The 144,179-nt window shown below is 42.7% G+C and overlaps 2 protein-coding genes across 3 annotated transcripts in view; both read left to right on the forward strand.

The window, feature by feature from the left end:
- Nucleotides 1–12,609: 12,609 nt before the first annotated feature.
- LOC139381444 (harmonin-like) lies at nucleotides 12,610–65,497 on the forward strand. Its single transcript, XM_071124984.1, has 20 exons — nucleotides 12,610–12,724; nucleotides 15,826–15,893; nucleotides 17,397–17,540; nucleotides 17,785–17,923; nucleotides 18,504–18,612; nucleotides 18,720–18,744; nucleotides 19,016–19,073; nucleotides 19,369–19,557; nucleotides 27,421–27,480; nucleotides 27,607–27,663; nucleotides 30,750–30,892; nucleotides 32,193–32,258; nucleotides 32,588–32,721; nucleotides 33,482–33,561; nucleotides 54,494–54,535; nucleotides 56,338–56,391; nucleotides 57,011–57,110; nucleotides 57,634–57,743; nucleotides 58,152–58,207; nucleotides 63,423–65,497. Exons 1-20 carry the CDS (start codon nucleotides 12,689–12,691, stop codon nucleotides 63,433–63,435), a joined length of 1,683 nt encoding a protein of 560 aa, XP_070981085.1. The 5' UTR covers nucleotides 12,610–12,688; the 3' UTR covers nucleotides 63,436–65,497.
- An 11,785-nt stretch (nucleotides 65,498–77,282) lies between these two features.
- The window catches only part of LOC139369398 (ATP-binding cassette sub-family C member 8-like), a 142,514-nt gene continuing 75,617 nt past the window's right edge, over nucleotides 77,283–144,179 (forward strand). For both annotated transcript variants that reach the window (XM_071108684.1, XM_071108678.1), the window contains exons 1-11: nucleotides 77,283–77,551; nucleotides 95,035–95,197; nucleotides 102,473–102,614; nucleotides 103,470–103,591; nucleotides 110,006–110,172; nucleotides 116,393–116,635; nucleotides 126,808–126,996; nucleotides 130,714–130,878; nucleotides 131,905–132,060; nucleotides 139,509–139,643; nucleotides 141,350–141,512. In XM_071108684.1, coding sequence (XP_070964785.1) covers nucleotides 77,531–77,551; nucleotides 95,035–95,197; nucleotides 102,473–102,614; nucleotides 103,470–103,591; nucleotides 110,006–110,172; nucleotides 116,393–116,635; nucleotides 126,808–126,996; nucleotides 130,714–130,878; nucleotides 131,905–132,060; nucleotides 139,509–139,643; nucleotides 141,350–141,512 — 1,666 coding nt within the window. In that variant the 5' untranslated portion in view covers nucleotides 77,283–77,530. The remainder of the gene's footprint in view (nucleotides 77,552–95,034; nucleotides 95,198–102,472; nucleotides 102,615–103,469; nucleotides 103,592–110,005; nucleotides 110,173–116,392; nucleotides 116,636–126,807; nucleotides 126,997–130,713; nucleotides 130,879–131,904; nucleotides 132,061–139,508; nucleotides 139,644–141,349; nucleotides 141,513–144,179) is intronic.

The following is a 144,179-nucleotide window of genomic DNA, read 5'->3' on the forward strand; positions in this document are numbered from 1 at the left end:
CCGGACCATAGACTTGGGTAGACATAAAATCTCTATCTGTGTAATAATGAACGATCGCTTAAGCTAAGAGCATTGCATTTGGTACAAATCATTCCCTAAATTCTAGACCTCAGCTGAATCTGGTAATGAATGGTGTGGCTGTTGAACAAGTTGAGGAGACTAAATTACTTGGTGTTGCCTTAGATTGTAAACTCATGGTTAAAACATATAGATTCAATGGTTGTAAATATTGTGTGTATCCGTGCTAAAGAGATGCTCTGCTTTTTTGATACCACACTCTACAAAGCAAGTCCTGCCGGCTCTAGTTTTATTTTATCTTGATTATTGTCCAGTCATATGGTCAAGTGCTGCAAAAAAATACCTAGTTAAGCTGCAACTGGCCCGGAACAGAGTGGCACGTCTTGCTCGTCACTGTAATCAGAGGGCTAATATTAATATTATGCATGCCAGTCTCTCTTGGCTGACTGCGTCACTTCTTATTTTTATAAGAAACATTTGTGTTGGAAATTCCAAATTGTTTGCATAGTCAACTTACGCACAGTACCGACACACACTTACTCCACCAGACATGCCACCAGGGGTCTTTAAAAAACAAAAAATAAAGCAGCACTTCACAGCACAATGTCTCTCCCACATGTGACCTACTTCTGTGTATGTACTGACATGTATGCACACGTTTTTAAATGGATGTAAATGGTAAAATCTTTTTCGTTGTGTGTCGGACCCCAGTAAGGCGAGCTGTCACTATTGGCGTCGGCTAATGGGGATCCTAATCAAATCAAAGATGGTGTCTGTGAGCATGGGCTGCACCATTGAGGACGTCGCCATCTTCAAATAGTCCATTTTACTTCTTCACAAGTAAAATTCATTGGCTGATCCCTCCTGATGACCTGGCTGTCAAGACACCAAACTGGTAATCAGGTCAACCGGGTCATCAGGAGAGATCAGCCAATGAAGTTGGAAGCTTCACCCAAGTCCTCAATGGCATCGCCCAAGCTAACAGTCTTTTGGCCACTAGAGGACTCTATTCAACACCATAGCCAGGACATAGGTTTGGTTTCAATTATAACTCAATCTTAATGTCACTTGGATTTAAAGGATAGGCACCTAGACTGGTAGAAAAATATGGAAGGAAACTCTTGCCTGTGTTTAAACAAAGCCAATTTATTTATTTATTTTTTTACTTTAGACTAGTCAATTACTTTTACCTGACAGAAAGAGAGAGGAAAACAAAGTAATGCAGGCATTTTACCTGTTTATTTACATCAGACATTTAGCAGACACTTATCCAGAGCGACCTACACCAGTGCATACATTTTTGTACTGTTCATGTAATATTCAAATCAAGTCACTGACTAACCCTTTCAAATAAGGTTAATAAAAACAGCTGCAACAGCAAAAACCTAAGCAATACAACACTTCACAAACCAGATTTTCTGGTTCATCTTCAAGAAGACTGCGTTCCAGAGGTGGTTTTTCAGTTTCTCAAGCCTGATGACCAGACAGAAAATTCCCTCCATGACCACTTGGGATGCAGAAACCAGATCCACAGGGCACAGCTCTGGATAAAACAATCATCCTTGTCTGCCATAACTGGAGGGGAGACTCTAAACACCCTCCCCACCCTTCACCTCTTCCAGGTATTGCCACAGCTCACGCGTGGCACTTAATTCCCCAGCCAGGTTGACCCTCCGGGTGGACAGTGACCTTAGACACAATCTTCAATGCGAGGAAGTTGTATTTCTTAAGCACTGTGGTCGAGACACTTGCCGGATTCATCACGCTGGCATCTTCCTGGGGTCCAGCTGCTCTATGGCGGAAGTACAAAAGACAGCATACCTACTTTATGGGCGGGATGATGTCTATGTCGATTTGAGTCAATGGGCTCTTTTTCTTAAACAATATTTTACATTTACAGAGATTTTGATTGTTTCCTCTGAACAGAAATGGATCCCAAACATTTATGTAACTAGCCCACGCAATTGTGCATTTTTATATCTAGTTATTACAACGACCAGTTAATTAATGATACATCTTTATTGATAAAAATAAAACCACTCGTTTTTTCACAGCAACACACAATAGACAAATCAGTAGTAGAAAACAAGTGCGTCTAGGATGCATGTGCATGACCTATGCACAATGTTCAAGTTGTTGTGTTTGTATTTGATTAGAGTATCAATGTAAAATGAGATTAATGTCGTACACAACTTGTCTGCCAATGACCATACACACCCAGGTCTTCTTGGCCTAAAACCTGACAAACTGATTCATGAGACATTGTAGATATGCAAATGCGTCTCATATCAGGTGTCAGAAATTCAAACAGAGCATGTCAAAGGGGAATACAGGGTTGCAATCAGTAGACATTAAAAAGGTTGCAATTCCAATAACAATGATCCATTTTTATATTTCAAAGTCTGGCACCTACTGAATGGTACCCAGGTCTCCAGTGGGCCAGTCTGGCACCTACTGAATGGTACCCAGGTCTCCAGTCTGGCACCTACTGAATGGTACCCAGGTCTCCAGTCTGGCACCTACTGAATGGTACCCAGGTCTCCAGTGGGCCAGTCTGGGCTGTATCTCATCTGTAGTGGAGGTCTTTCTCCAGCCCGTAGATCTTGGCCTTCAGCTCCCCCTGGACCTTCCTGGTCCGAACGTTGGTCTGACGCACCTCGTGTAGGATGGTCAGGACCCACGTTCAGGGTCACCTTTAACACACACACACACACACACACACACACACACACACACACACACAACAGGTAACACAGGCGTACAACATTTGTCCCATGCTCACCTTGAAGAGCTGTTTCTCCACGTCTTTGAGTTTCTGTTGGAGATGTTTGATGTCGCTCTTGAAGCCCTCCACCTCCATGGCCGCCCTTTTCTTCAGGGCCTCGTACCGCTGGGTCATCATCTGAAGACGCTTTGCCATCTTGTCAGACCGGTCCTACACACAAAGGTAGGCAAAACACAGTGGCGTAAACTTGCACACAAATACAACATAAACACAAGGTATACCAACACACCTATCTTATATGTAAGTGCCTTAATGTGTTTGGACCCCAGGAAGAATAGCTGCTGCCTTGGCTAATGGTGATCCCCAATCACCGCTAATTGTGATTCTCAACAGTTTTTACCCCCAAGTCATAAGACTCCTGAACAGGTAATCAAATGGCTACCCGGACTATTTGCATTGTGTGCCCTTTTTTGCACTATTGGTTAGAGCCTGTAACTAAGCATTTAACTGTAAGGTTACACCTGTTGTATTCAGCACACGTGACAAATAAACGTTGATTTGATGAGTATGATCCCGATGTTGTAAGACCCCTGATCTGAAGCGTGTGCACCACTACCCACCCGGAGCTCTTCCCTTTGGACGTGCTCCCTCCCGTGGCTGTCTCTGGCCTCCCTCAGTCGGTCCTGGTTCGTGTCCAGCTCCCGCAGCAGCCGGTCCTTCTCCACCATCTCGCGGGCCTGCGTCTCAAACTTTAGCTTTAGGAAGTCCCTGGAGCTCTCATCCGTCAAGTTCTGGGTCCCATCCAGCCTGAGGGAGAAGGGACAGAGTACGAAAATGATAAAGGCTGGATAGTAGCATGTAGGGTTGCAAAATTCCTGGAACTTTCAATAACTTACCCATTTCCCCCCCAAAATCCTGGTTGAAGCACAGTGGCTGGGGACTTTAATGCAGTGAAACTTAAATCCGCTTTACCTAATAAATAAATCAACTCTAGACCACCTTTACGCGTACCAAACTCTCCCTCCATTTGGCAAATTTGCACTTAATTGTATTCTCCAGATTCCTGCTTATAAGCTAAAATTAAAGCAGGAAGCACCAGTGACTTGGTCAATAAAAATAAGTGATCAGATGAAGCAGATGCTAAGCTACAGGACTCTTTTGCTAGCACAGACTGGAAGATGTTCCGGGATTCTTCCGATGGCATTGAGGAGTACACCACATCAGTCACTGGCTTCATCAATAAGTGCATCGAGGACGTTGTCCCCACATTGACTGTACGTACATATCTCAACCAGAAGCCATGGATTACAGGCAACATCTGCACTGAGGTAAAAGGTAGAGCTGCCGCTTTCAAGGAGAAGGACTCCAAACCAGAAGCTTATAAGAAATCCCGCTATGCCCGCTGATGAATTATCAAACAGGCAAAGCGTCACAGGACTAAGATCTAATCGTAGTACACCGGCTCTGACACTCGGATGTGGCAGGGCTTGCGAACTATAGACTACAAAGGGAAGCACAGCCGAGAGCTGCCCAGTAACACGAGCCTTCCAGGCAAGCTAAATTACTTCTATGCTTGCGTCGAGGCAAATAACACTGAAACATGCATGAGCGCATCAGCTGTTCCGGACGACTGTGTGACCATGCTCTCCGCAGCCGATGTGAGTAAGACCTTTAAAACAGGTCAACATTCATAAGGCCGCAGGGCCAGACGTATTACCAGGACGTGTACTCCGAACATGTACTGACCAACTGGCAAGTGTCTTCACTGACCTTTTCAACTTCTCCCTGACCGAGTCTGTAATACCAACATGTTTCAAGCAGACCACCGTAGTCCCTGTGCCCAATAACACTAAGGTAGCCTGCCTAAATGACTACCGACCCGTAGCACTCACATCTGTAGCCATGAAGTGCTTTGAAAGGCTGGTCATGGCCATCAACACCCTTATTCCAGAAACCCGAGTATAGTAGATAGTGAACATACATACATACTTGTCAGTGATGGGGTCCTGGTCTCTCTGGTGCTAGACCTGTCCCTCCTCCACGTGGATCCTCCTGTCCTCCAGCAGAGACTCCACCTTCTCTTTGGACAGACCTGTCTGCTCCTCCATCTGAGCCGGCAGCACCTCCACAAGTAGGCACATTACACCAATTCAATTTACAGCAAGTGTTCAAAGCTAAATTAGTTGTTTTGTGTTTGTGTCTACCTGTAGTACTAAGGTCTGGTTGGCGCTTCTGTACTGCTCTGAGCTTCCTCCATTCACCACTCCCTCTGATCTAGATTTCTGGTTACCCTCTGCTCACAGACAGAAGTCGGCACAGAGAAATATTGCACTCCAAACACAGATTCCACATTTCTGTAAACTGATTTGTGCTAAGAGCCCACTGTAATCCTACTTAATGAGACTTTAGTAGCTCCCCTCCTTGGGCTTCGGTTTATCTTAAGTAAGCAAAATCGTGTAACTCAGCTAGGTAGATTGAGAACATTTTAACCAAATGCCATCTAGAATGATTTTTCTGAAACATGGTCTCTTGTTGTTGAAAATTCAAACGCAAGCCCATTTCTCTCGCGCCTGTGTGGAGTAACGCTGGTAAAATAAGCAGATCAATTGCGTGGGTCGTTTGTAGAAAAGTAATGAGAGGAATTGTTATCATCTTCCTTATGCTAAGTAGACTAAAGATGTATTTAAACGCCTGGCGCACCTGTGTGCCTCCTGAGAGGGCTGTAAGCTAAGGTTAATCAGTTCTCTCTCTCTCTCTCTCTCTCTCTCTCTCTCTCTCTCTCTCTCTCTCTCTCTCTCTCTCTCTCTCTCTCTCTCTCTCTCTCTCTCTCTCTCTCTCTCTCTCTCTCTCTCTCTCTATATATATATATATATATATATATATATATTTTTTTCTAGCAAGGTATACTTTTCCTGACATGCCGAAAATGCAGCCTTGTTGATGAAATTTGACACTTCGCGCCCACCAGAGACTACAGCTTTCATTGAATTGTGAGTCATATCAACCCCGCAAGTGACCATGGCTGCATTCCAAACACTTAAAATCATTCCTTCCTCCCTCAGCCCTCAAATTACGTGGACACTTCTGATGATGTGTCGTGACGTTTGACGAGTATGGAACAAAGTGCAGAGAGAGAGCTATTGTTCATAATTTGTTGTCTCTGCAGCTCTAATGGGGGACCCGTGTGGCGCAACGTTCTAAGGCACTGCATCTCAGTGCTAGAGGCGTGGTTCGATTCCAGGCTGTATCACAACCGGCCGCAATTGGGAGCCCCATAGGACTTAACTGACTTGCCAAGTTAAAAACGTTAAAAAAAGATATATATAAAAAAAAGGGGGGGAAATGATTTTTAAATGGACCGCCATTTCCTGGAAATTCGTCACTCAGTCATCCCGTGATGATTGTGTTTTGAGCCACCGGTAGCTTGTGGGAGCTTTATATGCACTACAGTAAATTATGATTGCATGTCTACTTATTAAATATATAATTATTAATATATGCCTACTGTATGATAGCTAGCAAATTAATATCTAACTAACATTAGCCTGCCTAGTTGAAACTTCTGAAGGAAAATGTTTTATTTCTACAAAAACATCATTACTTTAATGAGACGTGTTTGTGCCTTCATGTGTATTAGTAGCACAATTTCTAACCTTTTTACATTAGTTTTTACTTACGCTTGTATGTTGACTTATCCATATTGATGTTGAGGTTTTACGTTTCGGTGGACTTTTCTTAGTGATGTACAATCATTGCAAATTGAATTATGGGGCATTTCAGGCCCCGAGGTGAACATAATTGTACACTCGCAAACTCGATCAAAAACGAGGGCTGAGGGGCTTAGGTTGCGAACTTCCCTTGTTTGGCTAATTGTTTGGACCTACGTCCAAGATGGCGACTGGGATTCCCCCAAGGGTGTAAGTGGACGAGGGTGTGTCTTTTATGAGTTTGAAACGCAGCCCATGGTTGTTCACTCGCTCTCTCAAACTAAATCGAGGGCAACGTTAGTAAATTGGACCTCCATTTAAGATGGCAATGAAACTCCATCTGATTTTGATGGGGATTCTCCCAAGGGAAAGTGACTAGTGTAAGGGCTGAGGGGGTAAAAAAGGTTTAAAAAAACAATGTGTTTGGACTGCAGCCTTTGTACCCAAGGGTTCCGGTGAAATGCATTGGAACATGCGGCTCTCTCGTGGCTTTCTTAAGCAAAATAACTATGAATTAACATACTTATTTTCAAATAACTGGCATCATATAACATCACCTTAAGGTGTGGGACGTTCACTATAATACAAGGAACAATAGCAGGTCTATTTCGTGCCAACAGCTGGCATATTCTGTCCATTCACAATTCACCTGTGGGAACATGGCGGCTCTCAACACCCGATAACAGAAAGCTGCAATTGAAAACGATAAATCTCTTGCACTGCTCACTTCTAAAGTGGATACCCACTCAACTAAAGTTGGAAGTTTGAAAACAGTGGCCAATGTGACAGAGGGGCGACTCCATGACCTGGAAAGAGTCAACTAAATTAGAAGGGGAAATCAATCTCCTCAAAAAGAAAACAGAATCCCTCATCATTCCCGTAAATTCATTGTATTCAATGTGCGAGTCCTAGGACTTGAAACGGGTGTGGTAGCATTTAAACCAGGTGAGAATTGTCTGTTAATTGAATGATTAGAATATTCCGCCCTGAAACATATAATTGTATGGGATTGATTAGAATGTATGAAATCATAATCAATAAATGTGTAGTCCTAGTCAGAATTAGGGCAAAACAATATGCCTTTATGGTATTTCAAACACAGACTGTCTGAGCTCGGTGCCGACCTGACTATAGATTTGGGAGAGAATGGGGAGTACGTCTTAAGGACAAAGTCACTATCTCTGTCGGCTGGGAAGTGAGACAGACAGTGTGTGCGTAGCAGGACATGTGTGTGCGTATGTTTGTGTGTATGGGTGTGCGTATGTTTGTGTGTATGTGTGGGCGTATGTTTGTGTGTACGTGTGTGCGTATGTTTGTGTGTATGTGTGTGCGTATGTTTGTGTGTATGTGTGTGCGTATGTTTGTGTGTATGTGTGTGCGTATGTTTGTGTGTATGTGTGTGCGTATGTGTGTGCGTATGCTTGTGCGTATGTTTGTGTGTATGTGTGTGCGTATGTTTGTGTGTACGTGTGTGCGTATGTGTGTGCGTATGCTTGTGCGTATGTGTGTGCGTATGTTTGTGTGTATGTGTGGGCGTGAGAAGTCAGTATAAAGTGAATTGTTTTGTATTCTTGACTCCAGAACGTTCCGTGAATAAAACCTTTTGACTATTTAGCTGGGCCTCCGTCTGTTTCATTCGACCAGGATCCTACAAATTCTGGTTTACAGACTGAGAGTAATATAATTAAATTGGGTGATGGAGAACATAATTCTCCTAACAAAAGGTGTTGTGACTGCTGCCGGGACTCTGCTGTTGGGACAGCTTTATGTAGGCCCTAACATTGCACTGTGATTTGATTAGCGATGCTCCACTGCTACCTACTGTTCTGGTGAATTGAAACACTGTGTGACTGTCTGGACTTCGGCACAAACGTTGGGGAAAATATTATTTAACTTAACTACATCATTTGATGTAGCACAATAACTTTTTTTTAAGGTGACCAACACAATGAAATTAAAGCATAAATAATGAAATAGTTAAATATATGCCTAACTACCTGTCTGTTTTTACATTTTATTTTCATAGACAATATGCCTAAGTCATCAGTACCACAAGCACACATTTTCCATTTGTTACAATGGTAGTATAGATGGTGACGATAACGATAGAAATAGTAGCTACGCTTTATTTGCCGCTTGCCTAGACACTGATCCAAGGACAGTTTTGCATTCATAAACTTAACGTTATGATTTGGGTAGTGTGCGCTGATCCTAGACCTGCACCTAGGATCTATATTCCTACTGGCCGGTGTCTTTAGGTCCTCATAACTTTAGAAAAAAAAGTAGCCTATATCTTTATTTATGTTTTGTATTCTGTCAGAAAAAGGACATGTTTGACATTCAGAAAAACACATTGTTCATGCTCAGGCATTTTCCAACCTGTTCAGTGCATAACCCTAACAGGGTGGAACCTAACAGGTGGACATTTGGAGCCTAAATTAGCCATAGCTCTGTGAGTGAGCAAGATTGAACTAGCATTAGGGTGAACAGGATTTTTAAGTTCTCTATCAAACATATTTTAACATTTTGAAATGTTGTTCATTTAATTTAATAATTTAGCCTAACAGGGTGGACATTTTAGGACGTTTTAGGACCACTATTGTTTTCTCTATATATTTTACCTCTTTGGGATGTAATTCGAAAACATAATGTTAACTTTCACTGCTATGCGGATGACACACAGCTGTACATTTCAATGAAACATGGTGAAACCCCAAAATTGCCCTCGCTAGAAGCCTGTGTTTCAGACATAAGGAAGTGGATGGCTGCAAACTTTCTACTTTTAGACTCGGACAAAACAGAGATGCTTGTTCTAGGTCCCAAGAAACAAAGAGATCTTCTGTTGAATCTGACAATTAATCTTAATGGTTGTACAGTCGTCTCAAATAAAACTGTGAAGGACCTCTGCGTTACTCTGGACCCTGATCTCTCTTTTGACAAACATATCAAGACTGTTTCAAGGACCGCTTTTTTCCATCTACGTAACATTGCAAAAATCAGAAACTTTCTGTCCAAAAATGTTGCAGATGAATTAATCCATGCTTTTGTTACTTCTAGGTTAGACTACTGCAATGCTCTACTTTCCGGCTACCCGGATAAATCACTAAATAAACTTCAGTTAGTGCTAAATACGGCTGCTAGAATCCTGACTATAACCCAAAAAATTGATCATATTACTTATCCAGTGCTAGCCTCCCCTGTCAAGGCAAGGGCTGATTTCAAGGTTTTACTGCTAACCTACAAAGCATTACATGGGCTTGCTCCTACCTATCTCTCTGATTTGGTCCTGCCGTACATACCTACACGTACGCTACGGTCACAAGACGCAGGCCTCCTAATTGTCCCTAGAATTTCTAAGCAAACAGCTGGAGGCAGGGCTTTCTCCTATAGAGCTCCATTTTTATGGAATGGTCTGCCTACCCATGTGAGAGACGCAGACTCGGTCTCAACCTTTAAGTCTTTACTGAAGACTCATCTCTTCAGTGGTTCATATGATTGAGTGTAGTCTGGCCCAGGAGTGTGAAGGTGAACGGAAAGGCTCTGGAGCAACGAACCACCCTTGCTGTCTCTGCCTGGCCGGTTCCCCTCTTTCCACTGGGATTCTCTGCCTCTAACCCTATTACAGGGGCTGAGTCACTGGCTTACTGGTGCTCTTCCATGCCGTCCCTAGGAGGGGTGCGTCACGTGAGTGGGTTAAGTCACTGATGTGGTCTTCCTGTCTGGGTTGGCGCCCCCCCCTTGGGTTGTGCCGTGACAAAGATCTTTGTGGGCTATACTCGGCCTTGTCTCAGGATGGTAAGTTGATGGTTGAAGATATCCCTCTAGTGGTGTGGGGGCTGTGCTTTGGCAAAGTGGGTGGGGTTATATCCTTCCTGTTTGGCCCTGTCCGGGGGTATCATCGGATGGTGCCACAGTGTCTCCTGACCCCTCCTGTCTCAGCCTCCAGTATTTATGCTGCAGTAGTTTATGTGTCGGGGGGATAGGGTCAGTTTGTTATATCTGGACTACTTCTCCTGTTTTATCCGGTGTCCTGTGTGAATTTAAGTATGCTCTCTCTAATTCTCTCTTTCTCTCTTTCTTTCTTTCTCTCTCTCTCAGGATCTGAGCCCTAGGACCATGCCTCAGGACTACCTGGCATGATGACTCCTTGAAGTCCCCAGTCCACCTGGCCGTGCTGCTGCTCCAGTTTCAACAGTTCTGCCTGCGGCTATGGAATCCTGACCTGTTCACCGGACGTGCTACCTGTCCCAGACCTATTATTTGAACATTTGAACATCTTGGCCATGTTCTGTTATAATCTCCACCCGGCACAGCCAGAAGAGGACTGGTCACCCCTCATAGCCTGGTTCCTCTCTAGGTTTCTTCCTAAGTTTTGGCCTTTCTAGGGAGTTTTTCCTGGCCAACGTGCTTCAACACCTGCATTGCTTGCTGTTTGGGGTTTTAGGCTGGGTTTCTGTTCAGCACTTTGAGATATCAGCTGATGTACGTAGGGCTATATAAATACATTTGGTTTGGATTTGGACATGAGTGGGACATACAGACTAACAAGAAACATGGAAAATAGATACACCTGAGTGTTTATATTTATATGTAACAAAAATATAAACGTAAAGTGTAAAGTGTTGGTCCCATGTTTCATGAGCTGAAATAAAAGATCCCAGAAATGTTCAGCACAAAAAACGTATTTCTCTTAAATGTGCACACATTTGTTTAGATCCCTGTTAGTGAGCATTCATCTTTTGCCAAGATAATCCATCCACCTGATAGGTGTGGCATATCAAGAAGCTGATTAAACAGCATGATCATTACACAGGTGCACCTTGTGTTGGGGACAATAAAAGGCCACTCTAAAATGTTACGATTTTTCACGCAACACAATGCCACAGATGTCTCAAGTTTTGAGGGAGAGTGCAATTGGCATGCTGACTGCAGGAATGTCCACCAGAGCTGTTGCCAGTAAATGTAATGTTAATTTCTCTACCATAAGCCGATTCCAATGTCGTTTTATAGAATTTGGTAGTACGTCCAACCGGACTCACAACCGCAGACCAAGTGTAACCACGCCAGCCCAGGACCTCCACATCCGGCTTCTTCACATGCAGGATCGTCTGAGACCTGCCACCCGAGCAGCTGTTAAATCTGAGTATTTATGTCTGTAATAAAACCCTTTTTGGGGGATAAACTCATTCTGAATGGCTGGGCCTGGCTCCTCTGTGGGTGGGCCTCTGCCCTCTCAGACCAACCCATGGTTGCGCCCATGCCCATCCTTATATGAACTGTAAATCAGTAAACTTTTTGAAATTGTTGCATGTTGAGTTTATATTTTTGCTCAGTATATTTAACTTTGCACCGTTGTTTTACCACCAACTAAATTATGATGCTTCCTGAATTGTAAATAGTGTATCCTGAAAACCGGAAACATCCGCCTTTCCCCAGCCCAGCGGTGCCTCAGCAACTGAATACCAGGAGCTATTCTCTGAATGGGGCCACTGCTGGGATCTACCACCATAGAGATAGATAGAGGACTCATCTGTGACATAGTGTCTGTGACAACATGGGCAGTGCCATTGAGGCTACAACCCATAGAGCCCTGCAGTGTTGGTGTCGTTATACCCATAAAATCTAGAGGTCAAACAGGGAAATGGTTCCAATCTTTTTTTTCCCACCATTCATTTTTTTTGCTAACAGGTATTGTCTCAATTCAGAACGTTAAAGAAATATTTAGCTTATTTACTACATTTAACTAACATTAGATAGTTAATCCAGATATTCTTACCTTTGCCTTGATTCGGCAGTCTCATCCAAATCATCATGGATGATCAAGTTCTTTATGATTGCCACATTAGCAGCTAATTAGCATTTCATTATTATTATTTTTTAATTGGGGGGGGGGGGGGGGGGGGATGCAGACAAAAATATATTGATAAAAGTCACCTTGTCCTAGAGAGATTTACACGGTTATCAAAACGTCATGCCAGGGTATTATGACTCTTACTGTGGTACTCTACAGGAATCCCCACCCAGTCGAGTACTTTGACTACTTTTAAATGGCGGAAGCATGGTGGAAGCACTCATTGGCGCTGCCCATGTTATAATGGCTTTGGGCCACTAGAGGCCTCTATCATTCTTTATGTCTACCACCCAGCGTTCACTGTCGGTAGCGCCACTGTTGAGAGGGTACTGTCGCTAACAGGAAGATAGAACATCGGTCGGTGTCAGCGTTATTCTTTTGTCGAAAATGGAACGAAAAGTAGCTCGAGAATTTAGGCACAAGGTAAGAACTTAATTTGTGTTTCATTTTGTTTTGGCTGTTATCAACGTCCTATGATGTACTCTGAACCCTGTTGGGGTAATGCTTTTGCACAGGTGCCTTTAGATGCGTTTATAATGTCTTCATAGGTGTATAAAATGTTCATATAGGACTAACATGTTTTGGCTGGGATTTTAATTGAATGGTTTCATCCTTTATTTCACAATTGTGAAATTAGACGGTTGTGTTATACAACTGTTATACAACAGGTGAATCCTCTGTAGTGTAGGATTAAAAAGTTGCCCCCTCTTGTGAGGATATTTAATTTAATATATTCCTTTTTAATACCACATGTGTGTATAGTCTATACAATAACAATGTCGATTATAGGGAGAGTGTGTACAGGTAAACTAGGCTATTATCATGAGTACCTATGGCCTGTGTGTCAGCTTTCCTGATTGGTTATCCTAGTCATTTGTCAGGTGAACTGTGTGTATTGCAAAACGTTCACCTGGTGTTTCCAACATATTTTCGTCTGTTGGTCATTCTAGACCCAACACAAAGATACCGATGATGCATTTTGTATTTAGCCATACAATTGTTCACGGATACTCACGGTGACAGTATTCGGATAATTATGTAAAAAAAAAAAAGAGAAGCTGTGTAAAGGCAACGTGATACGTTTGGGTGTTTTCCGTCCTCTGTAATGTGGACCCAGAGCCATCTGTCCTCTATGCTGTAGGCTCTCACTAGGTCGCTCCCCATTAGATAATTTAGGCCGTGTCAGGGATGTCCAGCCGAGCGGAAAAGGATGGGACGATTTACAGCAGCAATTAGAGACAGAGAGGGAGGGGACTGGCAGGCAGGAAGGCATGAGCAACAACAACAACACTTTTAGATAAGGCTCTAAAAAGGGCTTTATAAATACATTTGATTGATTGACCACAGAACAGCATGCGTTTTTGGTCATGTTTGTGACAATGAATATGTGGTGACAATATGTCTTTGACAGGTGAATATAGGCTACTGTTAGATTGAAGTGGGCCCTTAACTTCTCTTACAGTTTATTTGTTGTATGTGTTGTATTCACCCCGGTGCCTTTGTTGCACGTTTTGAGAATAAGGGAGTTTAAGGGTTTAGAGAACACAAGAGGTCTTCATATACTGTATAACATAAGCTGAGGGATCTGGCTGGCTCGTTGTGACATTAGCTTCAACCGTTCCGGATGCTAAAGTCTGCACTTAGTCACCGTTGCTTACCCTGTCTCTTTATGTTGAGTCCGAGAGCTTTACCAAACCATAAATACACTGTCATACACCCAGGAACCTGCATGGTTGAGCTTGTGTGTAGTAATGTGTGCCTAGGTGTCTGCGTGTGCGTGTTGTGTGTATCTCTAAGCCTTTTCTTTGTACACTCTTGGAAGTAAAGCAGCCTCAAATAAACTTTTGGGGTGAAAAAGATTGCCAGCTGTGAGGGTTAAATGTCATTCCTGTGCATAAGTTTGTACAGAATATATATATTTTTAAATGCATATTACATATTGTAATATTAGCATTGCTGATTACATAGTAGTAAAGTGGTAGCTCTTCCAATGTTAGGATTTGCATAGGCACTTGAGGAACTCAGTTTTCAACCTTAACAATACGGGGGCCAGAAATAACTATCTGAAAGACACAACCCCATTCGTCCTATCTGACCCGCTGGGCCAAAAATAACTATATTGCAAGCCAGGACCCTACTAAGCCACGCCCCCGGTCATCTTATCTGACCGCCTGGGTCATTTCTTAATAACCCAGCATCGATAACCCAGCATCAACAACCAAACGTGTTTCTTTTCTTTTTTTTAAAGAAAACCACCTGACTAAGTGACTCAATGCCTGCAACCCAGCAGTTGGGCCATCCAAACAACCAAGCATTTTTAAGAGTGTAGGCTAGGTTGAAGATACTGTAGGTAATTAGCGAACTTAGCCAACACTTAATAATTATCATCATAAACAAACGTCATTACCATCAAAAATAAACATTATTATTAAAACAAACAGGACCACTTTGGAAACAAGGGTTTTAATGAATCATTTTAAGTGATATCCTCTGGGTCCACATTGTACATTTTGTTGTTTATGTCTGTTACCCCAAAATACATTCAATTCAATTCAATACAGTCATATAATATAATGGGCTTGACAGCCAATGTGGTATTATTCAACATTGATATTAAAATAGTACTCATATAGGAATGGGTAATGTTTTACAAGTTGCTGGCCATCCCATAAAGCCATTGCCAAAAACCACATATTTTCATCTTCTTCCGAGTTTGGCAGCGCAACAAATCCAACCTCAAAATAAATTCAGAGTGCTCCACACACTCTAGCGAGAGGGTTCCTCCAGGAAACATTAAAGGTTCCCCCATAACCCATCAACTAACCAAAGGTGCAAATATGAACCTATTGACTGCAATGGTTCCTTGAGTCACCCCTAATTCTAAGAAATGATGGTGGAGGACTGCTTGTCACAGGGATGTACTGTAAGGTGACACTGCTCACCTCACTATTCCAAACCACCCTCCAACCTCCACCCCTCCTTATCGCTCCCTTACTCCCCCTCCCTAGTCCGGTGGCATAAGTGTGTGTACCAGCCCACAGTCCTAGTAAGGGGAAGGGATCTAGAAAACAGGAAAGCTACCTGGCCTTCTACCTCCAGCAACACACAATAGAGATTCTATTGATGCTAACGCTTTACAGGCACAGGCACACAAACGCAGCACTGACAAACATATACACAGGTTGGTGCCCACACGCGCACACACACTGAGGCACTCACACACAGCCGGATAGACAACCTTCCTTAATGAAGGAGATGGGGTATATTAATGACTGGCCTAAGCGCTTCCTCAAAACTTTTCTGCAGCAGTTCAGTCGCTACAAGGTAAGATTTACACACTGCTGTGCGCACACACACACACACACACACAAACCTAGGGCTAAAGGGAATGCCCCCTGTTATGCTGAAAGGACCACAGTAGAGAGGGATGTGTCAGTGTAGAGCCCGCAGCCTTCCCTGGCAGCTGCTATCTTGTCTGTGATGATGAAGATGAGAGTGAGACTAAAGATGCCTTTGCTGTTTAGGTGGAGCTGCTCATTGACAATGAGGCTGAAAAGGATTACCTGTACGATGTCCTGCGGATGTATCACCAGTGAGTACCAGTGGTGTAAATTACTTAAGTAAAAATGCTTTAAAGTACTACTTAAGTAGTTTTTTGGGGTGTCTGTACTTTGCTTTGCTATTTATATTTGTCACAACTTTTACTTTACTACATTCCTAAAAAAAATAATGTACTTTTTACTCCATACATTTTCCCTGTCACCCAAAAGTACTCGTTACATTTTGAATGCTTAGCAGGACAGGAAAATTGTCCAATTCACACACTTATCAAAAGAACATCCATGGTCATCCCTAATGCCTCTGATCTGGCGGACTCACTCAACACAAATGCTTAGTTTGTAAATGATGTTGGAGTGTGCCCATGGCTATTCATACTTTTAAAAAACTAAAAAAATTGTGCAGTCTGGTTTTCTTAATATAAAATAATTTGAAATTATTCATACTTTTACTTGTGATACTTAAGTATATTTGAGCAATTCTATGTACTTTTGATACTTATGTATATTTTAAAACCAAAACACTTTTAGACTTTTACTCAAGTAGTATTTCACTGGTTGACTTTCACTTTTACTCGAGTCATTTTCTATTAAGGTATCTTTATTTTTACTCAAGTATGACAATTGGGTACTTTTTCCACCGCTGGTGAGTACCACCATCTCTGTTTGACTTTCACTTCAGTTTAGTAATAAATTATTGACCTATTCTTTTTTTTTTCAGGATGACCAATTTTCTGACAATTTAACCTCCCTCAACTGATTTGCTGATCCTTTATTTGGGGAAGTGGATTGTTAGTGAGTCTGCCAGTACTTGAACAAAATTAAAATGGCCTTTTTTTGTGTCACTTCTACTTCAACAAAAAAATGGAAAATAGTCAAGCAAACGCCTTGATTTCTCTCCAATTGCAGATTTACGTATAGGAGGATTAAGTCTCCTGTGTGTGTGTGTGTGTGTGTGTGTGCGTGTGTGCGTGCGTGCGTGCATGCTTGTGTGTGCGTATACAGGTGTATGGTGGGAGATAGGATTTCATTCAGGACTATGACGATAATGTGGACTGAATGGGGGTGAAGGGGAATTAGCGGTGCTGGTTTCCATGCGCTCTTTGTATGGAGACAGAGACCTGAGACCCCATTGGTTAGACCCATGATCAGTTTTCCGTCGTGCTCCGCCAAGCCTGGCCAGCTATTCACTAAAGCCCTTTACTCGTTCATACACGAGTAAGGAGTGAAATGGCAAACGTTAATAATTCATAGTCATAGGTCATATGTTCCCATTGGAATTGGTAGGTTGATTGCACATTCTTGGAATCTTTGATGGCCCATAAGGCCATGGCGTTTATCATACCGTTCTGAACTAGTCATTCTGTGCGCTGCTTTGAGTCCCTTTGTCCTCATAATCATGTATGTCAACGATAGGAATGATAAAGAAAGGCATTCAAAACATCTCGCTCTCCCCTGAATGACTATGCAGTGTGCGCGTGTGTGCGTGCGTGCGTGTGTGTTGAAGCTGTCCTTTGACCCTCGGCCCTCTCCCTCAGGTCCATGGAACTGCCCGTGTTGGTGGGGGACCTGAAGCTGGTCATCAACGAGCCCAGCCGCCTGCCGCTGTTTGATGCCATCCGGCCCCTCATTCCCCTCAAACACCAGGTGGAGTACGACCTGCTCACCCCCAAGAGGTCACGGTGAGTGGAGGGGTCGCTGCCACCCACCAGGCTGGAGCCCATAGACTTTCAATAAGATGCACTTGTCTTATACCATGTAATTACTCTCTTAGTACTTATAGGCAACGAGAATGTACACCAATTTGATAACACAGAAGTGATAACCCCTTCCTCCACCCTTTCCTGTCATCCCTCATCTAACCCCTTCTCCCTCTCCCCTCCTGTCTTCCCTTTCCTCCTCCCTCTCTCCATCCGGGTGGTGCAGTAAGCTGAAGGAGGTGCGTCTGGATCGTACTCATCCTGAGGGTCTGGGTCTGAGCGTGAGAGGGGGCCTGGAGTTCGGCTGTGGACTCTTCATCTCACAGATCGTCAAGGATGGACAGGCTGGAAACAGTGGCCTGCAGGTGTGTGGGTGTGTGTGTGTTTGTTTGCGTGTGTGTTTGTGTGTGCAGCACTTGTGCATGCATCGAATAAAGTCAACCCGAGGAACAAACCGTTTTGGTAAAAACACACCCAGGAACTTTTTAAGCATCTTCCTGTCCTTCATCTCTTCCTGAAGCAATTTGCTCCTGAGTCACGACTCAGACTGATTGGATCTGCTTTTCCGTCAGTCTGTTGTAGTTATTCCCCTCAACCGGCGTGACAAGATGTCACACACTTCCATTAGCTCAATAACCGGTGACACAAATTGACACACAGCTACAGCCGACTTGACACAGCCATCCTGTCTGGCATCTAGGAGAAAAAAAACACTTCTGAGACTCATCCTTACCCAGTGAGCACAAGACGTTGACTTATTTTCAACCCAAAATACGTATTTTCAACGTCATGTAGTACCAGTATGGAGGGTGGATGGGATGTGGTCAAATATCTAAAGAGAGGCAAACATACACTGTGAAACATAACACTCAGAAAAGTAGCCACACACTGTCACACTACATAAAAAGTGCTGGTCATATCGTCTGACCTCTGTGTGACCTCCAGATGGGAGATGAGATTGTCCGCATCAATGGATACGCCATCTCTTCCTGTATCCACGAGGAAGTCATCAACCTCATCAAGACCAAGAAAATCGTGTCGCTCAAAGTCCGGCGTAAGTTAAACGAAATCCACCCAACCAATATACGCACTCACCCTCATGTCAAATGCAAAAGTGAATATTCATAACTTACTTCAATTTTGATCCTTTTATTTGTGCAGAGGTTGGGATGATACCAGTGAAGAGGTAGGGCTGTTTCTCTCTTTGTTGGTATTGTATTTGACACCTTTCTGCTTTAGAAAAGACTGTGATCAAAATAAAACAAGAAATCCTGTCCTGGGCGAGGGGTATCCGGTGAGCACTGAGATGGTAGCTAGATTATTGATTGATGTATTTCCTGTGCCAGGTGTTGCTCACAAAATCTTACTCAAGGGATCTTCCTGATCAAATAAAGCTGAAATAAATACATGAATGAATATAGAATCGGATTTATCCCACGCTTTCTGTTCTTCTCTAGTTCCACAGAGGAGCCTCTGAAGTGGCAGTTCGTGGACCAATTTGTGTCTGATTCTGGGGTGAGAATGAGATTCATTTTTCTTTGAGATTAAATATTCTCTCATATTCTTTGAAGTGTAGCACCCTTTGGCCCTTCTTCATTCTCATTTTAGTAATTTAATAAACACTTATCCAGAGTGACCTACCAATAAGGAGGCAGAAAAAACAACACACTGTAATGCAACCACGGAATTGTACAATCTCTATTTTCTCTCTCTGCCCCCCCCCCCCCCTCTCTCTCTCTCTCTCTCTCTCTCTCTCTCTCTCTCTCTCTCTCTCTCTCTTTCTCTCTCTTTCTCTCTCCCTCTCTCTCAGGAGAAGAAGAGCAGTGTGGCAGGCCTGGCATCCATGGGAGGGAAGGAGATCAAGGAGAAGAAGGTGTTCCTGAGCCTGGTGGGCACCAAGGGCATGGGCGTCAGCATCTCCAGTGGCCCCACACAGAAGCCTGGCATCTACATCAGTAACGTCAAATCTGGATCCCTCGCTGCTGAAGTAGGACTGCAGGTAAGAGTTTGGCCCTGTCTAGCGTACTGTAAACCACTTTGTAATGAACATGTAGAAATGTATCACGATGACAACCAGTCAACACGTTGGGACCATACTTGCGAACAAATTTTTGTTCCCATTAGACAACATGGCACATTTAGCCCTATGCTAGCCTGACCAGCTGGCAGTGATTATTTCCTGTAACAAATTTGGCATCAGTCTGTCAAATATCTTAGACTTTATATCCACCAAACAATGGCATTTCTTCAAATATATTTTAAACCTCAAAATTCAAGGTTTACTTTTGCTCCACTTGGAACCACTGTAGTGCGCCAGTATTTCATCCTTGACTAGGCTGCTACCCACTGGGCACACCAGGTCATTTCAACGTGGATAATTGGGTAATAATATTTGGTTGAGACATTGATCAATCAACCTGCCGTATATTCACCCACTCAAAAAATACAGCCAAAAGTTAGTTACATTTCTATTGTGTTATCGCTATGCTTTCCACCATCCAAAAGCACAACCAAATTCCAATGGAAAACAATGTCAGATATTTGGTTTAGTTGTCACCGAAATGTCTATCGCGATGCTTTCAACCATTTAAAAGCACAGCAAAGTTGAAAGGGAATACACTGTCAGTCTTATGCATGCCATCTTGAACATTCACACTTTATATGATTACATAAGGAGAAATTACAGTAACCTCAAAATGTGGCCATGGATGTGCTACTTATTTTAAGGTTGAATGTTACGTTAGTTTGTAAGATAGCCTGAAGTTAAGGCTATTGACTGTCTTATAAAAGTAATATTGAAATGTGTTTGGTTGACAACGCAACCAAATATCAACATTTAAAGGAGATGTACAGTGCATTCGGAAAGTATTCAGACCCGTTCACTTTTTCCTCATTGTTATGTTAAAGCTTTATTCTAAAATTGATTAAATTAATGTTTTTCCTCATCAATCTACACGGGGGGTGCAGAGCTGTTGGCCGGGGTAGGGGTAGCCAGGTGGAAAGCATGGCAGGCCATAGAAAAGTGCTTATTGAAATTCTCGATTAATATCCTTCCAGGATACCCGGGCCAGGTTGATTATAAAGGTATTTTAGGGAGCGTTTGACAGTGATGAGGGGTGGTCGTTTGACCGCGGACCCATTATGGACGCAGGCAATGAGGCAGTGACCGCTGAGATCCTGGTTGAAGACAGCAGAGGTGTATTTGTGGGGCAAGTTGGTTAGGATGATATATATGAGGGTTCCCATATTTACGGATTTAGCGTTGTACCTGGTATGTTCCTCAGATTTCGGCGCCGACAGAGATGGCCGCCTCGCTTCGCGTTCCTAGGAAACTATGCAGTTTTTTGTTTTTTTACGTGTTATTTCTTACATTAGTACCCCAGGTCATCTTAGGTTTCATTACATACAGTCGAGAAGAACTACTGAATAAAAGATCAGCGTCAACTCACCATCAGTACGACCAAGAATATGTTTTTCGCGACGCGGATCCTGTGTTCTGCCTTACAAACAGGACAACGGAGCGGATCCCATGCAGCGACCCAAAAAAACTACTCCGAAAAAGAGGGAAACGAGGCGGTCTTCTGGTCAGACTCCGGAGACGGGCACACCGTGCACCACTCCCTAGCATTCTTCTTGCCAATGTCCAGTCTCTTGACAACAAGGTTGATGAAATCCGAGCAAGGGTAGCATTCCAGAGGGACATCAGAGACTGTAACGTTCTTTGCTTCACCGAAACGTGGCTCACTGGAGAGACGCTATCCGAGGCGGTGCAGCCAACGGGTTTCTCCACGCATCGCGCAGACAGAAACAAACATCTTTCTGGTAAGAAGAGGGGCGGGGGCGTATGCCTTATGGCTAACGTGACATGGTGTGATGAAAGAAACATACAGGAACTCAAATCCTTCTGTTCACCTGATTTAGAATTCCTCACAATCAAATGTAGACCGCATTATCTACCAAGAGAATTCTCTTCGATTATAATCACAGCCGTATATATCCCCCCCCCAAGCAGACACATCGATGGCTCTGAATGAACTTTATTTGACTCTTTGCAAACTGGAAACCATTTATCCGGAGGCTGCATTCATTGTAGCTGGGGATTTTAACAAGGCTAATCTGAAAACAAGACTCCCTAAACTTTATCAGCATATCGATTGCGCAACCAGGGGTGGAAAGACCTTGGATCATTGTTACTCTAACTTCCGCGATGCATATAAGGCCCTGCCCCGCCCCCCTTTCGGAAAAGCTGACCACGACTCCATTTTGTTGATCCCTGCCTACAGACAGAAACTAAAACAAGAGGCTCCCATGCTGAGGTCTGTCCAACGCTGGTCCAACCAAGCTGACTCCACACTCCAAGACTGCTTCCATCACGTGGACTGGGACATGTTTCGTATTGCGTCAGACAACAACATTGACGAATACGCTGATTCGGTGTGCGAGTTCATTAGAACGTGCGTTGAAGATGTCGTTCCCATAGCAATGATTAAAACATTCCCTAACCAGAAACCGTGGATTGATGGCAGCATTCGCGTGAAACTGAAAGCGCGAACCACTGCTTTTAATCAGGGCAAGGTGTCTGGTAACATGACCGAATACAAACAGTGCAGCTATTCCCTCCTCAAGGCTATCAAACAAGCTAAGCGTCAGTACAGAGACAAAGTAGAATCTCAATTCAACGGCTCAGACACAAGAGGCATGTGGCAGGGTCTACAGTCAATCACGGACTACAGGAAGAAATCCAGCCCAGTCACGGACCAGGATGTCCTGCTCCCAGGCAGACTAAATAACTTTTTTGCCCGCTTTGAGGACAATACAGTGCCACTGACACGGCCTGCAACGAAAACATGCGGTCTCTCCTTCACTGCAGCCGAGGTGAGTAAGACATTTAAACGTGTTAACCCTCGCAAGGCTGCAGGCCCAGACGGCATCCCCAGCCGCGCCCTCAGAGCATGCGCAGACCAGCTGGCCGGTGTGTTTACGGACATATTCAATCAATCCCTATACCAGTCTGCTGTTCCCACATGCTTCAAGAGGGCCACCATTGTTCCTGTTCCCAAGAAATCTAAGGTAACTGAGCTAAACGACTACCGCCCCGTAGCACTCACTTCCGTCACCATGAAGTGCTTTGAGAGACTAGTCAAGGACCATATCACCTCCACCCTACCTGACACCCTAGACCCACTCCAATTTGCTTACCGCCCAAATAGGTCCACAGACGATGCAATCTCAACCACACTGCACACTGCCCTAACCCATCTGGACAAGAGGAATACCTATGTGAGAATGCTGTTCATTGACTACAGCTCGGCATTCAACACCATAGTACCCTCCAAGCTCGTCATCAAGCTCGAGACCCTGGGTCTCGACCCCGCCCTGTGCAACTGGGTACTGGACTTCCTGACGGGCCGCCCCCAGGTGGTGAGGGTAGGCAACAACATCTCCTCCCCGCTGATCCTCAACACTGGGGCCCCACAAGGGTGCGTTCTGAGCCCTCTCCTGTACTCCCTGTTCACCCACGACTGCGTGGCCACGCACGCCTCCAACTCAATCATCAAGTTTGCGGACGACACAACAGTGGTAGGCTTGATGAGGTGAGGGCCCTCGGAGTGTGGTGTCAGGAAAATAACCTCACACTCAACGTCAACAAAACTAAGGAGATGATTGTGGACTTCAGGAAACAGCAGAGGGAACACCCCCCTATCCACATTGATGGAACAGTAGTGGAGAGGGTAGCAAGTTTTAAGTTCCTCGGCATACACAGACATCACAGACAAACTGAATTGGTCCACTCACACAGACAGCATTGTGAAGAAGGCGCAGCAGCGCCTCTTCAACCTCAGGAGGCTGAAGAAATTCGGCTTGTCACCAAAAGCACTCACAAACTTCTACAGATGCACAATCGAGAGCATCCTGGCGGGCTGTATCACCGCCTGGTACGGCAACTGCTCCGCCCTCAACCGTAAGGCTCTCCAGAGGGTAGTGAGGTCTGCACAACGCATCACCGGGGGCAAACTACCTGCCCTCCAGGACACCTACACCACCCGATGTCACAGGAAGGCCATAAAGATCATCAAAGACATCAACCACCCGAGCCACTGCCTGTTCACCCCGCTATCATCCAGAAGGCGAGGTCAGTACAGGTGCATCAAAGCTGGGACCGAGAGACTGAAAAACAGCTTCTATCTCAAGGCCATCAGACTGTTAAACAGCCACCACTAACACTGAGTGGCTGCTGCCAACACACTGACACTGACTCAACTCCAGCCACTTTAATAATGGGAATTGATGGGAAATGATGTAAATATATCACTAGCCACTTTAAACAATGCTACCTTATATAATGTTACTTACCCTACATTATTCATCTCATATGCATACGTATATATATATATATACTGTACTCTATCATCGACTGTATCCTTATGTAATACATGTATCACTAGCCACTTTAACTATGCCACTTTGTTTACATACTCATCTCATATGTATATACTGTACTCGATACCATCTACTGTATCTTGCCTATGCTGCTCTGTACCATCACTCATTCATATATCCTTATGTACATATTCTTTATCCCCTTACACTGTGTACAAGACAGTAGTTTTGGAATTGTTAGTTAGATTACTTGTTATTACTGCATTGTCGGAACTAGAAGCACAAGCATTTCGCTACACTCGCATTAACATCTGCTAACCATGTGTATGTGACAAATAAAATTTGATTTGATTTGATTTGATTTGATAATTTGTTTGCGATTGAGGGCATCTAGCTTAGATTGTAGGATGGCCGGGGTGTTAAGCATATCTCAGTTTAGGTCACCTAACAGTACGAACTCTGAAGATAGATGGGGGTAATCAATTCACATATGGTGTCCAGGGCACAGTTGGGGGCTGAGGGGGGTCTACAACAAGTGGCAACATTGAGAGACTTATTTCTGGAAAGGTGGATTTTTAAAGGTAGAAGCTCGAACTGTTTGGGCACAGACCTGGATAGTACGACAGAGCTCTGCAGGCTATCTCTGCAGTAGATTGTAACTCTGCCCCCTTTGGCAGTACTATCTTGACAGCAAATGTTGTAGTTGGGGATGGCGATTCCAGAATTTTTGGTGGCCTTCTTAAGCCAGGATTCAGACAAGGCTAAGACATCAGGGTTGGTGTAGTGTGCTAAAGCAGTGAATAAAACAAACTTAGGGAGGAGGCTTCTGATGTTAACATGCATGAAAACCAAGCTTTTACGGTTACAGAGGTATCTACACACAGTACCCCATAATGTTAAAGTGAAAATATGTTTAAACATTTTTGCTAATTTATTGAAAATTAAATACAGAAATCTCTCATTTACATAAGTACTCACACCCCTCAGTCAATACTTTGTAGAAACACCTTTGGCGGCGATTACAGATTTAAGTCATCTTGGGTATCATCTTGGGTATGTCTGTATCAGCTTTGCACATCTGGAATTGGGGATTTTTGTCCATTCCTCCATTCCTCCATCCTCCTCAAGCACTGTTAAATTAGATGGGCAGTGGCGGTGAACAACAATCTTCAAGTCTTTTCACAGATTCTCAATGGGATTCAAGTCTGGGCTTTGGCTGGGCCACTCAAGGACTTTCACATACTTGTTCTGAAGCCATTCCAGCATTGCTTTGGCTGTATGCTTGGGGTCATTGTCTTGTTGAAATATAAATCTTTCGCCCCAGTCTCATCAAAGATCTGCCTGTATTTTAGCTCAAATCATTGTTCCTTTTATCCTTTCCAGCCTCCCAGTCCCTGCTGCTGAAAAGCATCCCCATAGTATGATGCTGCCACCACCATGCTTCATGGTAGGGATGGTGTTAGACGGGTGATGAGCTGTGCCTAGTTTTCTCCAGGCATAATGCTTTGCATTCAGGCCAAAGAGTACAATTTTTTCTGTATGCTCTCAAAGTCTTTTTGCAAACTCCAGGCATGCTGTCATGTGCCTTTTTCTCAGGAGTGGCTTCCGTTTCACCACTCTCCCATAAAGCCCAGATTGGTGAAGTGCTGTAGAGACTGTTGTAGTTCTGTCAGGTTCTCCCATCTCAGCCAAGGAACTCTGTAGTTCTGTCAGAGTGGTCATTGGGTTCTTGGTCACTACCTTGACCAATGCCCTTTTTCCCAGTTGCTCAGTTTGGTTGGACGGCCAGCTCTAGGCAGAGTCTGGGTAGTTCTATATTTTTTTCAATTTCCCACTGTGTTCCTGGAAACCTTCAACACTCTAGAAATAGTTTTATAGCCTTCCTCAGATATATGCCTCATCACAGTTCTATCTCAGAGATCTACGTACAGTTCCTTGGACTTCATGGTATAGTTTCTGCTCTGACATGCACATGTCAACTGTGGGACTTTATATACTATACACAGGCGTGTTTCTTTCTAAATCATGTCCAAACAATTGAATTGGCCCCAGGTGGACTCCAATCAAGTTGTAGTGACATCTCAAGGATGACCAATGGAAATTGGTTGCACCTTATCTCAATTTGGAGTATATATTATATATATTATATAATATTTCTTTAGTTCGTTTTCAATACATTTGCAAAAATGTCTAAAAACATGTTTTCACTTTGTCATTATGGGGTATTGTGTGTAGATGGGTGAGAAAAAATATTTAATGAACTTTTTAGGGATAGACGTGCCGTCAACGGGGCAGTTGTAAATCATGCAGCACCCCGTGTCACGATCGCAGATTTTAGAGAAACAACAAATTTCTGTTCATAAAAGTGTCTTATATCGGTTGAAAGCTTCAATTCTTGTTAATATAACCAGACTGTCCAATTTACAGTAGCTATTACTGAGAAAAAATGCCATGCTATTGTTTGAGGAGAGCTCCTAACAGCAAAACACTTTTTTTTCACCGCGGTAGGTTTGATAAATTCACCTCTGAAGGTGAAATGTGTACTTACATTCTGAAATCTTGTTCTGATTTATCATCCAAAGGGTCCCAGAGATAACATGAAGTGTCGTTTTGTTAGATAAAATCCTTTTTCATATCCCAAAAATGTCCATATAGCATGCACGATCGATTTTGTATTTCCACTCGTTCAATTAGCAAAGAAAGGAATCTGTGAAAATCTAACCCTAAATGTTGTTTCAACCAGTCAAATTACATTCAAATGTATTCCTCAGAGATCCTAGAACGTAACCAGACTTCACTATATCATTAGGAGTGTAGTATATCCTATAAGACACCAAATTTGGTCACTAATACTGGAAAAGCTAAATCAAAGTCCAAGTATACAGATTTGATGATATTTTTTGCAGAACATTTTTATGTAAATGCATGTAAATGTAAATGTATCCTTCATGATTTGCCCAAATGTACCTGGGTGACTTCACACTAAACGTCATGTAGCTTGCTCCTACTTCAAGTTATCAGTCTGAAACGTTGCACATACACTGCTGGCCTCTTGTGGACACCATCGGAATTACAACCAGAGTGATGGCTAGATTTGGGACCTTTCTGTTTGCATTTCAAAGAAGGTGGTAGAAAATAAGTTGTTTTTTTTCTTTGTATTTTCTTCTACCAGATCTATTGTGTTATATTCTCCTACATTCAATGCACATTTTCACAAACTGCAAAGTGTTTCCTTTCAAATGATACCAAGAATATGCATATCCCCGCTTCAGGACCTGAGCTACAGGCAGTTAGATTTGGGTATGTAATTTAAGGCGAAAATTGAAAAAAGGAGGCTATCCCTAAGACGTTTTAATGAAGGCACTGTATTTGGGTCCTAGTATGCCACAATGTCCCAATGTGGAACCAAATAAAGTACTGAAATGTGTGTGTGTTTTTACATGGTTGGTATTGTGGATTGTATTGTGTTTTGTGTTGGTAGATTGGTGACCAGATCGTGGAGGTGAACGGGGTGGAATTCACCAATCTGGACCACAAAGAGGTAGGACACATGAAATGCAGACAAAGGTTTGATACATCCAGAAAACTGTTTTGGTAAATAATGAATTTGCTTTGGAAAGTTTTGTTTTTATTGCTCAGTTAAGTTTAGTCTTTATTGCGTCTGCAGGCTGTAAGAGTTCTGAAGAGTAGCAGGAGTCTAACCATCACAGTTCTCACCGGCGCAGTAAGTACACCGCCAGGGCCTCCCCCACCCCCAAAACATTTTAGTGGCCCCCTGCTTGACATCGGAGAGAAAAAATGTAAGTACACTTCCTGCAATTCTGCACGTTTTGCCATGGGGCTTAGAGAAAATGTTGCAGTTTTGAAGCAAGTTTGCTGCAATTATACACATTTTGCCATGGAGCGGAGAGAAGATTTAGCAATTTTAGAACTAATTGCATGCAACTCGACTCATTTTGCCATAGGGCAGAGATACAGTTTTGCACGTGTCCTGCGTGCTCAGTCTGTAATCCGACCGTGATTACTACAAGTTTTTATAGCTGGCTAGACTGATTTACCAATCTAAAAATGTTTTACTGACATAGGCTAAATGAGTGACTTTCAGGGACTGACATAACAAAAAAAAACCTGCTGATGCACAAACACATTTCGAAACTGCACCTTGTGTGTTCTACTACTCTAACTCTCAACACTAAATTGAGACTCCAACTAAATTTTGGGGGGTTCCAGGGGACCCCTAGCGGCCGCGGGACCCTAAGAGGTTGCTTATGTCACTTATGCCTAGGGCCTTAACATTTCCCCAATTTATCTGCAGCCGAGTCTTACCTGATTTATTACTTTTACATGCTGACTAGACTCTGCCATCGCGAGCATGTTGATTTTGTCCATTCATCCCAGACGCGATCAGGACACGCAGGTTGAAATATCAAAACGAACTATGAACCAACTATATTCATTTGGGGAGAGGTCGAAACACATGAAACATTCATGACCATTACCTAGCTTGCTGTTGCTAGCTAATTTGTCCTGGGAAATAAACATTGGGTTGTTATTTTACCTGAAATGCACAAGGTCCTTTTTTTTCTGGATCTTTGGAGAATTTTGACTCATTTTGAGTCACAAAATCATGTGTTCTCTAGTCCGACAATTATTCCATAGATAAAAGGGAAAACCTAGTTCATTTCCAGTGATCTCTCCTCCTTCGGTCTTGTTCTTCTTCTTCTGTGGACTTTATATGGAGGTTGGCAACCAACTTTAAGATGCATTTCCTCCACCAACTGGACTGGAGTGTGGCCCTCATTTTATCTTTTAATCACCCACGTGGGTATATGCTCCTAAAAGCCAATGTGGAGATGGGAGGGGCGGGACTTGCAGCGCGTCAAGCATAAAAAATAGAACCAAGTTCTACTTTAGCACCTGGCTACGCAGATGCTCATTGGCACCCTCGAGCAGTTTGGATTAAATTATTGAATAACATGTATGTGTACATTTATTTTGCAACGCGAGCGGTGTGTTCAGCATGTTAGTTCCTACTGGAGTCTCGCATACCCCTAGCAGTTTTGACAATTTTGGAAAATGTGAATAACTTCGATTTTTATCAATCTTTTATCCAAGTTTACACTAGAGCCAAGTAAGCTTTATACCTGCACCGCAGTTTACACAGGTAATGCAGAAGACAACAACATCTGCGTCAGTGGAGGCTGCTGCGGGGAGGACGGCTCATAATAATGGCTGGAACGGAGCAAATGGAATGGCATCAGACACGTGGAAACCGCGGGTTTGACGTATTTGATACCATTCCACTCATTCCGCTCCAGCCATTACCACGAGCCCCTCCTCCCCAATTAAGGTGCCACCAACCTCCTGTGATCTGCATTATATCCACCTACAGAGTAGGATAATGTGTATGTCTATCTTTAGAACATTTACCCAGACAAAGTCTGCTTCTGGAGGAGAACATGACTCGGAAAGTCATTCATGACTTTCGGAAAGTAATTTACCAAGGTGGTTGTCATCAGGCCTCAGTTACAGGGCTGTGTTCTTGCCACACGACGTCCCCTCTCATTTACTGCTAGCAGGGGAGGCTCCGTTCAATTGAGAATTGTTCCTGTGTATATGTTCTGTTGCTTTGTGTGCAAACAAGTGCGGAGTGCCTCTTATTGATTCGTCCATATACTTGAGCGAGTTAAAACCGGTGACATACAGTTAACTGCCAAAATAAAGGAAATGCTTGAGTTAAAGAGGGATACAAAGTCTTGAAAGCAGGTGCTTCCACACAGGTCTGGTGGCTGAGTTGATTACACTCGTGGGAATGGGCCTATATGGTTAGGGCTAAATTGAAATGTTTCTTACAGAGGAAATATGAAAAGTATACGCATAACCATGCTAGTAATTGAAAGGGAACAGTTTGGAGATTATGGGAACATAAGGATTTGTTCTTAAATAAGAATTTGTTCTTAACTGACTTGCCTAGTTAAATAAAGGTTAAAAAATAAATACAAATACAAATAAAAAATGGTTACCCCAAAGGTCTAATCACACAACAGTTTATTTATTTATTTTACTAGGCATGTCAGTTAAAAACAAATGCTTATTTACAATGATAGCCTAGGAACAGTGGGTTAACTGCCTTGTTCAGGGGCAGAACGACAGATTTTGACCTTGTCAGGTCCGGGATTTGATCTAGCAACCTTTCAGTTACTGGCCCAACGCTCTAACCACTAGGCTACCTGACGCCTCAAATAAGACTGAATCTTGGTTTGTATAGAACACAGTCACGAGTGCATTCAGGTGCATGTGCTGCAGCACAATTTTCTTTCTCTCAATCGACAAACATCGTCTCATTCTGTTCAGAACAACCCAGGGTGTGATGTCATGTCATCTTGTAACTAACTGTACATCTAACATAGTGATCATAAACGTTGACACTGTTTATGACATGAGTTTTAAGATATGGAAATGTGAGGTGCACATTTGGACTCACGGGCGTTTGACTTGTATGACATCAACGCTGTATTTGTTATAATCCTCAAACGTCTCATCTTTCAAAATACATCGAGTCCTCTTAATTCACAGACAAAAGGTGCCCAATCAGCGGGAGGGATGGGGGGAGGGGCAACTTGTTGTCGCACGAGTTGCTCCAGTTCAGAACAGGCTGTCAGCCGTATCAAATGTTTGGGTGTCCAACCCCAGAGGCATACATTATATATACAACGTTTGGTAATCGATAGGAGGTTTTTAATTCTAAGGCACAGCAAATGTTTAAAAATTGAGATATTTGAACCCTCTGATGCCCCCCCCCCCCCACAGGGCAGTGAGTTGTTTATGACAGACGAGGAGCGTCTGGCGGTGGAGGCTCGCAGGGAGCTGGACAGACGAGAGTTGATGCACCAGAAAAGGGTTGCCCTGGAGACTAACAAGATGGTCAAGGAGCAGCAGGAGAAAGAGAGGCAGTGAGTGGATATCAGTGGACTGATTGATTGGTTGATTGGTTTTGAGATTTAAAACCCAATTTAAACCACATCATTGGATGTATGGCATTTAAAATCATCAAGGGCAACTCAAAGAAGTGGTCAAACATATTTCCAATGTGGCTGGGGCTTTATCAGAATAGATAAGGCCCTTTGGAGGGAAAACTATTGTACTGAACTATTGTACGGAATAGGCAGCCCAAATAATGATGGGAAGGTTGGAGAGAAAAAGCATCAAAACCAGCAATTGATGACTATAAATGATTATTTTATTCAGAGAGCTGAAGCTTTGGCAATTGGGAATTCATAAACTGATCATTATGTATTTTTGCTAAAAGTTATTGTTGTCTGTGCATATGCTTTATGAACAGATTCCTCTCTTGACACACCCAGAGAGAGAGAGGGAGAGCACAGACAATACGTGAGGACTGAAACATACTGTATGTTGGTTTTCACTTGATAACCCACGTTCAGTTTGCCAAAATAGTCAGGTGCTGACAGCCATAGAGCACAGAGACTTTTATCTCTTGGCTCCGTACACTAGAAAATAACAGGCGTTTCACTAGCAGTGATAGCAATCAGAGACAAGCAAAACAAAATATTTGGGTTTTTTCCTGATTGACAAATGAGATATACCACTGAGTATGCCAGTGTATATCCTAATATTCAGAACAGCCTCAATTCGTCTGGGCATGGACACTACAAGGTGTCTGAAAGCTTTCCACGGGGATGCTGGCCGATGTGTCAAGTTGGCTGGATGTCGTTTGGGTGGCGGACAGTTCTTGATACACACGGGAAACTGTTGAGCATGAAAAACCCAGCAGCGTTGCAAACCCCGTTCAAAGGCACTTCAATATTTTGTCTTGCCCTGTTGCCATCTGAACGGCGCGCACACACACAATCCATGTCTCAATTGTCTCAAGGCTTAAACATCATTCTTTAACCTGTCTCCGCCCCCTTCATCTACACTGATTGAAGTGGATTTAACAAGTTAAATCAATAAGGCATCGTTGCTCTAACCTGGATTCACCTGGTCAGTTTGTCATAGAAAGAGCAGGTGTTCTTAACGTTTTGTACTCTCAGTGTACAAACCTGTCATCAACATAGCTAACATAGTGAATCTATTATACTGACGCTATCTCCAGAAGAAGAGGCTGTAGTATATACAGTGTCTCAGTCCTATACAATTTCAGAATATGTTGTTATTTCCCATAAAATTTGATTTTAGTCATCCATACCGCACATATAAATACATATAAATGTTTCTTTGTGTTGCGAACAGGAGAAAGATGGAGATTTCTCAGAAGACTGCCGAGGAAGAGGAACGCTATCGGAAAGAGATGGAGAAGTGGGTTTTCACCCCGCTTTGCAAATTCATTGCTCTTTCTGTTATATATGTATCGTGTATGTTACGTACGTAATGTTACGCATATGGCTAATTATTTCCGCGGTCAAACAGGCAGATCACTGGGAGTATTGCATGAAGGGAACCCAGGATCTATCAAAACGTCACAGATCGTGTAGTTGAGCTCAGAGAGCTTCAGTTCTCTTGTGTGTTCACAACTATATCAGAGAATGTTTAGTTGGGATGACCCAGTGACCTCCTGACCTGTGTGTGTCTATGTGCGCCCGCTTGTGTGGATGCATGCGTTTGTGTGCGTGCCTGTGTGTGCGTAGGATCGAGGCTGCGGAGAGGAAGCACCACAGGGAGTGGGAGGAGGACTGGGCGCCTAGAGAGCAACCCAAAACCAAGAGTCCCTCCCCGGCCCCGCCTGAAATCAACACCGCACCCCCCAAGTCCAAGAACTCTGGTAAGAACAGTAGGTCAGGTGGTACCTCTGATAGTGTCTAATGAATCTGTAGAGCAGGGGTACTCAACTCTGACCCCAGAAGGTCCGGAGCCTGCTGGTTTTCTTTTCTACCTGATAATTAATTGCACACACCTGGTGTCACAGGTCTAAATAAAATCATATTTTATTAGTCACGTGCGCTGAATACAACAGGTGTAGTAGACCTTACAGTGAAATGCTTACTTAAAAAAAAAAATACAAAGAAGAATAAGAAATAAAAGTAACAAGTAATTAAAGAGCAGCAGCAAAATAACAATAGCGAGACCATATACAGTGGGGTACCAGTAAAGACCACTGTGCGGGGGGCACCGGTTAGTTGAGGTAATATGTACATGTAGGTAGAGTTATTAAAGGGACTATGCATAGATGATAATAACAGAGAGTAGGGGGTTAATGCAAATAGTCTCGTTAGCCATTTGATTATATGTTCAGGAGTCTTATGGCTTGGGGGTAGAAGCTGTTTAGAAGCCTCTTGGACTTCCTGACTACAGCAGCGCCCCTGACTCAAGGGGAACAATGACAAAATGCAGTGGAACTGTCTTCGAGGTCCAGAGTTGCGTTTGAGGGCTACAGATGAATGAATAGATCCAAGGAAGGCCGTGTAGATCAGCAGAAACTGTAAGGGCCTAGACTTACAGCTGTGTTTCACCTCTTTGCGTGCTGTCTGTCTCCTCTCTTCCTCCACTGTGTGCCGTGCCTCTCTGACTTCCTCCACTGCCAGACATTGGAGCAAGCTCTTTTCAGGCTGACGACGACGATGAAGAGCAGCAGGAGGAGGAGGAGAAGGAAGAGGGGAGTGAAGTGAGTGACGGGTCTCACAGTGTACCCACAGATCGCAGCGTCAGAGACGCACTACAATACCACGCGCTACATGCTCGATTTCCTTTGACAATCAAAACCCACTGACAGGCTCCCACACCTTAGTAGGGATAGCCTGGATGCTAGGCTGTTTCTGCTTTAGCTAGCTGTTCATGTATTTCAGAAACTGCCTAGCGTTCTTCTTAACACGGTGCCATCTTTCTCAATACAACCCCTTGAGCTGTCTTTCTCCTTTCATTTCTGTCGCGTGCAGGTGGATTCAGTTGCCGAACTGTCGCATGCTTTTTCTCCATAGTTGCTGAAAGTTCTGCTCTGAGTCCTCCTTAGCCTGAGTGTCAGTATGTTCCTGCTCTCTACGTGGAATTGTCATGCAATGCAGGTTTGGCTTGACAATGACAGTGGAGTAGGCGAAAGCACAAACAAATCTGGGACCAGGCTAATTCCTGCCTCGGCATCCGAGTGACTCTGTTTGGCGTTGTTTTTTCTCTCTCTATAGCTTTCGGATGGTTTTATCGCTACGAAGGGAAGCTGCCCACGCTCCGCAAGGTATTCTGTACGGTCGCGGTTTGGTGTGCTGTGAAATGTGTTCTGTCAAAGCTAACGGACATATTTAACTTTGAGCAAAAATAACATCACTCGTTTACTGGTTCTGTCACCACAGTGCCGTGGCGGTTCTATAATATATTATTGTTGAACATTACTGTGCAGGTTCTAGTCTTGGTCCTTGTACGGTTTGGACGGTTTGGGGTGGAATGGGTTCTGGTTTCTCCCTGGTTTCTGTAATGATGAATATGAATGATATCTCAGAAAGGAGAGAAGAAGAGGAAGAAGAAGAAGGTGTCCAACACAGACACCCTGCAGGAACAGAGGAAAAACAAGAAGGAGATGGAGTTTGAGCTCAAGCTGGCTGCAGAGAAGGAGGAGATGTATGAACGAGAGAAGCAGCTGAAGATCAGTAGACTGGTGCAGGAGGTAGGAATTGTGATCGGTAGACTGGCGCAGGAGGTAGGAGTAATGATCGGTAGACTGGCGCAGGATGTAGGAGTAATGATCAGTAGACTGGCGCAGGAGGTAGGAGTAATGATCAGTAGACTGGCGCGGGAGGTAGGAGTAATGATCAGTAGACTGACGCGGGAGGTAGGAGTAATGATCAGTAGACTGGCGCAGGAGGTAGGAGTAATGATCGGTAGACTGGCGCAGGATGTAGGAGTAATGATCAGTAGACTGGCACGGGAGGTAGGAGTAATGATAAGTAGACTGGCGCGGGAGGTAGGAGTAACGATCAGTAGACTGACGCAGGAGGTAGGATTAATGATCAGTAGACTGACGCGGGAGGTAGGAGTAATGATCAGTAGACTGGCGTAGGAGGTAGGATTAATGATCAGTAGACTGGCGCAGGAGGTAGGAGTAATGATCAGTAGACTGGTGCAGGATGTAGGAGTAAGAATCAGTAGACTGACGCAGGAGGTAGGAGTAAGAATCAGTAGACTGGCGCAGGAGGTCGGAGTAAGGATCAGTAGACAGGCGCAGGAGGTTGGAGTAAGGATCCGTAGACTGGCACAGGAGGTAGGAGTTCTGTGGAACGTGATTCTGTATGAGTGAGGAAATAACATAAAATGAGAATAGAGTGACTTTCATCTTCTGAGTTGACTTCCCATCAGCACCTTGCCAATAGGGTGGGTCTTCTTTATTCATGTATACTTTGGTGTATGACTAAGCCCTAACCCAGCCTTGAGTTATACAGTATGTTTTTCTATACAAGAGTCAGGGACCCAGCCTTGAGTTATACAGTATGTTGTTCTATACAAGAGTCAGGGACCCAGCCTTGAGTTATACAGTATGTTGTTCTATACAAGAGTCAGGGACCCAGCCTTGAGTTATACAGTATGTTGTTCTATACAAGAGTCAGGGACCCAGCCTTGAGTTATACAGTATGTTGTTCTATACAAGAGTCAGGGACCCAGCCTTGAGTTATACATTATGTTGTTCTATACAAGAGTCAGGGACCCAGCCTTGAGTTATACAGTATGTTGTTCTATACAAGAGTCAGGGACCCAGCCTTGAGTTATACAGTATGTTGTTCTATACAAGAGTCAGGGACCCAGCCTTGAGTTATACAGTATGTTGTTCTATACAAGAGTCAGGGACCCAGCCTTGAGTTATACAGTATGTTTTTCTATACGGGAGTCAGGGACCCAGCCTTGAGTTATACAGTATGTTGTTCTATACAAGAGTCAGGGACCCAGCCTTGAGTTATACAGTATGTTTTTCTATACGGGAGTCAGGGACCCAGCCTTGAGTTATACAGTATGTTGTTCTATACAAGAGTCAGGGACCCAGCCTTGAGTTATACAGTATGTTGTTCTATACAAGAGTCAGGGACCCAGCCTTGAGTTATACATTATGTTGTTCTATACAAGAGTCAGGGACCCAGCCTTGAGTTATACAGTATGTTGTTCTATACAAGAGTCAGGGACCCAGCCTTGAGTTATACAGTATGTTGTTCTATACAAGAGTCAGGGACCCAGCCTTGAGTTATACAGTATGTTGTTCTATACAAGAGTCAGGGACCCAGCCTTGAGTTATACAGTATGTTGTTCTATACAAGAGTCAGGGACCCAGCCTTGAGTTATACAGTATGTTTTTCTATACGGGAGTCAGGGACCCAGGCTTGAGTTATACAGTATGTTTTTCTATACGGGAGTCAGGGACCCAGCCTTGAGTTATACAGTATGTTGTTCTATACAAGAGTCAGGGACCCAGCCTTGAGTTATACAGTATGTTTTTCTATACAAGAGTCAGGGACCCAGCCTTGAGTTATACAGTATGTTGTTCTATACAAGAGTCAGGGACCCAGCCTTGAGTTATACAGTATGTTGTTCTATACAAGAGTCAGGGACCCAGCCTTGAGTTATACAGTATGTTTTTCTATACGGGAGTCAGGGACCCAGCCTTGAGTTATACAGTATGTTGTTCTATACAAGAGTCAGGGACCCAGCCTTGAGTTATACAGTATGTTGTTCTATACGGGAGTCAGGGACCCAGCCTTGAGTTATACATTATGTTGTTCTATACAATAGTCAGGGACCCAGCCTTGAGTTATACAGTATGTTTTTCTATACGGGAGTCAGGGACCCAGGCTTGAGTTATACAGTATGTTTTTCTATACAAGAGTCAGGGACCCAGCCTTGAGTTATACAGTATGTTGTTCTATACAAGAGTCAGGGACCCAGCCTTGAGTTATACAGTATGTTTTTCTATACGGGAGTCAGGGACCCAGGCTTGAGTTATACAGTATGTTTTTCTATACGGGAGTCAGGGACCCAGCCTTGAGTTATACAGTATGTTGTTCTATACAAGAGTCAGGGACCCAGCCTTGAGTTATACAGTATGTTTTTCTATACGGGAGTCAGGGACCCAGGCTTGAGTTATACAGTATGTTTTTCTATACGGGAGTCAGGGACCCAGCCTTGAGTTATACAGTATGTTGTTCTATACAAGAGTCAGGGACCCAGCCTTGAATTATACAGTATGTTGTTCTATACAAGAGTCAGGGACCCAGCCTTGAGTTATACATTATGTTGTTCTATACAAGAGTCAGGGACCCAGCCTTGAGTTATACAGTATGTTTTTCTATACGGGAGTCAGGGACCCAGGCTTGAGTTATACAGTATGTTGTTCTATACAAGAGTCAGGGACCCAGCCTTGAATTATACAGTATGTTGTTCTATACAAGAGTCAGGGACCCAGCCTTGAGTTATACATTATGTTGTTCTATACAAGAGTCAGGGACCCAGCCTTGAGTTATACAGTATGTTTTTCTATACGGGAGTCAGGGACCCAGGCTTGAGTTATACAGTATGTTTTTCTATACGGGAGTCAGGGACCCAGCCTTGGGTTATACAGTATGTTGTTCTATACAAGAGTCAGGGACCCAGCCTTGAGTTATACAGTATGTTGTTCTATACAAGAGTCAGGGACCCAGCCTTGAGTTATACATTATGTTGTTCTATACAAGAGTCAGGGACCCAGCCTTGAGTTATACAGTATGTTGTTCTATACAAGAGTCAGGGACCCAGCCTTGAGTTATACAGTATGTTGTTCTATACAAGAGTCAGGGACCCAGCCTTGAGTTATACAGTATGTTGTTCTATACAAGAGTCAGGGACCCAGCCTTGAGTTATACAGTATGTTGTTCTATACAAGAGTCAGGGACCCAGCCTTGAGTTATACAGTATGTTGTTCTATACAAGAGTCAGGGACCCAGCCTTGAGTTATACAGTATGTTTTTCTATACGGGAGTCAGGGACCCAGGCTTGAGTTATACAGTATGTTTTTCTATACGGGAGTCAGGGACCCAGCCTTGAGTTATACAGTATGTTGTTCTATACAAGAGTCAGGGACCCAGCCTTGAGTTATACAGTATGTTTTTCTATACGGGAGTCAGGGACCCAGGCTTGAGTTATACAGTATGTTTTTCTATACGGGAGTCAGGGACCCAGCCTTGAGTTATACATTATGTTGTTCTATACGGGAGTCAGGGACCCAGCCTTAAGTTATACAGTATGTTTTTCTATACAAGAGTCAGGGACCCAGCCTTGAGTTATACAGTATGTTGTTCTATACAAGAGTCAGGGACCCAGCCTTGAGTTATACAGTATGTTTTTCTATACAAGAGTCAGGGACCCAGCCTTGAGTTATACAGTATGTTTTTCTATACGGGAGTCAGGGACCCAGCCTTGAGTTATACAGTATGTTGTTCTATACAAGAGTCAGGGACCCAGCCTTGAGTTATACAGTATGTTGTTCTATACGGGAGTCAGGGACCCAGCCTTAAGTTATACAGTATGTTTTTCTATACGGGAGTCAGGGACCCAGCCTTGAGTTATACAGTATGTTGTTCTATACAAGAGTCAGGGACCCAGGCTTGAGTTATACAGTATGTTGTTCTATACGGGAGTCAGGGACCCAGCCTTAAGTTATACAGTATGTTTTTCTATACGGGAGTCAGGGACCCAGCCTTAAGTTATACAGTATGTTTTTCTATACGGGAGTCAGGGACCCAGGCTTGAGTATTGCGTTGCGCTGTGCCGTGCCCCAGGTGTCAGAGACAGAGCGGGAGGATCTGGAGGAGTCAGAGAAGGTGCAGCACTGGGTGGAGCGTCTCTGTCAGACACGCCTGGAACAGATTTCCTGTGTGGAGAACGAGTCCCCAGAGGTACATCTAGAACCCCTTCTCTTATCTGTATATCAGCTAGGAACACCGATGGTCCTATCACATCTGATACCTTTATGTGTAGTAACTTTTCGTTTTTTCCCTTCTGTTGCTAATTAATATATTTTTCATAGGCCACAATGCTCTGTGACTGTGTGTACCATGATAGCTCTGTGGTTGTGAGTGTCTGAGAGGCTGGGCTTGTCCTTCAGATGTCCCCTCCTCGGTCTCCTGCCTCTGGGCCCATGGTGAGGCGTTTCCCCGGGGGTCTGCAGCTGGCCACCACTGACCTTGATGATTTGAACTTGGATGAGGTGGACCAGAGCCTGAGGGGGCCCCTGAAGAGACTGGCCCCCACCCAGCCTTCTTCCTCCCAGCCCCCGCCCCCCCTACCTCTCCCTCCACCCTCTCCCAGACTCAACCCCACCATCCCCAACTTCTCTCCTGCCTCACCACGACCATCGCCCCAACGCCTCCCCCCTTCTCCCCCCTCCACCCGCAAGCCCCCTCCCTCTGCTTCCACTACGGCCTCCAGAGGACGCCAGCCCCCTCCTCCTCCTCCTCCTCCGCCACCCCCACCTCCACCTCCACCCCCACCTCCCCCTCCACCTCCTTTTTCTAAGTACCCTCCTACCTCCATCTCCTCTCACTACCCTCCTACCACAATCTCCCACTTTCCTCCCTCCTCCTCACACTATCCCCCTACCTTCCAGTCCTACAGGCCCCCGTCCTCTCCCCGTCCCTCCCCTCAGCCTCCCCCTCCTCCTGCCCCACCCTCTCCGCCCCCACCCTCCCAGCACCCTGAGGAGCAGCTGGGGGGAGGGTCCCATGGAGGGTACCACCACCACCCCACCAGTCCCCCAGAGACAAGGAGCGAGTGGGAAGGGGGCGGGTACATGCCGAGGGGCGGTTACTACTCGTCCAACGCCAGTGAAATGTCCTACCCCTCCAGCCCTAAGGTAGCCTCCCTGGTGTGACTATGGCTTGGTTTGAAAACAACCCCTAGCCTGTTTCCCTTGCCCTTCCCCCAAAAACGTTTTAAGCAGAGCTGATAGGAGCGGACAGGTGTGAGCAACTACTGTGATGGCACCCACTAAACCACCCAATTGGTTGAGGGAAGAGATGCTGTCACATTCCTGCTAACATCTTGTTCCTTCAGATCTCAGAACATCAAGGGGGCAGGGGAATGTTTAAGGACGGTACTCTGCATGATCTGTGCCGGGAAGATGCATGGTTATTTCATTCATGAAAGGGAGAGGAAACACATCACTGAGTCGCACTGACTGATTGTTGTGAAGAACAATGTCAACTTCCTCTCCGATGAAGTGCAACCATGGAGGCAGTTGTTGGTTTTTATTCGGTCTGTTTGCGGTGGCTCTGATTTTGTATTGTGTTATCGTATTTGACAGCAGTGGGTGTAGAATTGCATGGCGTGACGTGGTGGGTAAGATCGTGTGTAGACGAGAGAAGTTGTGAGTCACGACTGAATAGCTCCTCTTCAAGTGCATGATATCTCCTTTCCTACATGTGTGTTCCATTTGAAACCACCACTGTGTGTGTGTGTGTGTGTGTGTGTGTGTGTGTGTGTGTGTGTGTGTGTGTGTGTGTGTGTGTGTGTGTGTGTGTGTGTGTGTGTGTGTGTGACATTACAATTCCAGTAGTGTTCTATAATGGTCATTCAGGGATAAGTACATGATACTACTGTGTTTTCCTGGTTCAGGTGATGAGAAACACTTCCCATATTAGTGGCATCTCCAATGTAAGCAATTCCCTGGTAAGTCTGCTCCCTCCCGTCATTCGATCTTTGAGAGAGTGGTCAGTGGAGCCTGCCTAGATCGCTCCTGTAGTGGAGGAAGTTCTTCTGTGATGTCAGCAAATGTTTAGACAAGCTGGAGAGCTGTTGACTTTAGAGTTCTTCATAGTTCTGGAACATTCCCAGGGCTCTGATCTTACGGGGTTAAACATATATAATATATACCACATATACAAAAGTTTGGAGTCACTTAGAAAAAAAAGTCCATTCAAATAACATCAAATTGATCAGAAATACAGTGTAGTCATTGTTAATGTTGAAGAGGCGACTCCGGGATCCTGGCCTTCTAGGCAGAGTTGCAAAGAAAAAGACATATCTCAGACTGGCCAATAAAAAGAAAAGATTAAGATGGGCAAAAGAACACAGACACTGGACAGAGGAACTCTGCCTAGAAGGCCAGCATCCCAGAGTCGCCTCTTCACTGTTGACGTTGAGACTGGTGTTTTGCGGGTACTATTTAATGAAGCTGCCAGTTGAGGAATTGTGAGGCGTCTGTTTCTCAAACTAGACACTCTAATGTACTTGTCCTCTTGCTCAGTTGTTCCCACCGGGGCCTCCCACTCCTCTTTCTATTCTGGTTAGAGCCAGTTTACACTGTTCTGTGAAGGGAGCCTTCATTTCTCAGAACAAGAATAGGCTGATGAGTTTCAGAAGAATGTGCTTGGCCATTTTGAGCCTGTAATCGAACCCACAAATGCTGATGTACCAGATACTCAACTAGTCTAAAGAAGGCCAGTTTTATTGCTTCTTTAATCAGCACAACAGTTTTCAGCTGTACTAACATAATTGCAAAAGGGTTTTCTAAAGATCAATTAGCCCTTAAAATGATAAACTTGGATTAGCTAACACAACGTGCCATTGGAACACAGGAGTGATGGTTGCTGGTAATGGGCCTCTGTACACCAATGTAGATATGCCCCAAAAAATGCAGTTTCCAGCTACAATAGTCATTTACAGCATTAACAATGTCTTCACTGTATAACCTATCAATTTTATTTTATTTTAATGGACAAAAAAAATTGTTTTTCTTTCAAAAACAAGGACATTTCTAAGTGACCCCAAACTTTTGAACGGTAGTGTATATAGGGTTAAATCACAGGGTTAAAGCTCTGATGTCACTGGTTTTACAATGAGCGGTTTGCTCTGGGTTTTAGCAGTAGAATCCCTATGTTTTCTTATCAATAATGTCCATGGCGCTCTGCTCACTGAAGCCCGCTGTAACCCCATTGTTTGCTGTCCTTTCTGCCACTGCTCGGATGTTCCTAATAGCAAATCGCTCCTAGCCCGCCCAACCAGAGGCGTCAGATGGCCCCTGTCATGTCTAAACCAGTCATGCTGTCCCAGAATCAGTCCCACCGACCTACCCTACACGCTGAGGGCCTGGTAAGAAACACAGACTCAGCACTGTCCGCCTACTCCTCCTCTCTCCCTCTCCCTCTCCCTAAACACCCTCAACCCCTCTCCGCATGCTTGCTGTGTTCTCCTGTCACTCTCCCTAGCCGGGGTGCTACGTTTGTTCACGCTGTTTCTCTGCTGCACCAGACTAGGCTGGTTAAGGTACCGATGCTAACTTCCTTATCAGGAGGAGACCCTGTCATTACTCTGCTCCCAACTGGTAATTTACCATGTGTCATCACCATCCAGAAAAACCAAGGGAGGATCAGGCCTGGCTTTTATATATCGTCCAATTCTGTTGTCAAAGATGAATTCACAAACTGAGAGAGCGTGATAGTCTTTTGCAGTTTAGCTGCAGAACTTCTTAGGAACGGAGTGAAATGATACAGCATCAGAACATGACTCGCCTTCCAATAGTGAGAGGAGTGGGAGTGTATTGTTTCTTTGCCTGTCTGAAATTCGGAATACATTGATGTTCCCGATAGGTTGTCTATAGGTTGTCTGAGTCTTTGCGATGCTATTCATCTGAAAGGGGACAGGTCCACAGGGGTGAATGGTAGGAGAGCGATTGCTGAAAGACCAGTGGGACGGAATCGAAGCAGCAGCGGCTTAGATCACCAGACCAACCCAAGCCGTTATCCAGAATGCCTTATGAGTCAGAGTCACAGAAACGGAGGAGAAGCTCTGCTGCAGTTTGATAGATGCTGAGACCCTCTCAAGCCCCACTGTCCGTCTGTAAGACTGACGCTCTATCTGCTGCTATTTAGACCACACAGGATGCCCATCTCAGCCCGTCTCTCCCTCCTGTCATAAGTGCCTGTTGATTAAATGGATGGCCACCACCCGTGGATATAGCCTACAGTACAGTTTAGGTGCAGTCCGTTTCAGGCTCTGACGTTTGGTGACTGCTGTGTTAGCACTCAAAAGATGTCGCATAAAGTTGACTTTTCCATTTTTTCAATTGTTTTATTCTTTTCACTGCGTCAAACGTTTTGGCTTTGCAGCCTTCTTCAAGTCTGTAGGTAATATTTTTCGTTCAAAACAGAATTTATAGGCCACAGGTGAGCAATTTAAACCCTGTCCTTATCAAGAACACTGTCCATATCATATTTTGCATATAATTTATGAGTTAGGCTCACATATTTATGAACGCCCTAGCCTGATGTCCTTTGTGGTAAGCTATCTCGTACATGTATATAGTGTATCCAAATGAGCGGATGGTTCACGTCTCATAACCCCAATTGCTCTTTGTGCCCGCTCCCGTACCCTATAATTCTGTATTTCTTTGCATTTGTATGCGTGTAGACCAGAGAATCTGATTGGCAGATGAGTGGCAACCCCGATTAGAAGCACCTGTTGCTCATCAGTTGCTCACCTGTGTTCCCTGTAAATGCTGATCATTAAAAGCTGAAACGTCTGTGTACGCTACTGCTGATGCAAATAAAATAATAAACCAAATCGAAAAATGATATCAGCCTTACACAACATCTTTTTGAGTGCAGACCCATCACATCTTTTTGCTTATATGAGTTTACAGGTTTTACGCACCAACCAAAGTTCTGGGAGAGCACGATGGTCCCCTTTTGATTGGCGGCTGTGTTAGCTCTAGAAGATCCAAAGCATTTAGCTACAGTCTAGTTAGGATTCAGATTAGATAGTGTGGTACCAACATGGACAATTATTTCTCTACCACTTGTAAAGTGAAGTTGATCCCAGGTGAAGGTTTTGCTGATGTTGACAGAGAGACAGACTTTAAAAAAAAAGTTTTTAAGTTCACCTTTATTTAACTAGGCAAGTCAGTTAAGAACAAATTCTTATTTACAATGACGGCCTACTCTGGCCAAACCCGGACAATGCTGGGCCGATTGTGATAGTTGACCATCTAGTATTTATAATCAACCTGTCGTGACTTTATTTTCATTAAGCTGATGACTGTTATTTATTTAATCCACTAACTATGTTTAATTGTTACCCGACTAAATTGATCATGTAACAACTAACTCATTAGGAATTTGGGGCACCACGGAAGAGGCTGTTTAAAGAGTTACCATCTCCCGAATTAAACTCTATAAGATATATCTATTACATCGATAAACAGTCATCTTATTAATCATTACCTCTTATCATTATGAACAGTCGTAACCTCATGCATCTACAAAAACACCAGCCTTACTCATGATTCAGTACTACACAAATTGGTTGAATAATTTATTTACAAGTTAACTAAATAATAACAGGATAACATACACACTTAATACATGAGACAAAGGTCCCTGGCGGACTTCTACAATATGGTGGCTTTTTACAAAACGACATGGAGAGGGAGAGAAAGAGAAAAAGACACTTATCGTCGATACATTTCAGAACTATTCTCACATTAATCATATAGTTTGCACACAAACCACTGCCCGTTTGGAATAAGAGATCATGAATGTATTTACATGTGAGTGCCTTTGTTCGGTCGGAACCAACCCTCCTTTGGAAGGTTGTTGGCCTTTCAGTGGCAAGCTGTATGGCTCTGATTGTCTGAAAGGGGTCTCCACTTTCCCGTCTTCTACTATTGTTCACTCTGGAAGATAGCTAGCCAGCCGTGTCGACGGTTCCCATTGGTGATGAGCATAGTAGGATAGTGTCACTTAGATTCGCTTTTCTAGATATTTGACTCAAGACAGCTAATCAACTGTCTCAGTGATTGTCTGGGAGGTGAGCTTCTCGCCTACACCTCGTGTTGATTATTCAGCATTTGGACCACGATGGACATAAGCTGCAGCTCGCCGTCTCACTTGTCTAAAGGAAGGTGAGTTTATTTCTTCACCTCGTGTTGAGGTTCAAAGTTACAACCTTTTCATACATGTAGCTACCGCCTCACGTTTCCTGGTCTGATGTTAATCTCTGTTGGCAAGCCTTTTATGTCCTCTGGCCGAAGGGGACGGTTCCGTCCGTCTGATACTCTCTCTGACCTTATCGGGGCGTGGCTACATACTTATGCACAGTTTATAGGAGATAGATTCTCTTATACCTCCTAAAAATCACTTTCATATCTTAACAACAATACTTTCTTAATATGTCATATTATATGCACAATGTATTGGATGGAAACTTGACAGATAAAGGGGATATACTTTCCAAGTTACAGTATTACGTCCGTACAGTTTTTAATTACATTTTATTTGTCACATGGTTAGCAGATGATAATGTGAGTGTAGTGAAATGCTTGTGCTTCTAGTACAGACAGTGCAGTAATATCTAACATTTCCCCAACAACTACCTAATACACACAAATCTAAAGGGGTGAATGAGAATATGTACATGTAAGTATATGGATGAGCGATTGCTGAGCAGCATAAGCAAGGTGCAGTAGATGGTATAAAATACAGTATATACATGTGATAGGAGTAATGTAAGATATGTAAACATTATTAAAGTGGCATTATTTAGAGTGAATTGTATAAAGTGACTAATGATTAATTTATTAAAGTGGCCAGTGATTGGGTCTCAATGTAGGCAGCAGCCTCTCTGAGTTAGTGATTGCTCTTTAGCAGTCTGATGGCCTTGAGATAGAAGCTGTTTTTCAGTCTCTCAGTCCCAGCTTTGATGCATCTGTACTGACCTCGCCTTTTGGATGATAGTGGTGTGAACAGGCTGTGGCTCGGGTGGTTGATGATCTTTTTGGTCATCCTGTGACATCGGGTGCTGTTGGTGTCATGGAGGGCAGGTAGGTTGCCCCCAGTGATGCATTGTGCAGACTGCACCACCCTCTGGAGAGCCTTGCGGTTGAGGGTGATGAAGTTGCCGTACCAGGCTGTAGTTTTCTTTAGCTCCCCACTGACCATTCCCCATATTCTTATGTTAGAATTATTGTTCCAGTATTCACTTTTGATGTGCTAGAGTTTTGGCCGGAAAACTTCTGTGAAACAAAGAACATTCCTTGGGTTAAATACTGGAGTGGGAGAGAAAGTCTTCTTCTCCTGTAATTTATGACAGGGTGTGAACTGTCAACCCCCCAGGAGCCCCCCCCCCCGCCCGTGGGAGAGAGAGGGCCTTGTTATTGTCATCCATTGCCAAGCTGATCTGACCCGTTCAGATTCTCACAGGACAATCATGACACACCCTAAGGCACAGAGGGAGGGAAGGAGCTTGGGGGGAGGGGGGTGTCGTAGTGTCAATCTCTAATGACTACTGTCTGGTTCCTGTGTTACAGCCCCCGGAGATGCTGAAACGGATGGTGACGTATAACAACTCCTTTAGGTCCAACAACAAAAGACAAGTAATCCATACCCATCACCACCTTCTCCCCTGACTGTGCTCTCCTCTGCTCTGAGTGGTTCTCAGTAGTTTAGTGGCTGTTTTCCCTTGTTCTTTCTAATCTAAATCAATCCACCTTTCTTCCTCAGAGTGACGTGTGGAGTGACTGCCTCCTTTATTTCCCTGGTTCCCAACCTGTCCTTTCTGTTGGATGCAGTAGTCCCTTGTACACATTCGATAGCTCAACTAAATTGACTGTGGAAGTTAAGTATTATGTACATGGTTTGGGCCTTCTTTTGTCTCAAGGTAGATATGCAGATGGTGTGGATGCTGAGTAGTGTAGATATGTGGTTGTACGTCTTCTTTTTAGTGTTCAGGTTGCCCTGAACTGAACTGAAATGACAGTCCATTGTCCCGCTGTAAATGGCATATTAGTGTTCGATACAAACTGAGACCACAAGCAACTTCCTGTGCAATGGGAAGAAGGGCCTCCATGTTTTTACTCGACCCTACAGATCATGCTTATTGTCATTAAAAACCTTGAGTTGACATTCCTTGCCTTAAAATAAACTCTGTGGCACCCTGCTATTGCACATATTCTGCACTATAGCTGGTGGAAAGTAGTGCACTATATAGGGAATATGATGCAAACTTGTACCACAGAGAGCCTTTTGTACCGCAGAGAGCATCAATGTCATTGCAATAAATTGGCTTCTCATTCAGCCAGATTTAATTAACGTTCATTCTAACTCCCTCAGACTGATGTCTCCAGTCATGAAGGACGCTTTACAATTAAATTGGCATTTGTTTCAAACTGGGAGACGTCTGCTTTTTGAAATGGAAAGTTGCAATGATTGAGACATGATACATGTGTCCTCTTTCTCCTGAATTGAGATTGAGGAGCTGTGGCCCTCAGATTTTGAAGGCCACAAATGACGGTGTTTTTGTGCGTGTATATCAATGAGGCCTGTCCTAGAGGAGAAGGAAGAGCCTTTAGATGTCACACAGAGATGCATTGAATATTTTTATTTAACCTTTATTTAACGAGGCAAGTCATTTAAGGACAAATTCTTTTTTACAACGACAGCCTAGCAACAGTGGGTTAACTGCCTTGTTCAGTGGTGGAACAACATATTTTTACCTTGTCAGCTCAGGGATTCGATCTTGAAACCTTTCAGTTATTGGCCCAATGCTCTAACCACTAGGCTACCTGCCACCCCAATGCCTGTTCTGTTTTTCCTTCAGAATTGGCATCTCCTTTTACAATGTTTTGAAGTGACAATAAGAAATGCTGTCGCTATCTCGCCTTACAAGACAAGGTTCTTGAACAGTAGAGCAAACAGAAAAACAGATTTTTGGAAAGTCTTGGTAGGACAATGGAAGTTTACTTCAAAAACATATATATTTTATAGTAGCAACCAATGTGTTGAAACACTGAAATGTGTTGGTTTAACAATAACATCTATATTTTATAGTAGCAACCAATGTGTTGAAACACTGAAATGTGTTGGTTTAACAATAACATCTAGATTTTATAGTAGCAACCAATGTGTTGAAACACTGAAATGTGTTGGTTTTAACAATAACATCTAGATTTTATAGTAGCAACCAATGTGTTGAAACACTGAAATGTGTTGGTTTAACAATAACATCTAGATTTTATAGTAGCAACCAATGTGTTGAAACACTGAAATGTGTTGGTTTAACAATAACATCTAGATTTTTTGAAGCAACATTTTTATTTCATGAGTTGCTAAATACACTGAGTGTACAAACATTAGGAACACCTGCTCTTTCCACGACACACTGACCAGGTGAATCCAGGTGAATAGCTATGATCACTTACTGATGTCACTTGTTAAACCCACTTCAATAAGTGTAGATGAAGGGGAGTAGACAGGTTAAATAATTATTTTTAGCCATGAGACAATTGGGACATGGATTGTGTGTGTGCCATTCAGAGGGTGAATGGGCAAGGCACAATATTTCAGTGCCTTTGAATGGAGTATGGTAGTATGCAGTGTTGGGTACGTTACTTTCAAAATGTAATCCGTTACAGTTACTAGTTACCCAAACACAGTAACGTAATCTAATCACATCGTTACTTTTAGATTACTTTCTCCTTAAGAGGCATTAGAAGAAGAGAATGTATGTTACCAATTATTGAACAACATCTATTGCAGGATAAATCAATGTTAAAGTTTACATAGCTGGCCATGTATAGATGTTAAATTGTACTTTATGGGTTGGTTATATGTAGGCTTCTTTTAACCCATCGCTTTCTACTGCATATAATAATAATACAATTAAATTATATCTTTACATTAAAAAACAGTCATTCCAATAAATGTTATAACCTTTGATCTTCAGGAATAGGATTTGGAAATATGGAAGTATAGATTAGTCAAATTGTTTTACCTGAGCACTAAGGATTTATTAGCCAGCCCCACTCGGTTGTTTATGATTTTGTTGTCATGGAGGACTGATTAAGCTCATTGATTTGAGTTAAAAAATAAATGCTGCTTTGATCACTACTGAAAAGTGCTATTTACATGTGAAAAATGAATGGCATTTGCTGCCTTTGCTATACTGTAGGACTATTGTTTACCTTTTTGTTGGTGACACTTTGATATCTTGATAATATGCAGCTGTTTAAAGGGCAAATCCACAGATGAAACTAAAAAACCGTCGCCCCACCTCTGTTTTTGCAAAAAGCTGAGGGATGGGCCTGGATGCAAGGACTATCCATGATATCAAAAGGATTGTTTTAACCATGTTATGAGGCCATACAGTGTTTGTTTACATTTACAATGTTTACAAATATTTAGATAAAACCTGCTTATATTTTGGGTTCTCATGGAGTGTAACACTTGAACTAAGCTTATGAGGCATTTATAAGTTATATTATTCAAGAATCAAAGGATATACAGTTGAAGTCGGAAGTTTACATACACCTTAGCCAAATACATTTTAACTCAGTTTTTCATAATTCCTGACATTAAATCCTGGTAAAAATTCCCTGTCTTAGGTCAGTTAGGATCACCACTTTATTTTAAGAATGTGAAATGTTAGAATAATAGTAGAGAGAATAATTTATTCCAGCTTTTATTTATTTCATCACATTCCCAGTGGGTCAGAAGTTTACATACACTCAATTAGTATTTGGTAGCATTGCCTTTAAATTGTTTAACCTGGGTCAAATGTTTTGGGTAGCCTTCCACAAGCTTCCCACAATAAGTTGTGTGAATTCTGGCCCATTCCTCCTGGCAGAGCTGGTGTAACTGAGACAGGTTTGTAGGCCTTCTTGCTCTATTTTGTGAAGTGTACCAGTCCCTCCTGCAGCAAAAGCACCCCCATAACATGATGCTGCCACCCCGTGCTTCACGGTTGGGATGGTGTTCTTCGGTTTACAAGCATCCTCCTTTTTCCTCCAAACATAACGATGGCCGTTATTGCCAAACAGTTCTATTTTTGTTTCATCAGACCAGAGGACATTTCTTCAAAAAGTACGATCTTTGTCCCCATGTGCAGTTGCAAACCGGAGTCTGGCTTTTTTATGGCAGTTTTGGAGCAGTGGCTTCTTCCTTGCTGAGTGGCCTTTCAGATTATGTCAATAATGTGGATATAGATACTTTTGTACCTGTTTCCTCTAGAGGTCGACCGATTATGATTTTTCAACCAATACCGATTATTGGAAGACCAAAAAAAAGCCGATGCCGATTAATCGGTCGATTTAAAAAAAGATATATATATTTATTTGTAATAATGACAATTACAACAATACTTAATGAACACTTATTTTAACTTAATATAATACATCAATAAAATCAATTTAGCCTCAAATAAATAATGAAACATGTTCAATTTGGTTTAAATAATGCAAAAACAAAGTGTTGGAGAAGAAAGTAAAAGTGCAATATGTGTCATGTAAGAAAGCTAACGTTTAAGTTCCTTGCTCAGAACATGAGAACATATGAAAGCTGATGGTTCCTTTTAACATGAGTCTTCAATATTCCCAGGTAAGAAGTTTTAGGTTGTAGTTATTATAGGATTTATAGGACTATTTCTCTCTATACCATTTGTATTTCATATACATTTGACTATTGGATGTTCTTATAGGCACTTTAGTATTACCAGTGTAACAGTATAGCTTCCGTACCTCTCCTCGCTCCTACCTGAGCTCGAACCAGGAACGCATCGACAACAGCCACCCTCAAAGCAGCATTACCCATGCAGAGCAAGGGGAATAACTACTCCAAGTCTCAGAGCGAGTGACGATTGAAACGCTATTAGAGCGCACCCCGCTAACTAGCTAGCCATTTCACATTGGTTACACCAGCCTAATCTCGGGAGTTGATGGGCTTGAAGTCATAACAGTGCAATGCTTGAAGCACAGCAAAGGGCTGCTGGCAAAATGCACAAAAGTGCTGTTTGAATGAATGCTGCTTGCTGGTGCCCACCATCGCTCAGTCAGACTGCTCTATCAAATCATAGACATAATTATAACATAATAACATACAGAAATACGAGCCTTAGGTCATTAATATGGTCGAATCCGGAAACTATCATCTCGAAAACAAGACGTTTATTCTTTCAGTGAAATACGGAACCGTTCCGTATTTTATCTAACGGGTGGCATCCAAGTCTAAATATTCCTGTTACATTGCACAACCTTCAATGTTATGTCATAATTACGTAAAATTCTGGCAAATTAGGCGGCCCAAACTTTTGCATATATACTGACTCTACGTGCAATGAACTCAAGAGAAGTGACACAATTTCACCTGGTTAATATTGCCTGCTAACCTGGATTTCTTTTAGCTAAATATGCAGGTTTAAAAATATATACTTCTGTCTATTCATTTTAAGAAAGGCATTGATGTTTATGGTTAGGTACACATTGGAGCAAGGACAGTCCTTTTTCGCGAATACGCACCGCATCGCTTATATGCAACGCAGGACATGCTAGATAAACTAGTAATATCATCAACCATGTGTAGTTAACTAGTGATTATGATTGATTGACTGTTTTTTATAAGATAAGTTTAATGCTAGCTAGCAACTTACCTTGCCTTTCTGCATTCGTGTAACAAGCAGACTCCTCGTGGAGTGCAATGAGAGGCAGGTGGTTAGAGTGTTGGACTAGTTAACTGTAAGGTTGAAAGATTGAATCCCCGAGCTGACAAGGTAAAAATCTGTCGTTCTGCCAATGAACAAGGTACTTTACCCACCATTCCTAGGCCGTCATTGAAAATAAGAATGTGTTCTTAACTGACTTGCCTAGTTAACTTCTTATGGCTGCAATCCCGGTAACGGGAGCGATATGACAACAGCCAGTGAACGTGCAGGGCGCTATTTTCAAAACATCAAAAATCTCATAATTAAAATTCTTCAAACATACATGTATCTCATACCATTTTAAAGCTATTCTTGTTGTTAATCCCACCACAGTGTCTGATTTCAAATATGCTTTACAGCAAAAGCACCACAAACGATTATGTTAGGTCACCACATATAGCCACAGAAAAACACAGCCATTTCTTTCCAGCCAAAGAGAGGAGTTTCAAAAAGCACAAATAGAGATTAAATTAATCACTAACCTTTGATGATCTTCATCAGATGACACTAATAGGACTTCATGTTACACAATACATGTATGTTTTGTTTGATAAGGTTCATATTTATCAAAATATGAGTTTACATTGGCGCGTTACATTCACTAGTTCCAAAAACATCCAATGATTTTGCATAGCCACATCATTCAACAGAAATACTCATCATAAATGTAGATGATAATGCAAGTTATACACATGGAATTATAGATATAGCTCTCCTTAATGCAACCCTTGTGTCTGATTTTTTTTTTTTAAATGTACGGAATAAGCCAGCCATGCAATAATCTGAGACAGCGCTCAGAAAAATTTGTCACAATTAGCCGGCATGTTGACGTCAACATAAACAAGAAATTACATGATAAATATTCCCTTACCTTTGATGATCTACATCAGAAAGCACTCCAAGAATCCCAGGTCCACAATAAATGTTTGTTTTGTTCGATAATGTCCGTTATTTATGTCCAAATACCTTATTTTGTTAGCGCGTTTGGTATACATATCCAAATACTCATTCTGGTCAGCGTTACATCGGACAAAAACTTTAAAAAGTTATATTACAGTTCGAAGAAAAATTTCAAACTAAGTGCAGAATCAATCATTAGGATGTTTTTAACATATAGCTTCAATAAAGTTCCAACCGGAGTATTCCTTCTTGTATTCATGAGCAATGGAACGCAAGTGGGTACCATGAGGAATACGCGTGATCAGAAAATGGCTGACTGCCAGACACCTGAAAGATTCTGCTATTATTCACTCCCACAACACCATAGAAGTCTCATTAAAATTTATATTGATGGTTGACATCTAGTGGAACCCCAAGGCAGTGCAACATAATTAATATCTCAAGTGGATTTCATTGGGGACACTGGTGAATACATACAAAGCTGAGATTTTTCACTTCCTGTTTTGATTTCTCCTCAGGATTTTGCTTGCCAAATGAGTTCTGTTATACTCACAGACATCATTCAAACAGTTTTAGAAACTTTATAGTGTTTTATATCCAATACTAATAATAATAATATGCATATATTAGCAACTGAGACTGAGGAGCAGGCCGTTTACTTTGGGCAATTTATTCATCCAAGCTACTCAATACTGCCCCCAGCCATAAGAAGTTAAATAAAGATTAAATAAAGGTGTAAAAAACAAAAAATTGGCCGAATCGGTGTCCATAAATAGCGATTTCCAATTGTTATGAAAACTTGAAATCGGCCCTAATTAATCGGCCATTCCGATTAATCGGTCGACCTCTAGTTTCCTCCAGCGTCTTCACAAGGTCCTTTGCTGTTGTTCTGGGATTGGTTTGTACTTTTCGCATCAAAGTACGTTCATCTCTAGGAGACAGAATGCATCTCGTTCCTGAGCGGTATGACGGCTGCGTGGTCCCATGGTGTTTATACTTGCGTACTATTGTTTGTACAGATGAACGTGGTACCTTCAGGCGTTTGGAAATTGCTCCCAAGGATGAACCATACTTGTCAATGTCTACAATTTTTTTTTCTGAGGTCTTGGCTGATTTCTTTTGATTTTCCCATGATGTCAAGCAAAGAGGCACTGATTTTGAAGGCCTATTCCTGCTCTTTTCCAGCATTCCATCAAACCCATTTGGTGTGTCATCATAGTGGTCTCTGACTTGTGGTCAGACTTGCTCAGGTGGAACAAATTTAAATTTCCGCCTTTTTTCAACGTTGATTTGAATGTCATTGAGAAAACAGAGGAGTGTCAAAGATTTTTCAAAAGTATCTGTAATCTGATTACAATATTTTTGCTGGTAATTTAACGGATTACAGTTACCGTTTTTTTGGTAACCCCTTACATGTAACGGATTACGTTACTCCCCAACCCTGTAGGCGCACCAGGCTTGAGTGTGTCAAGAACTGTAACGCTGCTGGGTTTTTCACGCTCAACAGTTTCCTGTGTATATCAAGAATGGTCCACCACCCAAACGACATCCAGCCAACTTGACACAACTGTGGAAAGCATCGGAGTCAACATGGGCCAGCATCCCTGTGGAACACTTTCGACACCTTATAGAGTCCATGCCACAACGAACTGAGGCTGTTCTGGGGGAAAGGGGGGGGGGGGGGGGGGGGGGAGATGTTCCTAATGTTTTGTACACTCCGTGTGTATAGTTAGCCTTCTCTCTACAGTCGCATAGACCTTGTCATCACTTTATTTTTCAGAGCTGGAGAGACATGGAAAATGAGTCCACAGCCTTGGTTTTTGTTGTATTATAACATTCATCAATTTGAAATACCATTTAAAGACAGAAGTGGTTGTCAAAGGAAATCTAGCCCTTGTACACTCACCACACTCGTTCTCTGTTAGAACCTAATTACATCATTACATGCCAACGTCATTTAGAAAAGTAATACGCCACATTGCCCTGGTTCGGGTTGAACCTATGAAGTTTTACCGTGCCGTAGACTAACAAAGGAAAGGATAGTCATTTCTGCTCCTACCACAGATTGTGTAAGATGTCATATTACTGAGCAAGAAATCAGTTAAGAGACCAGGGTGATATAGGGCCTGTATTATAGGCCTATTGTTCAACCATGCTTCCTAGTGGCGCTGAACCTCAAATGCAGCATTGCCATGTTGAACTGTCTAATATGTTGTTTTGTCTTTCAGGGCTTTCAGAAATACGTGGAAGACTTTGATCCCCACTCCATGGTACTGTATGTCTGTCTATAGCTGCAAGACCTTTAGACGTACAGGATCATGTCATGTGTACAGGCGTGTGACATGTGCCAACGAAGATCTGTTAACCGTGACTATAAAGCCGTTTGTAAATGTCAGTCTCCATTGTGAGCCATCCCATAGTTGACCTTCTCGGTTCCGTGTGGCCATTGAGTCACTGTAACAGCCATTCTGTGTTATAGCCTTCCTGGAAACCTCAGTGGGACACCTCTAATGTTCTCATCTTTCTTGGAAATAGTCAATGCGCCTCAGGGAAATGGTTTTCTATAGCTAAAGCCATACATTGCCTTCGGAAAGTATTCAGACCCCCTTGACTTTTTCTACATTTTGTTACTTTACAGCCATATTAAATTGATGAAATAGTTATTTTTCTCTCTCCCTCAATCCACACACAATATCCTATAATGATGAAGTAAAAACAGGTTTAGACATTTTTGCAAATGTCTTACAAAAAGGACTGAAATAACACATTTACATAAGTATTCAGGCCATTTACTCAGTACTTTGTTGAAGCCCCTTTGGCAGCGATTACAGCATTGAGTGTTCTTGGGTATGAAGCCACAAGCTTGGCACACCTGTATTTGGGGAGTTTTTCCCATTCTTCTCTGCAGATCAAGCTCTATCAGGTTGGATGGGGAGCATTGCTGCACAGCTATTTTCAGGTCTCTCCAGAGATGTTCAACCGGGTTCAAGTCCGCGCTCTGGCTGGGCCACTAAAGGACATTCAGAGACTTGTCCTGAGGCCACTCTTGTGTTGTCTTTGCTGTGTGCTTAGGGTAGTTGTCCTGTTGGAAGGTGAACCTTCGCCCCAGTCTGAGGTCCTGAGCGCTCTGGAGCAGGTTTTCATCAAGGATCTCGCTATACTTTGCTCTGTTCATTTTTGCCTCGATCCTGACTAGTCTCCCAGTCCCTCCCCCTGAAAAATTTCCCCACAGCATGATGCTGCCACCATCATGCTTCACCGTAGAGATGGTGCCAGGTTTCCTCCAGACGTGATGCCTGGCATTCAGGCAAAACAGTTCAATTTTGGTTTCATCAGACCAGAGAACGGCAAACTCTAATTGGGCTGTCATGTGCCTTTTACTGAGGAGTGTTCCAAACTTCTTCCATTTAAGAATGATGGAGGCCACTGTGTTCTTGGGGACCTTGAATGCTGCAGAAATGTTTGGATACCCTTCCCCAGATCTGTGCCTCGACACAAGCCTGTCTCGGAGCTCTACGGACAATTCCTTTGACCTCATGGCTTGACTTTTGCTCTGACATGCACTGTCAACTGTGGGACCTGATATAGACAGGTGTATGCCTTTCCAAATCATGTCCAATCAATTGAATTTACCACAGGTGGACTCCAAGTTGTAGAAACATCTCAAGGATGATCAATGGAAACAGGATCCACCTGAGCTCAATTTCAAGTCTCATAGCAAAGGGTCTGAATACTTATGTAAAAAAATTCTGTAAAAAATGTCTATTTCTGTTTTTATTTTCAATATATTTGCTAAAATTTCAAAACTGTTTTTTTTTTTGGCTTTGTCATTATGGGGTATTGTGTGTAGATTGCCGAGGATTTTTATTTATGTAATCCATTTTAGAATAAGGCTCTAAAGTAACAAAATGTGGAAAAAGTCAAGTGGTCTGTATACTTTCCAAAGGCACTGTATATAAAAGAGATAATGTATAGATTGTACAATCCATACATATCTATTCACTGTGATCCAGTGTTGTAATGTTATGTGTTTTGTTTTGACTCCATCCATCTCTGCTGGTTGTGTTAACAGTTCTCCTCGGAACAGATAGCTGGGCGAGACGTGAGACTACTGAGAATCAAAAAGGTAACCAGAATTACCATCAGGATGAACTGTCCAGTTTTGACTATACTTTTCAGGTTGTTATATTTTTATTTAAGGAAAGAAGGATCGAAACAAACTTACCTTTGGGGACAATGAAGTTAATTGGCAAAACGAAAAGTTAATTCCTGCACTGCAGAATCATCTCTATTTCCTCAGACAGACAGACATACAGTAGGATGATGGTGATGATGATGATGATGATACATCTAAGGCTTTAAAGCTGCAATATGTAACTCTTTGGGTGAGCAGACCAAATTCACATGGCAATCTGAGTTATAGATCTGTCATACTCATTGAAAGCAAGTCTAAGAAGCGGTACATCTGTTCTATGTGTGCTATTTCTATGCTTCCCGTTCATACACCAGCTTCAAACAACTGAAAATACTATATTTTTGGGTATGGAAAATATATTTCACAGTAGTTTAGATGGTACAATGATTCTCTACACTATACTTGCTTGTTTTGTCACATAAACTGAAATTAGGTGAACTATTGGAATTTTAGCAACCAGGAAATGGCGGAGCGATTTCTTTACAGTGCATTTTTAAATCATATGTAATGAATGCATAACATGTATTTCCTTGTATCTCTCTTACCTCAGGTTGGACCACTTGATCTGGCTGTGGAGGGGGGAGTAGACTCCCCTCTGGGAAAGCTAGTGGTATCTGCCATTTATGATGGAGGCTCGGCAGATAAACATGGTGAGTTCATACGTGTCAACACTTGGATTGATTTAATTTAAAGGTTACAAAGCTGCAATCTTCTCTCAACCCTCTGTTGTTACCAATAGAAATTGAATGGCATGTTTTTGTTTCATATTTGACATACAAACAGAATGTCAAAAGGTTTACTCCATCTCAGAATGATATTCAATGGTCTGATTCCGCTCTTATTAGTCTATGGCTGTGTTTACACAGGCAGCCAAGTTCTGTTATTTTGTCCAATTATGAGCAAAACAGTTGATTTGGTTGGTCAAAAGACCAATTAGTGGAAAAATAATCTGAATTGGGTGGCCTGTGTAAATGCAGCCTTTATGTCCCTGTGGAACAATATTAGTAGAAAGGAATCTCAGGCTATTGAGTGGGATCTGTTTTCTAAACGTAAGTTGAATCTATATAGGCAGCACTATTCACCCAGAGGTTGTTGTATGTAAAAACAAAAGTAATTTTTGTGATTGTGTGTGTGCGTGTATGTGTGACTGTGTGTGTGCGTGTGCCTCCCCAGGTGGGATAGTGCCAGGAGATGAGGTGATGGCTGTAAATGGGAAGATCCTGACGGACTCCTCACTGACAGAAGGACAAAACTCTCTGACCCGTGCCTGGAACAGTGGAGGGGTATGATTTTGACTGTCTCTTTTACACTCTTAACAACAACAATGTCTAAAGATCAGAAATACTGGGTTAGGCAGCTAACTTTCATTTACTATTCTCAATAAACAGGCGAGGGAGCATATCCGAGGCTATCAGTTTGATCCTGTATTGTGGAATACTACCCTGGTTGTTTTGTGCTGACGGTAATTTGTCTTACATGAGTCTTATTGATAAGACCAGCCCAGATCAAAACGTCGACAATCGGGACAGTTGGTTTTATAGTGAGGGGAGGAGTAGATTTATTTGGATCAATAGTTCCTCTGTGATATTTTTTTAACCTTGTAAATCCTATATGGAAGAGGGATAGACAGTTCATCGTTATATGAGACAAGCCTCACTGATTTTTTTATTTATCTGAATGTGTGCCTTTAGGATTGGATTGACCTGGTGATAGCAGTGTCACCTCCAAAAGAGTATGAAGATGAGGTGTAAGTACATTCTCTCCATCAACTCCACATGTGGTACAATCTCTGCAGTATGTGAATACACACAATGCGTAGCTTATAAATGCTCACAATGATTCAGTTGAAGGTAGATGCAGGGCGTAATGTTTCAATTGACTTGTTATTTACAGTGCATTCGGGAAGTATTTAAGACGCCTTGACTTTTTCATGTTAGTCTTATTTTTAAAATAATCACATTGTTTTTGTTCCCTCATCAATCTACCCTCAATACCTCAAAATGACAAAGCAATGTTTTTAGAAATGTTAGCAAATATATAAAAAAACTAAAACAGAAACATCACATAAGCATTCAGACCCTTTACTCAGTACTTTGTTGAAGCACCTTTGTCAGCGATTACAGCCTTGAGTCCTCTTGGGTATGACGCTACAAACTTGGCACACCTGTATTTAGGGAGTTCCTCCCATTCTTCTATGCAGATCCTCTCAAGCTCTGTCAGGTTAGGTGGGGAGTGTCTCTCCAGAGATGTTCAATCAGGTTCAAGTCCGGGCTCTGGCTGGGCCACTCAAGGACATTCAGAGACTTGTCCCGAAGCCACTCCTGCGTTGTCTTGGCTGTGTGCTTAAGGTCATTGTCCTGTTGGAAGGTGAACCTTCGCCCCAGTCTGAGGTCCTTAGCGCTCTGGAGCAAGGATCTATCTGTACTTTACTCTGTTCATCTTTCCCTCGATCCTGACTAATCTCCTAGTCCCTACTACTGAAAAACATCCACACCGCATGATGCTGCCACCACCATGATTCACTGTAGGGATGGTGCCAGTTTTCCTCCAGATGTGACGCTTGGCATTCAGGCCAAAGAGTTCAATCTTGGAGTCATTTAGGTGCCATTTGGCAAACTCCAAGCGGGCTGTCATGTGCCTTTTACTGAGGAGTGGCTTCCGTCTGCCCACTCTACCATAAAGGCCTGATTGGTGGAGTGCTGCTGAGATGGTTGTCCTTCTGGAAGATTCTCCAATCTCCACAGAGGAACTCCAGAGCTCTTTCAGAGTGACCATCGGGTTCTTAGTCACCTCTCTGACCAAGGCCTTTCTCTCTCGATTTCTCTGTTTGGCCGGGCAGCCAGCTCTAGGAAGAGTCTTGGTGGTTCCAAACTTCTTCCATTTAAGATTGATGGAGGCCACTGTGTTCTTGGGGACCTTCAATACTGCATAATTGTTTTGGTACCCTTCCCCAGATCCGTGCCACGACAGGTGTGTGCCTTTCCAAATCATGTCCAATCAACTGAATTTACCACAGGTGGACTCCAATCAAGTTGTAGAAGCATCTCAAGAATGATCAACTGAAACAGGATGCACCTGAGCTCAATTTCGAGTCTCATAGCAAAGGGTCTGAATTTTGGGTCTGTTTTGTATTTTTCATAAATTTGCTAAAAATAAAAATAAACTGTTTTTTGCTTTGTTATTATGGGGTATTGTATATAGATTGATGAGGACAGTTTTTTATTTGATCAATTTTAGAATAAGGCTGTAACGTAACAATGTGGAAAAGGGGACAGGTGGTCTGAAAACTTTCCGAATCCACTGTATGTGTTGACTGTGATGTGACTATAGCTAAATGGCCTCTCATGTAGTCAAAGTGGAGTGTGATGTGTATGTCTGTTAGACTGTCTATCTGTCGATGTTCATGTCTGTGTGTCTGTCGGTGTGTGTGTGTGTATGTTCAGCCCGAAGTCAACATCAGTCAGTCCTACTGTGAACAGAAAGGTGTTTGAAGGCAGTGCATCAGTGTACAGACAAGGCTACCGGCTCCAGTTTTAGCCCTAACCTCCCCACCCTGCACACCCCCACCTGTGGGTAAAACCCTACCCCCACGCACCCCTACCCTGTGCCCCTGCCAGAGGGGATGTTTGGCATGACTGTTTGGCCCCAGGGGGAGGTGGACTGTGTGTGCTTGTGCAGTATGCATCTAATTCATGTGACAGTCTCTCTGTCAATCAGAAACGACGACACACCACCATCAGTAGTAAACAGTATGTACGTTTTATGCCTCTCATTTTAGACACTTGCTGTCACAATGAATGGCAGTATCTGTCTTCTAGAACAATAGACACACTGCACATACAGTGCATTTCTAAGGCTCTGGCCTGTCCTAAGAGGTCACATCCATAATCAGCGTGACCGAGGTAGTGACATAGCCTTCTGCCAGCCTTCAGCAGTTGTTCTGATTGATGTTAGTCAAAGGGACTGTAACATGTTTGGACCTATACTGGGAGATTACTATAGCAGCGATCCCCAAACTGTTTTGGTGCTGTGGCCCACCACAAGCTTTGGTAGTTTACCTATGTACCCACCACGTTATGACCTACCTAGTTGAAACAAATGTTTCACAATTCATGGCCCAAATACACTGAACAAGCATATAAACGCAACCTTCAACAATCTCAAAGATTTGACTGAGTTCAAGTTCATATAAGGAAATATGTCAACTATAAATCAACTAAAATAAATATATTAGGCCCTAATCTATGGATTTCACATGACTGGGAATACAGATATGCATCTGTTGGTCACAGATAGTTTTAAAAAAGGTAGGGGCGTGGAAAAAAAACAAAAATCAAAAAAACAGTCCGTATGTGGTGTGACCACCATTTGTCTCATGCAGCGCAACACATCTCATTTGCATAGAGTTGGTCAGGCTGTTGATAGTGGCCTGTGGAATGTTGTCCCACTCCTCTTAAATGGCTGTGCGAAGTTGCTGGATATTGGCAGGAACTGGAACACGCTGTCATACACATTGATCCAGAGCATCCCAAACATGCTCAATGGGTGACATGTCTGGTTGGTCTGCAGGCCATTGAAGAGCTGGGACATTTTTAGTTTCCAGGAAATGTGTACAGATCCTTGCATCATGGGGCCGTGCATTATCATGCTGAAACAATATGAGGTGATGGCGGTGGGTGAATGGCACGACAATGTGCCTCAGGATCTTGTCACGGTATCTATGTGCATTAAAATTGTCATCGATATAATCCAATTGTGTATGTAGCTTATACCTGCCCATACCATAACCCAACCGCCACCATGGGGCACTCTGTTCACAACGTTGACATCAGCAAACCGTCCGCCCACACTGCCCGATACAGTTGAAACCGGGATTCATCCGTGAAGAGGACACTTCTCCAACATTTCAGTGGCCATCGAAGGTGAGCATTTGCACACTGAAAGGCCAAACTGCAATCAGGTCAAGACCCTGGTGAGGACGACAAGCACTCAGATTAAATTCCCTGAGACGGTTTCTGACAGTTTGTGCATAAATTATTTGGTTGTGCAAACCCACAGTTTCATCAGCAGTCCGGGTGGCAGGTCTCAGACGATCCCGCAGGTGAAGAAGCCGGATGTGGAGGTCCTGGGCTGGCGTGGTTACACGTGGTCTGTGGTTGTGAGGCCAGTTGGACGTACTGCCAAATTCTCTTAAACGACGTTGGAGGCAGTTTATAGTAGAGAAATTAACATAAAATGATCTGGCAACAGCTCTGGTGGACATTCCTGCAGTCTGCATGCCAATTGCAAGCCCCATTAGAACTTGAGACATCTGTGGCATTGTGTTGTGTGACAAAACTGCACATTTTAGAGTGGCCTTTTTATTGTCCCCAGCACAAGGTGCACCTTTGAAATGATCATGCTGTTTAATCATCATCTTGATATGGCACACCTGTCCTGTGGATGGATTAGCTTGGCAAAGGATAAATGCTCACTAACAGGGATGCAAACTAATTTGTGCACAAAATCTTAGAGAAATAAGATTTTTGTGCATATGGAACATTTCTGGGATCATTTATTTCAGCTCATGAAACATGGGACCAAAACTTTACATGTTGCGTTTATATTGTTGTTCAGTATAGAATCCAATGGGACCATCCAGTGGGTTCAATCAGTCCATTTGGGGTTACACAGCCATAGGGTCTCTCCACACATCTGCATGTGTGTTATTTCTAACTTACTTACAGCTACTCTTCCTGGGATCCACATAAAACACATGACAGAGTACAGAACAGTTACAGACAAGAACAACAATAGATATTATTACGTTCATATTAAAATGAAAAGTAATATATTGTCAAGGCACCAAGCAACAAAAACATGTATATTTACTCACTACCCAGCTAGCAATGAGGAATCGGCCCAGGAGCGTCCCTCTTCCGGGTGGCCGGAACTGTTTGAATCGACACCCGAGGACTCGGCCCAGAATCAAAATGACTGACTGCCCAGATTCGGCCCAAGTACATCGGGCTGTTTCTGTCTACCGGAATTCAGCCGACTTTGCCGGCATCTTTACCAGAATCCCCCCAGAAGCGGCCCGATGCAATTTAAATAAATGTATACAAAATTACCCGATTTAGAAATGTTTAATATTACTATTATACATTTTATACGTACAAATTATACCCATCCACAAAAAAAAAATTGGACAAGGACAGCCTTGTCCCATCCTTCCCCGGGCGGTGCTGGGCCAATTGTACGTCGCCTCATGGGTCTCTCGGTCATGGCTGGCACGGGTCTCGAACCAGCATCTGTAGCAACGCAGTTTGTACTTTGATGCCGTGTCTTAGACCGCTGCGCCACTCGGGAGGCTCCATCCACATAGTTTTTAATGCTTATCAATTGCCTCGCACAAAGTATCAAAATACAGAAATACTACACAGGACTCTTAAAGAATTTAATTGAAATGTTAATTGTATTTTTTGATCACAGAAACAATTAGAAAATATGGAAAAATAAATAATGAAATGTTAATTACATAAAGCAGCCTGTGTAATCATCTGCCAGAGAGTAGTCCCAATCGGCCCGAGCCCCAAGTAATACATTTGGGCCAGATAACTCACACCGGAATCGGCCCGAGCACAATCCCCGCATCCTAGCCATAAGTCATGCTGCCGAAGGCGGCCCAGACTCGTGGCCGAGTCTGACTCTCAGCTGAGTGCCCCGACTCTCAGCCAGAATTGGCCCAGATCCACTGTGCTAGCTGGGTACTCATATATTCATATTCTTAAATGCTGTATAGTTAAATTAGATCTTTAGAAAGAGGAGAGGTGCTGTTAAAACGCATTAAATCAGTTTTGGGTTGAGTTACTGTGAAGAAACCCATAGTGGCGTCTCTAGCGTGACTTATGACCTAAGATACATTCTAAGGCTCCTCAACTGATGATATCCAGGTCATTCGACCTGTTTCTTTCTTTCTGTAGGACGTTCTTCTGAGAGTCACCTGACCACCTGCCTGCCAAACAAGCCATACCCACCATCCAGGAACCATCGTTCTCATTTCCTCTGACATTTGACCTATTTTATCATCACAATCAAATCCCTGCATCAAACTGTTGCAATGCAATGCTGATCACTATTGACAGCAAGTCTGTTTGAACCAGAACCACGCCGTGATGTGCTACATGTGAACTGTCTAGAATGTGAAAGAGACTGATTCATCCTCTGTTGAGTTCCATTTACATCCCAGTACAGAAACTTTCTGAAGAAGCTAGAGGGTTATGACATCACTACGTAATACTCTGAGCCGATATTCACGGCATAAGAAGGAATTCACCTCGGGCCACACACACAAATTGGGGAAAAACAAAACATTCTTTCCAATTGAACCTCATTATAAAAGAGACAACTTCATCGTCGATTTTTGTTGTTGTTATACACACATTTAAAAAATGCCGAAAAGCTGCTGTGTTGCTCAATGTACCAGGTCAAAAATCCAGACCTATGGTTTGTAATACTTCCACGTAGGGAAATAGTGCCTGCGAGAAGAGCCCTCTGGATTTCGGTGTAGGAGAGTGGGAAATGTGGGGACCCGGTGTCCAAGTAGGCTACACGTAGCTATGTGTGTAGAGAACATTTCCTCACAGGTAAGACATTTCATTTGTTTAGTATCGTCCGTTTGTAACTCCACAACTTGTCGCTGTATAGTCCGTTTGTTTGTGTTGTTGGTCTTGGCCACAAGTTGTTTTACCCCATGGTGTGCGGGGCCGCAACGTTCTATCTCATACCATCCAGGACTATCCCCCTCAGAGCCATATATTTTTTAGCCTGAGTACCCTTCTTTTTAGCCAATGTTCCCCTCCTTGTAGCCTACTCCGTACTATTTGTGAAGTAAATTGAGGATATAGTATGCCAATTGCTCATAGTATGGATATAGTTAGTATGCCAAAATTATACTCAAGTGAAAGGGTACCGTTCGTTTACAGTATACTAAAATGAACTAATCATATATAGTATGTAGTATACAGTATGTTAGTATGGGTATCCAAACACAGCTGGTACTGTAGTGAAATGTTAGCTATAGCTGAAAAGACTGGTACCCGGACTATATATTTAGAGAGTTGAGACAACTTTTACAATTTCAAATATGGTTTTAATTCTAGACATTCAGTTCCATAGCATTATTTAAATATTCCTTGTGTAATGTTAAAGTAACGGTCCAGTGTTTCCAGATTTCTATGAAATATGACCTAGAATTACTTACAATATGAGTGAAATAGTTTTCCTTCCAAAAAGTGGTAATGTTAAAAAACAGCTTTTCTGTGTTGGAATAGTGTGGGCGTACCCCAACAGGTACCCCAACCTGTCATTAAAAATATTAACGTGAGTAGAGGGCTGATTGGCCAGCTCATTCTCCTCAGGAGGATGACCTCATACTTTATGAGGAAATAGCAAGCATTTTAGAAACTGTCTGTTTGAGATACAAGTTTGTGTTTTTTCTCCAATTTATGCTTTGGCCACGTACAAGTACAGGATGAGTCAACAACATTATTTGGGTATAAGTAAACAGAATATGAACTTTAAAAAGTGAGATGTTCACTGGACAGCTACTTTAATGGGTCGCTAACATGGTTGCCATATCATTTTGATTTGTCATGTAAATGCAGATATCTCAATGTCCCAACTAATTACATAGCGATGTTCCCCATTCGTCTCCTTCTAGTACACTACAGCATAGGAACACAGTTGTGAAAAACTGAACTCTGATGCTGAGGGGCATCGGTGTCAACAAGTTTGGATCCTCTGAGTTTAGTTAAATGCTAAGTGCATCTTAATGAGCTTCTAGTATGCCATAAGCCCCCTCGTTATAGGTGAAATTACACTCCTAAATCTCCAATGAAAGGTGTTAGAGCTTATCTGTATTCAGTTTAGAGTATGTAATCAGCAGCAGGAGCAGCCCTGCAGGCAGGCAGGCAGGCAGGCACACTGTGATGTAATCAATGTCCCTATTTGAAATCAATGCTCTCTCAGAATCAATAAAGGTATGTGCTTACTTTGACTGATCAGATTGTCTGGATTCACGATTTGGCCAGTTTATAAAGCTGGAATTCTAATGCGTTAGTTCTCTCTCTCTCTCTCTCTCTCTCTCTCTAATAGTAGCATTATTTACATTGAATGAAAGAAACACTAGGCAGGTTTCCATTGACCCAGGTTGATTCGTCAAAAGCATTAACCATGTTTCCATCCACAGTTTTTATGCGAGTAAAGTCATACCGTATAAAAAAGAATCACGACATCTGTAATGGAAACAGGAGGTTTCGGTACAATTGTATAAATGCAGACAGATCATTTGTTTGTTCGATAATTTCGATAATTTGTTTGTGTCGGTAAAATTAATTGCCGAGAACTTACAATTACAACTTTTACAATTTCAAATATGGTTTTAATTCTAGACATTCAGTTCCATAGCATTATTTAAACATTCCTCGTGTAATGTTAAAGTAACGGTCCAGTGTTTCCAAATTTCTATGAAATATGACCTAGAATTACTTACAATATGAGTGAAATAGTTTTCCTTCCAAAAAGTGGTAATGTTAAAAAACAGCTTTTCTGTGTTGGAATAGTGTGGGCGTACCCCAACAGGTACCCCAACCTGTCATTAAAAATATTAACGTGAGTAGAGGGCTGATTGGCCAGCTCATTCTCCTCAGGAGGATGACCTTATGCGAGTAAAGTCATACCGTATAAAAAAGAATCACGACATCTGTAATGGAAACAGGAGGTTTCGGTACAATTGTATAAATGCAGACAGATAATTTGTTTGTGTTGGTCAAAATAATTGGCGAGAACTTACGGTGAAAACTACTAAATATTGATATAATAACCATCATCTAGAAGTGAACTCGGAGTCACACGATGACATGGTGTGTGGTCCTCCCACTACGAAACCATGCAGTTTATTAGGCTACAAATGAAATAAGTTATGATGAACTTCACAGGGTGGTGAAAGTGCACGGAATGAGCTTTGATGCTCCTTCCCTATACATGTTTAGACTCTTATTCTGGTGACATGACGAGCTGTTGGCTAGAATGCACATGCCAATAACAGAGTAGGCATTTTTGCTATTCAACTCAACAGCTTTTCGGACAAAACTATCGGTAGAATTGAAAAAATGTGATGGGAACACATTGAACATTATATTTGTATTCGGTACATGACAACTTTAATAGAAAAATTACATGTTTTGCGTTCCAAATCATCACACACTGATTTCAACCGCAACAAAGTTTGGTGGGGAAATTAACATATTTTCTTTATGCAGATTTTAGATTTTGCATGAAAATCTGTCGCCAAACCTAGCTTACTGTCGCAAACAAAACCTGCACGACGTGTAATGGAAAGGACAGATATAGGAGACATTTTCTAAAGATCGAGAAAATTGTAACCCTTTGACAAGGGAGGATATTTCTTCTGTTTAACTTTCTTTATTGGAACAAATTATGATGGAAACTGTGTTTTTCCAATAAATGATGATTACCGAATAATTTTGAAGGTACCCGACCCGGCTCATCACAGCATAGATCTACCAGACGGGCCCAACACAGCTGTACAGTACGCACGTGATGTCATTGCGTAACTATGAAGCTCCACTCCACATTTTATTCTAAATGTCTACTGCTTAACTATAAAAAAAAATACAAATAAACTTTCTTTGCAGGGCAAGGACTGTCCTGACTTTCACGAATACCTCAATTGCTTGGCCTTGCTTTTCTGGTTGGCTGGAAAGTTTCACCATCCAATAATTTCAGATCTACAGGAGAACAAGTTTCACCATGGGACGGACCGTGGTGATATGTCGGCACATGAGAATTATTCAAATATTGGTCAATTATTGCATTCTAACCCTGCTGGCTTTCGTGGACTACCTGAGACATGAAACAAATTGGCATACAGGCTGCCACAAATTTATTCATGTGCAATTTGCCTAATGGGTAATGGTAACACTTAATTTTTATTTGACACTGTAGGTTGTGTAATTATTATATATATATATGTTTTAATTGGTGTGACGATTACTTTCAGGCAATTGTCACATCTATTTTCTATGCAAACTTTCACAATGTCGACAAATATATCACTGGACAAGTTAATGGAAACATAGCTACTGTTGTGGATATTAAGATTAAAAGTCATACTCAGTATGCAATGTGAAATGATTAACGTCGTGTTCATCATCTCTGGTCTAAAGCAAGTACCTCTCGCTGCGCCACATGAAACGGGGAGGGGTCCCACCACACGGTTGGTTAAGTCCCATTTTGCGTTCTACAACGCTCGACACGACATAGCATGCGTGGTGATACATATGCACCTACATGTAACTGATCGGCTAGCTTGCCACTCTAGCTAGCTGGCTAACATCGGATTTTTACAGAGTCATGTCTAACTATAAAGATAATTATTATCTCATCTATTTTGTGTGTTAATAATTTCTGTTGACTGTAAATACTTTTTATGCATGTTTATGGTGTGTTAGCTCTACAAAGAGTCCCACAAAAACCCAGGACCAAGCCAACAGCTGATTCAGCACCCACCCACCAACCAACCAACCCAACCAACCAATGCACCACCAACACAGCTGAACCCCTCCATCCCGATCTCACGGCCTGTAATTGCTCCCATCACTCCTGCCATCCTCCACAAACCTGACGAGAAACCAAACACTATATTAATGATTGACTCCAATGGAAAGTTTATATTAGAGCAGTGAGAGACACCGTATTATAAAATAAACTTTTCCCACTTAAAGTGGTGGCAAAGTTATGGTGCCCCACAGCAGAGTGAGGTATGGAGCTCTTGACTGTGGCCCAGCTTGGCTCCCCCAGCCATATCCTCATTCACACAGGGACCAATGACCTGCGTGCCCAACAGGAGAGAGTGACCACATCACTAAGGGGAGTGATGGAGAGGTCCTCCACCATCTTCCCCCTTGCAAAGATTGTAATGTATACCCTGCTCCAGAGGAGAGATGTTCACCCTGCCACCATCCATCGGGTAAATACCAGCTTCTCAGGACTGTGTGCTATGGCTCATCGTACACCTGGCCCGCCATCCCACCCTCAGCCTGGACAGTCTGTACGACAATGTACACCTGTACAAAGATACAGTCCCCACCTTCGCCAGGACGTTAAAGAATGTTGGCCAGTCCACCTCACCCCACAGGAGCAGCAGACCAGCCACCAACTCTGTGAGACAAATCAGATGCTCCTATAGACCTGCATCCAGTGGTGCCTCAGAGAGACTGGAGAACAAGCAGAAACGCTACCCCTCATACCACCCTTCACCACTTCTCTCCCAGCAACTGCATGCAGATACACTGAGCAATGCCCAAGCCATACGCAGTCAAAGAGGCCCAGCGCAGAGTTTGGAGCATCGCCAGCCACACCACCCTCTTCAATTCCCCCTACAACCTCCCTCCCATGCTGCCAGACTAGGGCCGGCCCTTCACAGCACAGCTCTACTAGACCCGGCCCGCATCAACACAGCTCTACCAGACCCGGCCCATCACAGCACAACTCAACCAGACCTGGCCCATCACAGCACAGCTCTACTAGAACCGGCCCACATCAGCACAGCTCTACCAGATCCGGCCCATCACAGCACAGCTCTACTAGAACCATCCCGCATCAGCACAGCTCTACCAGATCCGGCCCATCACAGCACAGCTCTACTAGAACCAGCCCGCATCAGCACAGCTCTACCAGACCCGGCCCATCACAGCATAGATCTACCAGACGGGCCCAACACAGCTGTACAAGACCAGGCCCACATCAACTCAGCCCAGCTCTACACAGCACCGACCACTACCCTAGCCTCTGGCAAAACCCTCTTCAGGGTATTGCACCACAGGATGCAGTCCACACCATGTATCATTCACATCATCAGCCCTCATATGCTGAGAGTTTGGAGCTTTGGCAGCTTCCTCAATTTCCCCCACAACCTCCCTCCCAGGCTAGTTTTGGTTAACCTCCCTACTCCTACCAGTTCCCGCCTCAGCCCCTGCATCCAGCGACTTGAGGGAGGTCTGTCAAATGCTCTCACGTGGTTGGCCAGGGATCTTTGGAAAGTCTCAGCTCACTCAACAAATTGCTGCAGATGACCCTATGCCTGTTAGCTTTTATAGGAGTGAGCTGAATCCCCCCCTCCGACTTTAAAGAAGAATTGGCGATATATGTTCAATCTCATTTCTTGGAGTCCCAATAATTTAACATTTTTGTTCCTAAGACGTTTGAGCTCCTAGTTGTAGATGTGTCCATAAACCAGAATACACATGTATTTGTTGCTGGGATTTACAGCCCCCATGCTGCTATGGCGGTTGCTATTAGTGCTATATCTGAGTGTTTAACTTTTTTTTTCTTCTTGGAGTTGGTCATTTTAGGGGATTTGAATCTGGATTGTCTATCCCCGGCCTCAGATCAATTTAAGAGCATATGCATTGATTTTAATCTGACTCAATTGGTCTAAAAATGGATATGGCTAAATGTGAAAAACCTGGTTAACTCCTCATTGATTGATATAATTCTTACTAATAACCCCCATAAATATTTATCTAGTGGATTACTTTCATGTGATCTCAGTGATCATTTTCCCATGGTATGTATTAGAGATACGAGGTCATAGCACTATCGCTGCGGCATCCTTAGTTCCAAATGATGTGGTTAACTGTATGTATAAAAGGCAACATTGTGCTTCCCTCTTCATTGACCTGTTAAAGGCTTTCGATACTGTTGATCACTCACTGCTAATTCAGAGGCTTTCCTCAATTGGCCTAGACCAGGCTCCTTGTAACTGGTGTAAAAATGACTTGACAGATAGAACTCAGTGTGTATCTACAGTGGTTCCTCCTTTAAAAGTTGCCTCATACTGCGGCACAGCCTGCGTGCTGCTGCAGCATTCTGCGGTACGTCATTTTGTGGTACGTCATTCTTCTACTACTGCAAGTTATTGCTAGTTTGACCACCAGAGGGCATCTTTGAGAAGCATTTGATAGTATTCCATATTGGCATTACCAGAAAATGTCAAACCTTTTTATGTAATTGCATAGTATATCGGATTGATTTGAAGAAATTTGGCTTAATTAATTTGATTAATATTATGGGGTTCCCATTCAGAGAAAAATTGTCAGTTTGTAAATTCAGACCGTTTTGCTCTCGGAGCGCACACTGGACGTTCGGGCCGAGGAGTAGGGTTGATTTCTGAGTTCTGGCCTTACAACGGCAGTCAAGCACCCACGCTAATGTTGGCTAGCTTGCTAGCTACTTCCAGACACAAATGAGACCACTCTGACCATTTTACTCGCCCTAGCAGAGCTAGTAAGGCAGTTTTCGTGTTAACCAGAGCTTTGGTGACTATAAATGTGCTGCTGGATACAATTTAATTATGCTTTTTTCCCGACGTTTACTGACAACGGCCATATTCAACGGGTGTTGAGCGCTGGTAAAGTAATTATTCTGCGCTCTGGTACACTCAGATGAGAGTGCTCTGAAATCCGTGTAGATAGTAGGCTGGACACATGACATTTTTAACAACGTTGTTTTCTGATAAAAAACGAGTTCATTGCATCCGCCGTGGAGCCCAGTTTCATAATATGACCATATTTCCCAGCTGCTTGCCGACGTTTTGAAGTAATCGCAAAAAAACAGGACTTATTTTAGTGCATTTTTCACCCTGCCAGCTCCTTTTAGTTTTATTGAGCACCAACTCGCCTTCCGAACATTCAATTCCCAGCTTATTGTTCAACGTCACAATGCCTGCTTCGCTATTGTTGGCAATGAGACCTGCTCACGTTGTTTTATAGTTAAAATGTAAACAACAAAAATAATATTGGAACTCTGCGGTCTTCCCATTGTTTCCTATGGGGGAAATATAGGCATGTCTGTCTATTTCGCCAAATATCTCGCAATGTTTATATTTAGATGTTTTTCAAGTCGGGTGTAACCGGTGTGAAATGGCTAGCTAGTTAGTGGGGTGCGCGCTAATAGCGTTTCAATCGTTGACGTCACTCGCTCTGAGACCTTTTTTAAATTTTCAATCAAAAATAATTGTTCTGAAAGCAACTTTTTTCTGACACAAAGAAAGTCAAAGTGGACACCTAAGAAGATGGCATCTCAGGTAAGCAGTACTGGGCTGTATTGACATATCCTAAAAATGACATCTGCTGCTTTAGATTGAACGGTCATATAACAGTTATTGTTTTCATATCTATAAAAAATAAGCTGTTTTCTTTACGTTCAGAGAGCGAGCTGATCAAGGGGTCAAAAATGTAGATATTGCCAGATGTTCACTGTGTGAGGAACAGGCTGTGGAAGCTTTACTGCTGGCTTTATTGTGTCCATAACCAGAGGTAATTAAACTGTTCTGTGTTCTTTTTCTCCATCTCTGCCTGTCTTGTTTTTTATTTTTTATTTCACCTTTATTTAACCATGTAGGCTAGTTGAGAACAAGTTCTCATTGACAACTACGACCTGGCCAAGATAAAGCAAAGCAGTTCGACACATACAACAACACAGAGTTACACATGGAATAAACAAACATACAGTAGGAAAAATGTCTATATACATCATGTGCAAATGAGGTAAGATAAGGGAGGTGAGGCAATAAATAGGCCATAGTGGCAAAATAATTACAATTTAGCAATTAAACACTGGAGTGACATATGTGCAGAAGATGAATGTGCAAGTACAGATACTGGGGTGCAAAGGAGCAAAAAATAATAATAACAGTATGGGGATGAGGTAGTTAGATGGGCTATTTAAAGATGGGCTTTGTACAGGTGCAGTGATCTGTGAGCTGCTCTGACAGCTGGTGCTTAAATTTAGTGAGGGAGATATGAGTCTCCAGCTTCAGGGATTTTTGCAATTCGTTCCAGTCATTGACAGCAGAGAACTGGAAGGAAAGGCGGCCAAAGGAGGAATTGGCTTTGGGGGTGACCAGTAAAATATACCTGTTGGAGCGCGTGCTATGGGTGGGTGCTGCTATGGTGACCAGTGAGCTGAGATAAGGCGGGACTTTACCTAGCAAAGACTTATAGATGACCTGGAGCCAATGGGTTTGGCGACGAATATGAAGCGAGGGCCAGCCAATGAGAGCATACAGGTCGTAGTGGTGGGTAGTATATGGGGCTTTGGTGACAAAACGGATGGCACTGTGATAGACTGCATCCAATTTTGTGAGTAGAGTGTTGGAGGCTATTTTGTAAATGACATCGCCGAAGTCAAGGATCGGTAGGATAGTCAGTTTAACAAGGGTATGTTTGGCAGCATGAGTGAAGGATGCTTTGTTGCGAAATAGGAAGCCGATTCTAGATTTAATTTTGATTGGAGATGCTTAATGTGAGTCTGGAAGGAGAGTTTACAGTCTAACCAGACACCTATTTGTATATGTCCAAATATTCTAAGTCAGAAGCCTCCAGAGTAGTGATGCTAGTCGGGCGGGCAGGCGCTGGTAGCGATTTGCTGAAGAGCATGCATTTAGTTTTACTTGCATTTAAGAGCAGTTGGAGGCCACGGAAGGAAAGTTGTATGGCATTGAAGCTCGTCTAGAGGTTAGTTAACACAGTGTCCAAAGAAGGGACAGAAGTATACAGAATGGTATCGTCTGCGTAGAGGTGGATCAGAGAATCACCAGCAGCAAGAGCGACATCATTGATGTATACAGAGAAAAAAGTCGGCCCGAGAATTGAACCCTGTGGCACCCCCATAGTGACTGCCAGAGGTCCGGACAACAGGCCTTCAGATTTGACACACTGAACTCTGTAGTTGGTGTACCAGGCGAGGCAGTCATTTGAAAAACCAAGTACATTGAACCTTTCACACATGCATTCATAAAATTTTCAGATTTACACCACATAAATCCAGACATTTTCACTGGACTATCTGTTGCTGCCAAGTCATGATTTCCCTGGGGGTTAGCCTTGCAATAACCAAGTGGTGAGACATCTATTTTTAAATGTTTCAGGTACACTCTGATAGGTGTCTGCATCACATACAGTATCTTCTATTGACATTATCTTCTATTGTTTGTCCTCATGTGTCTGTTTTTCAGCATAAAGTACTCTGTAGCCACTTAGTGTGGACACCAGGTGAGACCACACACACACATTAACAGTCTCTTCTTCACTTCATCCCTCTCCCCCTTCTCCCTAAATCCTCTAGGTTATATCAGCTGTTTTGGTGAACCCTGAAGTATTCGGCCCCCTTGAACTTTGCGACCTTTTGCCACATTTCAGGCTTCAAACATAAAGATATAGAACTGTATTTGTTTGTGAAGAATCAACAACAAGTGGGACACAATCATGAAGTGGAACGACATTTATTGGATATTTCAAACTTTTTTAACAAATCAAAAACTGAAAAATTGGGCGTGCAAAATTATTCAGCCCCTTTACTTTCAGTGCAGCAAACTCTCTCCAGAAGTTTAGTGAGGATCTCTGAATGATCCAATGTTGACCTAAATGACTAATGATGATAAATACAATCCACCTGTGTGTAATCAAGTCTCCGTATAAATGCACCTGCACTGTGATAGTCTCAGAGGTCCGTTAAAAGCGCAGAGAGCATCATGAAGAACAAGGAACACACCAGGCAGGTCCGAGATACTGTTGCGAAGAAGTTTAAAGCCGGATTTGGATACAAAAAGATTTCCCAAGCTTTAAACATCCCAAGGAGCACTGTGCAAGCGATAATATTGAAATGGAAGGAGTATCAGACCACTGCAAATCTACCAAGACCTGGCCGTCCCTCTAAACTTTCAGCTCATACAAGGAGAAGACTGATCAGAGATGCAGCCAAGAGGACCATGATCACTCTGGATGAACTGCAGAGATCTACAGCTGAGGTGGGAGACTCTGTCCATAGGACAACAATCAGTCGTATATTGCACAAATCTGGCCTTTATGGAAGAGTGGCAAGAAGAAAGCCATTTCTTAAAGATATCCATAAAAAGTGTCGTTTAAAGTTTGCCACAAGCCACCTGGGAGACACACCAAACATGTGGAAGAAGGTGCTCTGGTCAGATGAAACCAAAATTGAACTTTTTGGCAACAATGCAAAACGTTATGTTTGGCGTAAAAGCAACACAGCTGAACACACCATCCCCACTGTCAAACATGGTGGTGGCAGCATCATGGTTTGGGCCTGCTTTTCTTCAGCAGGGACAGGGAAGATGGTTAAAATTGATGGGAAGATGGATGGAGCCAAATACAGGACCATTCTGGAAGAAAACCTGATGGAGTCTGCAAAAGACCTGAGACTGGGACGGAGATTTGTCTTCCAACAAGACAATGATCCAAAACATAAAGCAAAATCTACAATGGAATGGTTCAAAAATAAACATATCCAGGTGTTAGAATGGCCAAGTCAAAGTCCAGACCTGAATCCAATCGAGAATCTGTGGAAAGAACTGAAAACTGCTGTTCACAAATGCTCTCCATCCAACCTCACTGAGCTCGAGCTGTTTTGCAAGGAGGAATGGGAAAAAATGTCAGTCTCTCGATGTGCAAAACTAATAGACATACCCCAAGCGACTTACAGCTGTAATCGCAGCAAAAGGTGGCGCTACAAAGTATTAACTTAAGGGGGCTGAATAATTTTGCACGCCCAATTTTTCAGTTTTTGATTTGTTAAAAAAGTTTGAAATATCCAATAAATGTCGTTCCACTTCATGATTGTGTCCCACTTGTTGTTGATTCTTCACAAAAAATACAGTTTTATATATTTATGTTTGAAGCCTGAAATGTGGCAAAAGGTCGCAAAGTTCAAGGTGGCCGAATACTTTCGCAAGGCACTGTACATATTCTCATTCACCCCTTTAGATTTGTGTGTATTAGGTAGTTGTTCTGTCAGGAGGAATGGGCCAAAATTCACCCAACTTATTGTGGGAAGCGTGTGGAAGGCTACCCAAAACATTTGACCCAAGTTAAACAATTTAAAGGCAATGCTACCAAATACTAATTGAGTGTATGTAAACTGCTGATCCACTGAGAATGTGATGAAAGAAATAAAAGCTGAAATAAATAATTCTCTCAACTCTTATTCTGACATTTCACATTCTTAAACTAAAGTGGTGATCCTAAATGACCTAAAACAGGGAATTTTTACTTGGATTAAATGTCAGGAATTGTGAAAAATTTAGTTTAAATGTATTTGGCTAAGGTGTATGTACACTTCCGACTTCAACTGTATGCTCGTCGTCCCCTTATGCCATAGTTTGTACATCCCAATTGTCAGTCGAAATCAGATTTGTTTAAGCAAGTCAGCCATATCAGCAATGTTGCCAGACCAGGTTCCACTGATTGCCAGGTGTAGCAGTGGTAAGGATTCACTCCATGGTGCTGAAAAGAAAGCTCTGTTGTTGGGACAGCTTTGTGTAGGCCCTAACAGTTTGTGGTCACCTTTATAGTACAATTAATGTATTGTTTCTTGAATTCTGTTGTGTAGTGACTTTGCTGCCATGCATCAAAAACAAATGAATTTGCCCCGCCAAGATGTACATGCTAAAATCGCCACTGATTATGGAGAACAAACATGCTTCTCTGATTTTAAGGAATCATGTCAGTTCTATTCATGGCATTTCTATCTGCAACGTTCCAAACGTTTTTGTACTGGACACGTCCAGGTGAACCCACTGAGCTAAAGTCTATACAAACCCCGCTCTGCCCATCGCTTGTCTGTCTGGGAAGCCTGTGGTAGGCGGGGTCGACCTAGTTCCGTGGCGAGGGTCTTCTCGTCTAAAGTGGATTTCCTGACATTATTGAATCACAGTCGGCCTAATTGTTAAGGTCTCTTTCAATGGATTAATTGAACACTTGTCTTGTGCCATTTACAATGCGGGAGCACGCAGACCCTTGCCTAAACCTAATTCAATCTGTCTATTCAGCCTGTGTAGTTTAGTTAAAATATTGTATGAGTAAATGTTCAATCATCCACTGATTTTGATTAATAAAATATTCATCATTATTACTGTAGCCTATATGAATTCGCTTCTACAATTAATTGCGCCTGCAAATTAAGTAGTTCATGTAGGATTGCATGCTTGCTCACCAGGCGATGATGTAATAGCAACGCTCAGGCAATGACGTTCAGTTCATTCTAAAATGTGGTGGGCTGGCATAGGCTACGTAACTACAGAGCATCTTGTGTGTCTGCATCAGATCGACCGGTTTTTGTACATTCGTCGACGGCTCATGCTAAAGCAGAAGGTGCCTTGAAATTGTGTCTCGCGCTGCTTCCTCTGTACACAGTTTCAGGAATGTGGCCACTGGCCAGATCCCGGTAAAAGAAGAGTCAGACTCCCAAATCACAGAGTTTCTAAACCCAGAGGCGCAACATCGACAGACTTGCGTGAACGCTTGCGAAGCAGACCAGGCTGGTGTTTGCGGTTAGAGAAGTCAATAAGAAAAGTGAAACATTATTCCCTAGTTGTTAATTTTCTCGAAATCGTAAAGCCACCACCTAGATTCGAGCCAATGTCTTAAGTATGTTAACATGTTATTACTCCAACCTCGTGAAAGTAACAAACTGACACGTTTTCATTTTCGTCAAAAACAACTTTATATCGAAGAAGTGCCATTCGTTTGACGGCCTGCATTTGCGCAATTCGCGCGACGTTTTCTGCGCATGTGCTTGATTGGCCAACGTCGCTATGACATCGCCTACAAGCGTGATCGGGAATTTCTATTGGAGAAGCAGTTTCTGCCTATCTTTATAGTGTACTGTCTTTGCCCAGACGGTCACGGCATCCATCAATCGTTTCTGTCAGTTTAACCAAGTTCCCTTTGTTTGCGGACGTGATGGACTCTAGCTAGCTGCGTTTAAAACCAGAACAGATGTGACTAATTGTTTGTTTCTTTCCGAGTGTTTTTATTTTTTTAGTTGGTTGGATGCTCAGTCAAGACAAGATGAACAAGAGAGAGGATGCATAGTCCCCGATATTTTTTTGTGGTCCACTTGTAAAATAACCAACCTGTTATCTGTTTATGTTGGCTTTTTGTTGCACTCGAGGACTGGAGTCCACAACCGTCGCTCTTTGAAAGTAATGATCTCACGATACAAACCGGTAAGTGTTTTGCATGTGTGGGTGCTACTGTTTGGTTGTTGAATGAGTTGGTCGAAACAATTATCTCGTGCGCACAATTGGCGAAATAAAAACTCCAGTGAAAAGGTATGTGTTTTTTATATTTCGCTCAACATTACTCACCATCGATTTTTTTGTTGTCTTTCAAATAAATTTATTATTCAGTTGTTTCCCACTGGGCATATATGTCAGCAGTTCAATGTCCAGTTATGATTTACATTTGGTTGAGTAGTGAACTAACGTGAAATCAACAAACAATGTCACCATGTCATTGGATTTAAATTGAAAGTTACGGAAAAAATACGTAATTCCCTTGCGGTGATGACTTTTTTTCCCCAAATCCAATCAGTTTTCCACATTACTTCAGTGTCATCACATATATTATTTTTGGTTGAAATTACGTCCAAATAATGTCGATTCATTGCGTTTTTTCCCAGTGGATTATTTATTGTTTTATCAGAAAGTAATGGAAAAACGTGACCATCTTTCTAAAAGTATGGGCCTATTGATGTCTCGGTAAATAAATTTAAGCCAGAGCCAGGCATCCCTTTTATACATTCAGCACCTGGTAGTCCTCTGGCAAAAGCAAATGCAAAAAATGACCCGAGGTCATTGTCTCAACTTCATTTTACTCTCTTCATCCTCCCACATTACATGTTACCTTAGAGACCTGTGCCAGGTCCTATAATCCAAGTGGTACAATAGCCTACACAGTTTATCACCGGGGCACAGCTATAGGGTATAAAATAATTCCTTGCTAATCCGTGGGAAGCAGGGGTGCTGCAGCACCCCCTTAAAAAAATCACAAAAGTAGTGCACTGGGCCTTTACAAGTCCTGTATTAGTAGCCATCTGTAGCTCAGGTAACAAAAAAAAATACATCTGGGCTGTCATGCCAAATAATGTTCCCCTGTGTCCTTGTGGGCAAAAAGTGTGACATAACTGTACCATAAAATATCATTCATTTATTTTCACAGATTGCCATGTGAGTGTACAAAAATAAACAATCAGACTAAAATACTGAATTATGGTGTGTGGTTGCTGTGTGGGTGGGAGGTTCTGCCTGTCACTTGTTCTCAACAGGCAGCCAGTCTTGCAAGGGGGACTTGAAGAGGGAGACTGCAAAGTCCAGGCACTGCTGCTCTCTTCTGAGTGTTTGCAGTGCTAGTGTTTTAGTTAGTCTGTGTATCTCACATTATGTGCCCAGTATGAAAAGAAAACCTTCTTAGCAGATAATGACAATAACAATAACAGTATATGAAATAAGGAAAAGTTTGGAGGGTGGTTGGTAATGTAGTACATCAGGTGGATCCACGTCTGGGTGTTGGGCAGAACCCCCTAGCTCCTGGAGAACAGGAGCAGAGTTAAAGGGAACAGGGGAGGAGACAGACGTAAACAAGCAAACACACAGGATACACTTTATTGTGAGAAAATGTGATGGATTAGTACAGTGTTATAAATGGGAGATATGTACTTTTGGAAGGTATAGCCTACCTCAAGCTGGACCTCCCCCGACTAAGAGCGCAGCGAATCAGACTGATCCGAACTCACTGGTTCTGGTGGATGGGATACCTCCTGGGGGCTTGGACAGTCGATGGTCCTAAAGTCATTTAGAGAGGTAAATTGAAGAGGTACATTTTTATAAGCTCAGCCTAACTGCCATTTTTTGCTTCCTCAAATGTCAACCAAAGCTTAACATACTTTGTCCGTTGGGCTTCACCGAAGTGTAGGGTGTCAGTGCTTTCAGTGGTCGACTGTCCAACTGGAGAAGATTGTTAGCTTCCATCGAGGTAGCCCTACGAAGAGAAATATCAGTGTTAGGGAAATTAAAACTAGCTTCAGGTTATTTTGTGTGCAAATGCAAAGTTATGAGATTAAAAAAAAAATATTCACCTTAACAGATGGTGACCCCAGCTAGAAGCAAAAGAGCAGCAAGGTTTCCCAGGTCTCGCCTTCCTTTCATCCTTCTTCCAAAACAAGTTATTCGGCCGGATGTCGTTGCACTTGGTCCCCTTCTTGATTCTGCTCCAGTAGCTGTCCTTCTGTTTCTCCTGCGCCTTGTCGATGTTCAGTCTCATCTTGATTAAATAACAGGAATAAATACAATGTATATTTCATATGACAAATACATTTCTTACATATCTCTTGGAGGGCCAGAAAATATATGAACAATCATTTTTACCTGGTCAAAACCGTGCCTGAAGTTGGTCGTCGAAGGCGTTCTGATCTGGTTCGACAACTTCCACCACATCAGGTGGTGTTTCAGTGGTCTGAAAGTACGTTATAGGGTCTGGTTGAGGGTCTGGTTGGTCCATTCACCAAACCTTGAGGAGGGGGTAAGAAAACGATATCTATTGACAATGTAGGATATTGAAATATGTCCGATTTTATGTACCATGGTGAAAAACAAAAACAAATAGTAAAAAAACAAATTTAACAAACCATTGGTGACAGAATATAACTTAACATCCGTACCTTGTTCCAGCGTTCATGACATCAGACACTCAAAGATGACCTCGGGAGAACCGTGGGTGTCATCATCGCCTTGGGAGGTGGCCTCGCCAGTCTCGTCCTTGATGGGTATCATACAAAACGAAAATCTATTTTTGTTTCCAAGCATCCATTTTAATGGGTTACAGAAGGGAATGTAGAGTTAAGCACGTACTCTTCATTTACTGACCTTAATGGGTATTGCCGCCACCCGCTTGGAAAAGTGATCAGTCGCCGTCAGACAGTCGCCGATGACATCCACCCCTGACATCTCTCTAACACTTTAGATGATGACTTTATTCTTACCCGTATCTGTGGCACACAGTATGCAGATTTTCACATTTGTAAGGATAGTGACACACACAATTCTACAATATGGAACTCTGCTGTGGTCAAATAAAGCAACCATTACAAAACAACTTATCAGGACAAAATTTGAATTATGACACTTTTTTTTAACTAGGCAAGTCAATTAAGAACAAATTCTTATTTTCAATGACGGCCTAGTGGGTTAACTGCCTTGTTCAGGGGCAGATGGACAGATTTGTACCATGTCAGCTTGGGGGTTTGAATTTGCAATCTTCCAGTTACTAGTCCAACGCTCTAACCGCTAGGCTACCCTGCCGCCCCAGTGTGACTCTTACCGATCATGTGTCATGGTGAAACAACTTTGATGGGCTTCAACTCCGGGCGCCACAGTCTTCAACCTCTCAAACTTCTGGCAGGCTAGACCGGGAACTGATCTTTAAGCAAAAAGTGACACATTTAAAAATTGTGTGCTCTCTGATATGACATTCATTGAAATCATAATCATTTCAGATATAACAGAATATGATTGAATAACAAAAGGTTATTTCACTTGCCCAGCTGTCCATCTCCTTGAAAATTCCCTGTCAGAAGAAGCGTAGGTTGATTTTGGCAACCATGCGCTTCACTCCGAAATGGCCAGCATGCATCTCGTCAGCACGGCATCCTCCTCCTTAGTAAAAATCACCCTCCTGTGTGGCTGGCCATCCTTCCCCCGTAGGTACATATGGTTGTCTAACAAGTTGGAAGATAAGAGTTGTTGAAATACTCAAGTCTAAATACATTTGCACTGCTGTCTTTCTCAGTTTCTTTCTCTCCCTCTCTCTCTGTCTGTCTTCCACTTTCTCCCCACCTCTCTCTCCCTCTCTCACTTTCATCCTTTCTTTCTCAGTGTCTGTTAATGGAAGACACCAAGTTAAGGGCATTTGTAATTATCATAATTGCTTACACCTAACCCTTTGATTGATCAGGTTTAGCTTATAGCTAGATACCGCAATATGGCAGACATAACTATATCAGTTGAGGCTGCTGAGGGGAAGATGGTTCATAATAATGGCTGGAATGGAGTTAATGAAATGGTATCAACTAAATGGAAACCACGTGTTTGATACCATTCCATTTACTCCATTCCAGACATTATGAGCCATCATCCCCTCAGCAGCCTCCGCTGAACTATATGTCTAGCTAGCAACTAGCTGACCAACTAGCTAGATGGAAAATGGTTGCTGAAAAATGGTTGTACATAGCTAAATCTGTCCAGTTATCTAATAGAAGTTAACTGCTTAACGTTACCCTGAATTGTGAATATCTCTGTTTCGCCTCTTGTCGAAATCAGTGGTGCCTTTATAGTACTGCGCCTGGTTGGAAAGATAAAAGGAAATCTGAGGGATGTCATTGAAGTGCAAGCTTTTATTTTTGTACATCTTTTTTTAAATGTATTTCAAATGTTTTTATTTCAACAATAATACACATCAAAAGCTACAATAGCAGCTACTGTAGCTGACTTGGCAGGCTGTGGTAAATAAAGTACAGTAGCTAGCAATGTGTAGTGGTCTGGGTGTAGCTGGTGCAGAGGAGTCAGGCACAGGACAGCAGAGATGAGTAACAAGTAAATTTACTCAAATATTCCAAATAACATGTCGTATTACCGAGCCCACAATAACGGACCAAACATACATAAAACAATCACGCACTAAAACCATGGGGAAAACAGAGGGTTAAATAATGAACATGTAATTGGGGAATTGAAACCAGGTGTGTAAAACAAAGACAAAACAAAATGAAAAGTGGATCGGTAATGGCCGGTGACGTCGACCGCCGAACGCCGCCCGAACAAGGAGAGGGACCGACTTCGGTAGAAGTCGTGACAGTTGCACGTATAGCGCAAAATTTTACGTGGAGTCATTATGTCATGTACCTACTGTTACGCACGCCTCTATGAAGAGGGAACGCAACACCCTGCTACAACTAAACTCTCTGTGAAGCGAAAGAGGTATGGACTGTAGGTGCGAGTAAGAATGACAACAGGCAGAATGTGGTACCGTTTTACAAGGACTTTATTCCTGTACACGGTAATATTGGGAAAAGGGGCTGGACGGAACCAAAGCAAAGAAAGTAAATCTCAAAGCCCCCCCCCTCTCCCATCTTACCTGCCTACCCACTACTTACCTAATTTAGCACCACCTGGTGCCCTAACCAAAATACAGGGAGTGGTCCACCCAGGTCTTACCTAGTGTGCCTAGACAATGAATATACTACGGGTATATGTATGCCCGCGGGCCTCTTGCCTAAGCACTCCCAAGGTGCCTTCCCCTTCCCCCCTGGGAACAAATGAAACAGAATATTACACAATTTTACAAACAAACTAAGAAACAGAGGACATCAACTAAGCTCTACCTGAGCAACAAACTCACAGAACATACCCACTCTCAGCAATGAACTCCCAGCATAATCAACCTCTAGCAAAAACTCTCTATCACAAACAATCGCTCAGCAATGACCTCAGCAAAATCTCTCTAGCAAAACCTCTCTCAGCAATCCCTACCTCCAAAATCTCTCTCAGTAATCCCTACCTCCAAAAATCTCTCTCTCCTGAACAGAACACTAGCTTTTATATAGCTTCAGAATGAATGTAATATTGGAGACAGCTGTGTCTTGACGAGGGGGCGGGGTCAGCTCTCCAATTAGCCTTGTAGTCGACCAATCAGCTGCTTGAGGGATTTCAGGAAGCCATTTCCTGAAATAAAACACATGCAAATACACAACCTACAACACATAAACTGGGGAACGTAACACCTACCTACGTTATATAGGTATGCATGTCAAATTTGACTAGAATTTGACTAAATTAAACTAGAGGTTAAACCAGACATCGGCCAATACTGATGTTGGCATTTTTAGCTAATGGCGGCCGATTCTGATATGTTCACCGATATATTGCGCATCCCTAATAATAATAATAATATGAGTAAAATAAAGAACAGAGTAGAAGCAGCAAATGATGAGTCCATGTGTGTGCAAATGCTCTGGCCAAACCCATCGGTTTTTGGACTAATCAGAATGTGTTCGCATTCAGTGAAGGGTCGGTGAGTGGGCGCGGCATAGTGTTTGGCCGGGCCATGTAGTCAACTCCAATTGAGTCATATATATATATTGAGTCTATATATCCTATATCTCGCTGGACTGTGCTCGGTGTCAAGATGGTTTGTTTGATGTGTCCTTCACATGTGTTATATGTTATTGCTTTCCAGGGAGAGAGAGACCTCTCTCTGTCACTAAATTATGTATGACCATCACTACATCATTCAGAGTACTACCGACACACACACTTTACATGCCTTTGCCTCTAATCTTCTCTGTCTTTCTCTCTCAAATTCAAGCTGCTTTATTGGCATGAAAAACATTGCGTCAATATTGTCAAAGCCAATACAAGCTGTCATCAAGGCAAGGGGTGGCTACTTTGAAGAATCTGAAACACTTTTTTTGTTTTTTTGGTTACTACATGATTCCATATGTGTTGTTTCATAGTTTTGATGTCTTCATTATTATTCTACAATGTAGAAAATAGTTTTAAAAAATAAAGAAAGCCCTTGAATGAGTAGGTATGTCCAAACCTTTGACTGGTGCTGTACATATTTGGCTGCAAGAGGAGACCTTGCTCCTTCGCACATTAGTATTTTTGGTTTTTCCTCTGGGTTTAATACATTTAAATTAGGAATAAATATAGTCATTTCTGTGAATAATGAATCTCTTGGTGAGATATATTTCTCACAGTGAAGGAGAAAGTGCATCTCTGTTTCTACCTCCCCTGTCGTGCAGTGACCACATACACGCTCCTCTTTGGGGAACCATGTCTTTTTATGTCTGCCAGTTTTTATTGCCAATCGGTGGTCACTCAGCCTGTACTTGGTAAGGATCTGTCTCTGCTTCGTATCTCTGACAGAGTAGAGATAATCAGCATGTTAGTATTCTCTGTTTAGGGGCAGATAGCAATTTAGTCGGTTTTGGGATTTTGTTTCATTTTTCCAACGTTGTAAATATGAGTCCTTTTGATTGCTTCATGATATTGTTTATGTGAATTCTTTATTTTGAAGCAGTGCTAGTGTCAGGTTGGATGGTTAGGTTCAACACCAGCTGACTGAGAGGGCTCGTTTCTGGGCTTAGCTCTTGGGTTTGAAGTGCTTTCAATTGGAAACTTGAATTTGGACATGAATTTAGGTTTAGCCTAAATTGTAATAATATTTCTTGTTTTTTCATTACCACTGGAAAGTGGTCAAATTCTGCACTACATGCATTATTAGTTTGTGCATTTCTATGGACTTTAGGGCTTCAATTGGATGTTTGTCCCACATTTTAAAGTCCCCTAACCTTCCTTCCGTAAAGAGCTATTGGTAGGATTACGTTGTCAAATATTTTGGTCCAAAATCTAATTGGGATGTTGATTTTGAATAATGTTGTTTTTATTGCGTACAATGCTCTGCTGGCAATCACTGCCATATTCAAGTTTCCCAATGTAGATACAGTTGAAGTCGGAAGTTTACATACACTTACGTTGGAGTCATTAAAACTTGTTTTTCAACCACTCCACAAATGTCTTGTTAACAAACTATAGTTTTGGCAAGTTGGTTAGGACATCTACTTTGTGCATTACACAAGTCAGTTTTCCAACAATTGTTTACAGACCAATTATTTCACTTCTAATTCACTGTATCACAATTCCAGTGGGTCAGAAGTTTACACTAAGTTTACACTAAGTTGACTGGGCCTTTAAACAGCTTGGAAAATGATGTCATGGCTTTAGACGCTTCTGATAGGCTAATTGACATCATTTGAGTCAATTGGAGGTGTACTTGTGGATGTATTTCAAGGCCTTAGCTTCAAACTCAGTGCGTCTTTGCTTGACATCATGGGAAAATCAAAAGAAATCAGCCAAGACCACAAGTCTGGTTCATCCTTGAGAGCAATTTCAAAACGCCTGAAGGTACCACGTTCAGCTGTACAAACAATAGTATGCAAGTATAAACACCATGGGACCACGCAGCCGTCATACTGCTCAGGAAGAAGACACGTTCTGTCTCCTAGAGATGAACATACTTTGGTCCGAAAAGTGCAAATCAATCCCAGAACAACAGCAAAGGGTCTACATATATATATATATATATATATATATATATATATATATATATATATATATATATATATACACACACACACACCTATTCTGAAAGGCCCCAGAGTCTGCAACACCACTAAGCAAGCGGCACCATGAAGACCAAGGAGCTCTCCAAACAGATCAGGGTTGGGTAATTAAAAAATATCCGAAACTTTGAACATCCCACGGAGCACCATTAAATCCATTGTTAAAATTTTTTTTTAAATATGGCATCATAACAAACCTGCCAAGAGAGGGCCGCCCACCAAAACTCACAGACCAGGCAAGGAGGGCATTAATCAGAGAGGCAACAAAGAGACCAAAGATAACCCTGAAGGAGCTGCAAAGCTCCACAGCGAAGATTGGAGTATCTGTCCATAGGACCACTTTAAGCCGTACACTCCACAGAGCTGGGCTTTACAGAAGAGTGGCCAGAAAAAAACTTTGTTTAAAGAAAAAAATAAGCAATCACGTTTGGTGTTCACCAAAAGGCATGTGGGAGACTCCCCAAACATATGGAAGAAGGTACTCTGGTCAGATGAGACTAAAATTGACCTTTTTGACCATCAAGGAAAACGCTATGTCTGGCGCAAATCCAACACCTCCCATCACCCAGAGAACACCACCCCCACAGTGAAGCATGGTGGTGGCAGCATCAAGCTGGGGGGGATGTTTTTTATCAGCAGGGAAACTGTTCAGAATTGAAGGAATAATGGATTGCGCTAAATACAGGGAAATTCTTGAGGGAAACCTGTTTCAGAGATTTGAGACTGGGACAGAGGTTCACCTTCCAGCAGGATAATGACCCTAAACATACTGCTAAAGCAACACTCAATTGGTTTAAGGGGAAACATGTAAATGTTTTGGAATGGCCTAGTCAAAGCCCAGACCTCAATCCAATTGAGAATCTGTGGTATGACTTAAAGATTGCTTTACACCAGCGGAACCCATCCAACTTGAAGGAGCTGGAGCAGTTTTGCCTTGAAGAATGAGTTCCCAGTGACTTGCAGCTGTAATTGCTGCAAAAAGTGTCTCTACAAAGTATTGACTTTGTGGGGGAGGTGAATAGTTATGCATGCTCAAGTTTTCTGTGTTTGTCTTGTTTGTTTCACAATAAATAAATAAAATTGCATTTTCAAAGTGGTAGGCATGTTATGTAAATGAAATGATACAAGGTTGTAAGGCAACAAAATAGGAAAAATGCCAAGGGGGGTGAATACTTTCGCAAGCCACTGTATATGGTCAGTAGTACAATGGCCAATTTGACATTTACTTATTACATTTTTTCCTTGAAGAAAAGTTTGGATTCTTGAATTGAAAATGCTACAGAAAACCTTTCCCATGTTGCTGTTTATGCAAATTCCCCTGTAATTATTGGGGTCTGATTTGTCTCCACTTTTGTGGTTAGGGGAGATGTGCCCCTGGTTCCAGACATCAGGAAAGCAGACAGAAGTTAGTACCATGTTGAACAATTTTAAGCGCAGCATTTTGCGACACAGGTGTGCTGTTTTTCAGCATTTAATTTCTGATGTTATCTAGACCACAAGCCTTTGGTTTTATAGATTTTAGATTTTAATTTAGTTCTTGTTTGGTTATTGGGTAATCTAATGGATTTTGGTTGTTTTTTTAATGACTTATAATTCAATTTCTTGCATGTATACTGTTTCAAAGTATTTATAGTGTAGCTCTGGGTTGTTTTGCTGCTTATGTTTTTTCATTTGACATTTGCCTTAGGTGTTTTGTAATTGTTTAAACATTCGTTATCAAACCATTTTTCAGACGTCTAGTTTTTTGTATTTTGCATTTCTTTGGTTTTCTCAAATTTGCTTTTGATGCTGCTTTTTGGAATATGCAATTGATGTTTCGAGTAGGTGAAGACCTGTATAGAGTTAATTTAATTTGAGTTCAATGTTTCAATGAATTTCTCTGCACTTTTTGGAGCGCATCTGTACGATTGGTTCATTTTGTAGAGTTTGTTGGGAAGTTTTTTTAATGAGTATTGGTGGTTAATTTCTTCAGAAACACGTTAATCTGACTGTGACCTGACAATGGTGGCTGTGGTCTAACAGTGAATGCACTAATGGAGGAAGGGTCCATGTGATGGCATAATCGACTACTCTTATCCCAAGAGCTGAGCAGTAAGTAAACCGACCTAAAGATTCCCATCTGATTCTACCATTAAGTGTAACCAATGTGAAATGGCTAGCTAGTTAGCAGTGGTGCGCGCTAATGGCGTTTCGATCGGTGGCGTCATTCGCTCTGAGACCTTGAAGTAGTGGTTCCCCTTGCTCTGCAAGGGCTGTGGCTTTTGTGTAGCGATGGGTAACGATGCTTCGTGGGTGACTGTTGTTGGTGTGTGCAGAGGGTCCCTGGTTCAAACCTGGGTAGGACTAAAGTTAAACTGTTACACAAGCATGTACAGGCCTAAGGTTCGATAGAGATGCACTAACTCCTTCCCGTTTTTGTTCAGTATTCGGTCAGGACTGTTTCTCATTATTTATAATGAGGGGAGGGGTTTCCAAATATATGCAGTGGTTACCTCCCGCAGCAGTGTAGTCAGGCTCAGAAACTGTTCATTGTAATCTCCACAAATAAGCACTCTGCCTGAAATTGAATGATTTCTGTATGGAGATTGTCAAAACATTTATCAACATAATATGATGAATCTGAAGGAGCATAAGCTGCACATATGTATACATCATTGTCACAATAGATTGTACTTTTGTTAAGTTTTAGCCAAGTGTGGTTAGTACCTTTCTTGAAATTACATTTAGTGCCAAGTCCTGCTTATGCCAAATGATGATTCCACCTGAGTCCCGGCCCCGTTTAACATTTCTATGTTTGATTGATGGTAGTAAACCTTCTCTATAGCCTTGAGGGACACTGAATATCAATGTCTCCACAACACTATGTTTCCAGTAGGATTATGATGTCCTGTCCCTTGCTGTTTTTAAAGCTTTATTTTGGTGTATTGCACTTGTGTTCCGCTAGCGGATCGTCTAGCCGTAACAGGTTTTAAGGAGAAGTGTATCTATATTTCCATGTCTAAAAATGGTATTTTCATCAACATTTCTAATGAGCATTTCTGTGAATTAATGTGGCTCTCTGCACAAGGAAGGGTACAAGGAGGGTACAAGGAGGTGTACAAGGAGGGGTTTCCAAATATATGTGGTGGTTACCTCCCGCAGCAGTGTAGTCAGGCTCAGAACCCGTTCATTGTAATCTCCACAAATAAGCACTCTGCCTGAAATTGAATGATTTCTGTATGGAGATTGTCAAAAAATGTATCATCATGATATGATGATTCTGAAGGAGCATAGGCTGCACATATGTATACATCATTGTCACAATAGATTGTACCTTTGTTAAGTTTTAGCCAAGTGTGGTTAGTACCTTTAAAAAAAAAAAAAAATTGTGCCTAGTCCTGCTTATGCCAAATTATGATTTCACTCTGCTGCTGGGGTGAAGTGTTGCATCCTTTAGGTCCTTAGCAAAGGTTCCGAAACTGTCCTGATCAAGGTGTACATTATGGTATACAGTGCCTTCGGAAAGTATTCAGACCCCTTGGCTTTTTCCACATTTTATTACGTTACGGCCATATTCTAAAATCGATTAAATAAAATCATTTTCCTCAGCAATCTACACATAATAACCCATACTGACAATGCCAAAACAGGTAGTGTCATATCCAAGCAGACTCAATACTGTAATCGCTGCCAACGGTGCTTCAACAAAGTACTGAGTAAAGTGTCTGAACACTCACAGTGGTTCTTCCTTTAAAGGTTGAGGCGAACTGCAGCGCAGTTTGTGGGGTGCCACAGAATTCTATGGCACGTTATTTAAGTGTCAGCCATTGTTGTCATAATGACGCAATTTACCACAATCTGCCACCATCTACCACAAACGGTCGCGGCATAAGCTCCAAACTTTTAAAGGAAGAACCACTGTATGTTAACAAAAATGTATAAACCTGTTTTTGCTTTGTCATTATGTGGTATTGTCCATTTTAGATTTAAGGCTGTAACTTAGAAACATGTAGAAAAAGTAAAGGGGTCTGAATACTTTCCAAAGGCATTGTAAGTGTTCGCATGTCAGAGTGGGATGGTGAGCCATTATGATGTTGAGCAGTGAGGCACAGTCCACAGTGATCGGCTTTATTTTGTCCATCAACTGTCCCGGGAAGTATTTTCTTGGTAGGAGGGTGGACACAACATATTGATTGTTGGGAACGCTCTGGCACTCTTCTCACTGCCCCAGATACATTTTCACATTTGGCACGAAGGTCATTTGTTGGGGATGTCAATCTTATTCAGAAGTTATACACCTGGTGTCAAGGGAGTAATCTTTCCTGGACCAAGAACCTCCCATGTGAATGGATAATTACTGCAGTTGTGGGTGGAGCAAACTGGGAGGCTGATAGGTTGACCTGGGCTGGAGCAGACTGTGCTGGAGCAGACTGTGCTGGAGCAGACTGGGAGTCTGGTAGGTTGATCTGAGCTGGCGCAGACTGGTAGGCTGACCTGGGCTGGAGCAGACTGAGAGGCTGGTAGGCTGACCTGGGCTGGAGCAGACTGGGAGCCTGGTAAGCTGACCTGGGCTCGAGCAGACTGTGCTGGAGCAGACTGGGAGGCTGATAGGCTGACCTAGGCTGGAGCAGACTGGTAGGCTGACCTGGGCTGGAGCAGACTGGGAGGCCGGTAGGTTGACCTCGGCTGGAGCAGATTGGGAGGCCGGTAGGTTGACCTGGTGCAGTGTCATCAGGCTGTGTGGTGGAGGCCATGCTGGTTATGCTGGTCTTAGGTTGTGCCTGTGTTGTACCAAGCTGGTGGACATGTTCTTTTGATGCAGAGAACATAATGACTAGCTGCTGATTGAGGGTATCAATGTACCTCTCTCTTTGTTGTAGCTCCTCTCTTGTTGTGCTCAGATGGTCTCTGAGGTCATCATTAGTCTGACTCAGTTTGTCCATTCTGCTTTCTAATTTAGCAAAAGATGCTCTGCTCTCCTCCCTGAACTGTTTCATCTCTTCTTTTAGTTTCTGGACAGTGTCCTCCACTTGAAACTTGTTCTCTCTATGACCTCTGCTTCAGCTAGGGAGAGGGTGTTGTGGAAACGTTGCATAGCAGGTGTTCTTGGTGTTGTAGGCATGTCCTTGGCTCTGTCTGCTGCAGGTGAGGTAGGTAGAAGGACACAGAGAGCTTCCTGCTGGGTCACAGAGGCTGTTGGGGTCTGCTTTTCTCCATCCTCCTTGACTTTTTCCTCAGCTTCTGAGATGAGTTCAGCTTCTACTTTTAGGGTAGCAAACACATTCAAGCCTCCAGGCTTTTGAGAATCATTGCCTTGCATCAATGCAGTTGTCCCTAGTGTCTTTAGAGAACTGTTTTACTTTGATATCCTTTGTCATTTGTCCTTTTGTCTTTCTGTTGTTAACTAGCTATGTTTTGTTAGCTAGCTTATTTTATGAGAGTCCCTAACAACTTGTAAACAATCCAGCTAGCTAAGATAACTGCACAATTTGATATAAAATATACTTTTACACAAGCTCATCTTCATCGCTTGCTGCTTGTTTTGTCTCCCATTCAGTTTTACAGTTTTCCGTTTGCTTTTTCCAATGTACTTCACTCTAAAACCATGTACATTTCGATATTTGTAAGAGTACATTTTTTTCAGCAGCTGCTGCTCAATTTGGATCTCTCTCTCTCTATTATCCACCAGATCTCAATATTTTAAGTGAGAGAATGACTCCCAGTTATAGAGAGCTCTCCCCTAGCTGCACAGGTAGGCTATTTACTTTTCTCTCGTGTTGTGTTGAACCACAGTAACCCAGAAAAATAACTGCTAAACCTAGCTTACTCTCTTCTGGAATTGGCAGGATACACCCATTGGAGTCAGATATTCTTCAAAAGGTCCTGATGAATGTTCAGATACCTCCTAGGTTCACAGAGGATACACTAAATACATAGCGGTGGACTACTGTGAACAGCTGAGACGGTTGTCTGTCAGTGAGTAGGTCTGTCTGTCTCTTTGGCCACATGGCCATTAGTCGTAACGCTTTAGTTCCGGTCCTGAAAGGCTGCCAATAGAGATTTGAAACCAATTACATACCTATGCACTACTGGAGCAGCTGAAAGGTAGGAAAGTCAGTCAGTCAGTGGTCTCTGTAGCCACTGGTCAGTGATTTTACTGAAGGTTTCAAGAACTTCCGACGTGAGTTCCATTCTGGAACGTTCCAACATGAGAGGATCAAAATGTTCCTCTGAGCCGATGTTAAAGCATCTGTTCTGCCCCTCCCCTTTTAATTCTGCCAGTTGACGTTTTAAACTCTCCCTGGGGAATAATCCCACAATGGACGGTGGTAATCTCAAATTGAGGACACGGCAGTTTAACACAGCTAAAGCTGGCCACACACGTGAATACAGAGGAGCAATTAAAAAAAAAAAATAAACACAAGTAGGTTGGAGATTGTTGATTGTTGCACATCAGACCTAGGTTTAAATGCTCTTGAAAAAATCTTTCAAATACTTTATCAGTGCTTGATTGAGCTTGCCTGTTGCTACGTAACGAATAGAAAAGTCAGAAAAGTGCAAAACCCTGGCCACGTGACACTCCAGAGAGACGAAAGAAAACACTCAAATTCAACATGTCTGTTGCACATGTCAATATAATGTATATAGAAAAGCTAGAAAATATCTACATTTAGTGTATATGTATTTAAAAGTTCTTCCTAGAGATGTTTGTGGAAGCTACTGGATATCTCCCTCATGCCAACTTCTTCGTTCCCACGTGGGGAGGTATTTTGGTGCAGGATAGGAAGTGAGGGTACAGAGTTACAGATGTTGCATTCCCCCGGGGCCACGTTCAGTTCCAAAATGTTCTAGAACGTTGCAGATAGAAATTCCATGAATAGAGCTGACGTGATTCCTTCTACGTCAGAAAGGCACGTTTTGTTCTACATAGCATATTTCTATCTCCATGTTCCAAAAAGTTGCATCCTGCTGAACACGGCGTGGGTGTCGAGGGAGGTATCAGGTATCGTGTCTCGACGACCAGCCGTGCATCTTCATTCTGTTCCCCTCCCTCCCTGCACCTCCCTCTAGCATCAGAGGTGCGTTCAGTAGAGCGCGCTGTTTTTGATCATTCAGCTAGAAATATGCTATGTGGAACCAACATGCCTCTCTGACATGTAGAATGAGGAATCACGTCGGCTCTATTCATGGTATTTCTATTTGGAACATTTTGCAACTGAACGTGGCCCAGTTGTCACCTCTCACCCCTGACAGCTGAGCTGGGCATCGCCCAGATGACTGTATTTGATCTACACATCAATTATAAAAAAAGTGTGAATTTACTCTGTGCATTCTGTACCTTGGGTTGATGACCTGCGTGAATGAGCAGAATGTCATTGGGATCCATAGAGTATAATCCTGACAATAAAACAGCATAAGTAGTAGTCTTTTTTTTAGGATGCCATTCATATTTTATGTTCCTGTGTTTTAGACAGTTGTCACGTCTACTCCCGCTCCCCCTCTCTGGCGCTCGTTTGTCGCCAGTTTGGTTCATTATTACGCACACCTGCCGCCATCGTTACGCGCACCTGCGCTTCATCACCTTCCTGATTACCTCCCCTACAGTATATCTGTCGGTTCTTTCCCCAGGCGATATTGATTCTGTTCCTGTGTTATATGTCTGTACGCTACTCGTGTTTCTTGTTTTGTTCCATGTTTCATTTATTATTAAATTCACTCCCGACTCCTAGCGTACTCGTTACAGCAGTATATACAGTGCCAGTCAAAAGTTTGGACACCTACTCATTCCAGGGTTTTTCTTTATTTTTACTATTTTCTACATTGTAGAATAATAGCGACGACGTCAAAACTATGAAACAACACATATGGAATAATGTAGTAAGCAAAAAAGTGTTCAACAAATCAAAATATATTTTAGATTCTTCAAAGTAGCCACACTTTGCCTTGATGACAGCTTTGCACACTCTTGGCATTCTCTCAACCAGCTTCATGAGGAATACTTTTCCAACAGTCTTGTTGGCTTCTTTTCCTTCACTCTGAGGTCCAACTCATCCCAAACCATCTCAATTGGGTTGAGGTCGGGGGATTGTGGAGGCCAGGTCATCTGATACAGCACTCTATCACTCTCCTTCTTGGTCAAATAGCCCTTACACAGCCTGGAGGTGTGTTGATCATTGTCATGTTGAAAGACAAATGATAGTCCCACTAAGCGCAAACCAGATGGAATGGCGTATCACGGCAGAATGCTGTGGTAGCCATGCTAGTTAAGTATGCCTTGAATTCTAAATAAATAATTGAGTGTCACCAGCAAAGCACCATCACACCTCCTCCTCCGTGCTTCACGGTGGAAACCACAAATGTGTAGATCATCTGTTCACCTACTCTGCGTCTCACAAAGACACGGCGGTTGGAACCAAAAATCTCCAATTAACTTTTAACAAGGCAAAGTTGTCATCAAGGCAAAGGGTGGCTACTTTGAAGAATCTCAAATATAAAATATATTTTAATTTGTATAACACTTTTTTGGTTGCTACATAATTCCTGGAAATAATTGGGTTTGGGATTTTGCATGCTTCCAGATGCCTCTCACGTAGCCTAACTCTCCTCTGGGATGTCAGCATTGGTACCTGTCTGTCTGTCTGTCTGTGTCTCTGTCTCTGTCTCTGTCTATTTCATTCATGTTCACCCCTCCTCTTCTTTGATTACCCCCTCTCTCTTTCCTCTGTCTTGTTCACCCCTCACCTTTCTCTCTCTCTCTCTCTCTCGCTCTCTCTCCTTCCCATTATCTCTTGCTCTCTCTCACTCCCTTTCTCCGTGCCACCTCTAGCATGTCGTCTCTTCTGTACGAACAAACTGTCTCACATTCACCCTCAGTTGTCGTCTTACAAGGTCGACTCTGAAATCTCATTTACAGAGATAGGAATAGCAGGTGCACCGCAGGAGGACTCCGCTCTCGTGCGTGCGTGCGTGTGTGTGTGTGTGTGTGAGGCGCCGGTGTGTGTTTTGTGTCTTTGTGGTGTGTGTTCCAGAGGAGCTGTGCAGCGTTTTGCACGTGAGAGCGAACAGACAAAGCTGGCCTGGCAATCAGACGTGGGTATCAAGGATGTGTTTTGGAGACCGCAGGGGAACAGGATGCAGGAATTTGTTACCAGCGAGCTTTCCGCTGGCAATGCTGCTTCTCAGGAACGCGAAGAGTGCAGCTTTTTCCCTTTAACTGGACTGTAATTACCCTCCTCCTCTCTCTCCTTTCTTCTCCCTCTCTCTTCTTTTTCTCTGGATCTGGTATTGGGAGCCAGGATGTGAAAGAGAGGAACTACGAGAGCGGAGGTCACGTTCAAACTCATCGAGACCTGCCGCTGGAAATACATCAGTGTCCTACAAAAGAAACAACATGCTCTGAGAGATTCTCTCTCCTTTTTTCTTGTTGTCCTCCTCCTCCTCTTTTTCCCCTTTTTTCCTCCTCCTTTCCTGTGGTGAGTTTCCCCCCCGTAGAGCCCCGGTTCCAACATGTCCTTGGCGTTCTGTGGGAACGAGAACAACTCGTTGGCGTACAACGTGGACAGCGGCGTCCTCAACAACGGCTGCTTCCTGGACGCGCTCAACGTGGTGCCGCACATCTTCCTGCTCTTCATCACCTTCCCCATCCTCTTCATCGGTGAGTGTTACCACGAGGTGAGAGCCACACGGCCTCACAACCACAAGAGCGGGAAAATATGTTGACGGACGGACGCACGCACACGCGCGCTCAAGCATAACTGTCCTATGGTAGCTCATTACTGAGCCATTCACTCCGTTACTGGGTGCTTTATGTTGCAATGAAATGATCTGTAATCGCTGGTAATCAGTGATGGTGTCAGCATATGCTAGAGGGAGTGTACCGAGCTGTAGTTATTTTGTTTTGTTTAACTAACTATGCATTAATTCATTTTGCATAGGAATATATAGTCCACAGTACAGTTTATAATAAATGCCATTTAGCAGAAGCTTTTTATCCAAAGTGACCAACAGTCATGTGTGCATACATTTGCCGTATTGGTGGCCCCGGGATTTGAACCTATAATCCTGGCTTTGCAAGCGCCATCATCAACTAACAGTGTGTCCCCTATGATCAAACCATTAACATTCTAATGGGAACATGACCCTAGGTGAAGCATGGTGGGGGTGGGAGGCTGGTTGGGACATATTCCAAGAAACCCCTCGTTGTGGGAAGCATTTTTATTTTTGACAAACAAATGTGACCTTTCTGCTGGAATTTAGACCTCGCGAGCAGGAGCTGGAACCAGAATCTACTGTAGGGTCGGGTTGCACAACCCTGCTCGCCTGCCAGTCTGTTCCACCTGGCTACCCCCTCCAATTCCACTGGTATCATCATCACCGTGTGACCGGCTGGCCACCTCTGCGTCATCAATGTGTGACAAGTTCACTGTGTCCCCGTCCCCGTTTTGTAATGTGCTGTGACTTTCTTCAGCTGTTATCATTCCTAGACCCATTTTGTGTCCCTGTGACTGCTGGTGAAGTGACTCTTACGTGCTTGGCCATGTGTCATCAGTGTGTGACTGACCAAGTCTCTACGTCCCTGCGACACTGTTAGAGAGAGGCTACATTACATCTGAAATTCAACCCTATTCCCTTTACAGTGGCTCTGGGAAAAAATATGTGCATTCTAAAGATAATAGGGTGCCATGCCAGATTTACCCCGACACTACTAAGGACTGGGATAAACCCATTAGCTAGAAGGAAGATAAAAGATGGAGCGAGTACAAATCGAGAGAGAGAGAAAGATGGGTATAAATAGGAGGGGGAGCTGAGAAAAAGCTTGAACGATTCATTAATTTTTTCCTTTATTTAACTAGGCAAGTCAGTTAAGAACCAATTCTTATTTTCAATGACGGCCTAGGAACACTGGGTTACCTGCCTGTTCAGGGGCAGAACGACAGATTTGTACCTTGTCAGCTCAGGGATTTGAACTTGCAACCTTTCGGTTACTAGTCCAACGCTCTAACCACTAGGCTACCCCGCCGCCCCAAAGTGATTAATGAGAGATACTCAAGGAAACATGTCGCTGGTTTCGGAGGATTCGAGCGTTGTTAAGGACAACCAACCCAATCAATGAAACAAACGAAAACCAAGTTGGCCAAGCGGTATCAAACCAACTCCAAGCAAGAGGGCGCGCGTGGAGAAGGGGTAGAGATTTATGGAAATCCATCAAAACCATCAGGTTTTTGAAATCCATCAATGAAACGCTTGCCAAACTTGATATATTGGTTATACTACAAGAAGACATCAATGCATTATGTGCCAGTCTGGAATTCAGCCAACGTCAGATTGATGACGTAAGGAAAGAAAACACGGCACTGAAAGGTACTGTAGACTCTATTCCTGGCAAGGTGGAGGTGGTGCAAAGGGAGAACAAACAACTTCAAGTAAACCTTGCTTGATGTACAACGTCGATCAATGCGGGACAATCTAATCTTTTCAGGGATACCGGAGAATGACAACAGCGGAGGCTGTGAGGACACTGCCCGAGACTTTACGTCAACTCAACTGAAACTGCCCACTGATGTCGTGCACAATGTCTCTTTCTCCAGAGTCCATAGAATGGGCAAGACCTCTGGGAATAGGCCACAGGCTATTATTGCATGTTTTGAACATTTTAAGCAAAAGTAAATGGCGAGATTTTGGAATGAGTGATCACTTCCCCACGGAGACAAATGAAAGGAGAAAATAAACTATATCCCATCACGAAGGAAAAGCGTTGCCCGAATCAACGAGTCTCCACGGTGACGGATAAACTTTATATCAACGGACAACTGTATCAGGACTCTAGAGTAACTCCATGGCTATTTTAATCCAATGTTCAAATCTGTAAGAAATACATGCTCTACTGATCTTCACTTGACAATGAAAGGGTTGCATATAGCTCAGGTTAATGTAAGTAGCCTTCCTAACAAAAAACTTCAGGTTTTTAACATGGTCAACATATATAATATTCATATTTTAGCTTTGACCGAAACACATTTTGATGCATCTGTAAATGATGGGCAAATGAACATTCATGGATATAGTCTACTGAGAAGAGACAGGAATAGGAATGGTGCGGGTGTAGCACTGTACATTCAGAATCATATACAGTGCCTTGCGAAAGTATTCGGCCCCCTTGAACTTTGCGACCTTTTGCCACATTTCAGGCTTCAAACATAAAGATATAAAACTGTATTTTTTTGTGAAGAATCAACAACAAGTGGGACACAATCATGAAGTGGAACGACATTTATTGGATATTTCAAACTTTTTTAACAAATCAAAAACTGAAAAATTGGGCGTGCAAAATTATTCAGCCCCTTTATTTTCAGTGCAGCAAACTCTCTCCAGAAGTTCAGTGAGGATCTCTGAATGATCCAATGTTGACCTAAATGACTAATGATGATAAATACAATCCACCTGTGTGTAATCAAGTCTCCGTATAAATGCACCTGCACTGTGATAGTCTCAGAGGTCCGTTAAAAGCGCAGAGAGCATCATGAAGAACAAGGAACACACCAGGCAGGTCCGAGATACTGTTGTGAAGAAGTTTAAAGCCGGATTTGGATACAAAAAGATTTCCCAAGCTTTAAACATCCCAAGGAGCACTGTGCAAGCGATAATATTGAAATGGAAGGAGTATCAGACCACCGCAAATCTACCAAGACCTGGCCGTCCCTCTAAACTTTCAGCTCATACAAGGAGAAGACTGATCAGAGACGCAGCCAAGAGGCCCATGATCACTCTGGATGAACTGCAGAGATCTACAGCTGAGGTGGGAGACTCTGTCCATAGGACAACAATCAGTCGTATATTGCACAAATCTGGCCTTTATGGAAGAGTGACAAGAAGAAAGCCATTTCTTAAAGATATCCATAAAGTGTTGTTTAAAGTTTGCCACAAGCCACCTGGGAGACACACCAAACATGTGGAAGAAGGTGCTCTGGTCAGATGAAACCAAAATTGAACTTTTTGGCAACAATGCAAAACGTTATGTTTGGCGTAAAAGCAACACAGCTGACCACACCATCCCCACTGTCAAACATGGTGGTGGCAGCATCATGGTTTGGGCCTGATTTTCTTCAGCAGGGACAGGGAAGATGGTTAAAATTGATGGGAAGATGGATGGAGCCAAATACAGGACCATTCTGGAAGAAAACCTGATGGAGTCTGCAAAAGACCTGAGACTGGGACGGAGATTTGTCTTCCAACAAGACAATGATCCAAAACATAAAGCAAAATCTACAATGGAATGGTTCAAAAATAAACATATCCAGGTGTTAGAATGGCCAAGTCAAAGTCCAGACCTGAATCCAATCGAGAATCTGTGGAAAGAACTGAAAACTGCTGTTCACAAATGCTCTCCATCCAACCTCACTGAGCTCGAGCTGTTTTGCAAGGAGGAATGGGAAAAAAATTCAGTCTCTCGATGTGCAAAACTGATAGAGACATACCCCAAGTGACTTACAGCTGTAATCGCAGCAAAAGGTGGCGCTACAAAGTATTAACTTAAGGGGGCTGAATAATTTTGCACGCCCAATTTTTCAGTTTTTGATTTGTTAAAAAAGTTTGAAATATCCAATAAATGTTGTTCCACTTCATGATTGTGTCCCACTTGTTGTTGATTCTTCACAAAAAAATACAGTTTTATATCTTTATGTTTGAAGCCTGAAATGTGGCAAAAGGTCGCAAAGTTCAAGGGGGCCGAATACTTTCGCAAGGCACTGTATTTAGTTGGTCACTGGAAAAGGGGACATTTGCAAATGTATGGAAGCATGCTAAACTGTGTCTAATCCAAGACCGCAAAGAACCCATTACTCCTGCCAATAGTCGACCAATCAGTTTACTCCCTTCCCTCAGTAAGATATTGGAGGGTATTATGAGTAGACAAATATGGGAGTGTATGGAAAATAATGATCTTATCACAGCCAATCAGCATGCTTATCGCAAAAAGCATTCCACTACCACTGCATTGGTTGACATGACTGACCAGTGGCTCAATGCTATTGATAGTAGTTGTGGGTGTACTATTTTTAGATTTCAGCGCAGCATTTGATTTAGTGTATCATTAAATCTTTTTTTGAAGGAGGCAGCATTGAATTGGATACAGTCATATCTAACTGACAGGAAACAGTGTACCTATATCAATGGGTCGTTTTCTTCCCTTCATGCGTTAAACTGTGGAATACCGCAGAGCAGCTGCCTTGGGCCACTTCTTTACTTAATATATACCAACGGCTTTCATTAGCCCTCATCTGAAACTCAAGCTACTATATTTGCGGATGATACTACAGTTTTATACAGCAAGACAATCGTTTCAATAGGTACAGTATGCTCTACAAGTAGATCTGGGAAATATCAAGGAGTGGATTTGTCTGAACCAACTTGTTTCGAACACCAAGAAAACCAAGGTTATGTTGGTCTGTTCCACCAGGAAAAGGCCAACACAGCATGGGATACAATTAAGTATGGGGGGAGTACAAATTGAGGAAGTGGCAGAAACCACACTACTAGAAGTGCTGCTAGACACCTGCTTATCATGGTCGTCTCAAATAAATCATCTATGTAAATGGCATGGCATGATCGGAAGGATAGCTAAATATTTACCAGGGAAGATTCTTAAGCAAACAACCCAAACATGAATTGAGAGTCAGGTGAACTACTGTTCGGTGGTCTGGGGAAATGCATCAGCATGTTAAATTAGGAGGCTGCAGATTGCACAGAACAAAGCAGCAGGGATTGTTTTAAGGTGGAGATATGGTTATTCTGTTTTAGGTATGCTCAACAAGATAATTGAAAAAAAACATGCTTATTTTATATCACAATATACTGTACACCATTTAGAATGGCCAAACTCTATTCACAGCAGTATTCAGTTGGTAAGAGACAGACATTCAGTGAATACTAGGAATAGATTGTCCACCATGTGTTATCCAGACAGAAAAGAGAAATAGGCAAAATAACATTTAGACTTAGAGCAATAAAGAAATTGAATAATTTATCTGAGCTAACCAGAAATATTTCAATATATCAATTCAAACAGTACTTTAGAACCATTTAAATATAATACATTGGAAGTTTGTGCAGGACTATGGCAGATGAAGGAACCAATCTATAATTTCAGACTGTTAAGAGTATTTATCTGGCCAGTATGTCTGTGTATTAAGTAACTGTTTGTTACAGTGTTATTATGTGAAAATGGGATCGTATTAGAAATTGTATTTGAATGTTTAAGGACTCTTGGAAGATTAGCTCCAAAGGACGACTAAAAGAGAAAATCCTCTTCCTCTCTCTCCCTCTCACTCATTCATCCTCCCTGTCATCTTGAGCCTGTGGGAGAATCTCAATTGCATTTCCTTGATCCCTTTGCACCCTCTCACCTCCTCAAAACCAATTGGATGAGAAGGTCAGAGGGAAGGTGCCTAGTGACCCTGAGAGATGAATCTCCCGCTTAGCCATGGGCGGCGTAATGTTTGCAGAGCTTCAGTTACACACACAGAATACTAATGTGTGTGTGTGTGTGTGTGCGCGCGCACATGCATGCCAGCAGTGCTGACTGATTAACTTAACCTCCCCAACAGATATTATAATGTAATTAGTAGGGAGGTGTTGTCGGGAGCAGCAGTTGGATGCATTGCTAAGGAACCCCATAGCAATTAGATTGTTATGTCAGTTTAAGGATATAAGCATTTGGTCAGTTAGGACCAGGCGTTGTGTTTAATAACCCAGGGGTACAGTGAAGTAAGCTGTTACGCTCCTTTTTAAACGCAGAAGTAACTGACCGGCGGGTACTGCCTGGCTCAACACCACTGTAGCCAGTTGAGAGAGGTGTTAGGTTTTAGTAGCTCACTGTAATAAAAATACATACTCCAACAACACCGGTGGTCTAGATGCCTTCCCGAAGCAGGTTGTTTGACCGAAACATTGGTAAATAAGATCCATTAAATGTCGGAAACATCTAGATCACCAATGTGCTGGAGTTTCTTTTTATCAAGCTGCATTTTTCTCCGTGCACCTAGCAGCGCGTAAGGTGTGTGAGTAAATCTACTTCATTATAGCTTTTCAGAGCTAACTGGAATGGCGGTCTCAGGCAGGGTACAGTAGCTTTGCTCTCTCTCTATCTAGACACGCCTTGCTGCAGGCCCCTGGGGGGTGACCCACCTCACAGTGAGGACCTTGACAGACTCGCCACTGACTCCCCTTTGATGACCTTTTAATCGAGTCCTACTCCTGTGACTCGCAGGGACAACTTTCTTGTTAGGCTCACCGTTTTTCAAGGTTATACCGGGGAGTCAGTAGAATTGATCCTATCCGCTGTTAAGCCAAGGTCATGAATTGTAATACACCCGAAGTGGACTTTGTGTGTCCCCTCCATAGTCTCTACGGGAATCAATAGTCTGAATTGTCTTCCAGTGGAGGCTGCTGAGGGGAGGACGGCTCATAATAATGTCTGGAAAGGAGTGGCATCAGACACGTGGAACCCGTGGATCTGATGTGTTTGACACCATTCCGCTCCAGCCATTACCACGAGCCCGTCCTCCCCAATTAAGGCCACCAGCCTCCTGTGATGTCTTCTTTTAGGCCGGTATTTCATCGGATCAGCGGTAGATCCACCTTATCGCACGCTTGCCAATTAAATGAACATTTTGATTGAGCCAACATGTTGTAGTGTTTACCATGAATGAGGTCTATGCGAACTATAAAACATTGACCTTTAGGATGTGCATAGCTGAAAGAGCTTGATCGGATTCAATCCCGGCCATAGACAAGTAAAATGTAGAACATTATTGCGGATGCTTAGTTGGGAATTGACTCTCACCGGCCCAACAGATCAGATAAATGTCACGCTGTTCTCTGAAGCTAATATCCTGTTTCCTGTGTCATTGTTGTGTTTGCTGTGTTCTGAAAGGCTGGGGCAGCCAGAGCTCCAAGGTGCACATCCACCACAGCACCTGGCTGCACTTCCCTGGTCACAACCTGCGCTGGCTCCTCACCTTCGTCCTCCTCTTCATCCTGGTCTGTGAGATCGCAGAGGGCGTCGTCTCCGATGGGTGAGTCCGTTCCCCCTGCTCTTCCGCTGGAATCACGCCCCATGTTTGACATCACCGACTCCCCAGTACAATGCAACGACCGTACACCTCCATAACATTGAACACGAGTGGATCTTTAGCAAAGCTAGCAGTGTCATCAGACTTCTCAACTCCTCTGCTTCTCTCAATGACTGCTTCTGCTGTAGACTGTACTCTTTTCATAACTGTCCCCGCTCCCCCCACCTAGGTCACTAGGTCCTCTTCCTCCTCTGCACTTCTAGCCTTGCCTACTTTTATGGCAGCACTGTCAACTTTCTCCATTTAGTCTTCAACTTATCAGTCTCCCCCTCTTCTCACTCCACAATCCAATAGTGTGTGATTCACAAATGTAGGTCATAGGTTAAATAATTGCAGGAAATCAATCGGAGCCTTTGCATTCCCTTGCCTCTGTCTCTCTCTCTCTCTCTCTCATTCACTCTTTCTCTCGCTCTGTCTTTCGCTCGCTCTGTCTCTCTCTCTCTTTCTCTCTCTCTCTGGCTTTCACCTCTTCGCTTTCTCTTCTGTCCTTGTATGTTCTCCTCCTCTCACGTTGATTGCCCACGCGTGTCCCCTATAGTCCCCTACACATGATTAATGTAGGATTGCCTGTCGGCGCTGAGAGCTTCTTCTATGCGTTTGTGAATTGATTGGAAGAGCTCTCCTCCTGCACTTTCGCCCTAGAATACCATTCACAATAGCACAATGTCTGCTTGCAGCTTTTATACGGCATTGAGTGTGTGTATAGAATGATTTTAACTTATCCAATTGGGATGTGTGTGTGTTTGTGTGCATCTGTGTGTGCATTAAACCCCTTCTGTCCTGTGTGTGTTCTCCCAGGTTCACCCAGTCCCTCCACCTGCACCTGTACATGCCTGCAGGCCTGGCCTTCATGGCGGGGATCACCTCCATCATCTACTACCACAACATCGAGACCTCCAACTTCCCCAAGCTACTGCTAGGTAAAGGCTCCTTCATAGTTTTCCAAGCACTTTAACAGAGTGTGTGTGTATTCATACTCTGTGTTTGTGTGTGCGCGTCCGTACCGTGCAAATTATGCCAGAATGCCCACCCCACTTAAACATGTGTTAAACATCCAAGCCTCCAAACTTCAACTGCTGAAGTCTGTCTCCCTGTAGCGCAAAGATGCCTCTGGCTGTAGAAGATGTCCCCAATTACTGTTACGCGTGAGAGCAACCTCTTGCTAGGCTTTACTGAATGGTGGATAACCATGACTCACTTGCAGGCTTGCTGGCCCCTAGGGTCTTCTAAGCCCAAATCAATACAATTCAAATGTAAGGAAGTCTTTTGTACAGCATTGCGGTTTTGTCTAAACCACAGGCATTAATAATGTAATGTTAAACCCAGATGCATGGTTCATTTATATTCAGATGAGATGGCTTTTTGCTCTAGAGCAGGGGTACTCAACTCTTACCCTACGAGGTCCGGAGCCTGCTGGCTTTCTGTTCTACCTTACCTTAATTAATTGCACACACCTGGTGTCCCAGGTCTAAATCAGTCCCTGATTACAGGGGAACACGTTTCAAAATGCAGTGGAGCTGGCTTCCAGGGTCAGAGTTGAGTTTGAGGACTGTAAAGGTTGTAGGCAATTATCATTAAAGTGTAATTGTGTTATTCTGATTGGATGGATATCAATTCTACTGCAGTTCGAGGCAGAAACCCAAGTAATATAATATTCAATGTGTGTCCATCAAGCAGGAGTCAGAGATCTGCTTTGTGTAATGATTCTAGTCTTGTGTATTCCATACCGATATTAGGTTGAAAGGGGTTAGTTAAAAAAAATATATACTTTGTACTGTAGTTATCCTCATAAATCAGTTAGATTAAATAAGGCCATAAAATTCCATTTAATGTTGAACATATATATATTTTTTAATTAAAGTGAGGTGAGCGAGTTAAATTCAATATCGACCTTGGTTCACTAATCAAAATATGTTTTCCTCATGGGGAGGTTAAAATAGGTGTAGTTCGGCCATAACTCAAAATTAAGTTGTTGTGTCTCTTTACTGGAAGCGAATGGGGACATTATGTGACTATAATCTTGCATTTTTTTCAGTACAACTTTTTTTAAAATAAAAATGAAGTGAACTACTTAAGGCACTACTTAATTACATTTTAAGTAGTGATACAAATGTCAGCTGAGAATATTAAGATTGTAAAAAAGGATGCTTTCATGACATGGTACTGATGAGATTCTGCACAGCAAATTCTCCAGGGTTATACACTGATCCAGCATCTATACACTGTAAACACGTATTTAGGGACTACCCACCAAAATCTATGAGTTTAACATAAAAATGCAGGCTTCTGGTTCTGCTTCAATATTCGAATACCTTACTTCCCTTTTTATGTGCTCAAAAAGCATGACATTTGAAAATTCTAATTAAGTGATAATGCCCAAGAAGCCGGTGTTTGGACGATATATTGGTACAGGTATTGTTAGGCCCGAGATGAAGTGGAGGGCCAGCATTTCAGCCACAAAATGTGCAGAGGGAAAACATTTGTGCAAGGCCTGTTCTGACTAGAGATGAGCAATGTCTTCATACATGACCTTGGGAAACTCTAGGGAAGTGCTTGTCCAGCTCCGTAAAGCCTCAAACATAAATGATCCGCAACAGTGAGAACATTCTGACATCGTGCGCATGAAACAACTGGCGCAGGGTTGGCGGTTAGAGATATTTGGAACTCACGAGTGAAAAGGTTCACATTAAGCAGCTTGTTGCGCTTTGAGGTGTAATAGATCATGATGAACGGATATCAAAACCGTCTGGCAAATTGACGTTGAAAGATGAGACCAGCCATTCCCACCACCGACAAAGTCATACGCACAACATTGTGAAGAAAATCTAGTTGTTTCGACTAAATATTATTAAGTAACTGGTTCCACAGCCTTTTTTTTGTTTATAAAATGTCTTGGTCCCAGTGTTACCTGAACTTTTAGTTGGCCCAAACTTGAGAGAACTTTGGCAAAAACTCAGTCAATTGAAAACAATGTTTGCTCAACTTGTCTCACACTATAAATTATTATTTAGGATTATTTTTGTTGTTGTTGTAACAATTGGACCGAAAAGTAAATGGTTAAAAAGGCTGTGGAAGAAGTTAATTAATAATAATTAGTTGAAACAACTAGATTTATGGGTGTTTTTTTTGGAAACCCTTAAAGGGAAATTTTACAATTATATCAACTTCTTATGCACCACCCCAACATCAACATACACTGATGACCAAAAGTATGTGGACACCTGCTTGTTGATAATCTTATTCCAAAATCCAAAATGGTCCCCCCTTTGCTGCTATAACAGCCTCCGCTCTTCTGGGAAGGCTTTCCACTAGATCTTGGAAAATTGCTGCAGGGAATCGCTTCCATTCAGCCATATAAGCATTAGTGAGGTCGGGCACTGATGTTGGGCGATTAGGCCTGGCTCGCAGTCAGCGCTCCAATTCATCAAAAAGGTGTCCGATGGAGTTGAGATCAGGGATCTGTGCAGGCCAGTCAAGTTCTTCCAAATCAATCTCGACAAACCATTTCTGTATGGACCTTGCTTTGTGCACGGGGGAATTGTCAGGCTGAAACAGGAAAGGGCCTTCCCCCAAACTGTTGCCACATAGTTGGGAGCACAGAATCGTCTAGAATGTCATTGTATGCTGTTAACATTTCCCTTCCATGAAGGCCAAACCATGAAAAACAGCCCCAGACCATTATTCCTAACTTTACAGTTGGGACTATACATTGGGGCAGGTAGAGTCCTCCTGGCATCCGCCAAACCCAGATTCGTCCGTCGGTCTGCCAGATGTTGAAGCGTCACTCCAGAGAACGTGTTTCCACTGCTTCAGAGTCCATCGGCGGCGAGCTTTACACCATTCCAGCCGACGCCTGGCATTGCGCATGGTGATCTTAAGCTTGTGTGCTGCTGCTCGGCCATGGAAACCCATTTTATGAAGCTCCCGGCGAACAGTTATTGTGCTGACGTTGCTTCCAGAGGCATTTGGAGTGTTGCAACCGAGGACAGATGTTTCTTACACGCTGCACGCTTCAGCACTCGGCGGTCCTGTTCTGTGAGCTTGTGTGGCCTACCACTTTGCGGTTAAGCCGTTGTTGCTCCTAGACATTTCCACTTCACAATAACAGTACTTACAATTGACCGGGGCAGCTCTAATAGGGCAGAAATTTGACGAACTGAGTTGTTGGAAAGGTGGCATGCAGTTGAAAGTCACTGAGCTCTTCAGTAAGGCCATTTTACTGCCAATATTTGTCTATGGAGATTGCATGGCTGCATGCTCAATTTTATACACCTGTTAGCAACAGGTTTGGCTGACATAGCCAAATCCACTAATTTGAAGGGGTGTCCACATATTTTGTATATATAGTGTATATTAGAGTGATTTTGTCAAGAATCCAGTATACAGTGGGGCAAAAAAAAGTATTTAGTCAGCCACCAATTGTGCAAGTTCTCCCACTTAAAAAAATGAGAGAGGCCTGTAATTTTCATCATAGGTACACTTCAACTATGACAGACAAAATGAGAAAAAAAATCCAGAAAATCACATTGTAGGATTTTTTTATGAATTTATATGCAAATTATGGTGGAAAATAAGTATTAAAATAAATACTTTTTTGCCCCACTGTATATACGTATGTGAATGTTGTGTATAGACAGTATGGACAGCATGTGAAAAGAAAAGGTGTGTGTATAGCGGTAGTTACAGTATGTAGGATAAACCAAGACTAGAATACAGTATATACATATAAAGTGGGTAATACAGTATGTAAGCACCATTACAGTGTTTATTGACTATGTTCTGGACATAAGGGCAGCGGTCTCTAAGGTGCAAGGTAAAGTTTGTTTCTCAGTCTCTCGGTCCCAGCATTGATGCATCTGTACCGTCTCCGCCTTCTAGATGGTAGCGAGGTCACAGAGACATGGTTTTTGCAGTAATACTTTTTTGTCCACTGTGGCTTTCATTAAGTGAGATTCTAAGTGAATACTTTATCATAAAAATGTAATTCTTCAACACAATACAAGTAGTTAATAAAGCCTTATTTTGAGGGCCTAGTTTTACCCTAATGCAGTGGCCTGAATCTCATGGTTTTCAGGCCTGCAAGTCGCATTATGATGGCTTGCAAAGTGATGTATAATTCCTATTGGAATCCAGCCAGAGTGGGGATATTCACAGTATGATGGCTTGCGAAGTGAGGTGTAATTCCTATTGGAATCCAGCCAGAGTGGGGATATTCAACATTTTAAATGTTTATTCACCCGCAACCTGAATTCAGGCTGACTGCTGGGATGGGGAGACAAAGATATGAGACAAGGAACCAACCATTTCAGAAACCGGTGTAGAAAGTCCAAATAGCAGATTGGATTAGTTTAGAAAAATGATATTTATATTTGAGTAGGATATGATTCATGATTCAATCAATGTACATGCAAAATCATAGATATGGTTTAACTCTGGTTAAGACCAACACTTGGGTTCTTTAACAACAATGTTACACTGAAATATCAACACTCGGTAACACTTTCCTGTGTGGTAATTACCAAATAAATATTTTTGTTGCATCATCGAGACATCATCAAGCATCAACACTAATGTCTTCTGGTTGTTATAATTTGATAGCCAATATTCTTTATAGAGGATCTATAAAATCCTATCAATAAATGCCATGTCCCAGCTCAGTCCATTGCCCTATGAGCAGAAGACATTGAAAAGAATACGTATTTTTTTGGTTGAAATGATGTATTTTCAATGTCTTGTGCTCACTAGGTGGTCTTTGTCGTTTCACGGTTCTCTCATCGTCAATGTTGACTTCTTTCATCATCCCCTCAGTTGCCATGTTCCTCCTCTTCGTCTGATCACATACTTCTCTTCTCCTCCTCCTGCGTCATTAACTCATCCGCGTTCTGCCCATGTTCGTTCACTCTTCCTCCAGTTCCCTCGTTCACATCAGTGCTTGAGCCTCAACCTCGATGCGTTGCCAATCGGTGTTAGTCGAGGGAGTGACCCCACAGGCGGTATTTCTCGGACAGACTTTAATCTCTGATTACAGCTGGGGCTAGAGGGATGGATAGCCATAGACATGGAGAACATAGAAGGGATATGCTAGTATGGCCATATGTCAAACGCCGTTATCCATTCTCTCTTCTTACGGGATCTTTTTAAATGTTCAGTGAATAAGGCCTTTGTGGGAATCAAACCCACATCTCTAATCAGTAGTACTCACTCTTCACTTTCCTTCACAACCATCCTTCCATCGATCACCTTTTCCATAGGCTTCTTATTGACTCTGCCTTCCATTAGAGATTTACAGTACAACTGCAGGCCTGACAAATACTGTAAGTCATTGACCTTCAAAACAGCCACAACAAACACACTGAAAGGACTTACACTGAGTGTACGAAACATTAAGAACACCTTCCTAATATTGCTGCACCCCCCCTATAGAAAGGACTTATATTGTTGATTCGTTGACTGTGACTCACCATAGCAACCTGCTACAACAGGATCTGAATCGACCACCGTTTTCAATACTGAGTCCCTTCTTTTCACTCTGTTTCTATGGATATTGAGCTTAACAACCATGGACATACATCACTAAACAACTGGAAAGTTGAGGCGAGAGAGAAGGAAGGGAGGAAGGAAGAAAGAAAGGGAGGAGAAGAGAGCAAGGAGGGAGGGAGCGGGTGGAGGGGGAGGGGAGAGAACATGAGTTAGTGTTTGAGATGCAGGCCACGTTTCTGTTATGAACATCTGCGGACTTCACGGGGGAGGAAAAAGACCCCAAATCCCAGAATGTTCAGCATACTCATAAGAGACTCTGTTACCATGGTTTCTCTCCTATAAAACATCTAAAAAAAGTGTGAAAAATTACATCGGTCACGTCGTTTCGGATGTGTCTTGGGGATTTATAATGGATGGCATCCGTGAGTGGGTTGTCTTTCCAGCAGGTAGGCGCAGTCATTCTGACAGTTCCAGTACAGCTGTTCATTCCCTATTGTCACTTGAGTTTTAAACACGAGCAGTTCTGTCAGAAGTGCCATGACACAAAATGTAAACAAAACTGACACAAGCAGAGGAAAGATGGGGGGGAAATGAATTAGAAAATGTATATGATATGGATTCTAAATAATAGGTATGATATTCACTTTGTAGATATACAGTTCACTCCTTATGCAGTGTGTACAGTTCACCAGAAACAACATTCCTTTTACTTACTGGATATCTGCATAATCTGTTGGGAATGTATAGGACTTTCCTAACACAATTGCATTCGTCGGGAGTTGACTCGAGATGACTGACGATTCCCTTTATGAGTCCTGAGGTATTCAAATGTTTCTCTCTGATCCTCTCTAAAGCCCTACTGTTCTACTGGGTCTTGGCCTTTCTGATGAAAACCATCAAGTTTGCCAAGTACACGGAGCACGGCATCGGCCTGAGACAGCTCCGCTACGGCATCACAGGACTCCTGGCCCTGCTCTACGGACTACTACTGGCTGTGGAAATCAACGTCATACTGGGCAGGGTGAGCAGCAGTGTGTGTGAGTGGGGGATGGTGTGCGTGTGCATGTATTTGTGTGTGTGTGTGTGTGTGTCATCCTAGTGTGTTTTGTGTGTACGGGCATCTGTTTTCCTCAGTATGTCTGGACGTCTCTATCCTGTCTTTTCCTCTGCTTCAATCAGCTCTCCCCTCTTTCGGTCAAGCATTTTTGTATGCCCCTTTATATCGGATGTTAAATCGTGCTGCCATGCCTGTTTCTGAAGTAGATCGAAGGCAGAATGTGCTAGGTTGTTGTGAGTCGTACAATCAGAGGCGTCATGCCCAAAGGGGGCACCAGGGCACGTGTCACCTCCAGATTTCTGCATGACGCCCCTGTATGACACCCACTACTTGTCCCTAATTATAATAGGATGTTTATGATGGACTTGTTTGCCAGAATGTTTGAATGATTCATCATTTTAATCAGTGGGAGTTCTGTCTGGAGATTTTCTTCTGAAAAGAATGGAGGATGTCTTGCTACAGTATTATGGTGATCAGGATTTCAAGCTCTATTTGTGTGCGCGTGTTGGAGGACAACGACATATACTCGACGTGAGAATGGTATTCACGCGAGTGTGTGCGCATGCAGGTGGATTCGTGTTCATGTTGTGAGGCGTCAGTCAGGATCTTCCCATTCACAGCAGTCGCCTCTCCTCTTGGCACTATCCCACCTGGTCCATTTGTTCCTCTTTAGCATCCCATCTTGGGTTTGAGAGCAATCAGGCTCTTGGGCACTTGGCAATCATTGGCATTCTTCAATGGTTTGTATTGGTTAAGATGGGGACTAATCCAGCGGAGGCTCTTCAAGAGTAAGAAAGGGGAGGACCATTCTTCTCAGTCAATTTCTTAAAATAAAACATTGAAAAACTAGACTAAAATATATTTATACACATATTTAATACACACTATTTTGCAATGAAGGTCTACAGTAGCCTCAACAGCACTCTACAGTGTAACGTTACTTATTGTAGCGGGTTTACCAACTCATTAGTTCTATTAGCTATATTGACTAGAATGTTACTTTAGCTAATATGGGGACAACGATGTAGACTGTGTGTAGCGGTTATGATATGGTTTTGCTTGGAAAGGCTTTTTTTGCCTGGTCACATACAGCTGATGTGTTGTTCATTGAAGTCCACGAACGAATGGAAAAGCTGAGAAGAGAGTGCATAGAGGCTAGAATGAATACTACATTGCTGTGTGCACCTAGATTGTAAACTTTCATTCGGAGGCTAGGGTGTAGGGACATTTTTTGTATCCTCTAATAGCCTAAACCTTTGTGTTATTGAACCGAATGAATGGAATATGAATGACAGTCATCCAACATGCTGTAATAGAATAAGGCCATGCTCGTGGAGGGGAAAAAAATTGTCCTCCCTCATCATAAACGGCACTGACCACCACTGGACTAATCTCAGCACTTATTCTAATTACAGTTTATATTCATGATCACTAATGGGCAATTTTTTCAATGCCTTCATGATGCCTCGGGCTTCTACCAGAGCCATCAAACACAGAGTAGTTTATACATACATTCCTGTTTTGATAAAGGACTGTGTATATAGAGAGAGTGTTGTATGTTGCTTTGGTAACATCTGCAGTCAGGAAAGACACATCTGTTGGGGGAAGAGTCCTCTGAGTCCCAATGTACACTGACTAACTCTAAACATATACACTACATGACCCAAAAAGTATGTGGACACCCGGTCGTCGAACATCTCATTCCAAAATCATGGGCATTAAAATGGGGTTGGTTCCAACCTTTACTGCTATAACAGCCTCCACTCTTCTGGGAAGGCTTTCCACTAGATGTTGGAACACTGCTGTGAGCACTTGCTTCCGTTCAGCCACAAGAGCGTTAGTGAGGTCGCGCACTGATGTTGGGCGATTTGGCCTGGCTCGCAGTCGGAGTTCCAATTCATTTCGAAAGGTGTTAGATGGGGTTGAGGTCAGGGCTCTGTGCAGGCCAGTCAAGTTCTTCCACACCAACCTCAACAAACCCTTTCTGTATGGACCTTGCTTTGTCCACGGGGGCATTGTCATGTTGAAACAGGAAAGGGCCTTCCCCAAACTGTTGCTACAAAGTTGGAAGCACAGAATTATCTAGAAAGTCATTGTATGCTGTAGAGTTAAGAATTGCCTTCACTGGAACAAAGGGGCCTAGCCCAAACCATGAAAAACAGCCCCAGACCATTATTCCTCCTCCACCAAACTTTACAGTTGGCACTATACATTGGGGCAGGTAGGGTTCTACTGGCATCCGCCAAACCCAGATTTGTCCGTCGACTGGTATATGGTAAAGCATGATTCATCCCCCCAGAGAACGCGTTTCTACTGCTCCAGAGTCCAATGGTGGCAAGCTTTACATCACTCCAGCCGAAGCTTGACATTGCGCATGCTGAACTTAGGCTAGTGTGCAGCTGCTTGGTCATGGAAACCCATTTCATGAAGCTCCCGACGAATAGTTATTGTGCTGACGTTGCTTCCAGAGGCAGTTTGGAACTCGGTAGTTTGTGTGTTGCAACTGTGAGCTTGTGTGTCCTACCACTTCGCGGCTGAGCCGTTGTTGCTCCTAGACATTTCAACTTCACAATATCAAATCAAATGTATTTATATAGCCCTTCGTACATCAGTTGATATCTCAAAGTGCTGTACAGAAACCCAGCCTAAAACCCCAAACAGCAAGCAATGCAGGTGTAGAAGCACGGTGGCTAGGGAAAACTCCCTTGAAAGGCCAAAACCTAGGAAGAAACCTAGAGAGGAACCAGGCTATGAGGGGTGGCCAGTCCTCTTCTGCCTGTGCCGGGTGGAGATTATAACAGAACATGGCCAAGATGTTCAAATGTTCATAAATTACCAGCATGGTCAAATAATAATAATTACAGGCAGAACAGTTGAAACTGGAGCAGCAGCACGGCCAGGTGGACTGGGGACAGCAAGGAGTCATCATACCAGGTAGTCCTGAGGCATGGTCCTAGGGCTCAGGTCCTCCGAGAGAGAGAAAGAAAGAGAGAGAGAATTAGAGAGAGCATACTTAAATTCATACAGGACACCAGATAAGACAGGAGAAGTACTCCAGATATAACAAACTGACCCTAGCCCCCCGACACAAACTACTGCAGCATAAATACTGGAGGCTGAGACAGGAGGGGTCAGGAGACACTGTGGCCCCATCCGATGATACCCCCGGACAGGGCCAAACATTAAGGTTATAACCTGACCCACTTTGCCAAAGCACAGCCCCCCTACTTCACAATACCAGCATTTACAGTTGACCGGGGCAGCTCTAGCAGGGTAGAAATTTGCCGAATTGACTTGTTTGAAAGGTAGCATCCTATGATGGTCCCACGTTGAAAGTCACTGAGGTCTTCAGTAATGCCATTCTACTGTGCTCGATTTTATACTCCTGCCAGCAACGGGTGTGGCTGAAGTAGCCAACTCCACTAATTTGAAGGGGTTTCCACATACATTTGTGTATATACAGTTGAAGTCGGAAGTTTACATACACCTTAGCCAAATACATTTAAACTCAGTTTTTCACAATTCCTGACATTTAATCCTAGGACAAATTCCCAGTCTTAAGTCAGTTAGGATCACCACTTTAGTTTAAGAATGTGAAATATCAGAATAATAGTAGAGATAATTATTTATTTCAGATTTGATTTCTTTCATAACATCCCGAATGGGTCAGAAGTTTACATACACTCAATTCGTATTTGGTAGCATTGCCTTTAAATTGTTTAACTTGGGTCAAACATTTCGGGGAGCCTTCCACCAGCTTCCCACAATAAGTTGGGTGAATTTTGGCCCAGGTCAGGGCTTTGTGATGGCCACTCCAATACCTTGACTTTGTTGACCTTAAGAAATTTTGCCACAACTTTGAAAGTATGCTTGGGGTCATTGTCCATTTGGAAGACCCATTTGCGACCAAGCTTTAACTTTAACTTTAACTGATGTCTTGAGATGTTGCTTCAATATATCCACATAATTTTCCTGCCTTATGATGCCATCTATTTTGTGAAGTGCACCAGTCTCTCCTGCAGCAAAGCACCCCCACAACATGATGATGCCACCCCGTGCTTCACGGTTGGGATGCTGTTCTTCGGCTTGCAAGCCTCACCCTTTTCTTCCAAACATAACGATGGTCATTATGGCCAAACAGTTCTATTTTTGTTTCATCAGACCAGTGGACATTTCTCCACAAATTATGATCTTTGTCCCTATGTGCAGTTGCAAACCGGAGTCTGGCTTTTTTATGGCAGTTTGGAGCAGTGGCTTCTTCCTTGCTAAGTGGCCTTTCAGGTTATGTCGATATAGGACTCGTTATACTGTGGATATAGATACTTTTGTACCCTTTTCCTCCAGCATCTTCACAAGGTCCTTTGTTGTTGTTCTGGGATTGATTTGCACTTTTCCCACAAAAGTATGTTCATCTCTAGGAGACAGAACGCGTCTCCTTCCTGAGCGGTATGACAGCTGCGTGGTCCCATGGTGTTTATACTTGTGTAATATTGTTTGTACAGATGAACGTGGTACTTTCAGGCGTTTGGAAATTGGTCCCAAGGATGAACCAGACTTGCGGAGGTCTACTATTTCTTTTCTGAGGTCTTGGCTGATTTCTGTAGATTTTCCCATGATGTCAAGCAAAGAGGCACTGAGTTTGAAGGTAGGCCTTGAAATACATCCACAGGTACACCTCCAATTGACTCAAATTATGTCAATCAGAAGCTTCTAAAGCCATGACATCATTTTCTGGAATTTTCCAAGCTGTTTAAAGGCACAGTCAACTTAGTGTATGTAAACTTCTGACCCACTGGAATTGTGATAGTGAATTATAAGTGAAATAATCTGTCTGTAAACAATTTTTGGAAAAATTACTTGTGTCATGCACAAAGTAGATGTCCTAAATGACTTCCCAAAACTGTAGTTTATTAACAAGAAATTTGTGGAGTGGTTGAAAAAATGAGTTTTAATGACTCCAACATAAGTGTATGTAAACTTCCGACTTCAACTGTGTAGTGCATGCAAGCTTGACTATCTTGGTAACTGTGAGAAGACAAGAAAACACTCTGTATCATACTGGAAGACGTCTTGGGAATTATTTCTGCAGATATATATTAAACCGTGTGAAACTATACCCTCAAATGTACTGACAAGATGCAGTAATGATTGCCACGTCCTGTGTATTGAAAAGGTTTTGGTTAGACTTTTAGATGTGCGCTTAGAAAGAAGAAAAAAAGTAGCTAAGTTTAAAGCTGAGATCCGCATTAGGGGAAACAGCGCCACTAGCTGCTCCAGGCGTATTTGTTATTCTTTTTGTTTTGTTTATTACACGGAGAAAAGGAGCTCCGGCTTCGTGGTAAATATAAATGTGTAGTACATACTCTACTGTTCTATCGGGCGTGCGGTGATGTCCGGGGGAAAAAATGGTGTTCGTTATTTGAAGTAACGTCTCTGTTGTTGTAATATCACATATGGACGTGGCAGTTTCACCACCACAGATTCCAACTTTTAAGAAACATTTTCTTTGTTAAGTTTTTGTTTTACCTGGTGGGCGTATTCTCTGTAAGTGTTTGGAAGTTATGTGTCTATGCTGCAATTCTTCAGTAACCTAGTTTCCCCCAAGCTGAGACGCTCACTGCTGAACTGGACTGACTCTGTTACATTAGTGTTTCACTCTGTCGTCCAGTTTCAGCGCTCGGGGTACCAGGAGTGTGCCTCGTTCTTAGACCTAGTGCAGCCCATAATACTTCTCTTCCACAAAGCTCTAAAGCTGAATAGCTCAAGTGAACACAGTTCAGGGTTTCTTATTTCAGTGTGTGATACAGGGAGGCTTTGCCAAGGCTTTGATGCATTCGCAAAGACACGACCAGGCAACCCATAATTTAATACACAACAGAGCAAGCTTCCCTGTCAGATACTCTACATCACACATAATTATCAGATACTATCTGTCATATCCATTAGCTCACAGTTCCATCAAGATAATCATTATCTCTCAAACATTTGTCAGGCTTACGTTTGTGTTGCCGAAACTGTATATACGTTAGTGAATAGTTGCGTAGTTCGTTCCGTTGTTCACATTTGTGTTCTAAGTTCTGAATATATTCATTATTTAGGCTCTTTCTCTTTTAGTGAATCCTCCATCTGTCTTTTTCTCTCTTCCCACTTGATAACCCCTCTCTCCCTCTGTCCCTCCCCACAGCGCTACCTGTGCTTCACTGAGGCTACGGAGGTGAAACCCCCAGAGGACCTGCAGGATCTGGGGGTGAGGTTCCTGCAGCCCTTCGTCAACCTGCTGTCCAAGGCCACTTACTGGTGGATGAACACCTTCATCACAGCAGCCCACCGCCGCCCCATCGACCTCAAGGTCATCGGCAAGCTGCCCATCGCCATGCGAGCCCTCACCAACTATCTGAAGCTCCGCAAGGCTTTCGAGAGTCAGAGGGTAAAGGGAGTGAGTGAGTGAGTGAGTGAGTGAGTGAGTGAGATGGCAGCCAGTGGGCTGTAAGTTTTCGTAAAAACAATGGTCAAAAAAAGATTACAGTAATAGTATTGGATACAGTAAAATACGGTATGGTAACATACCCTACCTTTTTTTACGGCTCAAATAAGCAAAGAGAAACGACAGTCCATCATTACTTTAAGACATGATTGTCAGTCAATGCGCAAAATTTCAAGAACTTTAAAAGTTTCTTCAAGTGCAGTCGCAAAAACCATCAAGCTCTATGATGAAACTGGCTCACATGAGGACTGTCATAAGGAAGACCCAGAGTTACCTCTGCTGCAGAGGATCATTTCATCAGAGTTATCAGGCTCAAAAATTGCAGCCCAACTAAATGCTTCACAGAGTTCAAGTAAACAGACACATCTCAACTGTTCAGAGGACACTGCGTGAATCAGGCCATCATGATAGAATTTCTGCAAAGAAACCACTATGAAAGGACACCAATAATAAGAAGAGACTTGCTTGAGTCAAGAAACACGAGCAATGGACATTAGACCAGTGGAAATTTGTCCTTTGGTCTGATGAGTCTAAATTTTGAGATTTCTTGTTCCAACCGTTGTGTCTTTGTGAGACGCAGAGTAGGTGAACGGATGATCTCCGCATTTGTGGTTCTCACAGTGAAGCATGGAGGAGGAGGTGTGATGGTCCTTTGCTGGTGACACTGTCAGTGATTTATTTTGAATTGAAGGCATGGCTACCACAACATTGTGCAGCAGGTCCCATCTGGTTTGGGCTTAATGGGACTATAATTTGTTTTTCAACAGGACAATGCCCAACACACCTCCAGGCTGTGTAAGGGCTATTTGACCAAGAAGGAGAGTGATGGAGTGCTGCATCAGTTGACCTGGCCTCCACAATAACCTGACCTCAACCCAATTGAGATAGTTTAGGATGAGTTGGACCGCAGAGTGAAGGAAAAGCAGCCAACAAGTGCTCAGCATTTGTGGGAACTCCTTCAAGACTGTTGGAAAAGCATTCCAGATGAAGCTGTTTGAGAGAATACCAAGAGTGTGCAAAGCTGTCATCAAGGCAAAGGATGGCTAATTTCAAAATCTAAAATCTATTTTGATTTGTTAAATACTTTTTTTGGTTACTACATTATTCCATATGTGTAATTTCATAGTTATGTCTTCACTATTATTCTACAATGTAGAAAATAGTTTAAATAAAAAAAACCTTGAATGAGTTGGCGGGTCTAAACCTTTGACTGGTACTGTAAGTATTCAGACACTTTGCTATGAGACCCGAAATTGAGCTCAGGTGCACCCTGTTTCCATTGATCATCCTTGATGTTTCTCCAACTTGATTGGAGTCCACCTGTGGTAAATTCAATTGATTTGACATGATTTGGAAAGGCACACACCTGTCTTTTTAAGGTCCCACAGTTGACAGTGCATGTCATAGCAAAAACCAAACCGTGAGGTCGAAGGAATTGTCCGTAGAGCTCCGAGACAGGTTTGTGTCGAGGCACAGATCTGGGGAAAGGTACCAAAACATTTCTGCCACATTGAAGGTCCCCAAGAACACAGTGGCCTCCATCATTCTTAAATGGAAGAAATTTAGATTCACCAAAACTCTTCCTAGAGCTGGCAGGGCCAAACATAGCAATCGGGGGAGAAGGGCCTTGGTCAGGGAGGTGACCAAGAACCCGATGGTCACTTTGACAGAGCTCTAGAGTTCCTCTGTGGAGATAAGGGAACCTTCCAGAAGGACAACCATCTCTGCAGCACTCCACCAATCGGGCCTTTATGGTAGTGGTCAGACGGAAACCACACATCAGAAACAGCCCGCTTGGAGTTTGCCAAAAGGCACCTGAAGACTCTTTCAGACCATGAGAAACAAGATTCTCTGGTCTAATGAAACAAAGATTGAAATCTTTGGCCGGAATTCCAAGCGTCACATCTGGTACGGTGAAGCATAGTGGTGGCAGCATCATGCTGTGAGGATGTTCTGGGACTGGGAGTGGGAGACTCGCCAGGATCGAGGCAAATCAAATGAATGAAGCAAAGTACAGAGATCCTTTAAAAAAAAAAAATGTTACCCCTTTTTCTCCCCAATTTCGTGGTATCCAATTGTTGTAGTAGCTACTATCTTGTCTCATCGCTACAACTTCCGTACGGGCTCGGGAGAGACGAAGGTTGGAAGTCATGCGTCCTCCGATACACAACCCAACCAGCCGCACTGCTTCTTAACACAGCGCACATACAACCCGGAAGCCAGCCGCATCAATGTGTCGGAGGCTACACCGTGCACCTGGCAACCTTGGTTAGTGCGCACTGTGCCTGGCCCGCCACAGGAGTCGCTGGTGCTCAGTGCTCGACAAGGACATCCCCACCGACCAAGCCCTCCCTAACCCGGACGACGCTAGGCCAATTGTGCGTCGCCCCACGGACCTCCCGGTCGCGGCCGGTTACGACAGAGCCTGGGCGCGAACCCAGGGACTCTGATGGCACAGCTGGCGCTGCAGTACAGCACTCTTAACCACTGCGCCACCCGGGAGGCTAGTACAGAGATCCTTGATGAAAACCTCAGACTGGGGTGAAGGTTCACCTTCCAACAGGAAAATGACCCTAAGCACACAGCCAAGACAACATAGTGGCTTTGGGACAAGTCTCTGAATGTCCTTCAGTGGCTCAACCAGAGCCCGGACTTGAACCCGATCGAACACTTTGGAGAGATCTGAAAATAGCTGTGCAGCGACACTTCCCATCCAACCTGACAGAGCTTGACAGGCTTTACAGAGAAGAATGGGAGAAACTGCCAAGCCTGTAGCGTAAAACCCAGGAAGACTTGAGGCTGTAATCGCTGCCAAAGGTGCCTCAACAAAGTACTGAGTAAAGGGTCTGAGTACTTATGTAAATGTGATATTTCAGTTTTTATTTTTTAAATAAATGTGACTCGTTTCAGGGAAGCTAGGCATATGTTGCGAGTCACTACTTCACAGGAGTGCCATATCAATATGCGTTTTTTGGCAGAAATGCTTGTGAACTTTTTTGTGCCTTGACAACAAACTTGTATGCCATCTGTAAATATGAATTAAATTGTTAAATTACAAGCCTAGTTGGTTTAGCCACAGAAAAAGTCAGCAACCTTCCCGCTAGCCATGATTGGCTGCAATAATGAGTGGGCTGGATAATGCTGAGAGATTAATTAGGATTTGTCTGCCATGTAGCAGTCTGTGACATGAGCTGGTCAGTATGTGCAGGTAATCCTTTCTAACACGGCTTTTTTGAAAGATATCACGTAGTAGAACTGCATAAGTGTTGCTCTCCACTTTCTGGAGGACCGAATTTTGAAATCAGTGGAATTTGAGTATGATGGCTAAGGAGATGGAGAAAATTCTGGCGTTTGATTGCAAATATGCAGACGGAGTCGAAAAGAGAACACACAGAAGGCTGTTGTATAAAACACCAGTCTCCTGATTACATCTTCAAACTAAGGGCAACCATGGCATCCGTGACAGAGAAGGAGAAGTGTCCATCCATGTGTATGGGTAAGATAGTCTAGCTAGCTACATTTTCAGATATTACACATTTCAAATTTTGTCAGAAAGTTGTTTTAATTTCAAGTTAGTGTTCTGTTAGCTAGCTACTTAACGTTAGCTGGCTGGCTAGCTAGCTAACGTTACATATTTGCTCTGTGCAGTAATAATATTCATTTCTCAGAGCCATTTGCATTGCTAGTTATAGCCTAATGTTAGCTAGCTAACATTGAACCTGGTTGGTTAGCTACCTGGAGATTCATGCAGGGTAGTAACATTATGAGTTGGGATTATGGTTCATTACTTAGCTAGCTACGTGTCTAAACAAAAGACTCCACTATGCAAGTAACAATTTCAATAGAATGTTCATGATGTCACTGCAATAATTGTTGATAGACGTAGCTGTCAATTCGCTCTGGCTATCTACTCCGATTTCAGAGCTCTCTCGCCTGGGTGTGCCAGAGTGCAGAATAACTGACGAATTTGTGAATGCTCAACACCCGTTGAATATGGCCGGTGTCAGTAAATGTTGGCAAAAACGTGTAGTTAAATTGTTGCCAGCAGCACAGTTGCAATCACCAACCCTCTGGAGAACATAAAAAACAGTTTAACCAGCTCTGCTAAGGCGAGTAAAAGGTTCAGAGAGAGCTCTTTTCTCATTTGTGTCTGGAAGCAGCTAGCCAACGTTAGCCAGTTAACTTGGGTGCTTGACTGCTGTTGTTAGGTCAGAACGCACAGATCAACCCGACTCCTCGGCCAGAGCATCCAGTGTGACCTCTGAACGCTCCGAGAGCGAACCGCTCTGAAATTACGAACGGACAATCTGACAATGCTCTGAGTTTACGAACACCCAGAGCGCACTCTGGCACTCCAGAACACACCCGTAGTATAAACCAGCCTTTAGTCTTGAAATCTTTGGTTGTTTTAGTATATAGCCTCACATGTGAATTCTTAAAGAGATGTGTGGGGCTAAAGCTTAATCGAGCCGGTCGATGAGAAATTAGCAAACATTTCTAAAAATCTGTTTTTGCTTTGTCATTATGGGGTATTGTGTGTAGATTGATGAGGGGGAAAAAATTATATAATCAATTTTAAAATAAGGCTGTACTCTAACATAATGTAAAAAAAACATCAAGGGGTGCCTTCAGAAAGTATTCAGATTCCCCCACATTTTCTTGTGTTACAGCCTAAATTTTCTAATGGATTAAATGTATATTTTGTTTTGTCACTGGCCTACACACAATACCCCATAATGTCAAAGTGGAACTTTGTTTTTTGGCATTTTTACAAATGAATTAAAAATGGAAAGGTGAAATGTCTTGAATGAAGTCTTCAACCTCTTTGTTATGGCAAACCTAAATATGTTCAGGAGTAAATATGTGCCTAACTAGTCACATAATAATTTGCGTGGACTCTGTGTGCAAAAATTGTGTTTAACATGATTTGTTAATGACTACCTCATCTCTGTACCCCACACATACATTTATCTGTAGTCGAGCAGTGAATTTTGAACACAGATTCAACCACAAAGACCAGGGAGGTTTTCCAATGCCTTGCAAAGAAGGACACCTACTGGTAGATGGGTAAAAATAAAAGCAGACATTGAATGGTACCCGCAAAACACCAGTCTCAACGTCAACAGTGAAGAGGCGACTCCGGGATGCTGGCCTTCTAGGCAGAGTTCCTCTGTATAGTATCTGTGTTCTTTTGCCCATCTTTTCATTGGCCAGTCTGAAAAATGGCCAGCATCCTGGAGTTGCTTCTTCACTGTTGACGTTGAGACTGGTGTTTTGCGGGTACTATTTAATGAAGCTGTCAGTTGAGGACTTGTGAGGCATCTGCTTTTCAAACTAGACACTCTAATGTACTTGTCCTCTTGCTCAGTTGTGCACCGGGGCCTCCCACTCCTCTTTCTTTTCTGGTTAGGGCGAGTTTGCACTGTTCTGTGAAGGGAGTAGTTCTGACAAATAGCCTTCATTTCTCAGAACAAGAATAGAATGACAAGTTTCAGAAGAAAGGTATTTGTTTCTGGCCATTTAGAGCCTGTAATCAAACCCATAAATGCTGATTCTCCAGATACTCAACTAGTCTAAAGAAGGCCAGTTTTATTGCTTATTTAATCAGACAACAGTTTTCAGCTGTTCTAACATAATTGCAAAAGGGTTTTCTAGTGATCAGTTAGCCTTTTAAAATGATAAACTTGGATTAGCTAACACAACGTGCCATTGGAACACAGGAGTGATGGTTGCTGATAATGGGCCTCTGTATGGCTATGTAGATATTCCATTAAAAAAATCAGCCGTCTCCAGCTACAATAGTCATTTACAACATTAACAATGTCTACACTGTATTTCTAATCAATTTGATGTTATTTTAATGGACAAAAAAAGTGCTTTTCTTTCAAAAACAAGAACATTTCTAAGTGACCCCAAACTTTTGAACCGTAGTGTATATATTTGATTTGCTGTAATATGAAAATACATTACCTAGCAGCCAACCTGCTTGCACCAATCCCATGTAATTACAGTAAAATACTGTAAAATGCAAACCCCACCTCCCCTCAATGAATTGAATTAATTAATTACAATTACAGTAGAATTTACTTTTAGAGTATTATACAGTAAATGTTACAGTAATGTACTGTTTGTCATTGCTCGGATATTACAGTAACTACTGGCAGCCAGTTACCTGTTAGTTACCGTAAAACAACGGTACCAAATATTACAGTATATATTACAATATATATATATATTTTTTTTACAGTGCAGGGATTAGCTTGGATGTTCCACACAGTGACAAATAAATATAGTGTTAAGTGTTTATATAAGAACAGATTGCACAGTATGTTTTGGTTGATATGAATCTTTCTTTTGAAGCATGACATATTCTGTTTGGATTGCATTTTGTTAGGTTGCGTCAATGCAGCTTGCCCAGTCGGATTGTTTCAATAAAATGTTAATACGAGTAACTAAAAAGCATCAATTTTACTTGTTCTCTAAACAATTCAACTCTGTTCTCCAATGCCCTGTGGTGATTTGACATGCATCCGTAAAACTGAGATGGATTTCCAAATAGATGATTCTCTTCTCTAGTTAACACTATATCCCCCCACACACTCACACACATCCGACATTCCGGTTCCCTTACTGTGTGTTACTGTCCAGTTTCACAGGAAATAAGATCATGTAACATCCCAAGCCATATCTGGTAACTCTGCAGGCTAAATAATGTTATTTTGCTTATATGTTGATTTGACACAACCGTGAATATGTGAAACTTGAGACTTTAATCATCACACAGAGTAGCAGAGGGACAAACCCAGTCACCACACACACACACACACACTTCCCACTTTCTTCCCATGAAAAGTCGAGTTCTTTCACCCTGTGAGGGGTCAAAAAGTCGCAGTGTTCACAGTAGAATGATAATGACCTTGCTCCTCTTAATCTTTTAGTCTTCTTTTCCCTTCCATCTCTCTACTTCATCTCTCCATCTCTTTAATCCTTCTCTCCTCCTGGAAGGACGTGGGGTGCGGATTCACAAGCAGCCCGGACTGTCTCATTGACCTCGGAGTCCAGTGTGCACTGGAAAACCCTGACCCTGTTGTGACCTTTGATCCTTGACCCCTGTCCCCTGCCACGTGTTGTGTCTCACTGAAAGAACCACGTCTGACCAACTCTCTCGCTATCTCTCTCAGAACCGACTTCTTGACCCTAACCAGTCAGGCTTCAAGGCGACTCACTCAACTGAGACCGCTCGTATCTGTGTCAGAGGTTCTCCGCTCTGCCACAGCTGACTCTATCTGCTGCCTTTGACGCTGTGAACCATCAGATCCTCCTCTCCACCCTCCTGGATTGCGTCCTACCTGGCAAGTCGCTCCTACCAGGTGGCGTGGAGAGAATCTGTCTGCACCATATGCTCTTACTACTGGTGTCCCGCAGGGCTCTGTTCTAGGCCTTCTCCTCTTTTCTCTTTTCACACAAAGTCGCTAGGGTTCTGTCATATCCTCACATGGTCTCTCCTATCATTGCTATGCAGATGACACTCAACTACTCAAAAATCTTGGTGTGACCCTGGACAACACCCTGTCGTTCTCTGCAAACATCAGTGACTCGCTCCTGCAGGTTTATGCTCTACAACATCCGTAGAGGACGACCTTTCCTCACACAAGATGCGGAGCAGGTCCTAATCCAGGCACTTCTAATCTCTCGTTTAGACTACTGTAACGCTCTGTTGGCTGGGCTCCCCGTGTGTGCCATCATACCCCTGCAATTTATCCAGAATGCCGCAGCCCGCCTGGTGTTCAAACTTCCCAAGTTCTTCCATGTCACCCTGCTACTCTGCACCTTCTTACCTTCAGGTTATGCTCAAACCCTACATCCCATCCTGAGCACTCCACTCCACCATCTCTGGTCTCACCACCTCTGGTCTCTTACTTTGTTAATGGTAAATGTATTTTATACGATTGGGATGTGTTGTCTCACCTAGCTATCTTAAGATGAATGCACTTGTAAGGCACTCTGGGGTGGTTTGAAACAAGTGCAGGGTTAAAACAAGCATATGGGTATTTACACTACAGTACAGCACTAGGGTATGAACAGAACATCTGTTTGTTGCTGTCCAACTAGAAACCATATGCATAAATACATATTTGGATTTGGCTGAGATGGGGCCCAAGGGAAAATGGCCATAGGGTCTGATTATGACAGTTAGTGTGTAGTGACAAATCCTATATGAGCTAGAACGCATGAATTGCTTGGGACGTGACGTGCACATTTGTGTCCATGAAACAGGAAAGTCACACACACCAAGGTCATTTTCGGAAGTCGGGAAGAACCAAATTTGGTTTATTTGTTCATTTATGTATCTGCCCCTGTGCTCTCTACATCAAAAAGCCTGACCAGAGGCTGCCTCCAAGCCAGGACCTTCACCCCCTAGAGAGGAGTGGGAAAGCCAGGACACACACACTTGCACATGCGCACACACAGACCGAGAGGCTGTGGCTTGTTTACTACTCTAGCCAGAGTAGCCAGGCACTCTCTCTGATCATCACAAACTCTAAATGTGTAAACATCACACAACGCATTGTCAGCGCCAGGGGTATAACTACAATAAATAGTTTAACATACAACATTTTTGGCCTCTGAATATTTATCCTTCATACAGTATACATGGAGGGTTTCAACCTTTGTTTAAAATATTGAGATCAGGCAAACATTTTGACTGCACACAAGTGCATGAATGCTGGTGTTATTGAAGGATCTGAGCTAATCTCTTCTGTGAGGTCACAGTATCCTAGGATTAAAACTGAACTCATGAGATGGCAGAACTGGGAGGACATCATTACTAGGGAACCACTGAGATGAGAAGCACGGGAACTACGCTCTTCTCCTTCTTCCCTCGTTAAACACTGAATCCCAAGATGCAACAGAAACAGCAAGCCAGCAGGGGTTCCATGCTTGTCCTAGTTCTGTAGGTTTGTTTTTTGAGTGTGTGGCTGGTGCATTGCTCCTGATCAAATTGGGTATGCAGTTGTTGTTCTTTCCCCGGGCCAATTACCTTTTCATGTCATGTTAACAGCCTTGTGATGTGTGACATAGTTTTTCTGTTGGAAGACCTTTTTTTAGAAAGAACTGACCGTGAGAGCCGCTGCAATACAGCAGAAATGTATTCCGATTCCTTAGTAGGAACTTAGATAGCACTTTACTTGAATCTTGCACAGCAAATTCTCCAGTGTTAAATCAACACTGACAGTGTTCAATTCAACACTGGCCCGGTGTCAATATGGGTCCACAAATTTCAGTATTAAATGAACCCACTGCTTAGTGTAAAGCCTTATTTGTATATTTCACAGCGTGCCTTGCCTTTCTGATCAATTGTAGTTACCACCCATGATTGTGTTTGTTAGTGACAGAGAAATGGTTGTTGCAGTCAATTTTCTTTGTCCTGTTGCCTTCACCAAGTGAGATTATAAGTAAATCCATTATGATTTAAATTGTATTCTTCAACACAATACAATTAGTTAATAAAACCTTATTTTGAGGGCCTAGTTTTAACCGTAATACAGTGCCCCCAACCTCTTTGTTTTCAGGCCTACAAAGTGACGGCTTGCAAAGTGAAGTGTAATTCCTATTGGAATCCAGCCAGAGTGGAGATATCCAACGTTTGGAATTTGTATTCACCCACAACCTGCATTCAGAATGACCTTCTGGATTGGGTAGTTGAAGATATGAAACTACCTAAACCATCTAAACAAGGAACAACCATTTCAGTAACGAGTGCAATAATATCCAAGTAACCAATTTGGATACAAATGTTCTATGCTATTTATATTTGAGTAGCATAAGATTAATAAAAAGAATAGATATTGAAACAAACAGTTAGAACAATGAACCTGCAATGGAGCACGCTGTGAAATATAACAATGGGCGTGGTTTTGGTTTAACACTGGTTATTAACACCGACACAATGTGTGTTAATTTAACACTTACACAGTTCATTTAACACCTGAATCAACACAAGAAATGCTAGACTGAAATATCAACTCTAGTTAACACTGGCCAATAGGCTGTGTGATTTTTCACTTTTTTTTACCTGATATACTGTAATCATGATGTTCTTCCCCTTGCAGAGGCCTCTGGGCTCCATGCCGCAGGACCCTAAGTGGATCTGGAGGGCCCTATGCCAGGCGTTTGGACGTCCCCTCATCATCAGCATCACCTTTCGCTTCCTGGCTGACCTGCTGGGCTTCGCTGGGCCTCTCTGTATCTCTGGCATCGTCCACCACATCAGCAAGGAGAATCGCACCATACAGCCCCCGGTGAGAATATATGATTTATTATATATATAAATATATGTATACAAAAAAAAAATATATATATATATATATATATATGGCAGCTAAAAGCTGAATTGTGTATACATCAAGAAATGTAAGAAAGCAAAGTAAATCAATCAATGTTAGCTAATCAAGAAAGTTTGGACGTCAGATCGATGGGTCAGAGGTAGCTACAGATTCTAACACCAGATCTCTGACCATTATACTGGTGTGGCTTTACAAAATGTTGCCAGAGGTTTTTCAACTAACCTGATATTGTCGATACCTCGATTTGTGGAAACAGGAGTCTCATTAAATGTCAGTGTCCAGTTGCCGGGGGTCTGTTTGAATTAAGAAAATGCTCCGTTTTTAAAGTAAATAAATGTTTTGGTCCGTGAAAGTAATCAATGTGTGTATTTTTCTAATCTTCTCTCATTGATTGAGACAGGTGTCACCCCAAAGGGCCGCATGTCATGATGTCACCAGTCACGATCAATGAGAGAAGACGGCGTACACATTGTTGGATTACTTTACGGACCCCCAAACTGTATTTATTTTAATAATGGAGCATTTTCTAAATTCATACAGACCCCCAGTGCAACTGGACAACGACATTTTATGAGGACAAAAATAGTATCGGAAATATCAGTTTAGTTGAAAAATCTCTGGCAGCGTTTTGCATAGCCACACCTGTAACTACCAGTGTGTGTAATGGTCAAATTTGGGGGTTTAAATAACAAATACAAGATACTCTAAAAACCAATGTATCAAACTAAAATACTAACTACTTTTGCAAAGTATTGTATTTACATTAAATACAGGTATTTTGTCATTTCAAAATACAAAATACAGTTGCAAGTACACGCCTTCACTACAACAACATTCTCTGTAACAGTAACATACTAAAAAAAAGCATCTCAGTCAGCCAAATGTATCTTGTAGCAAATACAAGACAGTCTAAAGACCAATGTATCAAACTAAAATACTACTTTAGCAAATTATTGTATTTACATAAAAATACAGATATATTGACATTTCTAAATACAATACAAGTACACGCCTTCACTACATCATAACGGTAACAAAAATATGTTACGACTAATACCAGTGCAGCCTTCCACAAGCTTCCCATAATAAGTTGGGTGAATTTTGGCCCATTCCGACAGAGCTGGTGTAACAGTCAGGTTTGTAGGCCTCCTTGCTCACACACGCTTTTTCAGTTCTGCCCACAGATTTTCTATGGGATTGAGGTCAGGGCTTTGTGATGGCCACTCCTTGACTTTGTTGTCCTTAAGCCATTTTGCCACAACTTTGGAAGTATGCTTCAGGTCATTTTCCATTTGGAAGACCCATTTGCGACCAAGCTTTAACAACTGATGTCTTAAGACGCTGCTTCAATATATCCACATAATTTTCCTTCCTCATGATGCCATCTATTTTGTGAAGTGCACCAGTCCCTCCTGCAGCAAAGCACCCCCACAACATGATGCTGCCACCCCCGTGCTTCATGGTTGGGATGGTGTTCTTCGGCTTGCAAGGCCCCCCTTTTCTTCCAAACATAACGATGGTCATTATGGCCAAACAGTTCTATTTTTGTTTCATCAGACCAGAGGACATTTCTCAAAAAAGTATGATCTTTGTTTTTGCAAACCGGAGTCTGGCTTTTTTGTGGTGGTTTTGGAGCAGTGGCTTCTTCCTTGCTGAGCAGCATTTCAGGTTATGTCACTATAGGACTTGTTTTACTATGAATATAGATACTTTTGTACCTGTTTACTCCAGCATCTTCACAAGGTCCTTTACTGTGGTTTTGGGATTGATTTGCACTTTTCGCACTAAAGTACGTTCATCTCTAGGAGACAGAACGCGTCTCCTTCCTGAGTGGTATGACGGCTCCATGGTCCCATGGTGTTTATACTTGCGTACTATTGTTTATACAGTTGAACTTGGTACCTGCAGGCGTTTGGAAATTGCTCCCATGGATGAACCAAACTTGTGGAGGTCTACAATTTTCTTTCTAAGGTATTGCGATACAGTGAATTATAAATTAAATAATCTGTCTGTAAACAATTGTTGGAAAAATTACTTATGTCATGCACAATGTAGATGTCCTAACCGACTTGCCAAAACTATAGTTTGTTAACAAGAAATTTGTGGAGTTGTTGAAAAATGAGTTTTAATGACTCCAACCTAAGTGTATGTAAACTTCCGACTTCAACTGTAGGTGCATGCACGCACACACACACACACACACACACACTTGATCTCCCGTTTTTTTAAAAGGTCAGGTCCTCCAAAAGGAGGACACACTTATCCTCAAAGGTGAACTCCTCACTTGGAGCCAATTAATTATTCATGAGGCTAATGACTGGCGACCTCACCGTGCTGCTTTCTGTCTGTCGTTCTGTCTCAAACTCTCATATTCCACTCAGAGCAGACAGGAAATGGACGCATCTGTCAGATCTCCTCTCCTGCTGTAATAATAGATCCTCCGTTTGTTGTTTGAAAGTCACAGAGTTGCGTAATGGAACATTGCTGATTTGCCTCAGTAACAGTAGAAGTGTTCTGTAGCTACGTGTAGAAAGCAGAAGGTAAATGCCTTCTTCCGAAAGAAAAGGTATTTTATGATTTTGTCAGAGGTTACGAAACTGGATATCTAAAAGAGGAGCTGATTTGGAAACAGTGGGGTGGACCTGTTATCTGTAGACACTCATAGAAGGCAAACAGCGTTCTTTTCTGGCTCTGGCTCCATCTCGACATTGTGTTTGGGCCGAGGTTAGACTGAAATAGTCGCCCCTGGAAGAGATTACAGAGTGCTGTCGAGCTAAAAAATGATGCCATGAGACTGTAGGCTGACAAGAAAAGGAGGTGTAGTCAGCTATTGATAAATGCAATGGCTTGGAACTTCTCAATAACTTGTTGTGAATCCCTGCAATGGAGCGTCCAGATGTCCAGAGAGAAATGGAAAGCTGGAACTTGAAGGTCAGCGTACTCAAACAAAGTATTAATTTGCATTCAATTGACATACATTTAGGACAGGAGTTGACTGTGTACCATTAAAGATTGCGAAATGTCTCTGTGTATGAGTGTGTGAAAGAGAGAGGGAAAGACGGCAAGAAAGAGAGAGAGAGAGACGGGGAAGAGGGAGAGAGTGTGAGAAAGAGACTTGCCAAATTATATCTAAGCTAGAATGACGTATTACCTGTCCTAGTTTTAATGGCTCCTCAGAGATATGAGAACAAATATATCTTTCTCACCTGAGACCCTTGACTGCATAATCCAAGGCTAGGGACAGCACCTGAAGGTTGACTTCTGTCATTGATTGAACATCCTTAAAATAGTGGATTTGATACAGTATGACCCCAACCTTGGTGTGATTCACTGGGAGAACTGAATGACTCTAAAGACATCCATCATCATTACAGTACAGCCAGAAAAAAAGAGGGTGAGTGTGCCAAGAATAGCTGGCATGATCAAGAGTCTTCGATAAGAAAGGTGCAGCGGATTACTTTTAAGTAGATCGTTCATTGATCATCTTAGGGAATGTCTGGGAGTTATTTTTCTCAACGGGGTAAGAATTCATGTAATTTCCTTATAGAAAATCAAACCATTTTCCCCTCTGATGTACATATTCTCTTTGAGAGATTTTTGAAGATTTTTTGACTTTGATTTTTTCTGACTGACTGACTGGGTCCATTTCTCTGTCTCTCGCTTTGCTTTCAGATAAAGCTGCTGGGGGTCTACTTTATCTCCTCTCAAGAGTTCTTGGCGAATGCATACGTGCTGGCCGTGCTGCTGTTCTTTGCCCTGATCCTGCAGAGAACCTTCCTCCAGGCCTCGTATTATGTGGCCATCGAGACGGGCATCAACTTACGAGGGGCTATACAGGTACTGTACTGTAGGCCTATGCACAGTAGGGACCACTACGCAAAAATGATCTCTGCAAACTTTCACATGTAGCCCATAGGCCTACAGATGTCCATGGAGATTTGTGTGAAGACATTCTGCCCCTTATGCTTATTCTCATTCTCTATTACTTAGAAGCAGGGGATTGGTGTTACAAAAGCATCTGCAGTATCAATACATCAGTTTTGTTCTATATGCCTGTCTATGGTAGAAACCCAGCAGAGCTCCTAGAGAGTACATTGTCAATATATACAATGGCATATAGGTAACTGCCGAAGTAAAATAAACATAAAAATAAAGCGTCTTAATGGGGCATATTGGGCCCCCCACGAGCCATCAGAACAGATCCAATGCGCCTTGGCAGTGTCTGGAGGGATGCGACGCCATTCTTCCACGAGGAATCCCATAATTTGGCGTTTTGTTGATGGTGGTGGATAACGCCGTCTCAGGCGCCGCTCCAGAATCTCCCGTAGGTGTTCAATTGGGTTGAGATCTGGTGACTGACTGACACACACACACACACACACACACACTTTATTAAAACACCCTATGCTCCTTCGAGTCCCCTCTTTCAAAGTCACTGAAATCTCTTCTAGCCATGGTAGCCAAAATAATGGGCAATTGGGCATTTTTATACATGGCCCTAAGCATGATGAGATGTTAATTGGTTAATTAACTCAGGAACCACACCTGTTTGGAAGCACCTGTTTTAATCCCACATTTAGGGTAGACCATCGTTGTAAATAAGAATTTGTTCCTAACTGACTTGCCTAGTTAAATAAAAGTTAAAGACAAATACAAAAAAGAATTGACTGAAGTGTTTCCTTTTATTTTCGCAGTTACTTGTAGATTGTCCATTATTTTGCCATTATTATACATGTATAGCAGGGGGGGGGGCTAAGAATGAGAGTAGCCAAACTACATTTATTGTTATAGTAAGGCGAGGTCCTCTGGTAACTATACTAGATCTGTTTCCCTATGATGTGTCTGACTGACTTCTCCTTCCAGACTAAGATCTACAACAAGATCATGCGGCTGTGCACCTCCAACATGTCCATGGGAGAACTGACAGTGGGACAGATCTGCAACCTGGTAGCCATAGATACCAACCAGCTCATGTGGTTCTTCTTCCTCTGTCCCAACCTGTGGGCCATGCCAGTCCAGGTAACACTATTCTGTTCTCCTGTACTTGGTTAGGTTCTATTCAGCTGTATTTCATTATATTCTATCTGGGTATATTCTGTTTGGTTCTTGTCTCCAGTATGCCCACCCAGACCCTCCCCTATAGGTTCAGGTTTTGCGATCGGAGTCCGCACCTTGGGAGGGGGGTAATGTCACCTTCTGACCCTAGTTATTGTGTTAATTGTTTGTTTTAGTTGGTCAGGATGTGAGTTGGGTGGGCATTCTATGTTTTGTGTGTCTAGGTTGTTTTTCTGTGTTCGGCCTAGTATGGTTCTCAATCAGAGGCAGGTGTCGTTAGTTGTCTCTGATTGAGAATCATACTTAGGTAGCCTGGGTTTTCACTGTTGTTTTGTGGGTGATTGTTTCCGTGTCTGTGTTTTGCACCACACGGTACTGTTTTCGGTTTCGGTTATTCACGTTACGTTTATTGTTTTTGTATGGAGTGTTCAGTTTATGTGTTTAAATAAACAACCATGGACACTTACCACGCCGCATATTGGTCCTCCATTCCTTCTCGCCTCTCCTCTTCAGACAAAAAGGAGGAAAACCATTACATCAGCAACAACAATACCATGCACCCTCAATATCAAATCTGTTGTTTTTACAGTAACTTACCGGCAGCCAGTTACCTGTAAGTTACTGTAAATCAAGCTATGTATGTTTCCGTAAATTCCAAAGAAACTTTTGTTTAACAGTACATTACTGTAAAGTTTACCGATAATATACTGTATGTTTCTAAAAGCTATAACAAGAGCAAGGTATTGATAATCGTTTTTAGATAGAAAACAGCATGAGAAGATGTCCAACATGAAGAGATCAAAAGTGGGCCAAAATATGCTACAGAGAAGGCATTCTGTGGGCCTATAGAACATAATTGACAGCAGAATCTTGCCAGGATTATTTTTACAGTGTGGTCAAAAGGTTTTTGGAACTGTACGGTACTGTATTCTGTCGGATGGACTTGCAGAATCATTCGTACTATATCAATTATTTCCCCGTCCACAAATCTTCCCACAATGTACCATAATTTACAGTATGCTGCAGTAAACTGTTTCACAGTATTTTACTGTTGATAATATCCAAAATTACAGTATAAATGACCGTTTTCTATTACAGTGTATTCTAGTATAATCTACTATATCAAAGGCAGGATATGAGTCACAAGGGTAGAAAAGACAGATGGGCAGAAAAGAAGAAGCACAGCAGAGAAGCCCTATGGATTTGAAATAAATGTATGGCATATTGTATATTAGAACAGTGTGACCTTCAGGTTTATGCTCCATGGAATGTATAATTAATGTTAAGGAGTGATGATCTCTCATAGCCCATCTCTAAATTTATACATGGAAATGGAAGGAAGGTGTTTGGGGAAAACACACAAAAATATAAACGTAACATGTAAAGTGTTGGTCCCATGTTTCATGAGCTGAAATAGAAGATCCCAGAAATGTTCTATATAAAAAGCTTATTTCGCTCAAATTTTGTGCACAAATTTGTTTACATCCCTGTTAGTGAGCATTTCTCCTTTGCCAAGATAATACATCCATCCCCCTGACAGGTGTGGCATATCAAGAAGCTGATTAAACAGCATGATCATTACACAGGTGCACCTTGTGCTGGGGACAACTAAAGGCCACTCTAAAATGTGCAGTTATGTCACACAACGCAATGCTACAGATGTCTCAAGTTTTGAGGGACCGTGCAATTGGCATGCTGACTGCAGGACTGTCCACCATAGCTGTTGCCAGATAATTGAATGTTCATTTCTCTACCATAAGCCCCCTCCAACATCGTTTTAGAGAATTTGGCAGTACATCCGACCGACTTCACAACCACAGGTCACGTGTAACCACACAAGCCCGGGACCTCCACATCCGGCTTCTTCACCTGCAGGATCATCTTAGACCAGCCACCCGGACAACTGATGAAACGGTGGGTTTGCACAATCAAAGAATTTCTGCACAAACTGTCAGAAACGACTAAGGGAAGCTCATCTGCGTTGTTTGGTGTCGTAACCGACTTCATTTGGCAAATGCTCACCTTCGATGGCTCTTCACGGATGAATCCCGGTTTCAACTGTACCAGGCAGATGGTATGGCATCGTATGGGTGAGCAGTTTGCTGATGTCAACTTTGTGAACAAATCAAATTTCACAGATGTAGATCTTACAGTGAAATGCATACTTACAAGCCTTTAGCCCACAATGCAGTTCAAGAAATAGAGTTCAGAATATTTACAAAATAAACTAAAGTACAAAATAAAATGAAAAGTAACACAATAAAATTACATAACAATAACGAGGTACCGAGCCAATGTACAGTGAAGGAAAAAAGTATTTGATCCCCTGCTGATTTTGTACGTTTGCCCACTGACAAAGAAATGATCAGATTATAATTTTAATGGTAGGTTTATTTTAACAGTGAGAGACAGAATAACAACAAAAAAATCCAGAAAAACGCATGTCAAAAATGTTATAAATTGATTTGCATTTTAATGAGGGAAATAAGTATTTAACCCCTCTCAATCTGAAAGATTTCTCTTTCGACACTCATAAAGGGAGTGCTCCTAATCTCAGTTTGTTACCTGTATAAAAAACACCTGTCCACAGAAACAATCAAGCAATCAGATTCCAAACTCTCCACCATGGCCAAGACCAAAGAGCTCTCCAAGGATGTCAGGGACAAGATTGTAGACCTACACAAGCAGCTTGGTGAGAAGGCAACAACTGTTGGCGCAATTATTCGAAAATGGAAGAAGTTCAAGATGACGGTCAATCACCCTCGGTCTGGGGCTCCATGCAAGATCTCACCTCGTGGGGCAGCAATGATCGTGAGGAAGGTGAAGGATCAGCCCAGAACTACACGGCATGACCTGGTCAATGACCTGAAGAGAGCTGGGACCACAGTCTCAATGAAAACCATTAGTAACACACTACGCCGTCATGGATTAAAATCCTGCAGCACACAAAAGGGCCCCCTGCTCAAGCCAGCGCATGTCCAGGCCCGTCTGAAGTTTGGCAATGACCATCTGGATGATCCAGAAGAGGAATGGGAGAAGGCCATGTGGTCTGATGAGACAAAAATAGAGCTTTTTGGTCTAAACTCCACTCGCCGTGTTTGGAGGAAGAAGGATGAGTACAACCACAAGAACACCATCCCAACTGTGAAGCATGGAGGTGGAAACATCATTCTTGGGGATGCTTTTCTGCAAAGGGGACAGGGCGACTGCACCGTATTGAGGGGAGGATGGATGGGGCCATGTATCGCAAGATCTTGGCCAACAACCTCCTTCCCTCAGTAAGAGCATTGAAGATGGGTCGTGGCTGGGTCTTCCAGCATGACAACGACCCGAAACACACAGCCAGGGCAACTAAGGAGTGGCTCAAGACCTGAACCCAATAGAACATCTTTGGAGGGAGCTGAAAGTCCATATTGCCCAGCGACAGCCCCGAAACCTGAAGGATCTGGGGAAGGTCTGTATGGAGGAGTGGGCCAAAATCCCCGCTGCAGCGTGTGCAAACATGGTCAAGAACTACAGGAAATGTATGATCTCTGCAATTGCAAACAAAGGTTTCTGTACCAAATATTAAGTTCTGCTTTTCTGATGTATCAAATACTTATGTCATGCAATAAAATTCAAATTAATTACTTAAAAATCATACAATGTGATTTTCTGGATTGTTGTTAGATTCCGTCTCTCACAGTTGAAGTGTACCTATGATAAAAATTACAGACCTCTACATGCTTTGTAAGTAGGAAAACCTGCAAAATCAGCAATGTGTCAAATACTTGTTCTCCCCACTGTAGGTGTTCCTTTTGTCCAGGTGGGAAAGGGCAGTGTGGATTGCGATTGAGATTGCATCATCTGTGGATCTGTTGGGGCGGTATGCGAATTGTAGTGGGTCTAGGGTTCCCGGGATGATGGTGGTGATGTGAGCCATGACCCGCCTTTCAAAGCGCTTCATGGCTACCGACATGAGTGCTACGGGGCAGTAGTCATTTAGGCAGGATACCTTCGCATTCTTTGGCACAGGGACTATGGTCTTCTGCTTGAAACATGTTGGTATTACAGACTCGGTCAGGGAGAGGTTGAAAATATCAGTGAAGACACTTGCCAGTTGGTCCACACATGCTCTGAGTACACGCCCTGGTAATCCATCTGGCCCAGCGGCCTTGTGAATGTTGACCTGTTTAAAGTTCTTTCTCACATCGGCTACGGCGAGCATGATCACACAGTCGTCTGAAACCGCTGTTGTTCTCATGCATGCTTAAGTGTTGTTTGCCTCGAAGCCAGCATGAAAGGCATTTAGCTCGTCTGGTAGTCTCGCGTCACTGGGCAGATCGTGGCTGGGTTTCCCTTTGTAGTCCGTAAAAATTTGCAAGCCCTGCCACATCCGAGTTGGTGAACTAGGATTCAATCTTAGTCCTGTCTTGACAGTTTGTTTGAGGGCATAGCGGGATTTCTTATAAGCGTGCGGATTAGTGTCCTACTCCTTGAAAGCGGCAGCTCTGACCTTCAGCTCGGTGCGGATGTTGCCTGTAATCCATGGCGGCTTCTGGTTGAGATATGTACGTACTGTCACTGTGGGGACGACGTCGCCGATGCACTTGTTGATGAAGCCGGTGACTGAGTTGGTATAGTCCTCAATGCCTTTGGATGAATCATGGAACATATTCCAGTCTGTGCTAGCAAAACAGTCCTGTAGCATACTGTAGTGTCTGACCACAATATAATCACTTCCATATTGAGCGAGTCACTGGTACTTCCTGCTTTAGTTTTTGCTTGTAAGCAAGAATCAGGAGGATGATGAATTATGGTCAGATTTGCCAAATGGAGAGTGATGGGGTGGTGGTGGGGTAATGGAATGGGCAGGCATAAGGCTAAGGACAATTGCATTTTATCAATGGCAATTTGAATGCACTGAGAGCGACGTGTTCCATTTCCCATCAATATGCAGCAAGTTTACACAGCCATTGAAGAGGAGTGGGACAACATTCCACAGGCCACAATCAACACTGATCAACTCTATGCCAAGGAGATGTGTGGTCACCAGATAAATGGTACCAAATGGTGGTCACCAGATACTGACTTTTTTTTTTTTTGTTGAATTTTACCCCTTTTTCTCCCCAATTTCGTAGTATCCAATTGTTGTAGTAGCTACTATCTTGTCTCATCGCTACAACTCCCGTACGGGCTCGGGAGAGACGAAGGTTGAAAGTCATGCGTCCTCCGATACACAACCAACCAAGCCGCTGCTTCTTTAACACAGCGCACATCCAACCCGGAAGCCAGCCCAGCACCAATGCGCCGGAGGAAACACCGTGCACCTGGCCACCTTGGTTAGCGCACACTGCGCCCAGCCCGCCACAGGAGTCGCTGGTGCGCGATGAGACAAGGACACCCCTACCCACCAAGCCCTCCCTAACCCGGGTGACGCTGTGCTTCGCCCCACGGACCTCCCGGTCGCGGCCGGTTACGACAGAGCCTGGGCGCGAACCCAGGGACTCTGATGGCACAGCTGGCGCTGCAGTACAGCGCCCTTAACCACTGCGCCACCCGGGAGGCCCTGACTGTTTTTTTAAAGTATCTCTGACCAACAGATGCATATCTGTATTCCCAGTCATGTGAAATCCATAATTTAGGTCCTAATGAATTTATTTTAATTGACTGATTTCCTTATATAAACAGTAACTCAGTAAAATCGTTGAAATTGTTGCATGTTGCATTTATATTTTTGTTCAGTGTAGTATGCTAGTATGAATATTCGGACACTGACAGTTTCTCTTACTTCTCTCTCTCTCTCTCTCAAGGTCAAAGGGAGACAGGTTAACCTGTCTGGGAATTTCGCTAGCGGAACCCCTCGCCAACAGCCAGAAATTGCAGGGTGCCAAATAAAAATCAACATAAATCTCATAAATCAAATTTCTCAAACATACAAGTATTAGGCACCATTTTAAAGATAACATTCTTGTTAATCCAGCCACAGTGTCTGAATAAAAAATGCTTTACTGTGAAAGCTCCACAAACGATTATGTTAGGTCACCACAAAGTCACAGAAAAACCCAGCCATTTTTCCATCCAAAGAGAGGAGTTAGAAAAAGCACAAATAGAGATAAAGTTAATCACTAACCATTTGATGATCTTCATCAGATGACACTCATAGGACTTCATGTTACACAATACATGTCTGTTTTGTTCGATAAAGTGCATATTTATATCCAAAAATCTAATTTTATATTGGCGTGTTATGTTCAGTAGTTCCAAAACATGCCGTGATTTTGCAGAGAGCCACATCAATTTACAGAAATACTCATTATAAATGATGATGAAAATACAAGTGTTATGCATGGAACTTTAGATAAACTTCTCCTTAATGCAACCGCTGTGTCAGATTTCAAAAAAACTTTACGAAAAAAGCATACCATGCAATAATCTGAGTACGGAGCTCAGAGCCCAAACCAGCCAAAATAAATATCCGCCATGTTGCCCAGTCAACATTAGTCAGAAATAGCATTATAAATATTCACTTACCTTTGATGATCTTCATCAGAATTCACTCCCAGGAATCCCAGTTCCACAATAAATGTTTGATTTGTTCGATAAAGTTCATCATTTATATCCAAAAATCTCATTTTATATTGGCGTGTTATGTTCAGTAGTTTGTTAGGGTGTTTGATAAAGAAAACGAAACGCACGTGCAACTTCCAGCAGAAAGGTCGGACAAAAATTCCCAAAATGTATATTACTGGTCGTAGAAACTTATCAAATTATGTATAGAATCAATCTTTAGGATGTTTTTATCATAAATGTTCAATATTGTTCCAACCTGAGAATTCCATTGTCTGTAGAAAAGCAATGGAATGGGAGCTACCTCTCATGTGAATACGTGTGACTGAGCTCGTGGCTGCTGGCAGACCTCTGACTCAATCCGCTCTCATTCAGCCCCCCTTCATAGTAGAAGCATCAAACAATGTTCTAAAGACGGTTGACATCTAGTGGAAGCCTTAGGAAGTGCAACATAACCAATATCACTGTATCTTCAATAGGGGCTGAGTTGAAAAACTACAAACCTTAGGTTGTTGTCTGCCATATGAGTTCTGTTATACTCACAGACATCATTCAAACAGTTTTAGAAAGTGTTTTCTATCAAATACGACTAATAATATGCATAAATTAGCATCTGGGGCTGAGTATCCAAAAGTGAAAATACTGCCCCCTTATCCCAATGAAGTTAATGGCATATTGAGTTTGTGTGTGCACTTGCGTGTGTGCGACTATGTGAAAGACAGAGAGAGAGAGAGAAGCTGCGATTCACTCACGTTCCACTAACTTGTATGTCCAATCAGCTGTGCAATCTAATATTTTCCCTGATTTCAACATTTCCCATGGTTGAACATGGCCCAAACAACATTCTGCATTGTATTCTCCAGATCATTGTGGGGGTTATACTGCTCTACTACCTCCTGGGGATCAGTGCTTTGATTGGGGCCACAGTCATTGCTGTACTGGCCCCTGTCCAGTACTTTGTGGCCACCAAGCTGTCCCAAGCACAGAAGAGCACCCTGGTGAGTGATAGAGTGCCTTCAGGAAAGTATTCAGACCCCTTGACTTTTCCCCCAAACTTTGTTATATTACAGCCTTGTTCGGAAATGGATTAATTAAAAATCCTCAGCAATCTACACACAATATCCCAAAATGATGAAGCGAAAACTATTTTTCAAATGTATAAAAACAGAAATACCTTATGTGCATAAGTATTCAGATCCTTTGCTATGAGAAATTGAGCCCAGGTGCATCCTGTTTCCATTTATCATCCTTGAAATGTTTCTACAACTAGATTGGAGTCCACCTGTGGTAAATCCAATTGATTGGAGATGAATTGGAAAGGCACACACCTGTCTATATAAGGTCCCACAGTTGACAGTGCATGAGCAAAAACCAAGCCATGAGGTCGAAGGAATTGCCCATAGAGCTCTGAGACAGGATTGTGTCAAGGTACAGTGCTGCAGACATCTGGGGAAGGGTACCAAAAAATGTCTGCAGCATTGAAGGTCCCCAAGAACACAGTGGCCTCCATCATTCTTAAATGGAAGAAGTCTGGAACCACCAAGACTCTTCCTAGAGCTGGTCGCCTGGCCAAACTGAGCAATCGGGGGGAAAGGGCCTTGATCCCCATCCAACCTGACAGAGCTTGACAGGATCTGCTGAGAATAATGGAAGAAACTCCCCAAATACAGGTGTGCCAAGCTTATAGCGTCATACCCAAGAAAACTTGATGCTGTAATCGCTGCCAAAGGTGCTTCAACAAAGTACTGATTAAAGGGTCTGAATACTTATGTAAATGTGATATTTAAAAATAAAACATTTTTATACATTTTTATAAATTCGCTTTGTCGTTATGTATGTAGATTGATGAGGAGGGGGTGGGACCAATTTAATCCATTCTAGAATAAGGCTGTAAAGTAACAAAATATGGAAAAAGTCAAGTGGTCTGAATACTTTCCGAATGTACTGTAAATGCCATACAGTCATGGCCAGAGATGGGCAGTATTTACATTAAGTTGCTCCTATTACTTTAACTACACAGTAATAACTGTAGTAACAACATAGTAGTTACGTGGGTATTACCATGTAATTACATGGTAATAAGGTTGATGTTTCAACACGTTTTCACATCTTGGCAAACAGTCTGGGTATGTTTTGATTTTATCTTCCTCGTGGGAGAGATTACAGTATATGTCATGATACTTCTAAATGATGTGTGGTCCTTTTACAGTGTACACACACACACAAACACACACACACACACACCCTCAGAACCCTTGGATAACCTTGATAATAACCAAATGGATTGTTAAGGTAAAAAAGTGTTTTTCAACCATAATCTCTTCATTAATCACGTAACATGTCTTTCTGCTTTGTCTCTCCAAATACACTGCTCATTTCTATAATACCATGCTACTATAATACAGTGCGTATCTCACTGGCTTTATTGTCTGAGATGAAATACTGCATCTTTCATGGCAATCATATTGTTCTGACATACTTGTGTGTACTATGGTATAGGACTACTCTGTTTGTCCGTGTTATGATACTGTACACGAGAACTCCAGTCATTCATTCAATCAATCAATCAATCACATTTATTTAGCAGATGTCACGAAGTGCTTATACAGAAACCCAGACGAAAACAGCAAGCAATGCAGATGTTTGTGTGTATTTTGGTCTAGAAATACTCCAGTCATTCAGATGTGTGTGTATCATCCTAAAGGAGTACTCCAGTGAGCGGTTAAAGAAGACTAATGAGCTGCTGCGAGGCATCAAGCTTCTGAAACTGTACGCCTGGGAACACATCTTCTGTCACAGTGTGGAGGAGACCAGGGGCAAGGAGCTCACCAGCCTACAGGCCTTCGCCCTGTACACATCCATATCTAGTAGGTTACCTTACCTCCCTCTACACATCCATATCTAGTAGGTTACCTTACCTCCCTCTACACATCCATATCTAGCAGGATACCTTACCTCCCTCTACACATCCATATCTAGTAGGTTACCTTACCTCTCTCTACACATCCATATCTAGTAGGTTACCTTACCTCCCTCTACACATCCATATCTAGTAGGTTACCTTACCTCCCTCTACACATCCATATCTAGCAGGATACCTTACCTCCCTCTACACATCCATATCTAGTAGGTTACCTTACCTCTCTCTACACATCCATATCTAGTAGGTTACCTTACCTCTCTCTACACATCCATATAGTAGGTTACCTTACCTCAAATCAAATCAAATTTATTTATATAGCCCTTCGTACATCAGCTGATATCTCAAAGTGCTGTACAGAAACCCAGCCTAAAACCCCAAACAGCAAGCAATGCAGGTGTAGAAGCACGGTGGCTAGGAAAAACTCCCTAGAAAGGCCAAAACCTAGGAAGAAACCTAGAGAGGAACCAGGCTATGTGGGGTGGCCAGTCCTCTTCTGGCTGTGCCGGGTGGAGATTATAACAAAACATGGTCAAGATGTTCAAATGTTCATAAATGACCAGCATGGTCGAATAATAATAAGGCAGAATAGTTGCAACTGGAGCAGCAGCACAGTCAGGTGGACTGGGGACAGCAAGGAGTCATCATGTCAGGTATTCCTGGGGCATGGTCCTAGGGCTCAGGTCAGTTGAAACTGGAGCAGCAGCACAGCCAGGTGGACTGGGGACAGCAAGGAGTCATCATGTCAGGTAGTTCTGGGGCATGGTCCTAGGGCTCAGGTCCTCCGAGAGAGAGAAAGAGAGAAGGAGAGAATTAGAGAACGCACACTTAGATTCACACAGGACACCGAATAGGACAGGAGAAGTACTCCAGATATAACAAACTGACCTTAGCCCCCCGACACATAAACTACTGCAGCATAAATACTGGAGGCTGAGACAGGAGGGGTCAGGAGACACTGTGGCCCACTCCGAGGACACCCCCGGACAGGGCCAAACAGGAAGGATATAACCCCACCCACTTTGCCAAAGCACAGCCCCCACAACACTAGAGGGATATCTTCAACCACCAACTTACCATCCTGAGACAAGGCTGAGTATAGCCCACAAAGACCTCAGCCACAAAGACCTCCCTCTACACATCCATATCTAGCAGGATACCTTACCTCCCTCTACACATCCATATCTAGTAGGTTACCTTACCTCCCTCTACACATCCATATCTAGCAGGATACCTTACCTCCCTCTACACATCCATATCTAGTAGGTTACCTTACCTCTCTCTACACATCCATATAGTAGGTTACCTTACCTCCCTCTACCATCCATATCTAGTAGGTTACCTTACCTCCCTCTACACATCCATATCTAGTAGGTCACTTAGCCTTTACTTTACCCCCACCGCAATACAAAAGGAGGGCTCACAATTTTAACCAATCCCTTCATAAATGGTTCAATCAGGCCACATGCCAACAAATGTTTCCGCCATCAGCAAATTTTTGTGAAAAATTTGACAAAAATCTGCATTTTGCTTGTTTGCATCATCTACCTTCACTTAAACCACGGCAAAGGTTCTGCCTGCAAACTTTGGTTTTGAATCCCGACGTTCTGAGATGTCTGCCCTCAGGCTATGGAAAGAGTTAGACTTTTCATGCTTGGCCCCCCTACCCGAACTCTGGATTTTTTTGGGAGAGTTGTCTGTCTGAAGAGGACCCTCCCTGAAACAATTTGTTTTTGAAGAAATGTCCAAAAGAATCTGAAATCCTCCCCAGATGTAGTGCTGTCGCTCTAGGTCTGGGATTTCCAAGACTACTAGCTATCACTAGTTAACAGGAGACTACTAGCTATCACTAGTTAACAGGAGACTACCGACTATCACTAGCTAACAGGGAAGAACTTACAATACATACATGGCTCCTAGCCTCCGATGCATAGGCTACTTTCTGTCACAAACACTAAACTGAAACTAAATAATGTAAAAACCAAATAGAAATGTTTTTATCAAACTAAAACTGAATAAAAACTAGTAAATCAAGTCGGAAAAATATCTGAAACTAAACTGAATATAAATAATTTATACTGAGTCCCATGTTTCATGAGCCAAAATAAAATATCCCAGAAATTGTCCATACACACAAAAAGCTTATCTCTCAAATTTTGTGCTCACATTTTTTTACATCTCTGTTAGTGAGCATTCTCCTTTGCCAAGATAATCCATCCACCTGACAGGTGTGGCATATCAAGAATCTGATTAAACAGCATGATAATTACACTGGTGCACCTTGTGCTGGGTACAATTAAAGGCCACTCTAAAATGTGCAGTTTTGTCACACAACACAATGCCACAGATGTCTCAAGTTTTGAGGGATGCCTACTGCAGGAACGTCCACCAGAGCTATTTCCAGAGAAATATAATGTTAATTTCTCTACCATAATCCTTACAACCGCAGACCACGTGTATGGTGTTGTGTGGGCGAGTGATTTGCTGAAGTCCACGTTGTGAACATAGTGCCCCACGGTGGCGATGGAGTTATGGTATGGGCAGGCATAAGCTACGGACAAAGAACACAATTGCATTTTATCTTTGGCAATTTGAATGCACAGAGATACCGTGA

This window comes from Oncorhynchus clarkii, chromosome 2, assembly GCF_045791955.1.
Source record: "Oncorhynchus clarkii lewisi isolate Uvic-CL-2024 chromosome 2, UVic_Ocla_1.0, whole genome shotgun sequence".
In the NCBI taxonomy this organism is placed as follows: Eukaryota; Metazoa; Chordata; class Actinopteri; order Salmoniformes; family Salmonidae; genus Oncorhynchus; species Oncorhynchus clarkii.

Coding starts and splice junctions, on each gene's coding strand:
- LOC139381444 (XM_071124984.1), top strand. CDS start 12,689: ATGGAACGAAAAGTAGCTCGAGAATTTAGGCACAAG. Junction 17,541..17,784: donor CTCACCCCCAAGAGGTCACG/GTGAGTGGAGGG, acceptor CGGGTGGTGCAG/TAAGCTGAAGGAGGTGCGTC. Junction 19,074..19,368: donor AATTTGTGTCTGATTCTGGG/GTGAGAATGAGA, acceptor CCTCTCTCTCAG/GAGAAGAAGAGCAGTGTGGC.